General features: G+C 42.0%; 3 protein-coding genes across 8 annotated transcripts; 2 read left to right on the top strand and 1 right to left on the bottom strand.

Annotated features, from left to right (window-relative positions):
- The first annotated feature begins 4,191 nt into the window (after window positions 1-4,191).
- BBS7 (Bardet-Biedl syndrome 7) lies at window positions 4,192-69,978 on the top strand. 4 transcript variants are annotated; one of them, XR_010751501.1, is made up of 21 exons: window positions 4,192-4,372; window positions 6,211-6,276; window positions 7,924-7,986; window positions 10,544-10,719; window positions 14,650-14,836; window positions 16,925-16,997; window positions 17,965-18,081; window positions 19,624-19,754; window positions 25,584-25,668; window positions 27,180-27,282; window positions 28,115-28,307; window positions 29,714-29,788; window positions 33,490-33,555; window positions 58,302-58,441; window positions 60,664-60,828; window positions 64,299-64,408; window positions 64,534-64,637; window positions 64,747-64,870; window positions 67,951-68,096; window positions 68,334-68,500; window positions 69,791-69,978. XR_010751501.1 is itself a non-coding variant. In XM_066384570.1 (20 exons), exons 1-19 carry the CDS (start codon window positions 4,337-4,339, stop codon window positions 68,082-68,084), a joined length of 2,148 nt encoding a protein of 715 aa, XP_066240667.1. In that variant the 5' UTR covers window positions 4,192-4,336; the 3' UTR covers window positions 68,085-68,096; window positions 69,791-69,978. The 4 variants fall into 4 exon arrangements, 3 of the variants coding, with proteins under 3 accessions (XP_066240667.1, XP_066240655.1, XP_066240675.1); XM_066384570.1 differs by lacking the exon at window positions 68,334-68,500; XM_066384558.1 differs by lacking the exon at window positions 69,791-69,978 and having other exon boundaries at window positions 68,334-68,501.
- A 395-nt stretch (window positions 69,979-70,373) lies between these two features.
- Window positions 70,374-77,318, top strand: CCNA2 (cyclin A2). The gene is made up of 8 exons (XM_066384627.1): window positions 70,374-70,797; window positions 71,563-71,806; window positions 74,037-74,149; window positions 74,345-74,568; window positions 75,200-75,407; window positions 75,793-75,906; window positions 76,267-76,400; window positions 76,705-77,318. Exons 1-8 carry the CDS (start codon window positions 70,594-70,596, stop codon window positions 76,751-76,753), a joined length of 1,290 nt encoding a protein of 429 aa, XP_066240724.1. The 5' UTR covers window positions 70,374-70,593; the 3' UTR covers window positions 76,754-77,318.
- On the bottom strand, window positions 71,563-89,776 carry EXOSC9 (exosome component 9). 3 transcript variants are annotated; one of them, XM_066384614.1, is made up of 13 exons: window positions 89,616-89,776; window positions 89,173-89,267; window positions 88,340-88,459; window positions 88,121-88,223; window positions 87,089-87,226; window positions 84,724-84,806; window positions 83,365-83,497; window positions 82,194-82,282; window positions 81,455-81,601; window positions 80,741-80,919; window positions 78,213-78,291; window positions 75,314-75,382; window positions 71,563-71,615 (listed from the first exon to the last, which is right to left on the bottom strand). In XM_066384614.1, exons 1-12 carry the CDS (start codon window positions 89,679-89,681, stop codon window positions 75,349-75,351), a joined length of 1,266 nt encoding a protein of 421 aa, XP_066240711.1. In that variant the 5' UTR covers window positions 89,682-89,776; the 3' UTR covers window positions 71,563-71,615; window positions 75,314-75,348. The 3 variants fall into 3 exon arrangements, with proteins under 3 accessions (XP_066240711.1, XP_066240701.1, XP_066240690.1); XM_066384604.1 differs by lacking the exon at window positions 71,563-71,615 and having other exon boundaries at window positions 75,306-75,382; XM_066384593.1 differs by lacking the exons at window positions 71,563-71,615; window positions 75,314-75,382 and adding an exon at window positions 77,441-77,583.
- Between the last annotated feature and the right edge of the window lie 16,191 nt (window positions 89,777-105,967).

Below are 105,967 nucleotides of genomic sequence, written 5' to 3'. Positions count from 1 at the left end.
ACCAGGGGGCAATGCTCTGCCCATCTGGGGTGGTGCACCATTGCTACCAGAGCCATTCTAGCGCCTGGGGCAAAGGCCAAGGAGCCATCCCCAGCGCCCGGGCCATCTTTTGCTCCAATGGAGCCTCGGCTGCCGGAGGGGAAGAGAGAGACAGAGAGGAAGGAGAGGGGGAGGGGTGGAGAAGCAGATGGGCACTTCTCCTATGTGCCCTGACCGGGAATCGAACCCGGGACTCCTGCATGCCAGGCCGACGCTCTACCACTGAGCCAACCAGCCAGGGCATCTGTCACTTTTCTAATCAAAGCACTTCAGTTACACTCTCAACACAAAACAGTTGTGATGTACCTGCATTTGACTTATGTCACTGGTAGAATCTACAAAGCCTCATGAATTTAATAGGAAAGGGATACCAGCCAGTAAGTTCCCTCATCTTTTCAAAGACCATAAAACACTCAAAATATGTATATATTTTAAATCCAGGAAGTTTAAATGTCTCATTGAGTTATTCTTAACATCCTGATTCTCTTCCATCTATTCCTGTCAAGTCTGGGAGGAATACGAATTGGGATCACACTTCGAAGATAGTTTTTATAGGTTCTAAATACCAATTAAAAACTTGATACTTTATTTTTATTTATTTATTTATTTATTATGTTTTTCTGAAGTTGGAAAACGGGGAGGCAGTCAGACAGTCTCCCACATGCGCCCAACCGGGATCCACTCGGCATGCCCACCAGGGGGTGATGCTCGGCCCATCTGGGGCGTTGCTCTGTTGCAACCAGGGCCATTCTAGTGCCTGAGGCAGAGGCCATGGAGCCATCCCGGGCCAACTTTGCTCCAATGGAGCCTTGGCTGCAGGAGGGGAAGAGAGAGACAGAGAGGAAGGAGAGGGGGAGGTGTGGAGAAGCAAATGGGCGCTTCTCTTGTGTGCCCTGGCCGGGAATCGAACCCGGGACTCCTGCACGCCAGGCCGATGCTCTACCACTGAGCCAACCAGCCAGGACCAATAAAAACTTGATACTTTAAAAAGTCATTACTCACATAGCAAGGCTTTCTAGATATGAAGACAAAAATGAACATTAAATGGAACTACATAAAGCTCTTTAAAGATTTCTTGGCCCTGGCTGGTTAGCTCAGCCAGTTAGAATGTCATCACAAAACACCGAGGTTGTGGGTTCAGTCCCCAGTCAGGGCACATATAGGAAGCAACCAAAGAATGTACAACTAAGTGGAACAACAAATGAATGTTTCTCTCTCTTCCTCTCTCTCTCCCTCTCTCTGTCTCTCTAAAATCAATCAATTAAAAAATATTTCTTAATTTCTAATTCTTAGGACTTAATTAAATTAAAAGAACTTTATACATTTTTGCTATCCTTGTAGACTATTTCATTAACTTTTGTGCTATTCTAATAGTACTTGTCTAAAACATTTTTCAAACTTGATGTATTTTATGTTATGCCTCAGAACTGAATAAAAACTGAATTTTTTCATTGTTATATGTTACTCTATTAAAACAGTAAACATATAATGGGCTATACTCTCTCAGTCTTACCATATTGTCTAGATTCCAATATGGACATTTTTGAATGGAATATTTAGTAATATTTCTAATTTGGGTTAGAGAAATGTTGAATGAAAATGTGTCAGACTTGTCTGACCTGTGGTGGCGCAGTGGATAAAGCGTCAACCTGGAAACGCTGAGGTTGCTGGTTCAAAACCCTGGGCTTGCCTGGTCAAGGCACATATGGGAGTTGATGCTTCCTGCTCCTCCCCCCTTCTCTCTCTCTCTCTCTCTCTCTCCTCTCTATAATGAATAAAAAAAAAAAAAAAAGAAAACGTGTCAAACTGAATAAAGATGTAACTCACAGCATTCTTTTAAAGTCCATGACTCCCACAATTGTAAATCTCTCCATGCCGATCAGTCAAGTTTGTTTCTGTTATGAGCTAAATTGTGCCCTTTCCTGCATTAATATGTTTAATTCTTAACCCCCAGGATCTCAGAATGTGACTGTATTTGGACACGGGGCTTGAAAGAGATAATTGAATTTAAATGAAGTCATTAGAGTGGGGCTTAATCTAATATGACAGGTGTCCTTATCAGAAAAGATTAGGACACAGACTTAGGGAGACCTTGTGAGGACACAGATTGAAGATGGCCAAGGAGAGATGCCTCAGGAGATTGGTTTGGTTCCCTGGTGACACTTTGATCCTGCACTCCCAGCTAGTGAGATCCTGTAAGAAAATAAATTCCTGATGTTTAAGCCACCCAGCTTGTGGTACTTTGTTATGGTGGCTCTATCTCTCTAATATACCCTCCAACCTTCTAAATTCTATAAAATCCTAAACAATTCTGTTTAATCTTATCTCCTCTATGGCTATTTTTCAACTTATTTCTAAAATGTATCTGTATTTTTCTTGAGTATAAATTAATATTTCCCCCAAATAGCTACACAGCTATCCCATCTCCAGGAATTATTTTTTATTTTAATACAATTATTTTAGTGTCACAAAAAGAATTGTTTGGAATAGCTTGGAAACAAGGCAAAACCTTAACTCCTTCTGTTGGAGATGATCTATCTTCCTAAGAAGCATCTCTTCTCAGGGGTTTAATTCTTGATTCACAATCATTTGTGAACTCTTCTCTAATAGGCCCTGTAAAGCAGGAAAGGGATAGTATATTACTCAGATACAGTGTTTCCCTAGGCAGAGCATACCGTACCATGTACACTAAGGACTGATGGACTTGAGTCAAGGAATGTCAGCGATAGGTCAGATCCTGGGTCACCATAGGTCAGCAGTAGTCTGAGGGTCCCCGAGGCCTTTTCAGGGGGTCTGTGATTTTGAACCTATGTATTTTCATAACACCAAAATGTTGTATTTTTCACTGTGTTGACATGCACTGATGGTACAAAAGCCATGGAGGTTAATACTGTTGATACTTAAGCATGAATCAAAGCAGTGACTTCAAACTGTGTTAGTAACCTCTGTATTCTTCATGACCATCTTGGCAGGAAACAGAGTTTTGTATAAAAAATGTTCATTATGAAGCAGTAAAAATTGTTAGTTTTAAGTCTTCACTCCTGAGTATCTTTTTAAATTTTCTGGGAGATGATATGGGAAGTATGCATAAAGTATTTCTACTAAATACCAAAGTACATCAGTTGTCTCAAAGAAAAGCGCTGGTGTGATTATTATTTGGGTTGCTACCTGGACTAATTGCTTTTTTTTTTCATAGAACAATTAGTTTTTTGAAAGCACAACTGACAAATATGATTATTCAGACTGAGATAGTTGGCATGCACTTTCTTGTGAATTGAGGAAGGGAACCTATCATTTCAAGGAAAACAATTGACATTTGTTGCAAAATTTGAGGCTTTATGCACAAATTATAGTTTTGGAAAATTTGTATCCAGCCATTGATGTTGACAGTTTTCCAATACTTAAAATCTTTTCTGCTGAAATCTGTGGTGATATTAACAAATGGGATTTTTGAATGTTGTGTGATGAAGCCACATTCCACATTGCAACAGACTTCAAAAACTACCACTTGTTGAGTTTGGACCAAATGTTCTTCATATACTTAAAAAAACAACAACCCATACATCTACCAATAGTTCTACTGAAGAAGTAGGTCTTGGAATCTACTGGTGGACAGTAAATAGATTTGCAAACAACTGTAATCTTTTTACGTTTTGCATTTTGGAAAATATTATTTTGCATTAAAATATTTATATTTATATAATTCTTCACTCCTAATTTGTAATATGGTAAATATCAATGTAAACAAAAAGTCTGTGAGTTACTCAAAAGTTTGTAAGAATATTTCAAAGGGATCCTAAGACCAAAAGTTTGAGAACTGCAGATACAAGATAACGCCTATAACAGTGGAATTTAATTCGTTGCATTGATGTTTCAAAATACAAATTTGGAGCCTTTCCAATGTCAGATAAGTGGGTCCGAATCTACCTGTCTTCACAGCAATCCTTCATCTTCAAAAACACTTGTAGTACGACTCTGGGAGGTGTTGGGGGTGGAGCCAAAACCGCTTCTCCGGTCTCCCTGGAAACCACTCCCCCTGCGCTCAGTTCCTCCTCTCCTGATTGGTGCAGGTCGGGAGGGGGAGGGGCTTCCCTTTCGGGCCCACTCGCGTGAACGTATTGACGTCGTGCCCGACGCCGCTGCCCAGACGCCGCGCGGTTACATCCCTGCGGAGGCCGCTGGCGGTGGGGCTGCTCGTCGGAGGGTCGCAAACTGTTTCCCCTCTGATGCCCGGGATCTAGCGGCGTCTGTACGTCTTGTCTCGGCCCGACCTGCGCCGCGTGTCCGTGCGGACGTCATGGATCTGCATTTGAACCGAGCGGATTATTTACAGGTAAGCCCGAGGGGGCTGGTCGGCTCGGCTCCCCGAGAGGATGCAGTCGGCCCCTCCATCGACGTCGGTCGCTGGGATGGCGGCCAGCGGCCACCTGCGGGACGGGGAGCCGCCCTTCATGCGAGGCGTGTCCGCGGGTCGTCCCTGGCGGCCCGCGGGGACGTGGCAGGACTCACTCCGGCGCCCCGGGTTCCGACGCGACCCCGCGGCCCCGCCCCCTCCGCAGAGTGCCCCTCGTTTCTCACTGTCGGCCGGACCCCACCCGTCGGACCGCCAACAACGCAGCGACACCCGCCCATGGAGTGAGCCCCCCTGAAAATTCTCAAAGTAGGTCCTGTGGTCCAGGCGGCCCCAGCAGCGGGGGCGGAGGGGTTGCTATGGAAACGGTCTCCGCCTCCAGAGCCCATGGTCCTTCCGTCCCGCCCCCGCCCTCCGTTCCACGCGTCTGCTCCATGAACCGTCGGGCGATCGGGCTCGGCTAACGCGACACGTTGGCCCAGCCAGCTGCCCGGGGACTTCTGCTGGGCACTCCCCACCTTCCTCCTCCTCCGCCGCCGGCGCCCGCCGCGTCTGCCAGATGCCTCTGCCATTGGCCCGGTTTCCCCCATCTGCATCTCCTCCTCCCCGTGGCCGGGCTGGTTCAAACCGCCTCCGAAGTGGGCTCCTGGCCTCGAGCGGTCCCTCCCTCCAGGCCGTTTTTTCACCTCCCTTGCTAGATTGATGTTTCAAAATACAAATCTGAATACATTCTTTTAAACTCCCTGTACCACTCTCCCTGGCCTACAGAATAACAGTATAGATCTGCAGTTTAAATAAATTCTTTACTGGGCCTGTGGCTTTCTCCAGATTGTCTCCACTCCTCCTCCTCTGGCTGGCTAGTGACAGTCCTGTCCCCATCCCCCCACCCCCACCCTGGCGACAAGCTGTGATGTTTGCACCTTCACCTTCTGTACGTTTGGTAAAATCATCTTCCCCATCCGTTTTATTGGATGTCACGGCCATCAGACTGTTTGGTATTTTAGTCCCTGGCCGGTTGGCTCAGTGGTAGAGCATCGGCCTGGCGTGCAGGAGTCCCGGCCAGGGCACATAGGAGAAGCGCCCATCTGCTTCTCCACCCCTCCCCCTCTCCTTCCTCTCTGTCTCTCTCTTCCCCTCCCACAGCCAAGGCTCCATTGGAGCAAAGGTGGCCCTGACGCTGGGGATGGCTCTGTGGCCTCTGCCTCAGGCGCTAGAATGGCTCTGGTTGCAACAGAGCAACGCCCCAGATGGGCCGAGCATCGCCCCCTGGTGGGCATGCCGGGTGGATCCCGGTTGGGCGCATGTGGGAGTCTGACTGCCTCCCTGTTTCCAACTTAAGAAAAATCCAAAAAAGAAAAAAAAAAAAAAAAAAAAAAAAAGAATGTTTGGTATTTTAGCAAAAAGCATCTCCATTGCATTTTTAATGACTCGACTTGTTTCCAAAGATTTTTAAGTCACTTTACAGTTTTTTAACAACTGTAGGAACTCATAAAAGAAAGCTTCTAGAACTGTTTGTGTTGTGCATGTGTGAAATATCTTGTCAGGAATATCACTTTTTTTTTTTTTTTTGGCTTGACAACATAAATTTTTGACATGCATAAGTTTTACTCTTTTGGGTGGTTTCCTGTCTCCTGACTTTTGTGGCATATTTCATTAGATAATAAGTTCATCACTGATACGAATAATGACTGCATATCACTAAATGTTGCAGTTAAAAATAAAACTCACGGTGCTCCGAATCTGCTAGTCCTGCTCCTCTCTGCAGCAGTGACTCATTAAGGCTGTGAGCACATTTTCCAGGTGCTGGTGTGTCTCCTTAGGTGGGCGTGACCTCTCAGAAGACCATGAAGCTGCTTCCTGCGGGAAAACCTGGAGCTGCACAGAAGGTACGGTAAAGACTGGTTTCCCCACACCTCCTGAGCTCCAACACAGGACACCTGCCTGCTCCTTCTCTATTGCTAAGTTACTCTTTTTAAAATGGAAATGAATTTCTTTAATCTGAACAGAGATTGGAACACCATGGGACATTTTTTAACAGTAATTTTCTTGGACATTATAATTATTATGTACAGTTACTAAGTAGTATAAGCAAACTTATTAAAACCATATGCTTTTTTTCTGGATGTAATTTTACTCTGTGTGTACTGGATTGTGTATAGGAGAAGAGAAATGTAAAACATAATTGAATATAGAGCAAACTTTGTTTTGAAACTTTATCATATTTAAAGAATAATTAGGCCCTGGCCAGTTGGCTCAGCGGTAGAGCATCAGGTGGGCTCACCGTGTGGATGTCCCAGTTCCATTTCCAGTCAGGGCACACAGGAGAAGTGATCAACTGCTTCTCCACCTTTCCCCCTCTCCCTTCTTTCTCTCTGTCTCTTCTCCTCCCATAGCCATGGCTCCAGTGATTGGAGCAAATGGCCCCAAGCACTGGAGATGGCTCCATGGCCTCACCTCAGGTGCTAAAATAGCTCAGTTGCCAAGCACTGGAGCAACCTCTGCAGATAGGCAGAGCGTCACCCTATAGGGGCTTGCTGGTGGATTCCAGCCATGGCACATATGGGAGTCTGTCTCTCTGCCTCCCTGCTTCTCACTTAAGAAAAAAAAAAAGAGTAATTAAGTATTTTGATGTTGAACTTTATATTTAGTAGACTAGTAGGATAGTTTAATAGCTGCAAAGTTAATACACTATCCTGATATACTAGCACTCATCAAGATAAATCAATAGCTTTCTGATGTTTGTTTATTGTATTCAGTCTACTAGATCAGCACACTTCAAATTTTTAGGTCTCAAGACCCTTCTACATTTTTTAATTGTTTAGTATCCCAGAGAATTTTTGTTATGTAGTTATATCTGTTAATACTGACTGTATTAAAATTCAAACTAAGAAATGTTTAAAATATTTATTACTGCTTAAAAAAATAAACAAGTTTATATAAATAACCTTATTTTTTTTTTTAAATAACTATTTTCAAAAACCAAGAATTTAGTAAGAATAGTGACATTGTATTACATTTTGCAATTTTTTTAGTCTGGCATAAACAAAGGTCCCTGGATTTTCATGTCTTTTCATGTCAGTCTGCTGTGACGTGTTGCTTTGGTTGAAATATGTGAAGAAAATCTACTTTACACAGATACATCATTAAAAATAGGGAAGCTTTTCCAAATAATTATGGCCCTTCATATTTGTGGTTACACCTACATTTGTCAGGTAGTAGCTTCTTAAACATTAGGTGCTCAAATCTCAAACCATATTGATTAACTTCATACTTTGATACAGTAAATCCATTGGTTTGTCTTATGCTTTGGCTCTTTTGCTCATGCATGAATTTATAGCATCCTGTGATGATCATTTGAGATTATTGGTTCATTTGAGTTAGATAGCTCTTCCAAATGTTGACACATTTTATTATAGAATATCAACCATATCACATTTAAAATCATAATTCATATATTGAGAGTATTATTTTCTCCATAGTTAGTTGATAGGCTAGAATAATGATAGTTTTAGATTCTTTTCGATCTATTACAGGTGGTTATTGGCGATCATGATGGGGTAGTTCTGTGCTTTGGCATGAAGAAAGGAGAAGTCGTGGTATGTATAGTTTTATTTTTGGGGGGGAAAGGAATTTCTAAAAGAGAAACACGTTATTTATTTAATAATATTAGGTTAAAAATTTTCTAAAATACGATGAAGACTAAGTTGGGTTGGAAACAGTTATATGAAGCACAAGGTTACAGACAGCACAAGAGTCATTTGCCAGCTCTTTGTAAAACACCTTTGGCAGCCTAGGGTGATTTAGTTTTCCATGCTGTATAACAAATTAACTCAAATGTAGGGGCTTGAAACAACACCCGTTTATCTCACAGTTTCTGTGGGACAGGAGTCCAGACTCAGATTTTTACTGCATGTAAACAGCTGCAGCGTAGATGTCAGTCAGACTATTCTTTTCCAGAGTTCTGAGTCCTGTTCCAAGCTCCTAGGGTTGTCAGCAGAATTGAGTTCCTTGCTGTTGAAGAATTGAGGTCCCCACTTGGTTGCTGTCTATAAGCCTGGGCCTGCTTTCAGCATCTTTTTTATTTTTTTTAAGGGGGAGAAACAGAAAGAGACAGGGGACAGACAGGAAGGGAGGGAGATGAGAAGTGTCAGTTCTTTGTTGCAGCACCTTAGTTGTTCACTGATTGCTTTCTCATATGTGCCTTTACTGGAGGGCTCCAGCTGTTCCAGTGACCCCTTACTCAAGCCAGCAACATTGAGCTCAAGCCAGCGACCTTGGGCTTTAAGCCAGTGACCTTTGGGCTCAAGCCAGTGACCATGGGTTCATGTCTATGATCCCATGCTCACGCCAGCGACCCTGAGCTCAAGCTGGTGACCTCAGGGTTTTCAAACCTGGGTCCTTTGTGTCCCAGGCTAATGCTCTATCGACTAGGCCACCACCTGGTCAGCCTGCTCGCAGCATCTTGAGGCTCCCAAAATTCCCTGCTGTGTGGTCCTCGTATAACATGGTGACCTGCGGCTCCAGACCAGCAGGACAGTCTGTCAGGTCTGCTTTGGTAGAGTTTCACATAACAGAATGTACGATGGAAGTGACTGTCCCCATCACCTTTGCCACTTCATGTCACCGGATCAAGGAAGTGATTATTATGTCAGATTCACAGCTCATAATTTATAAGTGATGGGTTTGAGATGGAGACACTTATGTTGAACTTTATATGGAATTTACAAAAAGATAAAGAGGGAGAAAACTATCAGAAGCACGATGTTTCCATTATTCATTTATCCTCTCAGATATTTTAAAGTCACCAGTGGAAGAGGAGAATCTGATGCCAATAAAATGGAAAATAAGCAGGAAGAAATTAATGATACAAATATTTCCTATTAAATAGAGAAATAGGAAGCTAAGGTTTTTAGTAAATTATATAATTCTTTATTTGCAGTACTTAAATTTATAAAAAATTGTAAAGAGACTAGGAGAAATCAGTTCTAAAGAGATCAAAGTGTAAGAACATGTGCATTGGGCCCTGTCCAGTTGGCTCAGTGTATGGAGCATTGGCCCTCTGTGCAGACATCCCAGGTTTGATCCCTGGTCAGTGCACACATTAGAAGCAACCAACTGCTTCTCTTCCTTCCCTCTCCCCCTTCTCTCTTTCTTCCCCTCTCAGCCAGTGGCTCAGTTGGTTCAAGTGTTGGCCCTGGGCACTGAGGATAGTGTGGTTGGTCCGAGCCCAACCATCAGCCTCAGGCACTGAGGATAGCTCGGTTGATTTGAGCATTGGTCCCAAACAGAGGTTGCTGGGTGGATCTCGGTGGGGATGAACGTGGGAATCTATCTCTTTATCTCCCCTCATCTCACTTAAAAACAAAAACAAAACAAAGAACATATGCATTGGAACCAGCTGGGGAATCCATTACAATGCACCTTCTTGTTCTCTAGGTCTCAGAGTGCATTTTTTTTTTTTTTTTTTTTTTTTTTTCTGAAGCTGGAAACAGGGAGAGACAGTCAGACAGACTCCCGCATGCGCCCGACCGGGATCCACCCGGCACGCCCACCAGGGGCGATGCTCTGCCCACCAGGGGGCGATGCTCTGCCCATCCTGGGTGTCGCCATGTTGCGACCAGAGCCACTCTAGCGCCTGGGGCAGAGGCCAAGGAGCCATCCCCAGCGCCCGGGCCATCTTTGCTCCAATGGAACCTTGGCTGTGGGAGGGGAAGAGAGAGACAGAGAGGAAAGCGCGGCGGAGGGGTGGAGAAGCAAATGGGCGCTTCTCCTGTGTGCCCTGGCCGGGAATCGAACCCGGGTCCTCCGCACGCTAGGCCGACGCTCTACCGCTGAGCCAACCGGCCAGGGCTCAGAGTGCATTTTTAATAAAGTTAGTGGTAAAATGCGGCTGCGTAGGAACCCTGCTTTGACTTGTAAGAGCTCAGATTTTAGTGATGTCACTGAAATTTGATTGGGAATAGGTATTCCAAAGTCTGAAGATACTTAGCAGAAAACGCAGAAAACCCACAGGAGTAAATATATTTGTCTCAAAATATTTCCATATCGTAGAACTAGTATTTTTGTAAGTTTCAAATTCCAGCACTTTTACAGTAAAGAAAAATGCTTATAGTGAATTTGTCTACTTAATTTTTTCCCCAATGATTTTTGCAGACAGTGTTCAAGACTTTACCAGGGCAGAAGATTGCAAGACTGGAACTAGGAGGGGTTCTTAACATGCCCCAGGAGAAAATTTTTATTGCTGCAGGATCTGAGATTCGAGGTTTCACAAAAAGAGGAAAACAGTTTTTCTTTTTTGAAACAAATCTCACTGAAAGCATTAAAGCTATGTATGTTCCCTCTCTTTTTTATATTTCTATATATGTGTAGAATATTTTGCATAGGTGACAGACATCTGATTAAGTATCTTAACAGATTTATTAGGAAACAAAATTGCCTAAAGCTATTTTATTAGCGCAGGATTAACTTTGACCTAGTAAAAGTCAATTGATTGTGGAAATGTTTTCTTGTTAAGACTTTTATAGTATTTATACATACAGTATTCATACATACATACATATATAAAAACATATACATATATATTTATATATATATATATTAGCAAGAAAGAGGGAGAGATGGAGGGACAGAAAGGGACAGACAGACAGGAAGGGAGAGAGATGAGAAGCATCAATTCTTTGTTGCAGTACATTAGTTGTTCATTGATTGCTTTCTCTTATGTGCCTTGACCGGGGGTGGGGAGGGCTACAGCAGAGCGATTGATCCCTTGCTCAAGCCAGCAACCATAGGATTGTGTCTATGATCCTGCACTTAACCTGGCGACACTGTGCTCAACCTGGTGAGCCTGCGCTCAAGCCAGTGACCTTGCGGTTTTGAACTTGGATCCTCAGCATCCCAGGCCGATGCTCTGTCCACTGCACCGCCACCAGGTCAGGCTGTTTATACATATATTTTTGACTGGTTAGTTCAGTCATGATTTATGATCAAGGTATAAGAAAAAGTGAAAGAATCTGCAGGTATTTAAGTTTCTTATCTTTGCTGTCTCTGATAGTTCTGGTTTCAGTGTAGCATCATTTTCTTAGAAGGCTAGTTGTCGAAGTTGATGACTGCCAATAGAGTATAATTTTAGGTGAGTCAGGTAAGACTCTTAAGTGAAAAACAGCTTCTTTAATGGCTTCCTAAAATGGGAAGTTTTACAATTAAAATTTTAATTTTTGAATCATGTGCTGAAAAGGTCTTTAAAGTTTATTTCATCTGCTCTTCTTCAAACTTGCTGCTTAGGAAAATCCTTGGGAAGCTTAAGTCAGTAGATTCCTTGTCCTATGTCATACCTGCAGAAAAAGAACTATTAGGAATGGGTTAAAAGAGAAAAATTCTTTATTTGAATCTGATGTGGTCAAGTTGTATAAGCAGCCACACCATGGTTTGAAAAACTGCTGATTCAGCACAGAGTTGTGTGTGCACAGCTCTTCTGTTTAATGCACAGTATGTGTCCTGATGACTGGGCAATAAAACTTTAGCTTGGTGAGATTAGATAAGAATTAAACAATGGCAAGTGGCAGTACTTTCAGTGGTTTAGCAAAAATATAATATTGATACTTTGAAATGCTTTTGTAGATAGACATGGCCAGTGAGAATTGTGAAATGCTGAAATCAAAGTAATAAAGTATTGCCTGATCAGGCGGTGCCACAGTGGATAGAGCGTTGGACTGGGATGCGGAGGACCCAGGTTCGAGACCCCGAGGTCGCCAGCTTGAGCACAGGCTCATCTGGTTTGAGCAAGGCTCACCAGCTTGGACCCAAGGTCATTGGCTTGAGCAAGGGGTTACTCGGTCTGCTATAGCCCCACGGTCAATGCACATATGAGAAAGTCACAACGAAAAACTGATGATTGATGCCTCTCATCTCTCTCCGTTCCTGTCTGTCTGTCCCTATCTATCCCTCTCTCAGACTCTATAAAAAATAAATAAATAAATAAAATCTTTAAAAATAAAGTAATAAAGTATTAACATGTCTCCACATTTAGAAAGGTATGTGAGCAGAGTTGGTGAGATAAGGAGTCTAATTTTTAATTTTATTTTTTAATTACAGTTTCTATTTAATATTATTTTGTATTAGTTTCAGATATATAGCATTACTGATTAGACAATCATGTACTTTTCAAAGTGTTCCTCCAGTGTATCCAGTACCCACCTGGCACTGTACGTCATTATTACAACGTCATTGACTCTATTCCTTATGCTGTATTTCACATCCCCATGACTGTTTTGTAACTTGGAGTCTAGTTTTTAAAATGTTTGTACTGGAGTGGCAGAAGTGGGATGAAAAGGTTGTTTACTTAGTTCTTGAAAAATTATTTGAATCTCCACATTTTTATAAGGTTGCATAAGAAAACAAGATTATAACCCTGGCTGGTTGCCTCAGTGATAGAGCGTCAGCACAGCATGTGGATGTTCCGGGTTCAATTCCCAGTCAGGGCACACAGGAAAGTGACCATCTGCTTCTCTACACTACCTCCGCCCCTTCCCCCCTTTCTCTCCCTCTCCCACAGCTATGGCTTGGTTGGTTTGAGCACATCAGACCTGGGTGCTGAAGATGGCTCAATAGAGCCTCTGCCTCAGGTGCTAAAAATAGCTCAGTTGCTAGCATGGCCCCAGATGAGCAGAGCATTGGCCCCAGATGGGGTTTGTTGGGTGGATCCCATCATAGCTTATGTGGGAGTCTGTCTATCTCTCCTCCTCTCACTTGGAAAAGAAGAAATATTCAATATGAAAATTGACCACTTATAACATGGGTTCACACATCCTTCCAGATTAAAGTTTCCATCTAGCTCACTTTTGTCAACACGATTGGTTGCCAAGTAGCACTTTGGACACTGTAATGCAAATATAATGCAGATGGATTTCAAGATGAAATTCCAAATCTTTTTTTTTTTTTTTTTTTTTTTACAGAGGCAGAGAGAGAGTCAGAGTGAGGATAGACAGGGACAGAGAGATGAGAAGCATCAATCATTAGTTTTTCGTTGTGCATTGTGACATCTTAGTTGTTCATTGATTGCTTTCTCATATATGCCTTGACCAGGGACCTTCAGCAGACCGAGTAACCCCTTCCTTAAGCCAGAGACCTTGGGTTCAAGCTGGTGAGCTTTTTGCTCAAACCAGATGAGCCCACGCTCAAGCTGGTGACCTCGGGGTCTCGAACCTGGGTCCTCAGCATCCCAGTCCAACGCTCTATCCACTGCGCCACCGCTTGGTCAGGCGAAATTCCAAATCTTGAAAAAGGAAATGTAATTTCATTTGATTTGTAGAAATGATATTAAGAGAATTGAAAAAATATGCAGAGCCACAAAGTGAGGCACCTAAACAATAATAAGGGAGAAAACCAGTGAGGATCACTATAGGATAAGGAATAATCTTAAATTAATCTCAAAAAAATTTTAGAGGTGGAGACAAAAAAAGTGAAACCTTCACATAAGACCACAGTAACCTCTTTCTAATCACATGGGAATAGCAGTTACAAGTGAAAGATACCCACTGGTATATCATTTTAGTCAAAAAATTTCAGCTCCTTCATTGAAAACATGATTCAGTTTTCAGATTGAGAACATAGTTGTGATTATTGCCTAAATGTTACTAAATATCATTTGAAATGAACTTTTTTTATTTCTCTTTTCAAGATAAAATTTTAATGAAGGTATTTCTTCCACTTTCTCATTTAAAGTAGATTGACTTCAATCAAATAGCCCTTTACAGGTGATACAGTGTTGTAGGAAGAAAGCTGACTTTAGAGTTAAAAACTACCTGGTGCAATTCACTCCACTGTCTACTAGGTGTGTGCCATTAGACAAGCTACTTAGCATCTTATTATTCACCTGTAAAAAGGGAAAAGAATGATTCCTAATTCTGAGAATTGAGCTAATACATGTAAATCACTTAGGACAGTGCTTTGCACATAGTATGCATTCAGAAACATACTTTCTGACACATTATTTGTCTTTGATATAGACAGTTTTCATTATCTTATTTTTGTTTTCAGTTTTTATTACCTCAATTTTTGAGAAGCCTTAAGATCCTCATTTTCAGCTTACAAAATCAGAGTTATACCAAGAAGCTAGAAATTAAGAGGAGGAAGATGAAAAACAAAGAAAAAAACTGTTCATTAAGTCTGTGATAAAATGATATTAAAATTGTATAAATAAACTTTTCATCTCTGAAAACAATTTTAGTGTGGATGTTTTAAAGTACTTTTAATGTTCTCAGGCACATATCTGGCTCAGACCTCTTTCTCAGTGCAAGTTATATCTATAACCATTATTGTGACTGCAAAGACCAACATTATTACCTTTCTGGGGACAAAATCAATGATGTCATCTGCCTTCCAGTGGAGAGAGTATCTCGTATTACACCAATATTGGCCTGCCAGGACAGACTTCTCAGAGTTTTACAGGTGCTATTTGCATTTTTACAATTTTCCACAATTTAGGTAAATGAATATTGATGAACAGTGCCCACTTGAGATAAGTACTTTAGTGATACTACCACTTTAAATGCCCTTACTTAAAATTGTATCTGGAAATTTTTAAAAATATTTTAATTGATAAACCAATTTTTTTTGTGTGTGTGTGTGGCAGATGGTTCAGACTTTTGCCAAGTTTTTAGAGAGGCGTATGTGTAAAAAAGGATAATTTTCCCCATGTGCGTGAATTTTGAGCTAATATAATTAGAATGGGGTGACTTAACTGCAAAGAACCCTTCCCGGCTTTTCTTTTCCATTTATTCATTCATTCATTTAAATTTATTTTTGCTTTCCATCACCCTCCCTTCTCACCATAAATCAAGTGAAAGGAGAAAATTGGTTTGGTGGGAGGTTCTTGGGGTAGTTGAGATCAGGGCTGTATCATGTGAGTTTATCCACTGGTGACCGTGTTGTGTGTGGAACAGTAAGCAATACTGCTTAGATGAGTGAATGAGAGCGGGAAAGACTAAAAGCCACAACTGACTGAAACGACTGCTTATGGCCATTGTTATTAGTAGTAATAGTTATAACTGTCTTCTTAAAGGACCTTTCAATAAAACACACACAGTAGGACCCATAAAATAAAGTTTAAGTGCAAGTAACATGTACCAGGTGGACTAACTGGTTCTGAAACTTAGGCTGATCCCAGTGCGTTGAACAAAGTCTGTCTGTTCTGTCCCACCACCACTGTCTAACTTCGGAACTTCACAGCCCATGGCTGTTTCTTAGCATCAGCCTTTTTATGAAAGGAAAAATCCGGTGGTCCTATGAGGGTTTCCCCCCGCCCCTAGGGTGAATTAAAGTAATGTTTAAGGTTCATCCTAGAAGTAAAAATGATTAATTTTTTCCCCCTTGCCTGTGCTCCTAAATATGAGCTGTTTGAATAAGGTTTTTAACAGGAACTGCCTAACCTTCGATGAGAAATTGATGTGGCTGAATTCTAGGATTCTACGTTGTTTAAAAGAAGGGGTCCCTGTGCTTACTGTATGTACGTGTTGACATCAGTATGGATTTTTGGAGGGCAGAAGGTTGCAGTCTAGTTTGCCCTGCTCACACCTCCCTGCCCCCCCTTGGCCTTGCTGGGCCATCTGCTGCCCCAGAGGGAGCCTTTCTCCCATCCAAGTACTAACCAGGCCCGACCCCGCTTAGCTTCCGAGATCAGACGAGATCGGGCGCGTTCAGGGTGGTATGGCCGTAGACTGGAGGGAGCCTTTCTGAAATAGTCTTGTGTGATTCTGCTGTGTTTATATAGTTATATGGAGGTATCTGTACATTTTTAAATAGTATTTTAAAGTATAAAGCATATGGCTCTTTCATGTTCTATATTTAAATTTGTTACTAAAATTTTGCAATTTTTTTTGGATTAATTTATCATAGATGTTCTTCCCATGTGAGTGTGAGTACTTCTGCTTCATTCCTTATGGTTTAAAAAATGCAATACATTAAATAAAAGCATTACAAGTGGCAAAAATTTTAAAAAAAGAAGAAAAGGAAAAACGGACCTAACTTGATTCGTTATCTAAATAGCGGTCATCCTGCCTCTCACTGGAGTGGGTTTTGGAAATACCCAAAGGCAAGGCCAAAACTTGTCTTAGGGAGTAACTTTGGGTCCATTTAAATGTCTGAATGTGCTCTGTGTTAAAGCCCTTGAGTTAGAGGACAGAAACAACACATGTTCCTGGGAAGTTTTGTTCATAAAATTGACCAGTGTCAAGTTTTCAGGCAAATAAGAGTATTTAAAATGAAAAGCAAAAACAAACAAACAAACAAAAAAATGAAAAGCATTGAAAGTGGAGAATATTTTAAATACTTATCTTCTTGATCTTTATATTTTATGTATATATTATTTTAGATTGACTTAACACATATAAAATTGCTAACATGCCAAGTTAATATTCATGACCTAATTTTTTGTGCAGTTTTATTCTGTAGTTCTTAATATGAGTATTGGTGTAATTTCTGTCTATATTCTTTTAAATCTGTGTTCTGTTTCAGTTTTAAACTATTGTTCTCCTTCAGGGATCAGATACGATGTATGAAATTGAAGTTCCTGGCCCCCCTACCGTCTTAGCGCTACACAATGGAAATGGCGGTAATCAGCATTTTGTTTTTCACAATCAAATAAGGGAGTGTGTTATGTGAAGTCAAGATATTTCAGGTTCGCCCTGGCCGGGTAGCTCAGCTGGTTAGATCATCGTCCCAATATGCCAGGCTGTGGGTTCAATCCCTGGTTGGGGCACATACAAGAATCAACCAATGGATGTATCAATGGTTGGAACAACAAATTGATCTTTCTCTCTCTCTCCACTCCTTTCTCTCTGTCTTTCTCTAAAAATCAATTAAAAAATCTTTTAAAAGTTATTTCAGGTTCTTTTTTGTGTGTGTGACAGAGAGAGACAGATAGGGACAGACAGGCACAAAGGGAGAGAGGAGAAGCATCAATTCTTCATTGCGACTCCTTAGTTGTTCATTGACTGCTTTCCCATATGTGCCTTGACCAGGGGCTACAGCAGACCGCGTGACCCCTTGCTCAAGCCAGTGACCTCGTGCTTCAAGCCAGTGACCTTGGGTTCAAGCTGGCAAGCCTTGCTCAAACCAGATGAGCCTGTGCTCAAGCTGGCAACCTCGGGGTTTTGAACCTGGGTCCTTCACGTCCCAGTCTGATGCGCTATCCACTGCACCACCACCTGGTCAGGCAAAAAAAGTTATTTCAGGTTCTTAATCATTAGATTATAGATTCAGTGAAAATGGGGAATTGTAGAAGGAACATCAACTGGAATTGAGACAGCTGTTTGGCAACATTCTAGTCATATACAGTAAGGAATTACTGAACTTTAATTTTCAGTTTTCTCATCTTAAAATTAGAATGATAAGGAAGAGTCTTACGTTTAAAGGTTTTAAAATTATGTGAATATATACCCATCCTCCCAAATTAAGTTTTCCCTTTTGTGTATTATTTTTAAATTAGACTTTTACATGAAAGTCAATATATATGAAAATATTTTAATGTTAAAGAGATGATTTATGGGATAAATATATGTTGACCTTAATTATAATAGGTGACTCTGGAGAAGACCTTGTGTTTGGAACATCAGATGGAAAACTTGGGCTTGTTCAGATCACTACATCCAAGCCGATACACAAGTGGGAAATTCGAAATGAGAAAAAGAGGGGAGGTATGTTTTTGATGCTGTTCAGATTCTGAAATTTTGGTAACTGTTAAGTAAAATATTCTAGACTGTATAGTTCATTCTGTTTTATTTATTCATGGTATATAGCAGACTTAGGATTCACAGAGGCAGCCCAGTTATATTTACCATCTGTTTATTTATTAGGCCTATCATATTTTTGGCATAATTTTTATAATTATTTATAAATCTAATAGTAATTTTGGCTCAATTATGGGTCATTGTCCATCTATAATATCATTCTATGCTCAAATCCACTTTTCCTTGTTCGGTGTAGGGAATTAATTAGAATTTGGGAGTACTTGGTTTGTAGCGAAGAAGTGCATTGACTCAGGGAATGAACCTCTTTTCTGAGGAATATATACTTTTCTAAGGGTAATTTATATCTGACTTGGTGGGTAGTGAGATGGCTATTTATTAGGACAGCATGTTCATTCATATATTTATTCCTTCAACAAATACTTATTTGGTAGGTGAGACAGAGTAAATAAAGGAATAAATAAGATAGCTTCAGCTAGTTGCTTGAAGAAGCTGTAACAGGGCAATGTGGTAGAGTGATTATGGATAAAATGAGGACTTCTTTTAGACTGGGTGGTCATGGGAGGTGTTTTATTAGAGGTGAAATTTGAGCTCAGATCTGATTGATGAGAAAAAGAGTTAGTATTGCAAAGATTTGGGGGAAGAGAATATTCCAGGAACAGGAAAAAAATAAGGCAAATGACTTACAAGGTAAACAATTGATTTGAAAAGCAGTGGGAAGACCGGTGTGACTAAGTGCATTAGCGTGGCCCACGAGGCAATAAAGGGGGGGGTGTAGGGCAAGTCACAGAGGTCCTTGTGTGCCTTGGGAGGGTCTGAGTTTTCATCTAAGTGCAGGGAAGTCACTGGACAGTGGTATGTGGGGGTATGACATGATCTGATTTATCAGAACAAGCAGAAGGTACTCCATGGAAGTGTGGAGGTCAGTTAGGAAATGATGATGTAGTTCTAATTCATCCTGATCTGGACTTGAGATTCCAATAGCCTGGACCACGCTAATGGTGGTTGCAGATGGAAAGTTGGAGGTAGAGTTAGGAGAGTTTGCTAATGGCTTTGATGTGGAATTGAACGAAAGAGAGGAAGATGCAGACTAGATTTTTGGTCTGAGCCACTGGGTGGTACCATACCACAATGAGAGACTAGAGAGGGAGCATTATTAGTGGGGTGACAGAGAGGGGCATAGAGAGGTTTGTGGGGCCTGGAAAGTCCAAAGTGCGAATGAGAAGGTGCTGAATCCGGACTTTGATACGTGAGTCTGGAGCCGTGCGGACAGGCCAGAGCCAGAGATGGGAGCCTGGGGGCCGTTGCTATGTAGGTGACATTTGAAGCCTTGGAAATGGATGACAAGGGATGGAAAAGAAAGGAACACCTGATTATGCTTAAAGTTTTTTGTTGTTTTTGTTTTCCATTTTGATTTTTTTTATTCTTACTTGGTATATACCTGACTATAATAGTATTGTTAATAACTTATCACTTATCAATTTTTTAAAGGTATTTTGTGTGCCGACAGCTTTGACATTATGGGTGATGGGGTTAAAGATTTACTTGTTGGGAGAGATGATGGAATGGTGGAAGTATATTGTTTTGATAATGCAAATGAACCTGTTCTATGCTTCAATCAAGTAAGTTCATTTTTTAAAAGATTATATGCTTATTACTAATCAAATAATTATAGAGCAGACTGATGGTTTAGGTTTTATTAATGAAATACATCAAAATCTTGTGTTTGGCTTAAAATATTGCTGCTTTGATGCTATCAAAATCTTTTTTAGACTATTCTTATGTTTGAATATACTAGACTGTTACCTTTAAGCTGAATAATATAAATTACTTTTTCATTTGGTTTCTAAATATTGTCTATCTGAGTATTAAATATTTTGTCTAAGTTTTTATAATGCAAAATAGATCACAGGAGAAATATGGTGGGTAATATAAATGAGACTGTTGTTGTAAAAAAAGCTTGAAAAAAGCAGCCATTTTCAACCTTTTTCACCTCATGGCACACCTTAATAAATTCTGCAGCACACCAAAAAATATACTTTTTGCCTATCTAACAGAAAAAAGTAGGTGTAATTTAGATTCATTCACTCTAGACAGCTATTGCTGTGTTTCCTGTTGTCATTATTTTATTTGTCAATCTAAGGACAGAGGTCAGGTCAGTGTGTCTGACTAAATAGTCAGGTGCTGCATGTTTTAAAACTCCTTGTGGCTCACCTGCTGTGTCTGACGTGGCATACTGGTTGAAAATCCTCGTTTTGAAGTAATAAGGTTTCAGGAATAAGCTTCATGTTATTAGAACAGTGTAAAAAATATTCTTAAGGAGAGAGGGAAGCATAGCAATTTCATCTCTTTGCCCAAGGGCCCACTATATAAGAAGGGTAGTTTTTAGGTCCCACATTTTAAATGTAATTAAGCTTGTTTATCCCAAGGTACAAAGTCACATGGAGAATGGTTCTGGTATGAACTGAATTTCTCATCTTTCCGGAGTGGTGTTCTCCAGTCCTGGGTGTCCCCGTCCTGCCCTGCCCCATACCTCAGTACGAACTTTCCTTTTTCTGTCTAATTTCTCTAACAGAGCTACCTCCCAGTCTCAACTGTGACTGCAGACAGCAAATTCAGATGTTTTGATGTATAGATAAAATATACAGATAACAGGATAAAAATATTATACCAGTGGTTTTCAACCCTCTTACACTTGGGGACTGGTGAAAGTAGGAGAATTATTTTGGAGACTGCTAAGGCAGAGGTCACCCTGAGCACAAGCGAATTCTGCTAAGCTTATTAGGTCTATAATCTTCATACAGCAGCAGGGTGGTTAACTTTCGCCAGCTGGCATGAAATTTCTGGGGGATCAGCCTGCAAACGGGCGATTGAAAAACACTATATTATACAACTAATTTTCTAGCTTTATTTCGTATTTGTCCATCTTTGGCGTAAAAAATCCTCTTGCTAATGATACAAAAAATAGTTTGGGCTTAAAAATATAAAATAATTCTTTGTGTGTGCACTGTTTTTTCTCATCAACCCCTGAGAAACTTTGCTAAGTTTCTGACTTCTGCTCCAAACCGCAGTGAAGACAGCAGCTCCCTCCCCTCCTGGGCATGGCACTGAGAAATCCTCTCTCCACCCTGTTCTCTTGTTTCTGCATTGACAGATGTGCTGCCCTGGGCTTATGTCTAAGCTGCAAATAAGCTGTCTCATCTGGGAGTCATGACGTCGTTCTCTTTATTGTTTTCCTAACCAAGAGAAGTCCTCTCAGCTGACACAGTTTGAACTGGTGACTGGTTAATCAAAAAAGTTAAGAGGCAAATTACAAAAAGAATATATATATATATATATATATATATATATATATATATATACACACACACACACACACACACACACATATATACATATATATAATATTTATATGATATTTTTATTTAAATTTATTTATATTCATTTGCCAATATTTTGAGGAATGAGCAAGGTCTTTCTTGTGAGTTTGTTCCCTGATTGGCATTCCATGTTATTTACATAAACCCTCACTATACTTTATTGTTTAGAATCTTCTGTTTAACCCTTATTTGTTTTTTTAAATTGAATTTATTGGACTGACACTGATAAATGAAATTATATAGGTGTCAGGGGTACAATTCTTAATACATAATTTGATTTCTTAAAAATATAAGTTGAATTAGCTAAGTCTACAACTCTTAAGACTTTTTTAAACTTTTTTGAGTACATTACATTAATTAAAGTACTTCTAAATGACTCAAAGGATAACAGTTACAATTAATTGTCACTCAGTAAACCACTCAGGAAGTGAGAAGGTGTGTGGCAGTTGCCTGGGTAAAACATCCTCCTACAAGTCAGATGGTGTCCAGTGTTTTGCTTTCACTAAATTGAAGGAGGACCTATCAAGTTGTAGATGATATGTCATTAAAAAACATCTTTGGTGATAGAACAGTTGGTGATTTTAAGTATGTAACTTGGAAGATGTTTAAACAATCGAGTGAACTTTTTTTTTTTTTTTGTATTTTTCTGAAGTTGTAAATGGGGAGGCAGACAGACTCCCGCATGCGCCTGACCGGGATCCACCCGGCATGCCCACCAGGGGGCGATGCTCTGCCCATCTGGGGCATTGTTCTGTTGCAACTAGAGCCATTCTAGCGCCTGAGGCAGAGGCCACAGAGCCATCCTCAGCGCCTGGGCCAACTTTGCTCCAATGGAGCCTTGGCTGTGGAGGGGAAGAGAGAGACAGAAAGGAAGGAGAAGGGGAGGGGTGGACAAGCAGATGGGCACTTCTCCTGTGTGCCCTGGCCGGGAATTGAACCTGGGACTCCTGCACGCCAGGCCGACGCTTTACCACTGAGCCAACTGGCCAGGGCGAATGAACTTTTAATAACAACATTTCTTTTATTCTCATCAACAGCTTTATGTGACAGGTTAATTGGTGCTTATGTCTATGAAAATGAAAAACAGGAGTAGTGCGGATATTGAACCCAGTCTTAGTCTAGCAATATATAAATAAATTTCATGGTGATACATGAGTTTTTTAGAAGAAAAAAAACATTTCATTCATCTCATAAGATAAATTTCCTATATAATTTTGCTTTTGTATCAATTATTATTTACTAAATCTTATATATTTGTTTCAATCAATTATGTAATGCTAATTATAATGATAGAAATTTCTAATGCTTAGAGCTTTATGAGCACAGAAGATAAAAACATTTCAATTTATGTTTCTTGGTCGCAAGAAGTATAAAAGAATTTCAAGCATACGAGTATGTTTCATTAAGATAAATGTATGTGGGGCAATGGAATGAAAATAAGAGTTCAAAGAGAGAAAGGACTGATGTAAAATTTCCAGTTGTTTCAGAAGGATTTGTTTCTCCATTTTTTAAGTCAGTGATTGAGTAAATAAATTCGTCCTGGTATTTAGATTATTGGGTTTGATTAAAAGATGTGACAGTTTAAAAAAAAAAGTGACAGTTTTATTTTAAAATGATAAGCTTTAAAATGTACAGAAATTACTTTTTTTGTAAATATTTAAAGTTTTGATGAAAACTCTAAAAGGCAGCGTAAAGATGTACACGAGTCCTGGTTAGGTGGCCCAGTAGATAGAGCATGATCCCTGCAGGCCAAGGTTGCTGGTTTGATCCCCCATCAAGGCACATAGGAGAAGCAACCTATGAGCACACAACTCCATGGAACAATTAAGTGGAACAACAAGTTGATGCCCCCCCTTTTTCTCTCTTCTTCGCTCTCTCTCCCTTTCCCTCTCCATCAAATCAATGGAAAAAAAATTTTTTTAATGTGCAAGAAGGGGGCGGTACGTAGTTATATTCAGAATTACTTTAGTGGGAACATGAACAGAAAGTTTTGAAGATCTGCTTGTTTAAAATGCACCTGTGAACCAAACTTTAGGCAAACTTATAATCTAACCTTTGTGACTTGACTGTCAGGTAATAAATCTGAGAAAGGGTTAAGAGCCTGCTTTGCAGCATAGTTCAGAGGTTTACCTCTTACAGAGCAGGTGAAGAGAACTAGCATTTTTTTAAATTCAAAATTAGGTTTGTTTATTATGGATTTTATTTCTTTATCTTTTTATTGAATTTATTGGGTTGACAGTGGTTAACAAAATTATCCAGGCTTCAGGTGCACAATTCCAGAACACACCATCTGTACACTATTGTGTGTTTACCACCCCAAGTCAAGGCTTCTTCCATCACCATTTATCTCTCATACGTCCTTCATCTCCTCCTCCTACCTTCCCCCAGCCCAGCCACCACAAGCGTTTGTAATGTTAGTGTTCACTTCTTTTACCTTCTCCTTTAAAACAGTGGTCCTCAGTCTTCCTCATAAGAATTACATAGCAGATTTTTTCAAACTATTGGTCAAAACCCATTAGTGGGTTGCCAGCACACTTTTTTAAATGAATTAAAATGATTAAAATAGATAAGTTTTATCTGTTGTTCTGTATGTTTGTGTGTGAATGTATACCAGATTTCAATATAAAATATAGTGCTTGCTTTTCAAATAGCTTAAAAATTATGACCTATAGCCTGACCTGTGGCGGCGCAGTGAATAAAGCATCGACCTTAAACGCTGAGGTCGCTGATTCAAAAAAAACCCCTGGGCTTGCATGGTCAAGGCACATGTGGGAGTTGATGTTTCCTGCTCCTCCCCTTTTTCTGTCTCTCCCCCCTCCCTAAAAATGAATTTAAAAAATTAAAAAAAAAATTATTACCTACACTGCTGATTAAAAATACATATTATTAGTTGACTCATTTAGTGATTATTATCAGAAAGTTTGGGAAAATATTGCTTAAAAGAGATATCAACCCTGAAGTTCTGCAAAACTTGCTTTCTCTCTAGTAGCAAATTCCCCAAAGGTCCCAGGTAGGTTCCATCATCATCTTTATTCAACTAAAAAACTATTTGGAGAAAACACATGACACATGGTCTGTAAAATAGACTAAATATTTTTAGAGTTTTGCTTATGTAATTTTTTTAAAACTTATTTTTTATGATAATAAATGGTTTTGTAGCTGAGTGGTACACACAAATAGGTGAGTCATTTTCAATCTTCTTTCCCCAAATTTCAAAGCACTGGAGTTTTCTGACACTCGTGTAGGGTTTTTGCCTCTCCAGTATCAGTGTCTGGCCTTGGCCAGATGGCTCATTTGGTTAGACCAGGGGTCCCCAAACTACAGCCCACGGACTGCATGCAGCCCCCTGAGGCCATTTATCCGCCCCCGCCGCACTTCCAGAAGGAGCACCTTTTTCATTGGTGGTCAGTGAGAAGAGCACAGGATGCATCCGCAAAATGTGGTGTCGCTCAAGTACAGTACTACTTCTGGTGATGCGGGATGCACGCGTCAAGGCTCCAGAAGCACATCATATCACTTGTTATGGCTAGCAGTGACAGATATGGAACTGGACATTGACCATCTCATTAGCCAAAAGCAGGCCCATAGTTCCCATTGAAATACTGGTCAGTTTGTTGATTTAAATTTACTTGTTCTTTATTTTAAATACTGTATTTGTTCTCGTTTTGTTTTTTTACTTTAAAATAAGACATGTGCAGTGTGCATAGGGATTTGTTCATAGTTTTTTTATAGTCTGGCCCTCCAATGGTCTGAGGGTCAGTGAACTGGCCCCCTGTGTAAAAAGTTTGGGGACCCCTGGGTTAGAGCATCATCCAGAGGCACAGAGATTGCTGCTGGATCCCTGCGCGCACAGGGGCAGAGCTATGTTCTGTCTCTCTTTCCCTTCCTCTCTTGCTAAAATCAAGAAATTAAAATTTTTTTAAAGATTCAATCTCAGTGTCTACATATATAAGTATTCAGTAAACATATGTTGAGTGTCTGGAGACAGGAATATAAGTTTTATGGCATATTTTATCATATCTGTGAGATTTTTAGTTATTAATGAAGTGTGTGATCTTAAATTTATTTTAGGTGCTGTCTGAAAGTGTCACATCTATCCAGGGTGGTCGTGTAGGGAAAGATGACTATGATGAAATTGTAGTATCCACATATTCAGGTAAGGTAAATGGTAATAGTGGGTAGAAGAAAGACTCCATAATAAAAATATAAATTTAATAAATTGCTTTTGACAACTATTTTTTTAATAAGATGTTATTAATGTCACTTTTTAAATTTTTATTATTTCCTTTTTTATTGAATTTATTGGGTCGATGTTGGTTAATAAAATTATATAAGTTCCAGGTGTACAATTCTATAATACATCATCTGTATATTATACTGTGTGTTTACCACTGCAGGAAGTAAGTCATTCTTATCTACAGCATTAAAAGCTTTATTGTTTAAAAGTAAGGATGTATTGATTTATAAATCAGTTAATATTTAATAATGCTTTTTAAGAATGCTTGGCATATTACTAGTATCTTTAAGAGGTAAATGATATTTTTTACCTTAAAAAGAAATTTAGTTTAGCCTGACCAGGCGGTGGCGCAGTGGATAGAGCATCCGGCTGGGATGCGGAAGACCCAGGTTTGAGACTCCGAGGTCGCCAGCTTGAGCGTAGGCTCATCTGGTTTGAGCAAAAAGCTCACCAGCTTGAGCCCAACGTCGCTGGCTCAAGCAAGGGGTTACTTGGTCTGCTGAAGGCCCGCGGTCAAGGCACATTAAAAAAAAAAAAGAAAGGTGTAAAAAGAAATTTAGTTTGTTTTATTACTTAATATGCATTAATATAAGAAATACACATTTTTTATAAACACTTGCTTTTGAGTAGGTCATTTTTGCATTCTCACAATAGTTATACAAGAGTTTAACTTAAAAATAATTTTTGGAAAAAATTCTTATTCATTGGCTATTTTTGCATTTATTAGAATGTGTTGACTTATTTCATGTTTGAAAACTAAAACTGTAAATTAAGTGAAAGATTTCTTTAATCATAGTATAATAGTATTTTAGGCAAAGCAAAAATAGTATCACAAAAGACTTAAGTGTGTAGTTTCTTTGTTGTTTGAATTTTTTTTTTTTTCTGAAGCTGGAAACGGGGAGAGACAGTCAGACAGACTCCTGTATGCACCTGACCGGGATCCACCCGGCACGCCCACCAGGGGGCGATGCTCTGCCCACCAGGGGGCGATGCTCTGCCTCTCCAGGCCATTGCTCTGTTGCGACCAGAGCCACTCTAGCACCTGGGGCAGAGGCCAAGGAGCCATCCCCAGTGCCCGGGCCATCTTTGCTCCAATGGAGCCTCGCTGTGGGAGGGGAAGAGAGAGACAGAGAGGAAGGAGAGGGGGAGGGGTGGAGAAGCAGATGGGCGCTTCTCCTGTGTGCCCTGGCCGGGAATCGAACCCGGGACTTCCGCACGCCAGGCCGACGCTCTACCACTGAGCCAACCGGCCAGGGCCTGTTGTTTGAATATTTTCCATCTACATTTTGTTTGGTTTTTGTTTGTTCTGGGTTTTGAAGAGGAATGAGCCCTCGCAGTAGGTGAAGGTGGTGGTGGACAGAAAGGCACATAGCGTGGGTTTTTCTTAACCCCCGCAGTGCTTACAGTGCCAATTGCCATTTCCTCTGCAGGCTGGGTCACGGGTCTGACGACGGAACCAGGTCCCAGGGAGGCTGGGGCTGGCGGGGAGCTGAGGCTCAGTCAGGAGATGCAGAACAGAATTTACTCCCTACGGTAACTCGGTTTCTGCTTGCCCTTTTGTTTTTCACTTCATGAAGTTGGTGGTTACTTTTTATTACTTGTATGCATAGTATATTATGTTGGAAGGAATTACAGTTAATTCATTTATCGCTTTTTTAAATGAAAGTTTATCAGATTGAGAAAATTAGCAGTAAGCACTGATCATAGTATTTTGGAGATAGAAATATACTTTTTGTGTAGTTTATTATATATTGACTTTTCTTAGGTTGAGAACATTTTTGATTTTGGTTACAGGTATTCGTAGTTTCTGTTTCTTACAGGCATTAGAAAGCTTGTAAGAACAGGCACAGATGATCCTGTTCCTCATTAGCCCTGATGTTCACTTCTCCGCAGGCCTTTCTGAATGTCTGACATCGGCTTACACATTTTCTTAGTGGAAACGAGTAATGTTGACTCAGACATGGAGATGACCTTTGTGGCCTGTTCAATTTGACAGTTTTTTGAAGAGGACTCAAATGAAATTGCTTCACACATTGAAGAAGTAGGAGTTGCTGAAACTTTCAATGACTGCTCCCTACTTGTGGGAGTGAGGGCCAATATCTTTTTGGTGATAGCTGAGGGTGACAGAAGTGTTCTGCTTCACTGCTGCCACACACAAGTCCTGCACATGCCAGTTCAGCAGAGCCACCAGGACAGCCAGCCCTGATGTTCAGTCAGGGACAACCCTGTAGCACAGTGTTCTAGTTTCAGCTCGACCACTACCAGTCCATTTTGAGAAAGTAAATGTCTCGAATTTTCATAAACATTGTAAGGACCTGAAATGTTCATACTTACGTGTGACACAGTTGTATGCATTTTCCTCTAGGAGTGAGCTGGAGCACCTGCAGTACAAGGTCACACAGGAGAGAGAGAAATATCAACAGTCTTCTCAGTCAAGCAAAGCAAAGTCAGCGGTCCCTTCTTTTAGTATAAATGACAAGTTTACATTAAATAAGGATGATGCCAGCTACAGCCTTGTCTTAGAGGTGCAGACAGCAATAGATAATGTCTTAATACAGGTAAGCTACATGTCTAATTTCCTTGTGTTTTGATTGGGTCTGCTTTGCACACCAGTCACAGGCACTAATTGTTATTGAACACTTTCAGTTTGAGACAGTCATTTTAAATATTTGTCTTTGAAATGTTAGCCTTTAGTTATATAGTAATTTTAAAGGTTTATCTAAGTCTTCCATTAGCTTGTTTGCTCATAGATTATCTAAATGATAGCTTTAATTTTATTTAGCCTATACACATTAAACAGAAGACTGGTGGACTTAAGTTTTACGATGAGTCAGAAAGGACGTTAAGGATTTTGTGCTCTGGTTAACCTTTAGGAGAGTCTTAACAAAGGTATGGCGTACAAACTCCAGTATTTAATGCCCCTGTTACGACCTTTTTAAAGCTTCAAATACTAGAATACAGCCTGCAGTACAGCCTGCTCATCCACCACCAGCTCTTAGGTGGGTCACGAGGCAAAGCAGATAATCCCAAACATGAAATTTAGGGTTAACCATGCACAGCTTCCTTCTTCAATATATTTAATTATTTCTTTCTTTAAGTTGCAAAATATTCGGGGAATGGAAAAGGATGATCATAGATGATTTGGAAAAAATCAGAAAATGAGAAAAGCGTAAGGGGAGAAAGAGACAAGGTTTAAAAAGGTGTGGGCGGCAGAGATCAGATTATTCATCAAAATTTAAAGGTAGAACCCTCTGGTAACTAGCGCTAGCTCAGGGGGGCCGCTGCAGGGGACAACTCTGGGCCCCGTTTACATAGAACATGGACAGCACCACCCCGAGAGGCGGCCCGAAAAGCTGGAGGGTAAAGTACAGACCGGCAGTCACAGAATAGCCACGGGTGTCAAGTACTGCACAGGGACGTAGTCTGTAAAGTCGTGATAACTGGATGGCCAGGCGGGGACTGAAAATATCAGGGGAACACTTTGTAAAGCATCCGCTGTGCTGGACATTGGATACTAATATAAAATAATACTGAGTGTAAACTGTAATTGAAAAATAAAACTAAAAAAAAAAAAAAAAAGGAAAGAAACTGCCTCTCCTGAGGAGACCAAAAATTATTTCCTTTTTGTGTTACAGTGGAAGTTATTGATAAGAATGAACCAGTACAGTCAGAGTGGCCATATGATTATATGCAATCTATGTTAATATTTTTAGCATCGATAAAAATAAATAGGAAGATCACACTTTTTAGGGATAGTGAGAGGTGGTATTCTATGAACTCTGATATTTCAGATGAGAAAAAGTCATGGTATTTATTCTCTACTTTCCAGAAGTACATATTATCAAATATAAAGTAAAATCATTTATACTATCAAATTTAAACATGAACATGATGAAGACCCTTAGAGAAAATAATTTATGAAAAAATTTCCATCTGAATCTTTCTGTTTTCATGTTGACTATAGAGTGATGTTCCAATAGATTTACTTGATGTGGATAAAAATTCTGCTGTTGTCAGCTTTAGCAGCTGTGATTCTGAGGTGAGTAAAGCATAAGGAATTCCTCAGACACTTGCATTTCTCTCTTGTTATTTTGAATAAAACCTGTAATCACCACCTGGGTTCCATGTTTCTTTGTCAGTTTCTCCCTTCCTAACCTTTTCCTCCCTATCTGTTCTGCTCTTTCTCTGTCCTCTGATAAGGCAGAAACTGGGTGTTCCCTCCATTCCTTTCTTTCTCTGATCTGTTAAATCCAATTAGTGCACTGACCTGTGGTGGCACAGTGGATAAAGTGTCAACCTGGAAACGCTGAGGTTGCTGGTTCAAAACCCTGGGCTTGCCTGGTCAAGGCACATATGGGAGTTGATGCTTTCTGCTCCTCCCCCCTTCTCTCTCTCTCTCTCTCTCTCCCCCCCCCCTATAATGAATAAATAGAATAAATAAAAAATCTTTATATAAATAAATAAATCCAATTAGTGCATTGTTTCTGCCAGTCCTGCCCCAGGGCTGTCCTGCCTCTGCTCTGCTTCCTGGTGGCTTTCCAGGCCCATTCCACTGTACCCCTCTCTCTGTGGGCAGATGGCCCCTCACTTTCAGCTGGGTTGTACCCTGCCCCCAGAAAGGTCTCCCTGACATGCAGATGTCTGCTGCCTGTTGCATGTGAGTCTAGAGTCCTCATTGGGGCATCAGACCTTCCCACGATTCAGCTCTTATTTTTTTTTTTTTTTTTTTTTGCATTTTTCTGAAGCTGGAAACAGGGAGAGACAGTCAGACAGACTCCCGCATGCGCCCGACCGGGATCCACCCGGCACGCCCACCAGGGGCGAAGCTCTGCCCACCAGGGGGCGATGCTCTGCCCATCCTGGGCGTCGCCATGTTGCGACCAGAGCCACTCTAGCGCCTGAGGCAGAGGCCACAGAGCCATCCCCAGCGCCCTGGCCATCTTTTGCTCCAATGGAGCCTTGGCTGCGGGAGGGGAAGAGAGAGACAGAGAGGAAGGCGCGGCGGAGGGGTGGAGAAGCAAATGGGCGCTTCTCCTGTGTGCCCTGGCCGGGAATCGAACCCGGGTCCTCCGCACGCTAGGCCGACGCTCTACCGCTGAGCCAACCGGCCAGGGCCGATTCAGCTCTTGATTGTGTCTCCCACTCACCTGTTGCCTTCCTTCCCTGCACATATTTCTGCCAAGCTGAAGTGCTTCAGATTTCTTGAAAACACTAGATAGTTTCTCACATTCCTACATTTGAGCCTGATCTGCTCCTTCTGCCAGCCCTTCCTCTCTTTTTCTGGATTTGTTGGCTCTTGCCGAAGGTGCATTCAGCAGTTACTTACTGAGCACTTCCTGTGTGCCGAGCACCAGGGCTGAGACATGTCAGGGCTTGTGGATGTACACACTGTGTCATTCTTTCCCTCGCGCTCGCAGAGCAGCACTCTGGGCTGGCTGTGTCTCCCAAGGGCGCAGGGTACGGCCCAGCAGGCCAGCGCAGAAGGGGGCTAGACTGACAGGCAGCTGTCCGCATAAAGAAGAAAGGAGAAAAAGAATAGATAAAGAACCAAGTTGAAAGCTCTATTAAGGAAGAAGTTTCAGTATAATTTCATAGTAAAGCTTTTTATTTCTTGAAAAAAGATTTCCTAACAGTTGTATTGTGTTATACCATATATGGTTTGTCCCTGTTTGTGAATTAAAACATTAGGGCCCTCATTTTTATCATTTAAAATATCAAGTTAATCTAAATATAAAGTCTTTCATTCCTAAATTACTATAAAAGATTCACCTTATTTACATCACTGCTGGATTTTTTGGACTTAGTATTTTGTACTAATTTAAAACCTGTTTTTTGAGCCTGACCAGGCGGTGGCGCAGTGGATAGAGCGTTGGACTGGGATGCGAAAGGACCCAGGTTCAAGACCCCGAGGTTGCCAGCTTGAGCGTGGGCTCATCTGGTTTGAGCAAAAAGCTCACCAGCTTGGACCCAAGGTCACTGGCTCGAGCAGGGGGGTTACTCGGTCTGCTGAAGGCCCGTGGTCATGGCACATACGAGAAAGCAATCAATGAACAACTATGGTGTTGCAACGAAAAACTGATGATTGATGCTTCTCATCTCTCTCCATTCCTGTCTGTCTGTCCCTGTCTATCCCTCTATCTGACTCTCTCTCTGTCCCTATAAAAAAAAAAAAATTAAAACCTGTTTTTTGAAATGACAACTTTATAAAAACCTTACTGTGCAGATTTCAGGTATTTACAAAAGTAGAATATGTGATTATCTTCATGTACTCATCACTAACTTCACCAGATGGCAAGTCTCCTCTTCACCCAAACCCTCCCCCATTCCAGACTAATCTCGGACATTTTATCTCTTCTATGTCATTTTATCCATAAATACTCAACTACATAACATTAAAAAATTTTTTTTGCCCATTGATTTGAGAGAGAAAGAGAGATGAGAAGCCAAGGAAGAGAGAGAGAGAGAAAAGCATCAATTTGTTATTCCAGTCAGTTCCTCTTAGTTGTGCACTCACTGGTTGCCTCTCATATGTGCCCTGACCAGGGATCCACTGAGCCACCCAGCCAGGGCCCATAACATTTGTTTTTAATTAAACAAAATATATTTATTTTTAAGTTGATTGAACCTCTGTGTTTACTGAGTTTTAATGATTTGAAATGTAAATGTTCAAATTTTCTTTTTGATATTAGTATCCTTTTTACTTCTTAGGTCATTAAAAATAGGGAAATAGTACAGTACATAAAATTTACATATTAAATATTTAATGCTGATTTCTATTTGCAGTTCATGAACTCAGCTATGTTTTTCTATTTTAGTAGTTTAATATTAAATTTTAAGAAGTTACAACTTAATTCAGCAAATGTGTTGAGTTCCCACAGTGAACCATATACTGGGCTGCCTGGTGGGAATAGAGATGAGGTATTTCTCAGTCCTCTCTCAGTGTTTGTGAAAGTCAAAGACAATTTCAGACCCTGGCTGGGTGGCTCAGTGGTGGAACATTGGCCTGGCATGTGGATGTCCTAGGTTTGATTCCTGGTCAGGGCACATAGGAGAAGTTCCCATATGCTTCTCCAGCGCTAACCCCTCGCTTCTCTCTCTCTCTCTCTTCCCTTCCTCGATTGGAGTGAGTTGGCCATGGGTGCTAAGGATGACTCCATGGCCTCTACCTTAGGCTCTAAGAATAGCTTGGTTGTTGAGCAACAGAGCAATGCCCCAGATGGGGAGAGCATTGCCCCGTAGTGGGCTTGCCAGGTGGATCCCAGTCAGGACATACATGGGAGTCTGTCTCTCTACCTCCCCTCCTCTCATTGGATAAAAAAAAGAAGAAGAAAAAAAAGTCAAAGACACTTCATAACAAACATTGATGTCCTTGTCTTTCAAATATAAATATTAGGAATTTGTATCATCTGTTAAATTTTTAGAGGAATAATTAATATTTTAAAACGTTGTAGAGACTCAAGATGGAAAGAGCATATGCTTTAGAATCTTAAAGGTATGTGATTTGAATTCCAATTTCATTATTGGCTTTTGGGAAATTTAGCCAAACTCATGCCGCAGTTTCGTCATCTGTTAAAACTTACTTAGTAACGCTACATTGGGCTGCTTGTAGGAATAAGCAAAAGCATTTACCACATTGCCACCCAAATGATAGGTGCTCAGTGAATGGTAACCGTATTGATGCTGTTTCTATTGTTTAAAACGTGGACTCATCCTTTTTCCTTAACTCTGAATTCTTTCCAGTCCAATGACAACTTTCTGCTCGCCACTTATCGGTGCCAGGCAAATACCACAAGGCTGGAACTCAAGGTAAAAATGTTTGAAATCACCTTGACTTGAAAGTCTGAACTTTATGTTTTATAGTGGTATATCTTACTACATATCATTTTTTTTTTGCATTAAATTTCTTCCTGAAATGAGTCATTTGGGAGTAGTACTTTTGAACGATCTCTTAGCATATTTTGTTGTTGTTGTTTTTTTAAAGAAATAGAGAGTCAGGGAGAGCGATAGAGACAGACAGAAACGAAGAGAGATGAGAAGCATCAATCATCAGTTTTTCATTGCGACACCTTAGTTGTTCATTGATTGCTTTCTCATATGTGCCTTGACCGTGGGGCTACAGCAGACCGAGTAACCCCTTGCTCGAGTCAGTGACCTTGGATCCAAGCTGGTGAGCTTTGCTCAAACCAGATGAGCCCACGCTCAAGCTGGCAACCTCGGGGTCTCGAACCTGGGTCTTCCACATCCCAGTCCGATGCTCTATCCAGTGTGCCACCACCTGGTCAGGCATGATCTCTTAGGGCAGGGGTCGGGAACCTTTTTGGCTGAGAGAGCCATGAATGCCACATATTTTAAAATGTAATTCTGTGAGAGCCATACAATGACCCGTGTACGTTACACATTATCCAATAAAAATTTGGTGTTGCCCCAGTGGACAGCTGTGATTGGCTCCAGCCACCCGCAACCATGAACTTGAGGGGTAGGAAATGAATGGATTGTAATACATGAGAATATTTTATATTTTTAACGTCATTATTTTTTTTTATTAAAGATTTGTCTGTGAGCTAGATGCAGCCATCAAAAGAGCCACATCTGGCCCGCAAGGCATAGGTTCCCGACTCCTGTCTTAGGCTTTTCATTCAGCCCGGACCACTGTCTCTGCTGTTATCACTTAACCGAGCACCTAAAATTACCAGTCCTTCATTATTTTTTTTAAATTTTTTTCTAATTTCCTATTAGGGGAGGTTTCAAACATGTGAAAGTAACGACTCCAGCTTTAGCTGTGGTCAGCTCGCGGCAGTCTCATTTACATACTCTCCATTCCCAATTATTTTGAAGAAGATACAAGATATTTTATAATTTTATTTGTAAATATTTTGGTGTATGTGTCTAAGAGATAACTTTTTATGACTATAACCACAAGACTGTTACCATACCTGAGAAAAATTAATAATTCCTAAATGTCATCAAGTTTTTACTGTGCGGATTTCACTGATTGTTTGTATAGTTCGTTTGAGCCAGTCATTGGTCCAAATAAGGTCATATGGTAATTTTTTTTCTTTATTGACTCATCTACTGTAGAATTGTCTCAAAAAAATTTTTTTTGGTTTGTAATCGCTTTTTATTTATTTATTTATTTGAATTAATATTTTTGACTTACTGTGTTGACATGGTTTCAAGTGTCCCTCCTGTTGGAATCCATGGGAGTCCGAAAGACCAGAGTAACAGGCTTTATTGAAAGAAAGAAAGGAACCCTGCCGGGCACTTCTCCTGGGGGAGAAGAGCCCCAGTTACAGACTAGGGGCGAGTTATATAGTGTTTGGGAGAGCCTGAGGGGATACTGAGGCAAAAGTCCTGGTATGTTCGGAATGCTCCTCCTTGGGGGGCTTCGAGCATGTGGGTGTTGAATCAAAAGTCCTGGTATGTCCGGAGCCCCTCCTTGGGGCGGCTTGTCAGCTTTTGGAATTCCTCTGTCTCAGGGGCGATAGTCCAGTAAGGGTGAGGTCTGACAGATAAGCGGAACATCAAGAGGGCAGTTTGGAATTCACGTATCTATCAGTTCTCAACTCTGTGGTTACATATAAAAGAAAGGCAGTTATTAATTTTATAATATATGGTGAGGGGTGATGAGGAGAAAGAGGAGAAAAAATTGGAAAATTATTGCTTCTTCTGGAGAGAACTCAAGAAGGGAATCTTGCCAAGCCAAGTCCCCATCCAATTAAGGAGGTCATCAATTTCCATGCTGTGAGGTCTGAACCAGGCGATGTCTCCGAAAACCTGAGTGAGGAAGTAAAAAAATTTTGCGAGGTAATAATTGTTAGTTGCTTGCTGCGAGTGCCGAGTGGACAGAGTGACATGGTGATGCATGGTCTCCTGGATGAGCCTCATAAGACGTGGTGGTCTGGTTCCTCTCAAATGAGAGGACATGTGGAGATTTTAAGATATAGGAAACCTGTTGGTGTAAGTTTTTTTTATAAGGATTGAATATGTGTGGTAAAGAGGAAGAGGGTTTGGAGAATATTCAGGAGGGAACTTCTCCGGCTGAGGGGCGGCTTCTTCCTGCTGTCATCCCTACCTATTTGATATTTCCCTCGTGAAGTTCTCCTTGGGGTACTGGGGAATAGGAGTGTAGGAGCATTTGATTATAGGTAATCCTGGAGACTTCTCTTATCCCGGCCTGTAGGAATTTAATAAAGAAAGAGGCAAGTATTTGGAGATGAGCAATGCAGAGATAAGGAGGGTTGTATAAGGGGTGTGTGTGTGAAAGTTCTTCCATGGTAAAGTTAGAGATATTTTTTCCTGGCAGACCTGGAGAGAGCAGTTAGCTTGAGTTAAAAGAAATGTTTCATGTCCGTTTGTAGGCTTGCCGGGGTCCAGCCCCAGGGGGGATTCAGGGGTTTCATAGGAGGAGACAGTGTTGGCGAAATTGAGTGAGAGAGTTGAATTTTTTTGTTTGTTTTTTTATTTTTTGGTTAGTATTTATTGTTAGGCATTTTTTTTTCAAATGTTAGTATAGCTTTTTTTTATATATATATATTGAGTTATAATTACATGGTGTTAATTATTGTTTTTGTTTTATTATGTTTATATGTTTTTAGATAACAGTTAATTTATATTTATAAATTACAAACCAGGTAGCAAATTATTTAAAATATAAAATAACTTGAATAGTGATAATAACATTGGTAAAAGTTTTTAAAGTATTAGTATTAATAGTTAACTAACTTTATTGCTGTTGTGAGTTAAGGGGCAGAGAGAGATTAGTAGACGAAATTATTAAGGACTAATAATGGATTACCGCTTGCTTAGGTAAATGGTTTTGAGTTAATGTAGTGTTTTACTTTTTTTTATAAGATTTTAAAAGGCTTGTTTATAAAGAAATTGATATAATATTAAGAATAGCTTTTATTCAAAGATATATAGAGTGTATTTGCAAGATAGTTTAGTAGCAATATAATTTTAGAAGACATTATTTTTATGGATTTTTTTATATATTTTTTATTATTAAAGAATTTTGGAAAGTATATAAATTTTATGAGAATATTTTATTGAGAAAGTTTAGCAATTGTCTTTAGTCAAAAGACAATTCTCTTAGTAAAACTTTTTTTTTTTGCCGATTGAGCTCTTATTCTAGGCCACACAATGGGCCATTTTACTATATTTTATTTAAGATACTATTGTTTAGTTAAATATTATTTATTATATTTAAACACTAGTTAAGTTTTAACTTTATTTTTTTTAGAGTGTATTATTATTTGCAGATTAAATAAGCAAGAAGAAAGGAATGTTTCTTTACTTTATTATATGAAAAGGCTAGGGAGGAAAAATGTTGAATTAAGTGAAGGCCGAAAGGTGCTTTGTGCATAGCCATTGTCTTCTATTTATTCATAAGTCACAATCTATTTTTTCTAACATGATTAAGAAGAAATTTTTTTACAAACTTAATTCTTTACGAGGGATATTATAGCCAGCCTTTTATGTTTATGAGCCCAGTTTAAGGGGCTTACAGGCTTTTCTGTGGAATTTACATTCTTTGTCTTATTTTCAAAGAAATTACTACGAATTTACAGGGAAAGCACGGTATTATTATTCCTGTGCCATAAATAATAGCACACACCCAGAAGAGGGGGGATATAAGGCCAGATTAATTCAAAAAGTCAAAGAGGGAAGTATTGTTTTGTCTCTCCTTTGGGTGACTTCGTCAACCCGCAGCCATTGGTCTTCTCTGCTGTGACTTTGTCAATTAGCAGTTTTTGATTTTCTTCTGCTGTGACCTTGTCAGCCAGCAGTGTGGGTCTTCTTTTGCTGTGACCTTGACAGCCAGCAGTTGTTGATTGGCTCCCGACATCTCCCCCTTTTTTATTATTTAAATAAAGTCTATGTATTTTCATTGCTGTTTTTTTGAGATTGTTGTTTAAGAGTCGGAATATGACTGGAAGGACAAGAAGAGTGATAATTATTATAGCTATTATTATGTCTATATTAGTAGTTAAAGAGGTCAGGTCATGCATAGAAAACATACTTTTAATGTTTTCAATAAATTGATTAGCTATTTCTGAGGCAGAGACTAGAGAGCTTGAATGTTTTAAGTTTTGTATTTGCTGATGTAATTTTTTCAAATTTAAACTAATATTATTATTATTTTATATATTTAACAAATGATTTAGTATATTATTTTATGCTATGATAGACTGATTGTATTTTAAAGGAGTCATACATATTTATTTGAATTTTGCATGGCATTTAAGAGTTATTTTAGTCTTTATAGCTAATAGCTTATTATTTATGTGAATAAAAGCCTTTTTTTAAAGCATTCACTTTTATTTCTAACTTTTTATTTAGTGTCTTTTGTATTGCTAATGCAAAAGATATATTATGAGATAAATTATTTATATGATTTGCAGTGTGAATTGATTGAGCTAAAGCAGTGGTGGAAGTAGCTACAGATTCTATAATAGCAATAAGCAGTAATTTTCAAAATTACTTTTCTCAATGGCGAGCAAGTGCTTTAGAAGCAGCCTGTAGTGTATGCAATTTTGGGTCATTATATTAAGGTTGAGACAGACTAACAGGTAATATTACATAAGGTGGCTGTTGCAAAATAAATATGACTTGAGCTTTGGTGTTATAAGATAGACAGTTTGTTAAAACACAGTGAGAGCAGGAAATGCTAAACATAGAATTATAAGTATTAATGGAAAGATTACTGTTTTTTGTAGTAATTAAGAGTATATAAGGAGCCTGTATACAAGCTTGAATAAAAATATTTTGAATAGGATAAGGGTGAGGTCTAATTAAATATGTTGGTGCAGCAGCTGCAATTAGCTGCCAAAGTTTTGTTTGATATTTGGTGGTTGATTTATATTGATAAGTTAGCTGTGTAGGTATTCATTTAGTAGACTGCCAATGTGTGATGATTTTATTTAAAGGATTATATTTATTTGACTAATTGTAAATGTCTTTTACTTTTTGTATTAATTTTTTATAATTATATTCAAAATAAGGACTAGATTAATTTTGTATAGTAAAATTAACAGCATATGTAGTATAATTTATATAATTGTAATATGCACATTCTTGCCATGGGGGAAAATCAAATTTATTTTTCACAGACTATTAGTAAGGCTTTTGAGTTGCCTTTTTTGGAGGATAAAGTTTACATGGGTGAAATTTTTTAGGAGGCAATGTAATAGGATTATACTCATGGGTGTCAGGGCCTCCAGGCATTAAAATTGTGAGAGACCATAGTTTTTTGTAATGTGTTTAGGTTTATTACTTTTAGGAGAGTTAGTCAAAATGGTCTTAAATGTAGTAGGAAAACATTCAGAAATTTTGCGAGTATATAGGTATTTTATTTGTTTTTTTTTATGAAATGAGAAATTTGAATTAGTTTTATGTATAATAAAAGAATTACATGATTTTTTCAAAAACTTAGTATGATTATTAAACATAGGTATATTATTTTCTTTTCAAGTAACAGGCTTAACTAATGGTGGATTTGGAATATAAGCTTAATAAGACTTGTTTTGTTTAATAGCCTTAATATTAAGTATTTGAATTGAAAGTATAGCTAGCATAGTAATAAACATATTAGTAGGATTATAATGTATGTTTTGTTGATGACAAATTAAATTAGCTTTCTTAGACAATGCCTTTAACTGGTTTTAGGTTGGTGGTTTGACAGTTTGAGTAGAGCGAGTCATTCGTTGACCATGATAGGGAGGTTGTCTAGCTTTTTGTAGTGACAATTGCGGCATTATTTGAGTAACAGGATTATATAGAGTTTCTTGATGGCCTTTGCTGGAAAGTTATTGGTGATGCGGGTGGCATAGGAGTCTTCTTCTGGCTGGGAGGGGGCAGCAGTGGCAGCGGAGGCCTTTGGTGAGACATGGCGAATTAGCCGGTTTGGGATTCAGAGAGGCGAGTCAGCGTCTTGTGGAAATATATAAGCATATTTTCTTTTTTGAGTTAGAATTATATTTGGATTTTTTTATTGACCTGTCAATAAATTCTTTCACTTTGTCATTAGTTTAGGCTTATTTAGATTCAGATTCCAGTGTCTCAGCATGCGAGTGTGGCCTTGATAGTTTGAATTAAGATTGTTAATAACAAAGCATGATTTAAAAGCTGATGTGGGGAATTATATTTTAACTCACCCTTTTGTAGTTTTTGAATTTGCATTTTCAGGGTTTGATGAGTCCTTTTTATTATATTTTGTTTTTGTGGATTGTAAGGGATGTCAGTAATATGTGAAATATTAAAGGTGTTACAAAATTTTTTAAAGGCAGCTGATGTATATGCTGGAGCATTATTAGTTTTAATAGTCTTTGGCATTTCTAGAATAGCAAAGCAGTGAAAAAGATGTTGTATTTCATTCTTAAAGGCCTCTCCAGTTTGTGCAGTATAAGCAACGACATTTGAAAAGGTATTAATATAAACATGTATATAGCAAAGTTTGCCAAAAGATGGAATATGACAAACATTCATTTGCCAAAGGTCATTGGGTCGGAGTTTTCGTGGGTTAATTCCAAAACTACGATTAGAAAAGTGAGTAGGGCACATGTTACAGCTACGCACGATAGCTTGAGCAGCTTTATGAGATCATTGAAACTGTTACCGAAGTGTAGATGCATTTTGGTGATGTAAAGCATGTGAAAGTTTAGCTTCTTCTACTGCTGTAAACACTGCTTTCTGCTGTGTAAGAAAATTAGCAAGACGATTTTCTTTGTGTAGTGGTCCTGGAATAGAAGTGTGAGAGCGAATGTGGCCAATAAAGAAAGAGAGAGTTTTGGAATGAATTTGCTTTTGTAGGCTGTTTAAAAGTGAAAAAATAGTGGTTAGATGATGTGGTAAAGAAGCAGTTTCAATGTGAGGAAATATTTTAATTATATACTGTGAATCAGTGAATAAATTAAAGGGAATATGTTTTAATTTTTGAAATGCTGTTATAATAGTACTAATTTGTTTTTTGCGCTGATTTTTCCTGAGTTTCAGTGATAATATGCTTATTTTTTATAATTGTTACAGCTTTATTATTAGATGAGTCATTAGTAAAAATCAGTGCAGCTGGTGGTGGCAGCGGATTTTTTTAGAAGTCTTAGTGGGAAAAATTACTGATTGTCTTTTTAGAAATTGCAGCAGTGGGTGAGCAGGAAGATGAAATAAAACCTGTCCTGTAAAATTACTAAAAGCAATTTGCTATTCTGAATTTAGTTGTAATAATGCTTGAAATTGATTTTTATTATAAGGAACAATGACTTCCGTCATTTCTTTACCAAACAATTCTTTGCTGCGGTTTTTTTCTTTAATTATAAGAGTAGTCACCAAATTAGTATAGGGCATAATAACTTTTTTGTGAGAGACAGGTAAGTGAAGCCACTCAAGAGGGCCATTTTGTCACAAATATTTGGTAGGAGTGTGTTTAGTGGCTAAAATTACAAGTTGCCATGGTTTTTTTATAATAATTCTGACTAAATGTTGATTATTAATTATTTTTTCTATTTTTCTAAGAGCTTTTGCCGCTTTTTTTGTGAGCTTTTGAGGAGAAGTTGGATTAGCATTTTTTCTTAAAATATCAAACAATGGCTTAAGCTTTGCTGTAGTTAATTTTAAATAGGGTCTAATTTAATTAATGTTTTTTAATAATTTTTTATAGTCATTTAGAGTTTTTAAATGATTTTTTTTTAATTGTAACTTTTGAGGACTGACAATGTCTGTAGACAGAATACGCCCCAAGTAATTAAAAGGTGGCTGTATTTGAATTTTTTTAGGGGCAATTTTTAATTTAAAATTTTGTAAAGACTGAGTTGTTTTTTGTAAAATATTATGCAATTTTTTCCAATTAGGCAGAGCAAGCAAAATGTCATTCATATAGTGAATTAAATAAAGATTAGGATATTTTAATCTTATTGGATTTAAAGCTTGATTCACAAATTTTTGACAAAGCGTGGGACTGTTTTTTATTTTCTGAGGCAATACCTTTCACTGATATTTCTTATAAGGTTGTTTAAAATTTTCTGATGGCAAACTAAATGCAAACCTTTGACAATTCTATGTAGCTAATGGTATAGTAAAAAAGCAGTCTTGTAAATTTATAACAATTACACTGTAGCCATGAGGCACCGCAACTGGTGAGGGGAGTCCAGGTTGTAATGACTCCATATTTTTTATAGTGGCATTTATAGTCCTAAGGTTTTGTAGCAATCTTCATTTTCCTGATTTTTTTTTTTAATAACAAAAATAGGAGTATTTCATGAACTGTTAGAAACTTCTATATGTTTTTTCTGTAATTGCTGCATAACTAATTCTTTGGCTGCCTTAATTTTTTCTGAATTCAGGGGCCACTGTTTTACTCATACTGGGTTGTTAGATTTTCAGTTAATAGGATTGGCAGCAAATAGCTTAGTGGCCCCAACTATAAATTTGTATATTCTATACCATGTTTTTCTTGATTTTCTAATGTCTGAATTGAATATACTTGGCCCTGCTGTTTCTTTTCTAGCTCTTGATTAGGATTAAAATTCATTTGTAACATTTGTGCAGTTACTTTTGAATTCGGGCTGTATATGAAAATATTCATTTGTTCTAAAATGTCTCTCCTCCAGAGAGATAATGGTATACTTGAAATTACATAGGGGTAGAAAGTTTCTTGGTTATTGTCTTCATTCTGCCAGGTTAATATTTGAGAACTTTTAGTAACATTTGAAGCCTGGCCAAGTCTAACTAATGAGGTTGGAGTTGACTGAGTCGGCCATGCTCGAGGCCAATTTTTGCCAGCAATGCAGGAGACGTCTGTTCCAGTATCTAAAAGCCCCTCAATTTCTTTTTCAGAAATTTTTAATTTCTTTAGTGGCCGAACTTTTTTAATTTCTTGTATTCAAAACACAAAATTACTGGAGCCAAAGACACCTTCTCCCCGTTTTTGTTCAGATATAGGCTTTCCGATGGGACAGTAAGGCAATAGTAAAAGCTGAGCAATTCTTTGACTAGGATAAATTTTAAGCGTTTTTATTGGGGGAGCAATTATTACTTTTATTTCCTTTTCATAGTCCGAATTAATTATTTCTGGCATTATGTATATTTCTTTTAAAGATGTTGAATTTCTGCCAATTAATAATTCAACCATTCCTTTAGGAAGGGGACCTTTAACTCCTGTTGGTAATGCAACCGCAGGACTGTCAGGGGTTAATATTGCTGAGGCGGTGGAACAGAGGTCCAGTCCTGCGCTGCCTGGGGTTGCCCTGGTGAGGTCTGAGACGGACCGGACCGGAGTTGACAAATGGATTCAGGCTGGCCCCAATTGTTATTGGGGCCTGAGGCTGGCCCCCTTGCCAGTTTTTCTGATTACTATTTGGATTGTTTGCTAGATTTTGATTTTGTGGGGGCTGCCATTTTATTCCTAACTTTGGTCCTAATGGCTGTCTGTTTTTGTGAAATTTAGAATGGCACAGCTTTGCCCAATGATATTCTTTTTGACAGCGTGGACACAAAGTCTTAGGCAATGGGACATTATTATTAGCATTATTAATTATGGGAGCTGTCCCTTGCACTCCTGGGCCTGCTTGCCCACTCTTGTTAGGGCATTGTTGGCTAAAGTGGCCCGTTTGGTTACAAGTAAAGCAAGTAAGACTTCCCTTAGAGGAAGCTTCATTAACAGAAGGCATTTTTTCTTGATACATAGTTTTAATAAATTGAGGATACGTTTCTTCTTTTAAAGCTGCAGCAATAGTTACTTCCTGAATAAAAGCAGGATTTACATTCTGACAGGCTTTGATGAAATTTTCTATCGTTTCTTCTCTCCTCACTGACCGCAACATGACCTGGCAAGTGGAATTATCATTTTTATAAGCCAACTGTTTAATTATAATATCTTCTGCCGTCTTATTTGAAATAACTCTTCTTACTGCTTGAATTAACCGAGCAACAAACTCTTTATAAGGTTCATCACCTTTCTGTTTTACTCCTACCACAGTAACATTTTCACCAGACGAAGCCGGCAACTTTCTCCAAGCTGATATAGCACAACCATTCACTTGTATCAAAGCCGGTTTAGAAAGTTTTAACTGTTTACTAACATTAGCAAATTCTCCTTTTTCCGTAATCATTTCTCTAATTACAGGATTATGAGTCCTTCGATTCCTAACTGCCTGTTGTTTAGCTTGCTCCTCATATTCAGCTTTCCAAAGGAGATAATTTTCTCCAGATAAACAAGCTTTAGCCATTTGTTTCCAATTATAAGGAGTCATCCAATTATGAGAAACTGTTTCTATTAAAGACATAGTATAAGGAGAGGTGGGTCCATATTGACTGCAAGCCGTTTTCAACTCTTTCAATAATTTATAAGAAAGCGGCTTCCATGTAGGATTCTCCTCATTATCAAATTCACCAGCCACAGCCACAGGAAAACATAATGCCAAATCAGTTTTCCCTTGGTTGCAAGAAGCTTGAATTGCTTTCTGCAATTCTGTTAATTTTGATGATTTTTCCTTTTCATTAACGTTTGGTGATTGTACTGGAAGAGGCAAAGACATTCTAATAATTTTATTTTTATTCTTTTTGTCAGTCTTGGAGGGATATAATATGGGCAAGACTGTTTTTGACTTTCAATTCTCATTATTTCTATTTTTAGCTGCCTCATTTTCTAATTTAGCCTCATTTGTTGGAGATAAATGATTTTTATTGTCATTCTGATGTTTACTTAATTTTAAAGAGGCCATAGCATGATTTGTATTATCTTGAGACTGCCTTTTACTTCTAATTAACGGAGTCTCTTCTTTTGGAGGAGCAGTTGCCTTAGGGAATTTATGCATCTCATGTTTTGGATTTAAGGCATTTTTAATCAAGCTCCGTAAAGCAAACGTATTAACTGGGACCCTTTCTGGTCCGTGTAGCTCATAATAAAGTTTTAAATTTTCTCCAACTTTAATCCATTTCTCGAAACTAAGCGTTCCCTCATCTGGAAACCATGGAGAACATTTTTGTACGAAATTCATAAAACGAGCTACTTGTTGAGAGGAAACATTAACTCCTTTTTGGGAAAGTGTATATTTAATGACTTTTATAAAGAGTCTTCTTTCTTTAGACTCAGTATGGCCCATGACTTCTCAAAATCTTAAGTTCTAAAATTCTCCACCTATCCTCACCCTGTCTTTCTTACAGGGGGGTCTGCAGCACCCTGAGTGGAGTCCTAGCCGTCCCGAGATGAGGGGGGATTACCTGTGGGTCCCTGTTCGGGCGCCAAATGCCGGGGTCCAGCCCGAGGGGGGATTCAGGGGTCCCACAGGAGGAGACGGCGTTGGCGAAATCGAGTGAGAGAGCCGAATTCTTTTGTTTTTCTTTATTCTCTGGTTAGCATTTACTGTCAGGCATTTTTTCTACAAATGTTAGTATAGCTTTCTTTTTATACACACATTGAGTTACAATTACATGGTGTTAATTATTGCTTCTGTTTTACTATGTTTACATGTTTTCAGATAACAGTTAATTTATATCTATAAATCACAAACCAGGTAGCAAATTATTCAAAATACAAAATAACTTGAATAGCGATAACAACATTGGTAAAAGCTTTTAAAGTATTAGTACTAATAGTTAACTAACTTTACTGCTGTTGTGAGTTAAGGGGCAGAGAGAGATTAGTAGACGAAATTATTAAGGACTAACAATGGACCACCGCTTGCTCAGGTAAATGGCTTTGAGTTTATGCAGTGTCCTACTTTTTCTCACAAGATTCTAAAAGGCTTGCCTATAAAGAAATTGACATAACATTAAGAGTAGCTTTTACCCAAAGATATACAGAGTGCATTTGCAAGATAGTCTAGTAGCAACATAATTTTAGAAGACATTAACTGTTATTATTTTTATGGATTTCCCTACATATTTCTCATTATTAAAGAATTTTGGAAAGTATATAAATTTTATGAGAACAAATTTTATGAGAACATCTCATTGAGAAAGCCTAGCAATTGCCTTTAGTCAAAAGACAATTCTCTTAGTAAAACATTTTTTTCTTGCCGACTGCGCTCTCATTCTAGGTCACACAATGGGCCATTCTACTATATTTTATTTAAGATACTATTGTCTAGTCAAATATTACTTATTTATTATATTTAAACACTAGTTAAGTTCTAACTCTATTCTTCTCAGAGTGTACTACTATTTGCAGATTAAATAAGCAAGAAGAAAGGAATGTTTCTCTACTCTATCACATGAAAAGGCTAGGGAGGAAAAATGTTGAATTAAGTGAAGGCCGAAAGGTGCTCTGTGCACAGCCACTGCCTCCTACCCATTCACAAGTCACAATCTATTTTTTCTAACATGATTAAGAAGAAATTCTTCTACAAACTTAACCCTTTACGAGGGATATCATAGCCAGCCTCTTATGTTTATGAGCCCAGTTTAAGGGGCTTACAGGCTTTTCTGTGGAACTCACACCCTCTGTCTCATTTTCAAAGAAATCACTACGAATTTACAGGGACAGCACGGTACTATTATTCCTGTGCCATAAATAATAGCACACACCCAGAAAAGGGGGGATATAAGGCCAGATTAATTCAAAAAGTAAAAGAGGGAAGTATCGTTGTGTCTCTCCTTTGGGTGACTTCGTCAACCCGCAGCCATTGGTCTTCTCTGCTGTGACTTTGTCAATTAGCAGTTTTTGATTTTCTTCTGCTGTGACCTTGTCAGCCAGCAGTTGTGGGTCTTCTTTTGCTGTGACCTTGTCAGCCAGCAGTTGTTGATTGGCTCCCGACATAGGCTCCAAGATGACCCAGTGATCTTGTCCCCTTACTATGTGAAGGGAAAAAGACTGAGAAGCGTTAAGAGGTGTTGCTATTTATTCTCCTAGTTCTTCAGGAATATGGGAGAGCTTTAGGGTTAGGGGACCTGTAGAGGTTGAAAGATAGAATTTAGGAGGTTTGCTGATACAGGGTTTCAGATTTTTCTGTTTCATGAGGGCAGGTTTCAGGGTTGATGTGTAGGGTTAGGTAGATTTTTCCCGTTGTCTGATTGGCGAAGGTCTGCATGCAGTTCTGTAAGAAACTAGTAAACAAATGTAAGAGGCAGGGTTTAAAAGTTAGAAAAGTAAATAGGAGAGTGAGTGGACTAATGAAAGGCAATAGTAAGATGCCCAGTTTGTGTGAAACCACTGATTCCATGTTTATGAATTCGCTGGGCTTCAGAGAGAGAGAGAGAGAGAGAGTAAATAGGAATAAGACAGGGCAGTGTGGCTAGTCCCCTTGTCCCTAGATCTACTTTTGTAGAGATTTCTAAAGCAATAAGAAGAGAAATTACCTGTATAGCTTGTTTGGTCCTTACATTGATGGATAGTGTATTAGGAACTGGAAGAGGCTCATGGGGTGGGATTAGGTTGATATTTAGGGTGAGATAGATTAGGGTACAGGTTTTTGTATAATTAGTATGGAGACGCAGATAGGTGTTGGTCCCACACGAGTAGAAAGTTCCTGATTTGGTGAGGCAGGCTGAGAGGTGAATAGAGAATAGAAGGACAAGGGGTCAGTTTTGTTTCTCTGTTTCTGAGCTCCAGATGGTCAGGGTGGAGGAAAGAGTCATCCTAATAAGTGGGGAGGGTAGAGGATTGTTAGCTAGGGTGACTGATTAAACATTCTTTGAAAACCAGTTTTCTGACTGTACAAATTCTTTTTTCTCGGTACAAATCTCCTACAACCTGCACAAACCTTCTACAACTTACATAAACCTTCAACTTTCATGCACTTTCTTATCCAGAAATAACTGGCCTTCATAACAACTTGCTTTTCCTTTTTCTTTCAAAAGTATTTCCATACCTTATACCTTCTATTATCAAAACCATACAATTCCTTTCTAGTCAGAACTCTTGATTTAAAAAAATTTTTAACCTCTAGTGACAATCAAGTTGACTTTCTTTTTATCCTAGTTTCCCTTTTCCCAAAGCCTGACTAAAAGAGTCCTTAGTTTTTTCATATATTTGCCATACGTAGACCAACCAGCTCCAGGTTTGTGATTGAAATAAGGCATTCCGTTTTTTTATTTTAGCAGCAGTGGGAGTTGTCAGGATCATGGTGTGTGGACCTGTCCATGTGAAAGTCAGTCCTTGGGTGATGTAATGCTGGAAGTGCCTCTTGGACAGTCTTTGAACAGTTTGCTGAGTGACCTATAAAACCTGCAAGTACTTAGGGAAAGGGTGTTACATTTCCACACTTTGCAGTTAGAGTTTAAGTCCTAGTGACCACTGCTTCTAGCTGGAATTAGCAGCAGGTCCCAGCCTATAATAGGCATGGGGCATTGAGATAAGAGGAACAAAGGAGATACTAAACATTAAATAAAGCAATAAAATCAGACTGTCAATACCCACAGTAGAGATCTTTGAGGGATAAATAAAACTTAAATATTCAAGCAAGGCATAGTAGATGGCCCTTGTGTTTACAAGAAATGAGATCATTTTATCTGCTACTTGGAAGAAATACCTTAGGCTTTTGAACGATGTCCTTGGGCCTTCAGTGGCAATTCCCAGCACGCTGGGCAAGGTCAGGTCACAGGTAGCTGGAGCAGGGCTAGAAGAGACTGAACCCTCCCTCCATGGAGAAAGGGGGCAGCTTACCTTCTCGTGTCCCTCTTTCCACAGCACAGGTGTGTCATTGGTGGAGCCGGGAAGCCTGGCAGGCTTCAGTTCAATGACCTTTCTTTCCACTCTGGAGCAGGGCCTTGATAGAATGCTATGAAACCCCTTAGGGCGCTGGAGCCAAAAGTTGGTATTTCCTGACTTCTTTTGGGCCTTATTTGCCTTTTCTGTTACTTCCTTGGTCATTATAGATATTAAAAGCCATGCTCAGAAGATCTCACTGAGGGGTTTGACTAAGAGAGCAAAATTGGGAATTCAGTGTTTAAAGAAGCCTAATTAGACTGAGGAAAGAAAAGATTTGATCTGTTGTGGTAGGTGGTTGGAGACTTCAGGTGGTGGGGGTTAAAGTAATGCCTAGACTAGGGACTGAGAATAAAGTTGAGCCTTAGCAGAGAAGACAGGATAACACTTCATAGCGAGGAAGTTAAGAAGGGTGGTCGTGAGTCTCCTTGAGGCAGGCAGGCAGGGAGGGGCTGCAGAGGAGTAGGTTATCTACATATTGTAAGAGAGTACTAGTTTTGAGATTGCGTGCTGCTAAATCCTGAGGTAGTGCCTGCCGAAACAGGTGTGGGCTGTTTCTGATCCCCTGGGGTAAGACAATCCAGGTAAACTGCTGGGCTGCATTAATGTCCGGGTAAAGGCAAACAGAAAGTAAGAGTCAGGTTGTAGAGGAATGGTAAAGAAGGCATTCTTGAGGTCTAGGACCATGAAGTGAGTGGTGTTTGAGGGAATGTGTGACAGTAATTTGTAGAGATTAGGGACTACTGGATGGAGAGAAATTACTGCCTCATTGATTAGGTATAAGGCTTGTATGAGGTGATAAGCTCCTGAAGGTTTTCAAACAGGAAAGATGGGGGTATTGCAGAGAGAGTCCGTGGGGATGAGTAAACCTGGTTTATGAGGTGGGTAATTACTGGTTTAAGGCCTTAGAAATAGACACAGTTACACATTAAACAAAGACTTCACATATTATGAATAAAGAAATTTAAATGAGCACGCTTTACTTGTTTCAATTCACTAGAAATATTTTCTGACAAACAATGAGACAAGACAGATTACTTATTCACATAGCTTAATATACAGTTCTGTTTTTTAAGTTTTTAGATATGGCAGGGAGTTGCCAGCAAAGAGGGGAGGAAGAGAGAAAGCAGACGGATGGACAGTGTGAGCAGCTGGATGGAAAGAAGGAAAGTCAGAATCTGCAGGAGGAGAGAAGTAGGTTAAAGTATTGGTGTGGCGCCACATGGTCAGAGGAGTCAAAAGGATTTAGAGCTGAGAGGAGAGGGCAAGGAGGAAAGAGGCACAGTCACAGTTTGTAAGGAAGGAGGAGGGGTCGGAGAGGAGACAGAACTGCAGTTTGTAAGGAGGGAAGAGAGGTCAGAGATGAGACAGGCACAGCTTCTAAGGAGGGGGGAGAGGACGAAGAATACAGTTGAGAAGGGAGAGGCCCCTGGCAAGCAGGGGAGGAGAAAGAGAGACTGGTGAAATGAGAAAACAGGATTTAGTGAAGAGAAGAGGCTTTCTGGAGGGAAGAGACTCCAGCAAAAAGATTTGCTGAGAGACTAGAGAGGGGTCCTGAGAGAGGGGTGCCCCGGGGGTCAGGCAGGAGAAGGAGAGGGTTTGGGAGTCCACGGAGAAGAAAAGATTAGGAGCAGAGGTTTTAGGTGAGGTTTCTTTGGCCAAAAACGGCCTGCGTGTAGAACGGAAAGTACAGAAATTAAGGACAGGAGAGAAAGGAGAAGAAAGCCTGCACGTAAGGAATTTCTGATGCCCTCCCCGTCCAGTGGCAGAAATTGTCAAGATGTCTTAGGATATTGTAATTGAATGTCCCATTTTCAGGCCAGTGGGAGTCATTGTCTAGTCTGTACTGAGGCCATGTCGTGTTACAGAAGAAGATTAATTTTTTTGGTTTGAGGTCTGAGAGACCGAATTTGGCGAGGATTTTTATGAGACATCCTAGAGAGGTCTGGTCGGAAGGCTTAGACTGTGAAGAGCCCATAGTGGAGACAGGTGAGCAAGAGGGGGCGTCCCCGCCTTTTGTCACTGTCCCAAGAGGAGAGAATCTCTGTGTGGGAGTCGTCCCTGATAGAGGTCGTCACCACCTGTCAGGGAGTTCCGAAGACGAGAAGTCCGAGAGAGTGGAGAGGTTTGGCTAGGCGCCTAGTCTTCCGTGCAGTCCACTGAGACTGAAAGTCAAACCCCTCAAAACGTGAGGCGTGTCAGAGAAAACCGTCCGACCAGAAAGGGGTGTTTTTAGAGAGAAATTTAGAGGCCAACCAGGGAAGGGGAAGGGAGAAACTCCTTACCTTCTGGTCCAGCAGGGGTTCAGGACAGGGTTAGACTGCCGGCCAATCAACCCACAATTACACGTCCAAACAGAATCAGGGAGTAAGCCCGGGACGAGCTGCCGCAGCCCATTGCTTCCCTGGTTGTAAGTTTGGACGGCAAAGAGGGATCGTCCAGGCAGTTAGTACCCTGTCCTGGGTTTCAGCACCAAATGTTGGAATCCATGGGAGTCCGAAAGACCAGAGTAACAGGCTTTATTGAAAGAAAGAAAGGAACCCTGCCGGGCACTTCTCCTGGGGGAGAAGAGCCCCAATTACAGACTAGGGACGAGTTATATAGTGTTTGGGAGAGCCTGAGGGGATACTGAGGCAAAAGTCCTGGTATGTTCGGAATGCTCCTCCTTGGGGGGCTTCAAGCATGTGGGTGTTGAATCAAAAGTCCTGGTATGTCCGGAGCCCCTCCTTGGGGCGGCTTGTCAGCTTTTGGAATTCCTCTGTCTCAGGGGCAATTGTCCAGTAAGGGTGAGGTCTGACAGATAAGCGGAACATCAAGAGGGCAGTTTGGAATACACTATCTATCACCTCCCAGTCTCCATAACACCCTCCTTTAACCTTTGGCTACTGAAGTATCTGAGTATTTGCTTTATATTTTTATATGACCTGGATTTTCTGATTGCATTCCAGTGATAGCATTTATTGCTGTCTATTCTAGAGTAAACCTTTTAAAGTTTTTTTTAGCAATTTAGTAACTGTAGAGCCAGGAGCTACGGCCAAGGCAACTATCACAGCAGCCTTCTGGCCTATGCAGGTTCGCATTGGATTCGGACAGTCGGTAAAGACTGGTGGGCATAGTCTTTAATCCTAGCTTGCACCCGGCGGGCAAGTAAAAACACACACTGGGCTCCAAAACCCACTCACATTCAGTGCTCACAAAGCCACTGACCTATCCGAGTTTCCTAGAATCAAACGTTTCTAGCTCACCAGCCTTATTCTCCTCAGTTCCCCATCTCCTTCCTTATCCCAGATACAAACTCTACACAAACTGGCATCTCACTCAGCACTCCGCCATCTTGGCTGCTGCTTCTGGCCTACTCCACGTGGCCTTTCTCTGCTCTCTGCTCTGCTCTCTCCTCTAATGATAATCTCAGGAACCAAGAGCCAAGTCCCGTTCTGCCCCCATTTTATAGTGTAGCTTCACAACCTTTAATCCAATATACAAAATAGGGAAGTCTCTAATACAAAGTCACTTCTCTGAGGCATGATTGGATTGTACCGCCCCACATCAAAAAGGGTGGGAAAGGCTTAATCCCAAAACCAAGCCCCAGGCTACAATAATCCTGCCTGCCCCCAGCACACATTAATATCACCTGGGCGACAGCCTCCTTGTGTCATCCCTAACAAAGTGAGCATAATACATTTTATCTGCCCAACAATCCACCCCTATGCTCACTTTACTACCCACAATTTACATCACCAGCATTCCTGTGCAAGGAAATTAGAACATTACACAGATTACAACAGCAAAAATCATACAGTTTCAACAATTACAAAGGTACATTTCACCAGTCTCTCAGCATTTAGCGCAAAATGTCCTCGGCCTTCTTTCTAGCCACTGGAAAAGCTTCCGGGGTAGGGGAGTGCTTCCAGCAAAGCCACCCCTTATCCCCATCAGGGCATTTCACATTGTCCAAAATCCATAATCCGTAAGTCCATCCAACAAAGGAGCCAATGCCCACTCCGGTCGTAGTCCAGGAAATCAGTCCACGCACATGGGGCGTCAGCCACCCCCCTCATTCCTGCCGTCCTGGCAGGTCTTACACTGTCCCAAAGAGGAGCACATGGCATTGGCAGTCAGCATTTCCATCTCTGCTCTGGCAAGCTTGTCCAGCCCTATGTCCCAAAATCGCAGACCTACCAGGGCCATAGTAGGTGCTCCTTCCAGCTGCGCTTTCACCTTCTGGAGACTGCGGATTTCAACTCCAGCTCGATTCTCCTTATCCTCCAAAGAGGAACTGAACACACCAGCTCCCACTGCTGGGCTCGAGTCCCAGGCTGCTGTCGCCTTCTGCTCCACAGACCTTGCAGCTCCAGCCCTGGCCTCAGCCTCAGCCCTGGCCTCCTGCCACTGCTGGCTCTCCACAACATCCAGGGCAATCTGCAACTCACGAACCTGTGAATCCTCCTTCAGCAGCTGCTCCATTTCCAGGCGAATCTCGCAAACCTGGTCGGCCTCCTCCTCCAGCATTTCCTCTAGCTCCAGGGTCAGCATCGGTTTCTCCTGCATTTGCTCCAGCTCCTTCCACTGCTCGGTTTGCAGGTCCCGGGCAGCCTTTTCCACAGAGCTCTCAGTTTCCTCACGCATGGCTATAAAAGTCAGCCAGCCTATGGTCCCCAAAAGGACAGCCATGGGGAACCCTAACACTAGCCAGTCCTCTACTCCACCACTCAAAGGCTCCTTGCCGATCTGTATCGAATCCTGCCGACTACGCCAAATGTAGAGCCAGGAGCTACGGTCAGGGCAACTATCACAGCAGCCTTCTGGCCTATGCAGGTTCGCATTGGATTCGGACAGTCGGTAAAGAAACAGCGGAGCCAAAAACTGGTGGGCCATAGTCTTTAATCCTAGCTTGCACCCGGCGGGCAAGTAAAAACACACACTGGGCTCCAAAACCCACTCACATTCAGTGCTCACAAAGCCACTGACCTATCCGAGTTTCCTAGAATCAAACGTTTCTAGCTCACCAGCCTTATTCTCCTCAGTTCCCCATCTCCTTCCTTATCCCAGATACAAACTCTACACAAACTGGCATCTCACTCAGCACTCCGCCATCTTGGCTGCTGCTTCTGGCCTACTCCACGTGACCTTTCTCTGCTCTCTGCTCTGCTCTCTCCTCTAATAATCTCAGGAACCAAGAGTCAAGTCCCGTTCTGCCCCCATTTTATAGTGTAGCTTCACAACCTTTAATCCAATATACAAAATAGGGATGTCTCTAATACAAAGTCACTTCTCTGAGGCATGATTGGATTGTACCGCCCCACATCAAAAAGGGTGGGAAAGGCTTAATCCCAAAACCAAGCCCCAGGCTACAATAATCCTGCCTGCCCCCAGCACACATTAATATCACCTGGGCGACAGCCTCCTTGTGTCATCCCTAACAAAGTGAGCATAATACATTTTATCTGCCCAACAGTAACATAATTGTATAATATCGATTTTAGCACACAAATCTATTTTAGTTACTTAATTTGTAATATGAGATTTAAATTAAAAAAATTTTGGATACATTAATGTAAAGCCAGTAGCCAAGGCCAGGGCCACCATCACAGCAGCCTGGCCCATGCAGGTTCGCATTGGATTCGGACAGTCGGTAAAGAAACAATGGAGCCAAAAACTGGTGGACTATAGTCTTTAATCCTAGCTTGCACCCGGCGGGCAAGCAAAAAATACACACTGGGCTCCAAAACCCATTCACATTCAGTGCTCACAAAGCTACTGACTTATCCGAGTTTCCTAAATCAAAGGTTTCTAGCTCACCAGACTTATTCACCTCTGTTCACCATCTCCTTCCTTCTCCCTGCACAAACTCTGCACTAACTGGCTTCTCACTCAACACTCGCCATCTTGGCTGCCTCTCCTGGCCTCCTCCATGTGGCCTTTCTCTGCTCTCTGCTCTGCTCTCTCCTCTAATGATAATAATCCCAGGAACCGAGAGAGCAAGCTCCCGTTCTGCCCCATTTTATAGTGTAGCAATCCAAACCTTTAATCCAATATACAAAATAGGGAAGTCTCTAATACAAAGTCACTTCTCAGAGACATGATGGGATTGTACTGCCCCACATCAAAAAGGGTGGGAAAGGCTTAATCCCCAAACCAAGCCCCAGGCTACAACGATCCTGCTTGCCCACAGCCTGCCCCCAACACACATTAATATCACCTGGGCGATGGCCTCCACGTGGGCAGTGCCATCTTTAACAAAGTGAGCATAATATATTTTATCTGCCCAACAATTAATGATCTAAAAATTAAGGAAGACTGTAACTTTTCCTGGTATTCCTGATCTTCTGATAATCAGCAACACCAGGATGTTTTTTTCCAAAAGAAGTGGTTCTGCAGTTTTTCACATCTGGTTGAGGAAGTTCCAATTATATATAATGGTTTGTCTAGATAAGTTTAGTCCACATAAGTCCCCTTTCATGTATTTTGAAGAAGAATGGAAAACTAGGATAAATTCATTATTAAAGTAATATATTTAAGCATATTTTATGTCATCTAATTAAAAAATATTAAAAGAAAATGCTCTACTTCATAAGGGAAATTCAGGTGAACAAGAAGCAGTTTCTGCTTCTCTGACAGTTGGCAGAAATGTGCAGAGCCGTGTGACCAAGTGACAGGGGTGAGGGAAAGGACACCCTCTCTCCTAGCTCAAGGAATTGACAAGGTGTAGTCCAGGCATGGCCAACAGTTTTTGCCTCTGAGCCAGATTAGAAAAAAAAACTTTTTTCATGGGCCAGATGAAACTTTAAAATTAAAAAATGTTAAATACAAAAATGATTCGTTTAAGTAAACAGAATTTTATTATGTAATTTGTTTATAAATAAATGTAAGTGAGTGAAAAAATATTTTAATGTACAATATTTTAATAAAAATATAATTATATACCGTATAAATATCCAAACTATCGCAATCAATCAAAAACAATATTTAATTAATAGAATGAGCTTGAAGGGGTTATATCACAAATAAAACAATTATTTTGTTTTACAAACAGCCTGGACACGTTTTCAGTTATCAGCTGCAGCTATTGTCTATGCTACAATGCCACTTGATTCAGCACACTTGGCCACAGAAATAATGAATTGTTTGACCTTGGGTGCGCACTGGCAAACTCTGCCTAAAAGAATGTGGGTTTCACATCACTGCTAAACGTCAAACAGTTCATATCGAGTACAGACGAGTACAAAAGTTGTAAATCTTTATAATGGAATTTCTTTAAAAAATAAAGGGGTATTGCGAATCCATTTGACCAATTATTGGAAGTTAATCCTAGATTAGTTACACGTGGAATTCTTTTCTGTGTATCACTATCTTCTTAAATATCTAGATTTCCAGTAATCAAAGACGCTTCCGCTTCTGAGTAGCTGAGATTTTAAAGTAGCGGAGAATATTAAAAATTTAATCACAGGCCGCATAAACTTATTACGCGGGCCGTATGTTGGTCATGCCTGGTGTAGTCGCTGTGGAAACAGAGGCAGCAGTGCCACGTGGAGGAATCTCTTGCACAGCAAAGAGATCACTGTGTTATATATGCTACTGAATATATATGTGTGGCTGCAGAATTGTATGTAGAGGCAGAAACGTGGGCCCAGAATGAACGCTCAGTAATTGAGTAAAGGAGTGAATAGCTCTATATTTATCCCAAGGCATGTTCCACAGCTGTGATAAAGAATGGGTCAGCGTATCCTGTTAGCCTGGAGCAGACTCTGTGGAAAGCTCCCAGTGCACACAGAATCCCTGTGTATGCACGGCCTTATTTCTAACGACAGAAAATCGTGTGATTGGGCGAGTTGTATCGGGGACGGAGGCCTCAGTGTGATGGGAGTAGAGGTGGACATAATAGGATGGGCAGCAATAAGGGGAAAATGCAGTTGTTGGAAGTAGAAACAAAGATGTTTATGATATAAATGGAATTTGTGTCAAGTTATGTCTGTTTTTGAACATCTGCATAGAGATGAATGAAAGGATGACTACTAAAATAGCAATGATCATCTCAGGGTGTAGAGTTTTAGATGACTTGTATGTTTATTCTAATTTTTCCTTTTGTTTAGATTTTTAAATAGTGAATATGAATTAAATTACCAGAGAAAGCATTATGACCTTTTATTTTATTTTTATTTTTTTTTCAACTTAATTCCCTGGTTACTCCAGTGAGGCCCTTGTTCCTGGGAAAATTTAGTGGCATATTATCATCTTAAGTGGGAGCTACATCAAGTATGCTCCTAAATTTTTTTTTTTTTTTTAGATTTTACTTATTCATTTTAGAGAGAGAGGGAAGGAGGGAGGAGCAGGCAGCATCAATTCCCATATGTGCCTTGACCCTGCAAGCCCAGGGTTTCAAACCAGTGACCTTAGCGTTCCAGGTCAATGCTCTATCCACTGTACCACCACATGACCTTTTATTGTGGAAATAAATTATTTGCATCTTCTCCTTTAAGATTATATGTAAGTTTAGCCTTTGGAAAGAAACACTCAAATATAGCTTTATCACATCTATTTTTTTTTTTCTCTCAGTGTTTTTATTCTTTTTTGCTTTTGTTTTTTTCCTTTTATCTTTCCTGTCTTCCCATTCAAGACAATATATGTAGTGTAACATTTATAAAAACGTCCTGCTTTAAACTTGTATTTATGTTTGCCAATCAGGTAAAACATTGATTTTTTCCCCCCTCACATGCCAGGAAAAGTGTAAGTTAAAGTATCAGATAACAGAAGCTACCTTTGTAATGCAGGAGGGACTGCAGCCCTCTTGGGCTGTATTTCAGCAGAGAGGGACCAAGAGGGGCTGGATGGGAGGCTCAGTGGCTTCCCAGCTCCTCTGAGATTAGTCTTCACAGTCTGATGAAGTTCTTTTCTGTTCACTGGTTTGGAATTCTCAGGATAGCCAGCAGGCCATATTCGAAATAGCTCAGAAGAATTTCTGAGTTGGAATATGTCATAATAGGTTATGAGTCTGTCTCTCTATTTTCATAGAAAGTTAAGAATTAAGTTCTTTGAAACACTTTTTTCTGTCAATAGCTTTTTGTAACAACAGCTCTATGCTATAGCACCCCCATTTCTGAGGAAATGAAATATCCCATGTAAGTTTCAGTTATTTGGAAAACTCACTTATCGCTTCAACAAAAATGTCTCAATTCTAACCATTTTTTATGTGAATCTTATAAAATATATTATGCACTTATGTTTTTTTTTTTTTAAAGAAGGTGTTTTTTTTTAAGAGGTTATTTATTTATTTATTTATTTTTACAGAGACAGTCAGAGAGAGGGATAGACAGGGACAGAGAGATGAGAAGCATCAATCATTAGTTTTTCATTGCCCGTTGCAACACCTTAGTTGTTCATTGATTGCTTTCTCATATGTGCCTTGACCGCGGGCCTTCAGCAGACCGAGTAACCCCTTGCTTGAGCCAGCAACCTTGGGCTCAAGCTGGTGAACCTTTGCTCAAACCAGATGAGCCCGTGCTCAAGCTAGCAACCTCAGGGTCTTGAACCTGGGTCTTCCACATCCCAGTCTGACGCTCTATCCACTGCGCCACCGCCTGGTCAGGCTGCACTTATGTTTTTAAATGCACGAGGGTAGTATGTAAGGACGTATGTCTTTTGGAATGGTGGAGCATTGCTAAGTTTAGACAAACTGCTTGAAACATGGTGCGGAGAACTTTCATAGCTGGATCAGTATGCTTTTGGCTGCCAAAATCTTTCAAAATCTTCCTTTACTCTTGTGCTAAACGGTAGTTGTTTAATAGAAGGTCATTATTCTCTTTAAAATATTACAGAAGAGGTTAAGGCCTAAGTACTTCATTACTTGTGTTGAATGTTTTAAGATAATCTTACCTTGCTAGATTATTCTTACTTTCTTTCCTTTTTTGTGTGGAATCAGATTCGCTCGATCGAAGGCCAGCATGGCACACTTCAAGCATACGTGACTCCAAGAATTCAGCCCAAAACCTGTCAGGTCCGCCAATACCTTATCAAACCCCTTTCACTCCATCAGAGAACTCACTGTATTGATCATGACAGGTAGGACAAAGGGGAAAGCGGTTTACTTAGAGGGGATTACATGATAACCTTGCCTTTAACTTTTATAGTGTAAATTCTGGTAGATATTTATATATTTTAATTTAAATGCTATTGATTAATATTTAAAATGGATATTAGGTTGTCTTTCAGAGGCTTATCTGAGCTGGACTTTCCTGTCTTTACAAAAGACTACAATTGGAGATCAGTAAAGTAGCCATTCCCTCTCAAACACTTATCAGGAACAAACTATGTAGCATTTGCATTTTCTGTGAACAGGATATTGGTGGATTAACCTCAAACATTGTATTTGCTTTCTGTTTCATTCACCTCAGGAAATATTCTAAAGCAATGGGTTGTGATAGTCCCTGTATTTCTGATTCCATTCTTTTTTTTTTTTTTTTTTTTTTTTGTATTTTTCCGAAGTTGGAAACGGAGAGGCAGTCAGACAAACTCCCGCATGTGCCCGATCGGGATACACCGGCATGCCCACCAGGGGGCGATGCTCTGCCCATCTGGGGCGTCGCTCTGTTGCAACCAGAGCCATTCTAGCGCCTGAGGCAGAGGCCATGGAGCCATCCTCAGCGCCTGGGCCAGCTTTGTTCCAATTGAGCCTTGGCTGCGGGAGGGAAAGAGAGAGACAGAGAGGAAGGAGAGGGGGAGGGATGGAGAAGCAGATGGGCGTTTCTCCTGTGTGCCCTGGCCGGGAATTGAACCTGGGACTCCTGCACGCCAGGCCGATGCTCTACCACTGAGCCAACCGGCCAGGGCCTGACTTCTATTCTTATTTAAGCATCCTCTTGTTTGTAGTTTTTTGCTTTCTTTCCTGAAGATGAAAGATCATGGCTTAAGTGAAGGAGGGGAAGAAATGAATTAGTGAGTCCGTCCTTGTGCCATGCCTTGTGCTAGCGGCTCAGGTGGCATTTAAGTCTTAGAGCAAGACAGGCGAGAAGGTCCCCATGTAACAAATGAAAGGATGTTTGGAAAAGAAGTAACATGGTGGCATAAGAAACAGCTATAATTTGAGACCAAAGCCCATTTTTTTTTTTTCTATTGCAGTTTGTAATTTTAAAGATAGGTAATTTAAATATGATGGAGAAATATTCCAGAGATTTTGTTTGAAAATGTGAAAGAGGATTGATTTGTTTTGGGGTATCTTCCTGCTTCAGAGTCAGAGTTGTTAATGGTGGTCGCATGGTGTGCTGGAAAGAACGGCAAATGAACTAACTCAGAGGCTGAGATTATAATCTCCTACCTGTTCCTCTGTGACTTTCGGGAAATAATCTCTCTGGGCTCTTGTTTTCTCATCTGCAAATCAGAGGGTTGGGCTGGATGCTCTCAAAACTCTCTTCTGCTTTTAGGTTCTTTAATGCTGTGTCTTAAATTCCTTCTGAACCTTTAATTCCACAAACTTGACATTCTCTTAACACTTATAATTATTCACTTGATTTATTTAAAATCTCTCTGATATATTTTATTCCCTTGTCTGTGTAATTTTTCACGGTGGGAGGTGTTCCCTCCACCCAGAGACAGGCACAGCTGTAAGGAACGGAGCAGGCTGCAGACCCAAGAAGCCAGTGCTGTTCCTTCACACCATGCTGATATTCCCTAAGGAGATTCTTGTGTACCTCTGTTTTGGTAGTTTGTGTAGTAGAAATACTAGATGAACTTTTAAAAATGAAATCTACCTGAATGAGCTGAATTTTATTTATAAAGCATGTAATAATGGAAACAAGCTACTTATGTCACTTAACTGAGTATTACAAGTAGGTAGGGGTATAGATAAGCACTCATTTTCTTTTTTCCTCATGAAATCAAAATGTTCATTTATCTGATGGGTAAGATTAATTGAGAATAATTAAATGGATACCTTTATATTTGTTTAGCTGCTATTGAAAAGTTCTGTGGAACACGTTGTTACATGTAGCACCCCCCATATTCCCATACACACACCTGCACCTCTCTCTGAATTACAGACCCATGAACACGCTGACACGTGTTATACATGTAGTACCCCCCTGTATTCCCACATAAACACCTGCACCTCTCTATGAATTACAGATCCATGAACACGCTGACACGTGTTGTACATGTAGCACTCCCCTGTATTCCCACACACACACCTGCACCTATGAATTACAGACCCATGAACACGCTGACATGTGTTGTACATGTAGTACCCCCCCGTATTCCCACACACACACCTGCACCTCTCTGAATTACAGACCCATGAACACGCTGACTCTAACAGGCCAGTTCAGTTTTGCTGAAGTTCACTCCTGGGTGGTGTTCTGCCTTCCTGAAGTTCCTGAAAAGCCTCCAGTAGGGGAGTGTGTGACATTTTACTTCCAGAACACCTTCCTGGATACACAGCTGGAGAGCACCTACAGGTAAATATAACATTACTGTTCACAAGTATTTTGATCTAAATGGAGCTTCTAAATTTTCTTGTTTTAAAGCAGAAAAAATTTGTAAGCATGAGTTGAAGCCTGTACTGTTCAAGAGAATCTATTGAAAAACAAGTAGAATTACGAGTTTTTAAATAATGATTGAATCAAGATGAGTATGGAAGATCAGTACATTCCTTATTTCCAACAATAACCAGTTAGAAAATAAATTGTCTAAAAATACCATTTCATAGTAACAATAATGTTGGTCAAATACGTTTGTAAATAATGATATATATGTTTGCTCGCTTATAGTTTGCATTGGATGTGGGGGGACAGGCTGTAAGCAGGCAGGATTCTTATAGCCTAAGGCTTAGTTTTAAGACTAAGCCTTCCCATCCCTTTTTTTTTTTTTTTGTATTTTTCTGAAGCTGGAAACAGGGAGAGACAGTCAGACAGACTCCCGCATGTGCCTGACCGGGCTCTGCCCACCAGGGGGCGATGCTCTGCCCCTTCGGGGGGTCGCTCTGTTGCAACCGGAGCCACTCTAGTGCCTGGGGCAGAGGCCATGGAGCCATCCCCAGCGCCCGGGCCATCTTTGCTCCAGTGGAGCCTCGGCTGCGGGAGGGGAAGAGAGAGACAGAGAGGAAGGAGAGGGGGAGGGGTGGAGAAGCAGATGGGCGCTTCTCCTGTGTGCCCTGGCCGGGAATCGAACCCGGGACTCCTGCACGCTAGGCCGACGCTCTACCGCTGAGCCAACCGGCCAGGGACTTTTTTTTTTTTTTTTTTTTTTTTTTTTACAGAGACAGAGAGTCAGAGAGAGGGATAGATAGGGACAGACAGACAGGAACTGAGAGATGAGAAGCATCAATCATCAGTTTTTCATTGCAACACCTTAGTTGTTCATTGATTGCTTTCTCATATGTGCCTTGACCGTGGGGCTACAGCAGACTGAATAATCCCTTGCTCAAGCCAGGGACCTTGGGTCCAAGCTGGCGAGCTTTTTGCTCAAACCAGATGAGCCTGCGCTCAAGCTGGCAACCTCAGGGTCTCGAACCTGGGTCTTCCACATCCCAGTCTGATGCTCTATCCACTGCGCCACCGCCTGATCAGGCTGAACTTCAACTTTTAGTCGTCATAAATTTCATACAGTTCCTCATCACTGTCAAAACTACCATCCGTTAACTTGTCCTCATCTGTGTATGATGATGAATCACTGTCTTAAACAATGAGTGCAAAAACAAGCACAAAAAGGCAGGAACTGCAAGTAAAAAAACTACAACCACTGTATAAGATGCCCCCAGTATTTACACCCCAAATTTGTTGGGAAAATGTGCGTCTTATACATGGGGAAATACAGTACTTACTCTTCAGGACCCAACTCACTAGCTGCATCTGTTAAGCCTCTCTTGATTCTCTTTTTTATTCCCATAGCATTTTATTCTCACCTGTCTTAGGTAGGTATTGTTATTGATTTGAAGTGGACAATAATGTTTCCTATGTAAGCTTGTATCTCTAAATTAGACTGTTACTTATTTTTTAAATGTTTTTTTAATTTTAGATTTTATTTATTCATTTTTAGAGAGAAAGGAGAGAGAGAGAGAGAGAGAAAGAGAGAGAGAGAAGGAGGGAGGAGCAGGAAGCATCCACTCCCATATGTGCCTTGACCAGGCAAACCCAGGGCTTTGAACCGGTGACCTCAGTATTCCAGGTCGACGCTTTATCCACTGTGCTGCCGCAGGTCAGGCTAGACTGTTATTTAGTTATCTAGATTAAGTACATGTGTATGGAGGAAGTACAGAAGCATGTGCTTTGGAGGCAGACCCAAGGTGTGAGTCTTGGCTCTGTGCCTCTCCAGCTGTGTGACCTCAGCTAGGTCACTTCACTCTTTGAGCTTTAGTTTTCTCTTCTGAGGAATGAAAACAATAGCACTTCCTCATTGTGATGATTAGAGAAGTCATGTAAGTCATTCCACTGATGTTGGGTACTATGTGTTTAAATTAAGTACCAGCAGTTAAAATGAAAGACTAGTGGGAAATCTCATGATTTCCAAAACACAGTTGGGATCAAAACAGTAAGTATGTATTACTCATCTTTCTAGAAGAAAGATCTCAATATTTGCTTATACCTAGTCTATATAAACTATTGGTGTATATGAAAACTAAATAAAAAGGCAGCATTAAATACATGTAAAACAGTATATGTTAATTAATTGGTCTCTTTTGGTTATCATCAAAATGAACCAAACACAAACAGACTTAACCAAGTAGAAGGAATTTATCAGCTCCTCTGCCTCAAGACAGCTGGACCAGCAGCTTCACTGAGGTCGTCAGACCTGCTCTTTTCCCATTGCTCAGCTCTGCTGGGTCTCAGCTTTTCCATGTAGTGCCATGGTGGCCACCGTAGTTCCATACAGCTTGCTGTGCCGTCGGCGGCTGTAGCCGCCTTTCCCACTAGTTGTGGTAGAAACAAAAGTCCCAGGATTGAGTGTCATTGCCGAGCTGTGGACCACTGCGGTCAGGAGTCTGGGAGGCCCTGTTTAGCTAAGCTTCCCACTGCAGTCCCAGAAATGGGGTTGAGGCCAGTGCCAGTGAAAGTTTGTGGATGGAGAAGGGAGAGCGAGCGGTGCCAGAGAAAGGTCCTGTGACCATAACATGGCAGTGGGTGCCAGGCATGAAGAACAGATGGCACTTGTATGTTTGTTCTCGGTTCTAAGAATGAAACACATAGTCATGCTGTTTGTGATTTATGTGAGTACATTAAAAGAAAAAACATATATGTAAGTAAGCAACTCTGTATTTTATATTCATAAGGAGTTAGCTATTAGAAATTTTATTAGTGAGAATAAGTTGTTTTAAATGAAGGACATATAAATTGGTATATTTTAAGAGGCATATACCTAGCATCTTGTTAAGTTTTACAAGTATGTTCAGAACTTGAATTAATATAACAGTATAAGGTTACACATTTAAGTATGCTTTATATCAATAATGAGATATGTATATAAAGAAATCTAAAATCGCCTGACCAGGCGGTGGCGCAGTGGATAGAGCATCGGACTGGGATGCCGAAGACCCAGGTTCGAGACCCCGAGGTTGCCAGCTTGAGCACGGGCTCATCTGGTTTGAGCAAAAAGCTCACCAGCTTGGACCCAAGGTCTCTGGCTGGCTAGAGCAAGGGGTTACTTGGTCTGCTGAAGGCCCGTGGTCAAGGCATATATGAGAAAGCAATCAATGAACAACTAAGGTGTCACAATGTGCAATTAAAAACTAATGATTGATGCTTCTCATTTCTCCGTTTCTGTCTGTCCCTGTCTATCCCTCTCTCTGTCTCTGTAAAAAAAAAAAATAATAAAATAAAATAAAAATCAAATCAAATCAAATCAAATCAAATCTAAACACTAGTTACAAAATAGGTATTTACTGAATGTATTTCCATCTAAAGCTGTTCTTTTTTAAAAATATATTTTGTAGAAAAGGAGAAGGAGTCTTTAAATCTGACAACATTTCTACTATATCCATCCTAAAGGATGTGCTCTCTAAAGAAGCTACAAAAAAGAAAATTAACCTAAACATATCATACGGTAAAAAAAAAAAAAAAGAATCTTTTTTCTGGGCTTGTTTTTGGGGGGTGGGGTTGCTATTGTTAGAGTAGTAATGTTTCTGATCAAAATGACTTTCTAATTGTGCCTTGCTCGACTTCTTCCAGAAATAAATGAGGTATCAGTCAGACACACTTTAGAGCTTATCCACCCAAAGCTGGAGTACCAGTTGCTTTTGACTAAGAAAGTTCAGTTAATTGATGCTCTAAAAGTAAGTGTATGTCTCATGGACTCATGATCATTATTTTATTGTGATGGGTTTCTAAAATTCTGGATTTAAATTTGAACATTAAGTTGCTTCTGTTTTTAATTTAAAATAGGAATTGCAAGTTCATGAAGGAAATACAGACTTTCTGATACCAGAATATCGCTGTATTCTACAAGAGGCAGATCACCTACAGGAAGAATACAAAAAGCAACCTGCACATCTTGAAAGACTCTATGGTCAGTGGTCTATTCTAGAATACCTTGCTGTGTTTCTTTTCTAGCTGTTTGTGAAGGATTTTTTGAGAGAAGTTGGGCAGAAGAGACAGGCAAAGATTACAGTAGTCATGAATCTGTGACAGCCAATTTGTTACTTACAATATTTATTTTATCAAGTCCATTTAATATTTAATATTTTTACTTGATAAGTTACAAGTAAAATTAAGAAGTAATATAAGTTTCATGCCGTGGATTTAGATATATAAAGACACCTGCTGTGAAATGAATATAACCTGTGAAGCATTAAGATTTAGGCTATATTTCACACCAGTAATTTTCAGGTCTTGTTGCTATTGTGAAATACAGTGGGTTCTTGTCTATCACAGGGGTCAGGTTCCAGAACCCCCACCCCGTGATAGATGAAAACCGCGAGGTAGCAACCTTATATTTGTTTTATTATTTATATATATTTTAAGGCTTTATAACCCCCCCACACACACTCATATAAACCTTCCCCACACTTACTTTGATTTTTTACTGCAAAAATAATTAAAATAATAAATATATGAAAATACCTATAAATCACAAAATCCCACGATATAGTGAAAAATCTGTGATACAAAATTAGATATATACAATTTAAAAATCCATGATACGGTAAGACTGCGTAAAGTGAACTGTGATACAGCGAGGGATGACTGTATCAATGTGCATCATTTAATATTTTTTAACAAAATTTAATAGGAGATATAAATGTGCTGTGTCAACCAAAACTCATTTTGCTTTGCTGGTAGAAGTTGGGTGTTCAACAAACTGTACTGAGAGCGAGAGCAAGAGGGAAAGAACAGCTTAAGAAAAGCTTGTTTTGCAGTCTTTACATGAGACCTCTTGTGCATAGCACACCTCTTTATTTATAGCATCTTCATAATCAGGTGGGATGTTTAATCCCTATAACAGATCTACAAGACAGATGATATTATCTCCTGTTTTCCCATTTTTTTAAAATTAATTTTAATGGGGTGACATTGATAAATCAGGGTACATATGTTCAGAGAAAACATCTGTAGGTTATTTTGACATTTGATTATGCTGCATTCCCATCACCCAACGTCCAATTGTCTTCTGTCACCTTCTAACTGGTTTTCTTTGTGCCCCTCCCATCCCCCAACCCCTTCCCTCTCCTTCCGCCCACCCTGTAACCCCCACACTCTTGTCCATGTCTCTGCTATTTTCCCATTTTTAATGAGCTCTCAGACTAAGTATTTGTTGTCACGTTGCTGGGCAGTGGCACAGCCTGCAGAGCCACCTCCCCTGAATGCGTACTTTTTGTGCTATATCGGGTCTTCTGTGGAGTTCATCTGCACAGATCCTTCAGCCTATGTCACAAATTTCTTGACTTATACCCAGAAACTTGCTCACAGACTGTAATAATGTCTAATGTCTCAGTATTTACTGTATGGCAAGCACATGATCTTTTATCCTATAGCAACCTAGAAAATGTGCAGTGCAGAACCACCATCTCTCATCACCAGTTCCAAAATCCAGAATGCTTTGAAAAACAAAGCATTTTTCATAAATAATTTTGCATCAAGTCTGACTTGATCCAAATTACTTTAATGATAGAAGTTCACTTAAACTGACAGGAGGTTACTTGAAGTCTTTTTATTCCACTTAGTGTGATTGTTTATCCATAGGTTTTGTTGCAGAAATATTGCTATGTTTTGTCATCAAATGCTGCCACACTCCCCTGGGGTATTATGCCACATATCCTATATTCCCTAAACACCTCTTGCATCTACAGTTTTGGATAAAGGATTGACAGCTGGGCTTATTCCCATTGTACATATGAGAGAACTTAAAGGTGAAATAATCTGCTCAGATCTTTTTTTCTTTTTTTTTTTTTTGTATTTTTCTGAAGTTAGAAACAGGGAGGCAGTCAGACAGACTCCCGCATGCACCCAACTGGGATCCACCCGGCATGCCCACCAGGGGGCGATGCTCTGCCCATCCAGGGCGATGCTCTGCCCATCCAGGGCGTTGCTCTGTTGCAACCAGGGCCATTGTAGCGCTTGAGGCAGAGGCCATGGAGCCATCCTGGGCCAACTTTGCTCCAATGGAGCCTTGGCTGCAGGAGGGGAAGAGAGAGACAGAGAGGAAGGAGAGGGGGAGGGGTGGAGAAGCAGATGGATGGGATTGCCCTGGCCGGGAATTGAACCCGGGACTCCTGCACGCCAGGCTGATGCTCTACCACTGAGCCAACCAGCCAGGGCCTACTCAGATCTTTGAACCTAGAAATATTTGCCTTCAGGTCAAACCCCAAGAATGGTCAACATATAGATGGAATGTTTTAACCTAAATAAACCTTTTAAGAACAGAATCTCTACACTGTGTCAAAATGGTCAGCTTGTTGTGAAAAACAAATCACTTGTGATGTTACATATACCAAGAGCAGTTCAAGACTGGTCAGCAGTTGACTGAATTAATAGCTTATAACCAATTGTTAAGAAAGTTATTAGCCCTCCCTGGCCGGTTTGCTCAATGGGAGAGTGTCGCCAGGCATGTGGATGTCCCAGGTTCAATTCCCAGTCAGGGCACACAGGAGAAGCTGTGCTTCTCCACCCTCTTCCCCTCCTCCTCCCCCTTGTTGCTCTGTCTCCCTCTTCTTCTCCCACAGCCAAGGCTCCATTGGTTTGAGCGCATCGGCCTGGGCTCTGAGGATGGCTCCATGGAACCTCCGCCTCATTCGCTAAAAATACCTTCGTTGCGAGCATAGCTCCATGCAGAGCATCGGCCCCAGATGAGGTTGCCAGGTGGATCTCAGTTGGGGCGCATGCAGGAGTCTGTCTCTCTCACTTAGAAAAAAAGAAAAAAAAAAAAAACAAGAAAAGAAAGTTATTAGCCAAAAGATTTATATTTTGAAACTTGCCTTAAAATACCACCAAAATAAATATTTTTTAAGCATCAGTCCTTTTAGCTTTGTGTATAAATAGTGGAATTACAGGTGCTTAGAAAAAGATTATCAAGCAATCACTTACTTTCATTAAATACTGTGTCATTAATTAGAACTAATCAATGACAGGAAATTAACATTTTCTTTATAGGCATGATCACCGATCTTTTTATAGATAAGTTCAAATTCAAAGGCACCAATGTAAAAACCAAAGTACCTCTTTTACTGGAGATTCTGGACAGTTATGACCAAAACGCACTAATTGCTTTCTTTGATGCTGCATGAAATATAAACAAGGTAAAGTTCCAGAGAAGTTGTCTGTCTAGATGAAAATGTTAAAATTATAAGCTAACTGTACATACTTTTATCTCAAATACTTTTAAATATTATCTAAAAATATTTGATATCTAACTTTTTTTGGTAATGCTATTTCTTTTGATGAGTGCAACATTTAAAAAATACATAGCATTTTTATTTTTTATTTTTTAAAAGACTATTAAAAAGAAGACTTTATTTATTCAATTCTTTTTTCAGAGAGGTTGAAAAGAGAGAGGGAGGGAGAGAGAGAGAGAGAGAGAGAGAGAAGGGGGAGGAGCAAGAAGCATCAACTCCCATATGTGCCTTGACTGGGCCAGTCCAGTGTCTCAAACCATCGACCTCAGTGTTCCAGGTCGACGCTTTAACCCACTGCGCCACCACAGGTCAGGCATACATAGCATTTTTATTTTTATAATATGAATGGAATGATTATAAGGGATTTTAATGAGTTTTTTGCAAGTGGATGTTTTAACTTTTATGTTGAGAAACAATACTTGGAAAATAAAAATATAGAGTGTGGGGCAAAAGTATGTTTATAGTTCGTATGGAAAAGAATACAATAATTAATAAACACTAACATAAGAATGAACTATTTTGCACACTCACAACTGTAAACTTACTGTTGCCCCACCCTGGATTTAACAAGCTACACACATTGTATGTATAAACTGCTTCACATTTTCAAAATGTATTTACATTTGTTAACTAATTTTTACAACAGATATTATTTTTTTTCAAATCATATAAGAAAACTGATTTTAATTGCAGTTAAGTGATGAAGAAAGAGGACATGCTATTATTTTGCAAAGCTGGGACTAGAACCCACATTCTGGTGACTGGTTTGTGTCCAGGTTATTTATGTATGTTGTCAGCGAGTGGACATAACCTACCAAGTATTTTTTTCTTGGAGTTGATATTGATTTGCAACTGATTTCACTCTTGCTTGATAATGACCATTGTGACCCGGTTCAGTGTGTGGAACGCTTGAGTTGGCCCAGTGGTATAAACTGTGGGCAGGGAAGTGAGCAGAGCTAGCACAGATTGAGGGCGTGGGGTGACCTTACGGTGATGTTCTATAACCAGTAGAGCTACATGAGTGTCCATGTGAATAATGCAGAAACAGTGGGGGCTTCTTAGATTTTCCTGCACTGGTGTCCACTTGTTTCCTTTATATCATGTGTGAAGGGAAGTGAGGCTATGGTAATTTTGTTTATTAATCTTAATTCATATTTATTCATGTTTAGGGGCAATTTGTATTTAAAGGTTGCTTTAAAATGGTGTGAAAATTATGATGGAAAATAAGCTATTCGTGTTTTTAAGAAGGGCACACTCATGAATTCGTTATAAAATAATGATGCTTATTAATTACATACCATTATATTTGTTACTTATGCGCTAGCCTTGTATATTAAACGTGAAAATTTGTTAAAAGCACAGATTGCTAAAATTTTTATTTTAATAAGATCCTAGATTTTCCTTTATTTAAGCAACGTTCATTTCTAAATGGCACACGTATCTAGGTCACTGGAATTTCATTGAGTGCTCTTTGCTGGCTGCTCCAGCTTGTGGGAAAATGGGTAAAAATTAATGACTAGTTGAATTTCTTGTAGTGCTTAACTATTATATCAACAGTAGTTCAAGGAGGTACCTAGAATTAATTACATCTTCATTAGGAAAAATAACAAGCCTGAGTGAAGAAACAGGCGATAGATGACCTTGTGGTCTGCCACCCGAGAACCTGTTACAAGGTGAGCAGTGTTAACCGACCTAGGCACGTAATTTAACCCTGACGACAGCGTATGACAGGTAGATGTTAAGGGACAGATAAGAAAACAGGCATCAGAGACACTGAATAATTTGGCCGAGAGTAGCGGGCCGGTGGGTGGCCAGGCCCGTCTTCAGACTTTGGGAAACAAGTCCGGCTAGCTCCTGGAAGTCCCGGAGCCGAAGGTCGCGTGGGCCCATTACTCATGGCGGAGCCCCAACCGGTTGGTGGTGGAGCTGCAGCCTCCGCCCCGGCCAGGGGGCCGCCCAGCGGCTCCATTTAAAGTCCGCGGCCCGCCTCCCGCCTCCCGCCGGGCGCAGGCGTTTCCCTCCCGCCGCCGTCTACGGCCCCGCCCCGCTCCTTCTTGTTTGCTGCCGCACCGCCTTCACTCGCCTGCGACGAGTCGCGCGAGTGACGTCACGCGCCCTGGGCCTCTTCATTGGTCCATTTCAATAGTCGCGGGATACTTGAACTGCATGAACAGCCGCCGCTCCGGCGCGCTGCTCGCTTGGTCCCGGGTTGTCCTTGCGCTCCACGGCCGACGGTGCCCGCGCCTTTGCAGCCTCCTCGGTTCCCGGCGATCCCGGCGGGCGGGCGGGCTGGCACGTGCTGCGGCGGGGGGCTACGGCTGGCGCGGTCTCCGGCGCGGCCGGACCGAGTGCACGCTGCTTGGCGCCGGGGGCTGATCCCGCCGTGTCCTCGGGAGCAGTGATGTTGGGCAACGCTGCGGCCCGCGAGGCGGACTCGGCCCTGCGAGCATTGCAGCAGACGGCGCCCGAAGAGGACCAGGAGAACGTCAACCCCGAGAAGACGTCGCCTGCCCAGCAGCCGCGGACACGGGCCGGGCTGGGGGCGCTGAAGGCCGGGAACCAGCGGGGTTCAGCGCCGCCGCCGCCAAGGCCCAAGACGCGACGGGTAAAGAGATAAGCGGTAGTTTTGCATGGGTTTAGCAGGCAAAGCAGAGGGGCGGGATGGCACCCCTTGCGCCTTTTTAGAGAGGTCTGGGTGTGGAGCCCCTGATCCCTGGTTTTCTGGCTTGGTGAGATGCCACTGGAGTAGTTTGGGTCTCCCATGAGCCTCCCGGCCAGCACTGTACGTTTGCCGCCTGTCTGCTCTCTCTTGGGGTCTTTTTCTTTACATAATGTGATCAAACCAAGCCTGCAACATGACTGGTCTCTGCCTGCCTCCGCGCCGTTTTGTGTTTTTAAACCCCAGGTCCCGCTCTGGGCCTCCTACTGTCTCTCCATCGAGGGAATTTAAGAGATTACCTCTACTTTAGGAAACGATATAAAAGAAAATATTTGCTTTTGGTAAATTCCGCCATTTTACCGGATTTGCTCTGTTGCTTCACCCCAGGGTAAAAGTGGTTAACCAACATATTTATGCCACCTCTTTCCTGAAGTGGTCATCTTTCTGCCACTCCATCCCTCTCGTGGTCTTGACTAGTTTTTCATAATTCCACTCTGTATGACTCAGACTCTCCCCTTTGTATAAATGCCTCTGACAAATTGGGTCATCCCTTCTTTTTCTCGACTACTCAAACTTCCTTCCCTGGATTTCATCCCTTTATAAAGTTTATTTTCCTGATAGAGTAGTTGGGAGGAAGAGCAGAGACTGAAACCCATAAGGGAAGAAAACAAAATTCCATTTAATAAGCTCAAAGGCAGTTGGTCTTTTTAGGTTGCAGCCCTCAAGGATCTTCCTGTAAATAGTGAGCGTGCCATTGTTCCTCCCTGGAAAGCAAACAGTAAACAGCCTGCATTTACCATTCATGTGGATGAAGCAGAAGAAGAGACTCAAAAGAGGCCAGGTGAATCTAAAAAACCAGAAGGTGAAGATGACCTGGCATTTAATTCAGCTATTATTTTACCTGAACCAAGAAAACCACTGGTACCTCTTGATTATCCAATGGATGGTAGTTTTGGTAAGTACTAATGAACATCTTTATCAAATTAATGTAATCATAACTATTAAATAGATGGATTAATGATATTTTGCATTTTAAGACATTGTCTTACCTGTTCCTTACTACAGAAGGAGTTAGGTTTAATTTCACATGTTTAGAAAGGGTGTCTTAGCTCTGCCCCCAGTTAATACATGTATGACCCAGTGGTCTACAAAAGGACCACAACCCAAATTGGGTGCTCCAGCCAGTACACTGCCAGTCTTTTATCAGTTGAACTAGATCTCAGACACGGATTTTAATCTGACCCTGGAAGTATCCCCACCGTTTTGATAATAGATTTCAATTATATTCATTCCTCAAACTCACTTGGTGCACACTGCTTTCTAGAGTCCTCTGAGGCTGCAGCTTTGTATGTTGTATTATCTAACATCTCTTCCGGGTTTTCCATTTTGTTTTCTGTGAAACCAGTCTGAGCAATCCTCTGTACCAGAGAGGAACACTGTTTTCCTGTGAGTCAAGAGTTAAACCTTGGGCATTTGTACTTAACCGCACATCAATGGAGTAGCTGAACGAGGTAGCTGTGCCCGCAGTGCGTGCTGCTTGCTTCAGTGTGGGGGGCTGTTGAGTCACAAGGCAGCTCACTAAATCCAATTATCGTTTTCCTTTTAGTTCTATTGGTGACAGGTGGGTCCAGGAGGAGCAGGAAAGTTTATATATACTGCTCACAAAAATTAGGGGATATTGCAAAATGAATATGAAGCGGTTAAAAAAAGAAGCATTTGATTTTTTATTTTTCTGAAGTGAGAAGTGAGGAGGCAGACTCCCGCATGTGCCCAACCGGGATCCACCCGGCATGCCCACCAGGGGGCGATGCTCTGTTGCATCCTGAGCCATTCTGGCACGAGGCAGAGGCCATGGAGCCGTCCTCAGTGCCTGGGCCAACTTTGCTCCAATGGAGCCTTGGCTGTGGCAGGGGAAGAGAGAGAAAGGAAGGAGAGGGGGAAGGGTGGAGAAGCAGATGGATGCTTCTCCTGTGTGCCCTGGCTGGGATTTGAACCCAGGACTTCCACACACGGGGCTGACGCTCTACCACTGAACCAGCCAGCCAGGACTGAAGCATTTGATTTTTTATTAAACAAGAATATCAGAAAAGCAAATGACAAGTCAAAGAAAGTTGTTTGATTATACAGATGAGATGTAAAACCAGTTTTTATTTCATTGGTGAAAATGCACTATAAAAACGGCAGAAAGTGGCCCTTGCTGATTGGCTCAGTGGGGATGGCTCTGTGGCCTCTGCCTCAGGCACTAGAATGGCTCTGGTTGCAACAGAGCAACGCCCCAAATGGGCAGAGCATTGCCCCCTGGTGGGCATGCCAGGTGGATCCCAGTTCAGCGCATGCGGGAGTCTGACTGCCTCCCCGTCTCCAACTTCAGAAAAATACAAAACAAACGGCAGAAAGTATCTGCACATTCCCTGATCCCCTAATTTTTGTGAGCAATATATTTTTGTGTATAATTTGCAACAAATTTTTACCTCAAAATGAGCCTTAAAGTGAAAATAATGATGTTCTTTGCTTCAAAAGATAATTTAAAATTACAAAAGATGAATTACTTGTTGCATGTAGTGTTAGCCCCACTTCTAGTTATTGCCTAGATTGTGCTTTAAATACCTCAGACTTGGGGGTCTGCAAACTCATCAGGCAAATCTTATATATTATCTCAGAACATGGATTTTTACCCTATCCTAATAGAACCACTGTGCCAATTTCTCTCATGGAAGATGAATGATGTTCTAACAGTATTTTTCAACTGCTGGTCCGCAGACTGATCCATCAGAAATTTTGTGCCGGTCTACGAAAAAGTTAACCACCCTGATGCTGTATGAAGATTATAGACCCAGTGATCTTAGTCAGATTCGCTTATGCTCAGGGTGATTTCTGCCTTACAGGTCTCTGAAGTCATTTTTCTATTTTCACCAGTCCCCAAGTGTAGAAAGGTTGAAAACCACTGCATACCTGATCCTCATACTTACTTTTCCATTATTGTCCTCTCTGTATTTTTACTTGTTCGTTAAATTCATTCTAAGTTAAGTGGACAGAGGGTACTGAAATCAGAGTGAAATGTACTGTATCCTTTGTCATGTGTGAGATCAATGCTTTGGCAGTGTGGGACTTGCAAGGGCTGTCACTTCTGGCTATGAAGTAGAAAATTGGGCAGTGACCTTAACTGTTCGTTTGTATTCTCCCAGAGTCACCACACACTATGGACATGTCCATTGTATTGGAAGATGAAAAGCCACTGAGTGTTAATGAAGTCCCAGACTACCATGAGGACATTCACACGTACCTCAGGGAAATGGAGGTAAAGCTCAGAATCCACCTTCTGTACTTGTATTGATTCAGTGCGGTGAAATGGAAATGGAGAGGATGTTAAGCTTTTTAACTGCCAGTGTGTTACTCTAATGTTACACTTGGGTTTCTGGTGTGTAGCAGCTGTGTTAAGATAGAATCATCTAACTGTGGTGTTTAACACTGTGCTAAGTGACTTTCTCCACAGATTAAATGTAAGCCTAAAATGGGTTACATGAAGAAACAGCCAGACATCACCAACAGTATGAGGGCTATCCTCGTGGACTGGTTAGTTGAAGTAGGAGAAGAATATAAACTGCAGAATGAGACCCTGCACTTGGCTGTGAACTACATCGATAGGTTCCTTTCCTCCATGTCTGTGTTGAGAGGAAAACTTCAGCTGGTGGGCACTGCTGCTATGCTGCTAGCCTCGTAAGTCAGCTTGCTTGGTTGGGTCAAAACTGATCAGAATCTGTGTAGAAAAGATACATGATTTTTAAGTGTGATGTACTGTTCCACAAGGCAGGGAGTTGGTGACTACTTCAGTGGTGACAGGTGTGGGGGTGAAATGCTTTTAACTTACGACATACTTTTTTCCAGATCTGGATCCCAGGGTACCTTGTTGAATAAACATACAGACTGGCCACATTTTAAAACACTAGGACTACTAAGTTTAAAACTGGTTCTCTGCATTAAAAGCACTTTCCAGCATATGAACAAAATCTTACCTTTATGAAAACTAAATTTTAAAGCAGTAACTAAGGAGAGTTCCTAAGTTTTCAGTTACTTGGTGAACTCTAGCACTGTTTCTGTCTTGAGATATGTCAGGCCTCTCATTTATTCTTTGGCTGCACTGGGAGAAATATTTAAAAGTCCCTATTGATCCAGGTCTTCTAATTAGCATCCACCCAGTCTCTACTAGAAAGGTCGGTCATCACTGGAAACAGGCGACTGGAGAGTGTGGGTTTTGGATTCATTCTGTGTTTTCTGCTAGAGGGATTTCAGAGTTGGGATAATACGCTTCTCTTTTAGGACTGATAACTTGAAACTTTTCTCATTGTAGAAAGTTTGAAGAAATTTACCCCCCAGAAGTAGCAGAGTTTGTGTACATTACAGATGACACCTATACCAAGAAGCAAGTTCTCAGAATGGAGCACCTTGTTCTGAAAGTCCTTACTTTTGACTTGGCTGCACCCACAGTCAATCAGTTTCTCACCCAGTACTTCTTGCACCAGCAGCCTGCAAACTGCAAAGTGGAAAGTTTAGCAATGGTAAGTTCATTTGTTGAAGCAAGATTCTTAGGTCACAGGGGCAAGCTGTGGTTTCATTATACAGTCGGGATTTAATATTTCAGGGACAGGTTCATAATGCAGTATGGAAGAAAGCATAAGGTTGGCAAACTATAATCGAAATGAAAGTCTTGGGAAATGGTAGCCAGGAGCATTGTTTTAAAAGTTATTAAGAGGAAAAATAGGGGAAGAGAATGGAACAAAGCACTGTGATAGTGGATACCTCTGTAAGATGAGGCTGAGATTTCTTTTTCCCCCGAATGGTTGCTGTACAGTTAGAGTTAAAGCCAGGAAAAGAGGTCAGGAGGCAAAGATTGGAGGTTTGAATTCTGGGGCTCTTGTGATCAGACATTGCTCTTCATTGCAGTTTTTGGGAGAGTTAAGTTTGATAGATGCGGACCCGTACCTCAAGTATTTGCCGTCGGTTATTGCCGGAGCAGCCTTTCATCTGGCACTCTACACTGTCACGGGACAGAGCTGGGTACGTATGACGTCCTCACATATCACCCCTGTGATGTCAGTGCTTGTATTAGATTAGTGAATAAACTGTCCTCTACAGCTGGTGGTTGCTAGCTGTCCTGACCGTGGAAAAGTGTGCAACACTGTTTAAGCATCTTTCTGTTGGGTAGAAAGCTTAGTAATTGGATTTGAAAGGTGTGATTCAAGAATTCTGGCCATCCACCCTGCCGCAGGGAGAACAGTAAAAGCGATCCCAGTCAGCAAAAACAAGACGAGTGCTGGCTTGAGAAAACGGGGAGATGTTAGTCTGAGTTCTGAGACTCAGCAGCTCCAGCTCAGTGCCGATCAGAGCTTCAGGGTCTGCTCTTGTCCCCCTCCGCAGCCCGAATCCTTGGTCAAGAAGACTGGGTACACCCTGGAGAGTCTGAAGCCCTGTCTCCTGGACCTGCACCAGACCTACCTCAGGGCACCACAGCACACACAGCAGTCCATCCGAGAGAAGTACAAAAACCCCAAGTAAGACCATGTGATCTACTGCAGGAAGCTGGCTACCGCCGGCAGGCGGGCGGTTGCCAGGGCCTTGATTTGAACTTGGTTCAAGGACGGGCAGACTGGATACGGCCTCCTTAGAAGCTGTTCCCAGGAGGGCACTTACTCCTGTCCTGTACTGAGGGCAGAAGTTTGGGGCAGGCACCTGTCTCTTTGCCCAGACGATGGTTTTATATAACAATTTACTCAATTGGATAAAAATCGGATTTTTTAATTCCTAGTATATTCCTTCAGTGAATGTTTACTAAAATGGATTTCTTCCTGCTTACAGGTATCATGGTGTTTCTCTGCTTATCCCACCGGAGACACTACACGTGTGACAGTGAAACACTGCCTGTTTTCTGAGACTTACTCTCTCAGAGTGTATGCTGTACAGTTTTTATCTTAGGTTTTAATTTTACAATCATTTCTGAGTACAAAAGTTATGGTCAGGTACAAATTATGGTATCTATTGCTTTTTAAATGGTTTTAATTTGTGTATCTTTTGTACATGTAACTATCTTAGATACGTGGCTAATTTTAAGTGGTTTTGTTAAAGTATTAATGATACCAGCCGTCAGGATAATAAGTATTAATAAATTGATTTGGAAAACTTGGTTTGTAAGTCAAATTTAATTTGAGGTAAAAATTTGACTTCAGGATTTCACTCGGAAAAATTAATTTCTTATAGGGACAGGGAAGACGTCTAAAATTTTAAAGATTGTAACTGTATTTTATGGTTTCAGGAAAGCATTTTCCTAAGCCCCTGGACCACTTGCTGACTTGCACAATGTCAGCGTGTCTGGAATGAATCTGCTTGTCCCTCAGTTGTGACAAGTCTGAGACTCAGTCCTTTGTCCACTGAGAAAACACTGCTCCATCCTCGTCGACTTTCACTTTACTGAAGTGACAATTATTTAAAACCCGTTAAGTTCTCCAGAAAGTTTATTAACAGCATAATGTAAGAATACATAGATAAAGAAATTACTAGATTTTATAATGGATTTGTGAATAAAAAATTCTTCTGGTTGCTAGCACTTAAATAAATATCCATTTAATAGTTACATACACAAATACAACTATATGGCTTTAATTAGCAGTTTTCTTTTTTCTCTTTTTCACTGGCTTTTTACTTGGGGCTTTTTCTTGTTTTGTACTGACAGTCTGTGTTCTGTGAATAAAGTAAATGAACAGTTTACTGTCAGAGTGCTAGTACTAGAAGCTGGTTCCATGGATGACTCACCCCATTGTTCCTGTTTGATCTGGATCACAGAATTTGGAGAACTATGATAGTAAAAGACAGTGGCTTTGAAAGTCATCCAAACAAGGCCCTGGCCAGCTGGCTCAATGGTACTTCAGCCCAGCTTGTGTAAGTCCTGGGTTTGATTCCCAGTCAGGGCTCACAGAAGCAACCATGTGCTTCTAGACCCTTCCCCCTCCCCTTTCTTTCTCCATCTCCTGCAGCCATGGCTTGAATGATTTGAGCAAGTTGGCCCAGGGTGCTGAAGATGGCTCCATGGCCTCACCTCAGGCACTAAAATAGCTTGGATGCCAAGCAATGGAGCAGCAGTACCAAACAGGCAGAGCATCGCCCAGTAGGGAGCTTCCCAGGTAGATCCTGGTTGGGGCGCATGCAAGAGACTGGCCTGCCTCCCTTAAAAAAAAAATAAAGACATCCAGTTTTATAGAATTAGGTTCTACTGTTCATAATCCTCAGGTAAAAGAAACCAAACAGATTTCTAGTAAGTGATGTCTTTGTTTACGGTAGGGTAAGATGAGAAATAAACCAGAAATTGTTACCTTATTTTCTTCGGATTCTTGTCTGGCTCTAAAATGATCATTTCTTCTTCTTCACTGTCTGACAGCACTATAGGGGTATCTTTAAGAAAATGTTCAGAAGCAGTAAGTACAGGCATACCTCACTCCACTTGGCTTTACCTAGAAGACTCGCTTTTTACAAATTGAAGGTTTGTGGCAACCTTGAGTTGAGCCAGTCTATCTGCACCATTTTCCAACAGGCTCAGATGATGGTTAGCATTTTTTAACAAGGTGTTTTTAAATATATGTACATTTGTTTTATTTATTGAGAAGCAAAATCTATGACTTGTGTTGTGAGGGTCTGGAAGCAAGCCTGCAGTCTGAGGTCAGCCTGTGATTTCGGGGACATTTTCCAGTTGGTTTCTGTGTCAGCAACTTTAAAACTGTCCACACAAAGCAAGCCCAGCTACCCTGGGTGCAGGCTGACAGAGGAGAGCTACTTATAACTCCTGGAACTTTGAAACAACAGGTCCTTTCGTCCCCCAAATAGTTTTTAATTACATAACCATTTGGTACAACTGTAAAAATATATAATACAACTGTAAAAATATATAAATTCCCCCCTTAATTCACTTTACAGTCAATATACCAATCAAACTACTTGTGCTACTCTATAAAGTACCATGGCTTCTCTTAGAATTTGCAAATTTTAAAGATCTAAGTTTTTAATTTCTCCATTATAAACAACACTGCAAAGAAAATACCTAGAAGCACAACTGTTGGGTCAAAAGGCATATATATTCTAAGATACTGACAAATCCCTCCAGAAGTATTGTTCCAGTTTATACTGCAAAGAACCCACTTTCCTCTACAACCCTGCCAATGCTGGTGTGTTAATATTACCCAGCACAATCTTATTTTTTGCTTTGAATTTTATTACTACCAAGGTTGGCATATGTAATTGGCCATTTAGAGAATGACTTTGTACCTGTTGCTCATTCTCTCCTGAGTCTTTTGCGTATCAGTTACAGAAAAACGGTTCACACGTATATAAAGGAGCCTATGCAAGGATGCTAAGTAAAAAATGCTATCAACACCAGTAAGGGAATGACAAAACCAACTAGTGACATATTCAACACTAGAGTTCGATACAGCATTTAAAGACTGGCTGATGAGTGTGTCATTACATGGAAAGCCTAAACTCCTGTAAATATATATACAGTAAAGAAACACATGGACCAAGAGCTGGACAGGTGATGCCAAACAAGTGACTGACGATCCCAGTCAAACAGGACTGTTACCCACAAAAACCCCAGCACTTGGGACTGTCTCCGGACAGGAATGTCCTTCCTCAAAGGAGGGGCCGCCCAGTGTCAGACTGGCGGGGCACCCTTTAGTTCTCCCGCTGTATGCCCACACCCTACTCGGGTGACTTCTGCTTTGACCACATTGTTGTAGGCCTAGCAAGAATTTGGTCTTAAAAAAAAATCCACAGGTAAAAACAATTCTCTAGTTCTTTGGCTTTCAGAATGCAAGGAACACCTGGGACTACTGGTATTCCAGATAATTCTAGAATTTTGTACTAGTACTGTTCTCATGTGGAAGTCACATGTGGCTATTTCATTTTATATCAACCAGAATTAAAATTCAGACTTTCTCAGACACACGAGCATATCTCCAGTGCTCAGCAGCGACACGTGGCTAGTGGTGCTCTGGCGTCAGAGCAGACGCAGGACACGCCTGGCGCTCTGGTGTCAGAGCAGACGCAGGACACACCTGGTGCTGCTGATGTGCTATTGCGATGGCACTGTTCCAACATGTGGCACACTACAGGCTTTATTTCACTGTAGAAACCACAAAGAAAAGCAGGCCTAAGATCTTTATGAAACCTTGAAACTGGTCCAGACAGATATAAGGAAAATGAGAACAAAACTTTAAATTAAAAATGCAACTGCCCTGGTCAGTTGGCTCAGTGGTAGAGCATTGGCCTGGCGTGTAGGAGTCCCAGGTTCGATTCCCGGCCAGGGCACACAGAAGAAGCGCCCATCTGCTTCTCCACCCCTCCCTTCTTCTCTCTCTCTTCCCCTTCCACAGCCAAGGCTCCATTGGAGCAAAGTTGGCCCGGGTGCTGAGGATGGCTCTGTGGCCTCTGCCCAAGGCGCTGGAGTGGCTCTGGTCACAGCAGAGCGACACCCCGGATGGGCAGAGCATCGCCCCCTGGTGGGTGTGCCGGGTGGATCCCGGTCGGGCACATGCGGGAGTCTGACTGCCTCCCTGTTTCCAGCTTCAGAAGAAAAAAACAAAACTATATTGATATACCAAAGAGCTACCACTCCAAAGACAAGCATCCTCTCAGGAAAGAATGGAGCTTCCCGTGCAGTTAGCTACCAGGTTGGCAGAAACTGAAATTCCACGAGCCCCTCTACAAACAGGAACTACTAACATAAAATTAAGGTCCCTACCTTGCGGATACTGCAGTCTGTAAGTAGGGACAGGTGACATACACAACTTCCTATCTGACTTGTGTCTCACATAATACCAGACTAGTAACAGGAATCAAGTGCACCTACCCTGGCTTCCGGAATTGGAGGCCTCTGGTGCAGTGTCCACTTCCGCACCATCGAGAAGGACGGCTTCATCGCTGCCCGTGTCCTCCTCTTCCTGCTCGGACTCCTCAGGGTCACCCCAGGAGTTTTCCACTCCTCCGATCTGGGCAGTTCCAGGGCTCCATAGCAAAGGTTTAGAAACACTGAACAGTTAAGGAAATGGAGTAACAGAAACACTGCTATTTGATGCAGTGCTGAAAAAACGAGAATGCAAGTTTTAAGCTAGAAGTGGGCCTATTTACTAAGAGCTATCCCATGGCGGGCTGAACAACGAAGAAGAGTACACGTGGATCTCAGGTAAGAGTTTATGGAAATAATGGTGAGAAACAGACCAGCTTTGAACACTTCAGCTGTATAGTAATGAATCTGGTAGAGAAAAAAATGTGTGGAGTAGTGTAGAGGGCCTGACCATGCCAGAGATCAGAGATTAAAGAACAGTTTTCCAGAGGCAAATGAAATGCTATACGTTAGTTCTTAAAATAGAGAATTTTCTGGGTCTTGTAGGAGAGCTGACAAGGTGGGTGTCAGACCATGGATGCACTGACTTGTCACTACCTTGTGCTGTGAATGTTTCCTCTGACAAAGTGCAGTAACCCAGGAGACAGGTGCACGCCCTGCACAGCCCTGCACCCCAGTGGCATGCCTCCTCGTATACTACCTCCCCCCAAGTGAAGATACACTTCTGGAGGCGGCTCGGTTTCAGCGATGATTTCCTCCGCTTTCTCCTCCACGTCAGAGGTGTCAACAGGGGCCTCCTCCATTTTAAATGTTGTGATCCTTTGATTTGCTATCGACTCTGCAAAGCCAAACTTTCCACCTTCTTTCCTGTGTGGGTGGGGTTTTTTTTGGGGGGTGGGTGGGTGATAGAAGACAGAAAAAGGAAACAAATGAACTATTTTATCCTTTTGATGAGAAATACTAGAATAGTTATTTGACTAACTTAACCTCACAGACTTTTGCCTATCAGGAGAAACAACACAACACTCCTCCGTAGAGAACAGCTTGTTGGCCCATGAGCTGGGCACGTGCTCTGGGCTGAAAGCACGTTACCCTCTGACCCTCACACCAGCTGTCCCAGGAGGCACCACAGGGTGCTGGGCTACACAGCCTGCTCAGTGTCACAAGGTGAGAACGTGGGAATCGACCCAGTTTGTGTTCTTTCCGTTCATGTGAGTTACTAGATTCTTTTCCTAAGAAAATGTTAAATAAGGAAAATATGTGGCTTTTCGATACGGACTGTTTTGATTGGACTATGCTACAACAAACAATCCAATCAACTTTCAAATACAGTATATTCAACTGAGATGAACAGAAAAGATCCACATAAGATCCACATGTGTGGTTACCCTCGTATAAGAAGGATCTTTAACAGAGAAGTCTATAAAAAGACTATTTAGTTTGACAGTACTAAACTCACCTAACTTTCCGGTCATTCTCCAAAGCCTTCTGAATGAGCTCTGTGATTTCCGCAGCTTTCACACCAGCTATTTTACTACATCTCAAAACCTATTTATAAAAGTGAGTTGTTATTTAAAGACAACAAACCAAATATTTTCTCTAACAAGACCAAGAACATGAGGTTAGTTTTTCTAACTTTATCATTTAAGCTTGACTGTTTTTGATTGATTTGAGAGAGAGAGAAAGGGAAGGAAGGTGGAGAGGGAGAGAGAGAGAGGACATCCATCTGCATGTGCCCTTACTGGGGATTGAACCCATACTTTTGCATATGGAGATGATGCTCTAACCAACTTGAGCTCTCCAGCCAGGGCAACCCTGACTTCTTTTCAAATGTGAAAACACAAGCCTAAAATGTCCCTGTGACACTGACAGACAGCACTGAGGCCCCAGACGTATATCACATGTCCAGGGCGTCCTAACTTCCTTCTGTGGGAGGGCCTCCGCCCCGGGGCCACACATGGCTGCACAGCGTTCCTGGAAGCTTTCGGAAAGCACAGACCTTGGGCTGCCGGTACCTCCTGGAAGTGTCGCTCAGAAACGGGGATCGGGGATCGGGAGTGGTCGTGATGCTGGTGACGGTGATAAGAACAACTTACTGCACACTTAACACATGCTATACAGTACAACGCATCTATTTATCATATTCTAACAACAGGTACCCACAGTAACGTTACTCCCTATTTTACAGATGAAGAAACTGAGGCATGCAGATACGAAACCATCAGCAAGAGGTCAGGCAGCGTATTGCAGGCAGAGCTGGAGTCCCGAGGAAGGCAGCTTGTGTGCCCGAGCCTACGCTGGGGCCCTGAGGTCCCTTTTCTACAAGCCCCGTGTGAATCTGAGAGGGGACTGGATCTGAGAACTGCTACTGTACCCAAATTCTAGAAAGAAAGCTATTTTTGGCACTTTATTTAAATACAAGTATGCATCTCTGTCCTCACTGGAAAGTAGAGTGTCCTCTGCCTACAAAGGTTAGGCCCCTGAGTGGCTGGGAGGAAAGAAGACACCTTGTAGCTACTGGTCCAGAGAGCATCCCCCCAGCTTCTAACCCATCCCAGAAGCCATCACGCAGACACCCTGCTGGGTGTCATCAGGCACAGCCTGTCCTCCCCGACAGGAAGAGCACAGACCTGCTCTTTCAGCAGCATGATGCCGCCGCTGGACTGGATGGTGCAGATCTCCCGGTGCTTGTTCACAGCGATCACCAGCAAGCCGTCCATGACGCGCTCTTCTCGCTCACTAGGGTCCACCAACAAAAATGTTCTAAAATGAATGTGAAATGGACCTGAACAGATCTGAGGCCGAATCCTTGACAATTTTAAGATAATGGATATTTCTGAATGATGGCATTAATAATAAAGTCAACGCAATGAAGGTCTAAGTTTGTGGATCTGAGTCATTTTAATGGGAAAAGATACAAGAGAATTTTTGTTTTTATGGACACAAAATAATGCTAAGTGGATACTGCTATTACATAAAATCACATTAAGTTTATCATGGTTTTATTTAAATAATATGTAATAAAAATCTAATGTTATCACTTCAATTAAATAACTTGTGGCTCATTAATAAAAACTTAGAGAACATCAATTTGATTAAAGTCTCCCTAGTGGATCAAATTCTTCTAGGTTCTGCTAATGGGTCATTTAAAATATCCTGTATTTATTCACTGATGGTGGCCCCTAGTCACAGGCAGTTACTGAGCCCTTGAAATGTGGCTAGTCCAAGCTTAGATGTGCTATGAGTGTACAATACAGGATTCAAAGATTTAGTAGAATTAAAAGACAGTGTTGCATGAATAATTTTTAAGATATTGGTGACATATTAGAATATCTTAGATATATTAAGTAAAATAAATTATATAAAATTTAAATTTTCCTGATCCTTTTTATTGTTAAAATATCTTCCTTATATCTCCCTTTGTTTTTTACAGAGATGGAAGGCCCAGGCTTTCACATGAGGGCGCACTGCGTGGCCCCAGGATGCCCAGTGAGGGGAGTGTGTGCACACTGCTGGGGCAGAGGGAGCCCAGGGCTGCCCATGCGCGGACCATTCTCCCTCCCGAGACCTGATCCCAGAACTACGCAGTCCAGACAACATTCTCCAGAGTCCCGCTTCCATTGATCCATCGTGATTCTCACCCCTTTCCCCAACAAGAGCGCGGCGTGCAGTTCTCATAACACCCGCACACCTCTAGGGAAGACAAGGCACTACCGTGTGGCAGTCAACTCATAAATTTATGATACACCATGAGAAGAAAAAGGCGGAATCTCTTCATTATAGAAGAGTTTGTCACTTCTATCAAGAAAGCTCTCTGCCCCTAAAGCCTTTGCATAGGAAGGGCTAAAATGATAAATGCATGGTTCTTTTCTAAGCTATCACGTGCTTAACTATTACAGGAGGGCTCGCTCACCTGTCCAGGAGTGAGAATGCCCCTCTCAGCTGCGTTCCCACATTCCCACAGCCTGTGATGGGGACGAGACACCTACCCTTGCTGGAAGAAGGCAAAGCTGACGCACACGGGCACGTGGTGGACGCTCAACGGGACGGGGTCCCGCTCCTCCGGAGTGTACTGTTAGAAAAGGAAAGTCATCAACACACAAAACAGTCCTCTTGCACATCAAATAGTAAGATAAAAAATGAAACCCCGTGAGTCCTCAGTGAGCACCTAAATAACTTCTTTTAGAATTTACCTTACCCATCCGACTTGGCTCCACGTTGTTTCCCAACACGTGATGCATCTATCAGAAAGCTATACTGAGATACTTTATGTACCCGAAGGTCCAGTCATTGTAAGAATGTGATTCACTTTTCAGCATGCTTTTAATACGTTCGTAGTGATGTAACTATCTCCACAACCCAGTTTATCGTCATCTCTATGGCTCCTCCCCCACTTCTGAGCCTGTCTGCAGTCAACTCTCGCTCTCAGCCCCAAGCAACAGACCTACTTCCTGTCTCTACGTAATCTGCCTTCCCTGGGCACTGCCTAGAAGCGGAAGCAAACAATGGTTAGTCCTCTGCATCTGCCTTCTTTCAGCTCGCCATGTTTCACCCACCCCATGGGACACATCTCTGGTTTGGTCCTTCTACTGCTGAGTGGTACTCCATGGTATGGACAGACCACATCTTGTTTTTGCATTCACCAGCTCATAAACATCTGGATGCTGCCAGTTCTGGGCTATTACACATGTGCTATGAACATTCATATCAGTCTCAGAGTGAACACACACTTTGCTTTCCTTCTTCTTGAGCAGACTCCTAGGCATGGGATTTCGGGACTGCATACGTTTACACTTAGCTTTTCAAGAAACTGCCCAACTTTTCAACGCGGCTGTTCCATTTTACATTGCCACCAGCAATAACTTTAACTGGAACTGTATATTTCTTTGTCTATGAATCCCTCTCTACTCATTTTTACTTCCTTGTTCCATCTCCCTTCTCTAACAGAACATGCCTCTGTTGCTAGAAGAAAAAACAGCCTGACCAGGTGGTGGCGCAGTGGATAGAGCGTCGGACTGGGATGTGGAAGGACCCAGGTTCGAGACCCCGAGGTCGCCAGCTTGAGCGCGGGCTCACCTGGCTTGAGCAAAGAGCTCACCAGCTTAGACACAAGGTCGCTGGCTCCAGCAGGGGGTTACTCGGTCTGCTGAAGGCCCGCGGTCAAGGCACATGAGAAAGCAATCAATGAACAACTAAGAAGTCGCAACGCGCAACGAGAAATTGATGATTGACGCTTCTCATCTCTCTCCGTTCCTGTCTGTCTGTCCCTGTCTATCTCTGCCTCTGTAAAAAAGAAAAAACAAAACTCTTGTCCTCACCCCTAAGCCTTCATGAGCCTGCTCTGGTCTCAGGCCTGCAAGCAGCACAATGAATGAGTGCTTAGAGGGTGGGGCCTCTACTGTTTCCCTTTATAACTCCAGGACGCACACTACCACCACAGTGCACTTCCGTGACTCCAGCATGTAGTAAGTTAAAACGGACGTACCCGATATACAAGAGAAACACAACAAGCTGCACAGGCCAATGTTTTTCAAAATGTGGTCCTTGTACCTGCAGCATCAGTTCACCTGGGAGCTCTATTAGGGGCACAGTATCACAGACCCTACCCCCACCCTCCTGAGTGCGGAGCCTGGCAATATGTTTCACAAACCCTGCAGGAATTTTGATGGACTTTGCCAGAGTAACCACAAGCAACTCATGGTCCTGAGAATCATGTATCTGTTACACATGTGGCCCCTAAACTTAAGATAAACCCCTTTATCTAATGCTCAATCCAAAGACGTCATCTAGTTCCATTCAAGAAAGCCAGGTGAGGGTATACTTTTACTGACAGATACTTTTATTTTTTTTATTTTTACAGTGACAGAGAGTTAGAGAGAGGAATAGATAGGAACAGACAGAGAGGAATGAAGAGAGATGAGAAGCATCAATCATCAGTTTTTTGTTGCAACACATTAGTCGTTATTGCTTTCTCATATGTGCCTTGACCGTGGGGCTGCAGCAGACCGAGTAACCCCTTGCTCAAACCAGCGGCCTTGGGTCCAAGCTGGTGAGCTTTGCTCAAACCAGATGAGCCCGTGCTCAAGTTGGCGACCTCAGGGTCTCAAACCTGGGTCCTCTGCATCCCAGTCTGACGCTCTATCCACTGCGCCACCGCCCAGTCAGGCCAGATACTTTAATACAAGGGATTTAAGAGATTTCAAATAGAATTTTGACCATATGTAGCTTCTGCCATATAAATAGGTTTAGAACATACATAGTTTCCATCTACAAGACTTCACCAGTAACAAGCTGCCTGCACATCAAGGCTATCCATTCACTCGTGGGAGCATGGCTGATGTCGTGGGCACTTACCAGTGTTACTTCCTCTCCTTGGACAGACACATCAGGCCTTCGGAAGTGACACAAGGCGACAATTGCAGCAATGCTGGCAGCATCGATAATATTTCCATCGTGATTTAATAAATGTAAGTCCACACGTATCTGCCAAACCTGAATGTGAATTTAAAATAACAACAAAAAAAATCCTAGCTGATCACAAACAGTGGCTATGTAAAAGGAAATATAACACTGTGGCAATTTTTCTCTTGCTGTTAAAACATGGTAACTTTTTCTCTTGTTATCAATATAAGTATAATCAGAAAAATGTTAAACCAGACCAATATCTGAAATACCAATAGTTCACCCTTTTATGAGTCATCTGACAACAGGAAGGTATATGCTCTAAATATACAGAACCATTCCATATTCAATACTATTTCCCTGACTCCAAACCTAATTATGTTTTCATTGTTCTCCTAACTTAAAAATCTCAAACTCTTAGGTTTCACTTGACAATATTTATGACATAAGCACTGCAAATAGGAAATGTCCTATTCAAGTATGGAATGTGGAAAGGCTAAGTGACTTTTCTAGCGTCAAAAATACCCTAATTAAGAATCAAGTTCTAATGCCATCATGCAGAACAATTTGTTCAGAAGAAGATTCCCTATGTCTGCCTACGATTACTCACTGTATACATAGGTCAATAAACCTATCCAAATGAAGGATTCAGTCTGTCTGTCAGTTCTGCCTCCTTAAGGAAGACAGTACCTGCTTCTATCCACTCACTTAACACAAGAAAACAAATAAAAATGTATGAAAGACTACAAGCTCTTTGAATAAGACAGTTTCACACAAATTCAAGTTGCTATTTTCACAATGCTTTTTTGTCCATTCAGAAACATGACACAAAATTCTATGGGTGGCACTCAGGAACACGTGAAGTGAAGTGAACCAGTATAAAAATGAATTAACCTGAAGCTCTGAGAATTAATGTACAGATATCATGGTTCATGAATCAATAATATTCATCCTAAGATTAAGAATTCTGGGCACATTCCCCACCTTTTCACCAGCAACAACACACAGAGATTCAGTGTCTATACACTTCGAATTTCTTAGACATCTTTCCAAAAGACGATTCAACTTCACCAAGAGATCTGACTGTCTATGAAGATAAGAGTGGGTTAATGTCATGAAATGTACCACCAGACATTAACACAATACCTTGCTGCTGTTATATTTTCCTCTGGTTACAGTAGTTTAAGAAGAAGATTTAAATACCTGCCAGGTTCAAAAGCTGGGGCAGCCATCTGAGAGAGCTCAAGGTTAAAAAAAAGAATACCTTCTGTTGCCCTATTGAGTTTTGGCGAAACAAGTTCACAGGAAACCTGTCCAAGAACTCTGCAAAGATAAAGTACAAATCTGCTGACTAAATACATTTCCTTTCCAATTAAAATCAAACAAAACTAAAACAAATACTAATTAAGTTTTAATCTTACTGAGTAATAAAACACTCAGCATGATTTATCATTAGAGTTTGATATTACATATAAAGTACAGCAATAGAATATATACAGGAATAAAATACATATTGGCATACCCAGAGAAATGACAGGAAAAAAACCCCATCTCTTATTTATCATACTGATCATTCTACAGCTCCTTAAAAAAAAGGCCTTTGCTTCTTCTCTTTTCTAAAACAAGTATTCGTTGATAGAAGACAGCATTAAAACTTGAGACTTCTTAAAGCGTTTTCCTATGGCACACTTCACCAAAATTCACAACTTCCAAATGAATATTAAAAACCTACTTCCCATGTTCACTCCTCAGGAAAAAGAAGCAAGTAGGACCTACTTCCTGACAAGTTGTGCGAGAAATAGATTCGAGAACGATGGGATACCCATGTGACAGAAAATATATTTATGATTAAAAATGTCAAGTGTGACTATAAATAAAATATTTGCATTAAAGAAACCATACTCGTTTTTGGAAGCTAAAAAAAAAAATACTGTCCAGACTTTCTAGCTGCTCTGAAAACTGAGTTAACTGGGTTCTTTTGAACGCCCCCCCCACCCCCGCAACTGAGGTTCCATCAAATTTGCATCCTTTGTTACCTTGTTTTCCCAAGTTCCACAATACAGCATCCATAATCTGTTCCAAACGAGATCTTGATGTTCCTATAATCATAGGTTTGTCTGCCATCCAGCCGCTGTAAAGCACAACATTCATTTCGTTTATTCCTTGAATAATATTTGGTGAGCAACTGCTCTGAGCAGGCCTTGCACTAAGCACCTGGAGGCAAGTGGGATCCTAATCACTTCCGCACCCCACCCCGACACACACACACACACACACACACACACGCAAGTGGGATCCTAATCACCTCCGCAACCGCCGCCTCCCCCCCCCCCCACACACACACACACGAAAGTGGAATCCAGGAGCCCTCAACCCTTGAAAACAACTGACTGCAGTCAAATGCAACTCGGAGGGCCGGGAGCGGCCCACTTGTCCCGCAGGAGTCCCCGGGCCCCCCGAGTTCCCCGCGGCCGTTCACCTTCTTCTCCTCGATGGCGCGGAGGAGGAAGCGGCGCTCGCAGTTGGACAGCGGAGTCTCCTTCATGCTGTCGAGTCACGGGACACCGGGGCTCAGAGACGCCCTGCAGAGGACGAAGCAGCAGCCTGCCCACTAGCTTCCCGGTCGCTGGCGGCGCAGGCGCTGACGTCATCAAGGCTCGGCGTCCGGACGGGCGGAAGCGAGGATACGCGGCGCCACTGCGCAGGCTCGGAGCGAGAAAGCTGGCGGCGGCGGTAGGCGCGCTTCTCCATAAAAGTACCCATTTCTATTGCCTTGCAGTGTCGGCGCGGAGAGGACCCCGGAGAGAAGCCTCAGTGGTAGAAATGAGCTTCAGAGCAGCGCTCTCCTCCCAGCACCCTTTCCTCAGTTCTAGCGAGCGCGGCAGGTGGGACAGGCGCTTCCGCCGCCGGACAGGGCGGGACAGGGGCTCCCGCCACCGGACTGGGGCTCCCGCCTCCGGACGGTCGCCGCCGCGGGACAGCCGCTCCCGCCGCCGAACTGGGGCCCCCACCTCCCGACGGCCGCTCCCGTCGCCGGACAGAGCGGGACTGGGGTTCCCGCTGCCGGAGTCGTAACTGCCCTGGGCTGGAACGGACGTGCCGTGAGGTCCTCCGGTCTCCAGTCGCGTTACACCGACAGGCCCTTTCTCGGGCATCGACGAGCCTTGCTGTGTCGGGGCGGCCGGCCCATGGCTTTGGAGAGACCGCGTCCGGCAGTATCTTGGTGGGAGCAGGGACTCCGACCACGTGGCTCCAGGATGTGACTGCCGTTGGCTCCCTGCGGCCAGGTCAGGCCCCGTGCTTCAGTGTACTCCGCCTGCAAAACCGGCTGTGCTTATTATGGGGGTCAAAACGAGTCCGATGCTTAGAGCAACGCCTGGCGTGGCAGAAGCCCCAGGACTGCACTGTTTGCCTAGTACTGTTATTTCCATTTGCTTCCCAAGGGCTCCAGTCCGTTTCTTGGGTCTCTTCTCACATGTTTTTTTTTTTTTTTTTCTTTCCTTGTCCTACTGCGGGTAGGGTAGCCTCATGTGGCGCCCTTTGCAATGCATGTGCTCAACACGTTTCCTGCGTTCGTTGTGGGGGCTTCCTGTGTCCTGAGAAGGATTCCAGTGCTGGACAAGATCCTGTTCCTCAAAGAGCTGAGGTTCTCTTTGGAGGAGATGAGCAGTAGAAACCAACACGTGAAGCAACTTCACCTGCTAAGTGCCATCTGAGGATGGGAATGCTCCCCCCCCCCCAAGTGAGAAGCGGAGAGGCAGGCAGACTCCTGTATGTGTTCGATAGGGATCCACCTGGCATGCCCACCAGTGGGCGATGCTCTGCCCATCTGGGGCGTTGCTCTGTTGCAACTGGAGCCATTCTAGCGCCTGAGGCGGAGGCTAGAGAGCCATCCTCAGCGCCCGGGCCAACTTTGCTCCAATTGAGCCTTGGCTGCGGGAGAGGAAGAGAGAGAAAAAGAGGAAGGAGAGAGGGAAGGGTGGAGAAGCAGATGGGTGCTTCTCCAGTGGGACCTGACTGGGAATGGAAACCGGGACTTCTACATGCCCACAGACGTTGTACTGCTGAGCCAACCCGCTAGGGCTGATGCTGTTTTAATAGGGGTATTTGCAGGAAGAGCCCACTCTGTAGAGGTGACCTTGGAGTTAAGTAAATCCTTGGGTGGCGGGGGGACCCAGCCATGACAGGATGGAGGAAAGGGAAAGTGCTTCAAGTAGAAGAAGCCACCTGAGCCGGGCACACCTGGCATGGTCTGGAGACAGGAGGAAAGCACAGAACTTATGTCCGTGTGCTCTGTGGTTGGTTTCCTAAAGAAACAAGCGAATTACAGGATCCAGGGCACTGAAGTTCATGAACAACATATGTTCATGTTTAGAGTACAGTTTTGCAACAGAGCTCCTGGCCACGTTCATTTGGACCAGGGTTTTTTTTTTTAGTGGTGTTTAGTAGCCTTCCCTTCAGAAAGGAAATAGGCCTTGACTGAAACATTCTACTCTTTCCTGGGAGGCAGCTTGGTTGTGGAGGAAGAGTGGACTTTGGCTTCAGGTGAGTGGTGGATGAGTTAAAGAATCCTGAGCCTCAGCTTCTGTATCTTGAGGTTGGAAATAATAATTACTTTGTGTTCAGTGGTCAGAAGGAAAGCACCCAACAATGTTCTGGACACAATAGCTATTAAAATGTTAGTTTCTTTCCTCTTTTGGCTTGACAAGGCTTCTCGTGAAACTGCCCAAGTTCATCGTGTCAGCTTGCTGTCCTGAGACTGCCACTTGATTATCGTGTCCTGGCTTTCTATTTTTTTATTAAGTGAGAGGAAGGCTGATAGACGCCTGCATGCACCCTGACTGGGATCCACCCGGCAACCCCGTCTAGGGCTGATGCTCGATCAACTGAGCTATATTTTAGCACCAGAGGCTGATGTGCTGAGATCGACCAAATTATCCTCAGTGCCCAGGGCCAAGGATCGAAACAATCAAGCCACTGGCTGTGGGAGGGAGAGAGAGAGAGAAGGGGGAGAGGGAGGGAAAGAGAAGCAGATGGTCACTTCTCTTGTGTGCCCTGACCAGGAATAGAACCTGTGACATCCATATGCTGGGCTGGTGCTCAATCCACTGAGCCATTGGGCAGGGACTCCTACTTCTGTAGAATTTCCTCCGTTCTTTCTTTCTTGAACTATTATGTTGTAGTTTTAACACTGCAGCATTTGCCTCTTGTGGGGATGGGGAGCCCATTCCCACTCACGTCTACATACCATCCTAAAATCAGTATGGATTGCTATGCTGTAGTAGAAGTGTACTGAGTCAGAGTTCTTTTGGGCACACTTAACAAAAGACCAATTCAAACGTATTGGTTCACCAGCTTGGAAGTCCAAGAACTGGTGCAAATGGTTATCTACACAAGGGCTTCACTTGTCTCTTATTTCTCAGTTCTGCTGGCCTCTGTCTGACCTCATCTTTAAACAGGTTCCCTCCATGTGGTGGCAAGATGGCCCCTGAACTTCCAGGCTGGCGTGGTCCTTAGGGTGTGTAATCCTAGAGAAGGAAAGACCTATCCTCTTCCAGAGTTCACGTCAGGACTGATGGCAGAACTCTGTTGGGCTCTGCTGGGTGAATAGTCAAGGAGAAGATGGGATGCGGGCCACGATTAGCAAGGCCTGGTCATACCCATGTCTGCTATTAACTGTAACGTGGGGGTCACGGGGGGTCAGAAGAGGGCGTATCTGCAAGAACTAGGGGGCGCCGGTCAAAGACAAGGCAGCAGATAACGAGCAAAGAGAAGATGTGTGCTCAAATATTCTGTGGAAACCAGGCTGCACTAGGCCGATCACCTGGGTTAATATGCTAATTCAGACTTCCTTTTCCAGAGCAGACTGTACAACATGACCTGAACCTCTTCTCAAACTTCAAAAATGCCCCCCCCCCCCCAGAGCATGAAACAAAGGTCCCTTGAGTGTTTCAAAAGTTTCTTACTAAAAAGAAAGTGAGGCCCTGGCCAGTTGGCTCAGCGGTAGAGCGTTGGCCTGGTGTGCGGGGGACCCGGGTTCGATTCCCGGCCAGGGCACATAGAAGAAGCGCCCATTTGCTTCTCCACCCCCACCCCCTGCTTCCTCTCTGTCTCTCTCTTCCCCTCCCGCAGCTGAGGCTCCATTGGAGCAAAGATGGCCCGGGCGCTGGGGATGGCTCCTTGGCCTCTGCCCCAGGCGCTAGAGTGGCTCTGGTCGCGGCAGAGCTACGCCCCGGAGGGGCAGAGCATCGCCCCCTGGTGGGCGTGCCGGGTGGATCCCGGTCGGGCGCATGCGGGAGTCTGTCTGACTGTCTCTCCCTGTTTCCAGCTTCAGAAAAATACAAAGAAAAAGAAAAAGAAAGTGAAGTAAGTACATTTGAATTGCCTTGAACCATTAAGTTTGTGGTCACCTGTTACAGCCGCCATAGGAGGCAGGTTACCGTAAAACTCAGGATGCTAAATTGCAATTGAAATTCAGATAAACAACAAATATATATATTTTTTATTTTAAGTATGTCCAGTTTGTTCCTAATATTGCACAAACATGTTCATAATAAAAATATTTCTGGTTTGACCATTCCAATATTCTTGCCACATCTGAGACTGGTTCTGATGTTTGCTCTTGTGTTTTCGAACCGTATCTTTTGTCTTTTCGTACGCCTCAATGTTTTCGTGAAGTCCAGACCTCATGTGCAGGGCATAAGGAACTGGGTTACGGGGTCCTTAGTGATGTGTTGGTTAGGCGTGGGGGCGGGGAAGTGTTCTGTTGTCCTGTGGTTTGCTCTGTCCTTTAGTGAGCCTGGGCCCCTGGGTTGTGACCCCCACCCACCCTCGTTACGTTGAGACAGAAAGTCTGAGGGTGCGGGGTAGAGGTGGGTGTAGATGAGTTGGGTCTTCCTCTCCCCATGTCAGTTAGGTTCTGGGAAAACCGTCTGTTAGGCTCTGTGCAGTCAATTCTCTGAAGGGCAGGTCTCATTAAGAACAGGGTGTTCTGACCAGATTTCACAATGAATGCTTCCCCCCTCTTCCCTTCTGCCAGATGGAGGAGGAGATTTTGTTGCACCCAGCCTTCACTGTGGGACCAGGACAGGGCTTCTGGAGGTGAGGCTCACCACAGTGTGGGAGCCGCCTGTGCTGCCCCCACATGGACTGGACTCTGGGACTCGGCTGCCCTGAGCTTCCTGGCTCCCCTGAGTGTCCAGGGGCCAGTCCACGCAGCATTGCTTTCCAGCCCCAGACTGGTACTTGGGGTACTCTCTGCAGTTGGCCTCTGCTCTGGTGGGGGGGTGGCTTTCCACACCCACCTGTCTGCCTTCTCTCCAAATCTGGGGACAGCGGTCTGCCCTGTGGCCTCACTTCTATGACAGGTCTAAGAAAAGTTGTTGATTTTCAGTTGGTGCATTTTGGTCGTGCTGTGTGGACGGGAGTGACCATTTCAAAGCTGACTTCGTGCTGGACGAGGAACTGGAAGTCGCATGAAGTAAAAACCTAAGACAAATTCTTTCATTTAATAGACACACCTGGAACCCCGAGTATCAGGCCCTCACATAGGCATTTATAACTATTCATCCTAATAATCACCTTATAAGGTAGACAAAATTAATACTTTACAGATGGGAAAACCCAAGACACAGAGTGACTGAGCCATCTGCCCAGGGTCGTAAAGCTGGTGCATCACAAGAGCAGGATTCGCACCTTGGGCATCGGTGTCAGAGGGCTGTATTCAGGGCACAGGTGGAAAGGGGAATATAGTCAATAACATCACGATAACTTTGCACCCTGACAGGTGATTATGGGAATTAGTGGGGCGATCCCATTGTAAGATATAAAAGTGTCAGATCACTATATCGTACACCTGAAAGTAATATAACTATATTGTATTCCAGCTATGCTTAAATTTAAAAAAATGTTTTTAAAGAGATTGCATTGATATAACCACCACACTGCTGCCTCTCAGAAATGGGATTCACTTCTATGCTGAGTGGGTGATCTCGGCCTCCACACGGATCCAGTTCACTTCCTTTGTGAGGATCTTCACGTCCTCTCTGAATTCTTTACGATTCACATCTTTATAGAGGAGAAAGCTGCTGTTTAATAGATGATCCAAAGTCCATTTCTTATGCCTAAACTTGACACGCAGTTAGAGGTACAGTTGTGAAATGGGCTCATTCATGCGGAGAGCCACCGGGACATCCGCCTGTAATCCCAAAGCTTGCACACAGGTGAGAGCGAGATCAGCAGTGAGCTCGTACTAAGAGCATGGGAAGTTGTACGTGCAAAAGCGGTGTTGGTTATTGACTGAGAGACTTACAGAATCTGTCGTGTTCATCCGTAGGCCACCCCCCTTCAGCCCAGGACCCGGGGATGTTGCACCAAGATCATCGGTCAAGCTCGTGATTTGAGAGGAATGGTTTCTACTTTGTTTCTTGTTTTCCTCTTCCTAACGTTTCCTAGGAAGGCAGATTCCAAATGATGCTGACTCCAGGGAGGTAACAGCAGACAGCCAAAGCCAGCTGGTCTTGCCCTGGCCGGTTGGCTCAGCAGTAGAGCGTCGGCCTGGCGTGCGGGGGACCCGGGTTTGATTCCCGACCAGGGCACATAGGAGAAGCGCCCATTTGCTTCTCCACCACCCCCCCTCTTTCCTCTCTGTCTCTCTCTTCCCCTCCCGCAGCCGAGGCTCCATTGGAGCAAAGATGGCCCGGGCGCTGGGGATGGCTCCTTGGCCTCTGCCCCAGGCACTAGAGTGGCTCTGGTCGCGGCAGAGCGACGCCACGGAGGGGCAGAGCATCGCCCCCTGGTGGGCAGAGCGTCGCCCCTGGTGGGCGTGGGCATGCTGGGTGGATCCCGGTCGGGCGCATGCGGGAGTCTGTCTGACTGTCTCTCCCCGTTTCCAGCTTCAGAAAAATACAAAAAAAAAAAAAAAAGAAACAAAGCCAGCTGGTCTCATGTGGGCACATCTCTCTCACAAGCCATGCAGTCATATTTTGAGAAGGTACTTCAGTGGTAGGCAACCTCTCAGATGCTCCCTCCCCCATGGTTTCCACCTCCTTATACACAGGGCCTGTGTAACCCTCTCCCTCTGAATGACCTGCTTATCACTGACGGACGCCTCAACGTTGAGAGGATGACACCTCTGGGATTAGATTACAAGAGCAGGTAAGTTCCATCTTACTAGAAGATTCCCTCGCTGGCTGGCTTTCCTGAAGCAAGTTTCGATATTGGGGGGAGCCCACGTGGGAAGGAACTGAGGGTGACCTCCAGCCAGCAGCCATGCAGAGAGTGAGACCCACGAGCCACAGCCCCAGTGGAAACGAGTGCAGCCAACCATCACATAGGTGACTTTGGAAACAGAACCCTCCAAGTTGGGCTTTTGGGTGAGACCCAACCTTAGCGGGCATCTTGAACTGCAGCCTGACAGGAGGCCGTCAAGGCAAAACCTTTCTGAGATGTGCCCGGACTCCTGGCTCAAAGAAACATGACAAAAGTATGTTGTTGAAGTTGCAGGAGCAGTGGGAAGCTAAAGCCCTTTTGAGCACCCACTCGACCATTTCTGGGCGCCTATTTCACGAGCCAATGCCCGTCTTGTTGACAGGGCAAAGGTAATCTCCACTTAACATTTTTTGCAACCTCTGAGTTCATCAGAATGCTGCTGCTAGAACATTTTGGGAAGGCATAGCCCATGAAATGTCAGGTATGTGTCGCTGAGGTGTGTTCTCTTGAGTGCCCAGGATGCTTCTTATAATCTCTTAGAGGCGGCCTGGAGGGGAAACAGTGTGCGTGCAGGAGGAATTTTGCTGTAGCGAAGTCCTTTCGGACTAGAACCGTGATTTCTACCTCTGCTAATCCAAAACGTTGGGGGAAATGACTCCTAATGCAGGAATGGAAAGGCCTTTCCAGCTTTTATTTAAAAAAAAAACAAAAACAAAAAAGAAAACAAGGAATAAAAAGAACAAGCCCAAAAGTGTAGTTGGTTGAAAGTCATTGACAAACAAAATTTCATTCCACCGTGGACATTTTTTTCTTATATGATCTGACAGTGTTATCTAAAAAGGAAGAATGCATGTTGGCATCTCAGTTATGAGTACTTCTCTGTAAAGAGAAAGGTCAGGATGGCTTACATGCAGGGCTGACAGGAAGACTGAAATCAAGTATGTCTGATGGTGGCATTTTAAAAAAATGTTTTTGATCTTATGGATAACAGCTGTATTGTGCGCCAAGTAAAAACCTGTATGACACCAGTTGTTTCTGTAAATATTTTCTGTGAGCCCACTACGTGTCAGGCTCTAGTCTAAGCGCCGGAACACCGCAGTAAACAAAACGGACAGGGTCCTCGTAGCCTGTGTTGTAGAGACAGACCAGACCGGTGTGGACAGAGCAGCAACCTACAGAGAAGCAAACCAATGATGTCCGGCAGTGGTCCTGCTACAAAGAACAGTCAAGCCGGGTGGGCTGAGAGGACGTGTTGATAACCTACTTTATAGGATGCTGGTTTAGCTGGGAAAATTTGTCCTGAGCCCACGCTGACTCCTGGTGGTCATCCCTTCCATTTCTAATGCTCTCAGACCCTCTGTTCTGAGAATCTGTTTTAGACTTTAACTTTCAGTCCATGCGGAGCTCATCATTGACATCCTTATTGTTGGGCAGATAAAGTATATTATGCTCACTTTGTTAAATATGATGCTGCCCATGAGGGGGCTGTTGCCCAGGTGATATTAATGTGTGTTGGGGGCAGGCAGGATCATTGTAGCCTGGGGCTTGGTTTTGGGATTAAGCCTTTCCCACCCTTTTTGATGTGGGATGGTACAATCCCATCATGCCTCAGAGAAGTGACTTTGTATTAGAGACTTCCCTATTTTGTATATTGGATTAGAGGTTGTGAAGCTACAATATAAAGTGGGGGCAGAACAGGAGTTGGCTCTCTTGGTTCCTGGGATGATCAGCATGAGAGAGCAGAGCAGAGGAGAGGAAGCAGAGCAGAGAGCAGAAAGAGGCCATGTGGCCAGGAGAAGCAGCCAAGATGGCAGAGTATTGAGTGAGAGGCCAGTTTGTGCAGTTTGACGCTGGACAAGGAAGGAGATGGGGAACTGAGGAGAATAAGGCTGGTGAGCTAGAAACCTTTCATTCTAGGAAACTCGGATAAGTCAGTGGCTTTGTGAGCACTGAATGTGAGTGGGTTTTGGAGCCCAGTGTGTGTTTTCACTTGCCCGCCGGGTGCAAGCTAGAATTAAAGACTATGGCCCACCAGTTTGTGGCTCCGTTGTTTCTTTACTGACTGTCCGAATCCAATGCGAACCTGCATAGGCCAGGCTGCTGTGATGTTAGCCCTGGCCGTGGCTGCTGGCTTTACATTTGGCGTAGTCTGTGGCAGGATTCGATACAGATCGGCAAGGAACTTTTGAGTGGTGGAGTAGAGGACTGGCTAGTGTTAGGGTTTCCCATGGCTGTCCTTTTGGGGATTGTAGGCTGGCTGACTTTTACAGCCATGTGTGAGGAAAATGAGAGCTTTGTGGAAGAGGCTGCCTGGGACCTGCAAACCGAGCAGCGGAAGGAGCTGGAGAAAACGCAGGAGAAACCGATGCTGACCCTGGAGCTGGAGGAAATGCTGGAGGGGGAGGCCAACCAGGTGTTCGAGATTCGCCTGGAAATGGAGCAAACGCTGGAGGAGGATTCAGAGGTTCGTGAGTTGCAGCTTGCCCTGGATGTTGTGGAGAGCCAGCAGCGGCAGGAGGCCGGGGCTGAGGCTGAGGCTGAGGCTGAGGCTGAGGCCGGGTCCGGAGTTGCAACGTCTGTGGAGCAAAAGGTGGCGGCAGCCGGGGCTTGAGCCTGGCAGCGGGAGCTGGTGTTTTCAGTTCCTCTTTGGAGGATGAGAATTGGGCTAGAGTTGTGATTTGCAGTCTCCAGAAGATGGAAGCCCAGCTGGAAGGAGCACCTACTGCGGCCCTGGTAGGTCTGCGATTTTGGGACATAGGGCTGGATGCCATGTGCCCCTCTTTGGGACAGTGTAAGACCTGCCAGGATGGCAGGAATGAGGGGGGTGGCTGACGCCCCATGTGCTTGGATTGATTTCCTGGACTACAACCGGATTGGGCATTGGCTCCTTTGTTGGATGGACTTACGGATTATGGATTTTGGACAATGTGAAATACCCTGATGGGGGTGGGGGGTGGCTTTGCTGGAAGCACTACCCTGCCCCGGGAAGCTTTTCCCGTGGCTAGAAAGAAGGCGGAGGACATTTTGCGCTTTGGGCTAAGTGCTCAGACTGGTGAAGTGTACCTTTGTAATTGTTGAAACTGTATGATTTCTGCTGTTGTAATTTGTGTAATGTGCCTAATTTCCTTGTACCGGGATGCCGGTGGTGTAGATTGTGGGTAGTAAAGTAAGCATAGGGGTGGATTGTTGGGCAGATAAAGTATATTATGCTCACTTTGTTAAATATGATGCTGCCCATGAGGGGGCTGTTGCCCAGGTGATATTAATGTATGTTGGGGGCAGTCAGGATCGTTGTAGCCTGGGGCTTGGTTTTGGGATTAAGCCTTTCCCACCCTTTTTGATGTGGGATGGTATAATCCCATCATGCCTCAGAGAAGTGACTTTGTATTAGAGACTTCCCTATTTTGTATATCGGATTAGAGGTTGTGAAACTACAATATAAAGTGGGGGCAGAACAGGAGTTGGCTCTCTTGGTTCCTGGGATGATCAGCATGAGAGAGCAGAGCAGAGGAGAGGAAGCAGAGCAGAGAGCAGAAAGAGGCCATGTGGCCAGGAGAAGCAGCCAAGATGGCAGAGTATTGAGTGAGAGGCCAGTTTGTGCAGTTTGACGCTGGACAAGGAAGGAGATGGGGAACTGAGAAGAATAAGGCTGGTGAGCTAGAAACCTTTCATTCTAGGAAACTCGGATAAGTCAGTGGCTTTGTGAGCACTGAATGTGAGTGGGTTTTGGAGCCCAGTGTGTGTTTTTACTTGCCCGCCAGGTGCAAGCTAGAATTAAAGACTATGGCCCACCAGTTTGTGGCTCCGTTGTTTCTTTACCGACTGTCCGAATCCAATGCGAACCTGCATAGGCCAGGCTGCTGTGATGTTAGCCCTGGCCGTGGCTGCTGACTTTACACTTATATTTTTAAGAACTTGGGAAACTTGTTCCCTTCAGTGTGAAAATCAGGTTTTACATTACTGGTATGCTTCATTGGTCGAGGGAGGCCATTAGAAATGAGATGCATAGTTTCCATTCTTTATTAAAGTAAGGGGATGATGACTACATAGTACCCAGGAAGCATTTCAATCACACAACTAGCAACTCACTCTTATTTCAGACCCATAACTGGATCTAATCATGGGGCCGATCCAGGACAGAATAAGATTACTCATCTGATAAAGGAAAGTTAGGTGGGATGTGAGTCATCTAATCTGACATTCTTCTGCTGTCTAAATAAATTCCATTTCTTTTAACTAAACCATATGTTATTTTGTGTGTTTTTTTTATTTTATTCATTTTTAGAGAGGAGAGAGAGACAGAGAGGGAGAGAGAGGAGAGAGAGACAGAGAGAGAGAAGGGGGGAGGAGCTGGAAGCATCAACTCCCATATGTGCCTTGACCAGGGAAGCCCAGGGTTTCGAACCAGCGACCTCAGCATTTCCAGGTCGATGCTTTATCCACTGTGCCACCACAGGTCAGGCTAAACCATATGTTTTAAAGGAGTAAAACGTGTAAAAAATTTTATACATTGAAACTCTTAAACCGATTAGATCTCTTATACATTTGCATTTCTGGGTTATATTTGGACTTTGAAATAGGTCACTCATTTTCTTTGAAGTCAACATTTCCAACTGCAATTCTCCTTGATAAATAATGTCTGATCACTTAATTAGAGTAAAGAAATTGAGCTATACATTCTTTCCTTTTCTCTGTCTGGATGGTATTCTCTAAAGCCAAAACTAGCAGTGAAAGTTCTGAAATAGTAAAAATGCATGATCCATGATTTCTCTTCTTAAAATTCACAGTTTGATTGAGGTGCTAAGAAATGAGAAAATTTACATTTAAAACAGTCATTTTGAGTTACAGTGGGAAGTTTCAGAACCACAGGTGGAACCAGGTTGCCACTGACGCAGGTTTGGCCTTGGTCACAGAACTTGGGTCAGCGGCACCCAGCCCTGTTCTCTCTCCTGTGTCACGTTGGTGTGGAGGGGTTATGGGGAGTGTGTGTGTGTGTGGGGGGGTCACAGTGCAGTGGCAAAGGTCGGGTATAAGGGAGGAAAACAGCTGCCTTGGTGGGCCCTAGAGGAACCCTGACCCATTATTTGAGGACTCTACAGTCTGTGTGGACATGAGTGTGAGCATGTCAGCCTCTCTGCGTGCGTTTGGAATTTAGATGGACTGTGGACTGACCATACCTCCTTGCTGTTCAAACCAGTGATTATTGAGTCTCTCACTGGATTTTAAAAAAATATATCATTTGATCTTGAGATACTTTCCCCGTGAGTTGTATGACCTTCTTGAAATACTTTTTTTCTTCTTCTCTTGACTTTGGTGACTTCTCATTCCCCTGATTTCTCTACCTGTTGGGCTATCCCTTTTCAGTCCCTGTGGGTATCATTTCCTCAGTTCATCTCTTAAATGTCAGAGTTCCATGGGATTCTGTCCCAGAAAATGTCTCTCTTTTTATACTCCCCCTAGTTTGTCACATTCATGGTTTTTTTTCCCCACATTTCTAATATATTTAATTTCACAATGCTTGTGGGTATACAATATTTTTTGTTGTTCTATTATTGTCTGTACAGATATAGAGATTGTCTCGTTTGCTGAGTCTAGAACACGCAACATATAATTGTCCATGTGAGAAGCAATCTGTGTGTAGATCTAAAGCGCACAATTCTAAAGATTGGCCCTGAGCTTTGTTGATGGTGATTGCAAACACCAATCGAATGGGGAATTGCAATCTCTTAAGTTGTAATGACATATCCGTTGGAATCATAGAAATGTGAGAAATGAGGACATCTTCACCTTTGAAAGGTCCTGTCAAGATTGTTGCTTCTACAACGTTGCTCATTAATTTTTTACAGCGCACAGACCCAAACACTTCATATTTTACCATAAAATCCATCAGCATTTCACCTTCTGTCTGAAAACACATGCTGTGATGTCATGCCCATCTACTGGCAATTGTCCAGGAAATAAGGGCCGTTGTATATTGTCCCAAACTGGATTGCATATGAATGTAAGAATAGGTCTGGACACCCGTAGTGACAAACATATGCAATTGCATCTTGAGCATACTAAGGCATATGACGTGGGCTGCCTCTATATGAAGGTGGCAAAATCGTTAGACTTCCAACATTAGTTGTATTACCATCATTTGCAACTGCATCTCGCAAATGAATGTATTCTTCAGAGTGAAGCTTGGTCTGATTCAAATGGATGAATATCAAATGTTCTGTTTCGATTTTTGCATATACATCTACAATGTATTGGTAAAACAATTGATGACATTTCAAAATGTGATTGTCTTCATTCTCTCGAATCATTAATCAGTATGAATAATAGTTCATTGTGCTGCATTTTATATTTGTTTCTTTGCCAGTGACTGGATTTATCATCTTAACGTTGAAGTGATATCCATCAGCACCATTCCAAAAAATGATTGGATATTGCAGGGCATCGTTGCATCAATGAGTTTCTGCAACTTTTGTCAATTGATTATTTCTCCGATGAAGAACAATATCTCTAGGTTGGAATTGATCTCTGACTATAACAATTGCCACTTCATCTATAGTTGGAGCATTGAATCTTCGCACATGTTCTCCAGCAGCTGTATTGTCAGCATGAATAACAATCTTGTGTGTATCAGATGGCATCATGTCAATTGCTGTTTTGAACAAACGCACTAAATATTTTTGTGTGTGTGAAGAAGCTCTTGCAGTTGGGAAACGATGGACCTTTTTATGCTGCTAGAAATTCTGCAGCATGCATTCAATTCATCATTGCCATCACTGATGAAATACATTTGTAGGAATTTATGTTGACCATCTGGGAATGGAAGCAGGGAGCCGGCTTTATATTTATAATAAATTTGTCCTTTCACTTTGAAAGTTAGCATGAATTGAGCTGTTATACTTTCTGCACTGAATGATGTCATTTCAAAGCATGAGTTCTATTTCCTGATGTTAGATAGGAAATGCTTTGATTCGGTGGTATATCCAGCAAGCAAAGTTTTTAATGGCTCTGGCGGTCCTCCAAGTTGAGGCAGTTTAATTTTTTTTGGTGATGCAACACATTTCTTTCTCCATTAAATTTCAGAGCCTTGCAATAAGGACATACTTTAGTCAGGGTGCCAATGAGAACGTGCCGGCTCAAACTATAATTATCAGCTGGGTTGTACTGGAATGCAAGACGATTATAATCGCGTGAATGCTGAGCATGGAGTCGTGTTTGACGCTAATCTGCTGTTTCTTGTTGATGTCTTTCAGCCACTCTCAGCCCATTGCGTTCATTCTGTTGGAAACGAAGCAGATCTGAAGCTACAGAACGCAATCGCTGTGCTCGCAACTGTGCATCCTCAAGTCTGGCTGCATGTAAATGGATAGTAAATCAAAAACATTGAAATGGAATTGTAAAATATTTAGTATAGCATGTGTTGCTTTTACATCCAACAGATGGTGCTGTTTTTCAAAAAACATGTTTTTACCTGTCACAGGTGTCACATCTATATCTATATAATATTAGGTATATAAAAAAGAACAGGGACCTGAAGATGGCAGCGGAGTAGGCAGACACACAGATACCGAGCTCTCACCACCAAACTGGAATACAAATCAATTTAGGAAAAATCAGCATGAAAAACCAACTCTGGGCTACAAGAACAGCTCTCAAAAACCAAGGAGCAAAGAAGAAGCCACAACAAACCTGGTAGGGAGCACCTGAATTTCCCCTGCTTACAGGAATGGGGGGAGGGGTGAGGCTGAGAGCCCAGAGGGGATCTCACCTCAGGGAAAAGAGCAGAAAATACTGCTCACAACCACTTGCCTGGCAACCAGAGAGCGAGGTGTGTTAAAAAGTCCAGCTTATCTCCCAAGTGGAAAGGAAAGAGAGAGGGACAGACTGTGAGGGGCTAAGGAATGCAAGAGACGATCTAAAAAAAGTTGATACATCCGTGCTTAGAGGTGGCCATAGCTGGGGGAGGGACTGATCCTTCCCCACAAAACAGTACTGAATTGCTTCCAGATCAGGGATCTCCAGACATCTCTCCAGCTCCAATCAGCGCAACAAGACACAGCTGAAAACAAGAAGTGGGGAGGAGGGGCAGTAACTCAGGTCTCCATGTACATCTGAGATACACCTCCCCCTACTGAAGCTGAGAAAACACCCTGCCCCCAGAGAGATTAGTTGGTGGAAGAGGCCTTCAGAGTCTCAGGTTACACCCACCGCATTCCTGTATACAGTTTAAAGGAAGCCCCCTGCTGAGATCAGTAAACAAGACTGTCACCTGTTAAGAAAACAAACAAATCAAAACTTCAAAGCTGCCAAATCCGAAAGTGGATTACAAATAATAGCTGATACCAACCCAAGAAGACCTAGAAATAACACAACTGAAAACTGGAGGCAGACAACACCAAGCCTAGACTCAACCAACTCTACAAACAAAGCAGAGACAATGAGAAGACAAAAAAGTGCAATCCAAATGAAACCTTCAGGAGATGAACTGAGTTATATGGAAATAATCAAACTTCCAGATGCGGAGTTCAAAATAATGATTGTAAGGATGCTTAGGGATCTTAGAACAACAATGGATGGTAATTAAGAACACCTAAATAAAGAAATAGCTAGTATAGAAAAGAATCAATCAGAGATGACAAATACAATATCAGAAATAAAGACCACAATGGAAGGAATTAAAAACAGCATAGATAGAGCTGAGGATCAAATCAGCGAGTTGGAGGACAACTGGAAAGAAGGCATGAAAGCAGAGAAGAAAAAAGAAAAGAGACTCAAAAAGTCTGAGGAAACTCTTAGAGAGCTCTGTGACAACATGAAGAGAAATAACATCCGCATCATAGGGGTTCCTGAAGAAGAAGAAAAAGAACAAGGGATAGAGACTTTGTTCAATCATATCATAGCTGAAAATTTCCCTAAATTAATGCAGGAGAAACTCTAACAAGTTCAAGAAGGACAGAGGACTCCATTAAAGAGAAACCCAAAGAAACCTACACCAGGACACATCATAATTAAAATACCAAAGCTAAGTGATAAAGAGAAAATATTAAAAGCTGCAAGAGAAAAAAAAGCTATCACCTACAAAGGAGTCCCTATAAGGATGACATCTGACTTCTCAACAGAAACACTTGAGGCTAGAAGGGAATGGCAAGAAATATTCAAAGTAATGCAGAACAAGAACCTACAACCAAGACTACTTTATCCAGCAAGCTATCATTTAAAATCGAAGGAGAAATAAAAAGCTTCCCAGACAAAAAACAACTCAAGGAATTCATTACAACCAAACCAATGCTGCAGGAAATGTTAAGGGGCCTGTTGTAAACAGATCAAAGTGGGAAAAAATATAGCAAAAAAGCAATACAGCTTTAAAGAATAAAATGGCAATAAACAACTACATATCAATAATAACCTTAAATGTAAATGGATTAAATGACCCAATCAAAAGACATAGGGTAGCTGCATGGATAAGAAAACAGGACCCGTACATATGCTGTCTACAAGAGATACACTTTAGAACAAAAGATACACATGGATTGAAGGTAAAAGGCTGGAAAAAAAACATTTCATGCAAATGGAAATGAAAAAAAAGCTGGAGTAGCAATACTTATATCAGAAAAACTGGACTTT

The sequence above is a fragment of the Saccopteryx leptura genome, chromosome 1 (assembly GCF_036850995.1).
Source record: "Saccopteryx leptura isolate mSacLep1 chromosome 1, mSacLep1_pri_phased_curated, whole genome shotgun sequence".
In the NCBI taxonomy this organism is placed as follows: Eukaryota; Metazoa; Chordata; class Mammalia; order Chiroptera; family Emballonuridae; genus Saccopteryx; species Saccopteryx leptura.
This window is presented reverse-complemented; position numbering and strand designations above follow the sequence as displayed.

Excerpts from the sequence above, each read along its gene's own strand:
- BBS7 (XM_066384570.1), top strand. The coding sequence starts at position 4,337 with ATGGATCTGCATTTGAACCGAGCGGATTATTTACAG. Across the intron at positions 4,373-6,210 it reads ACCGAGCGGATTATTTACAG|GTGGGCGTGACCTCTCAGAA; the intron begins GTAAGCCCGAGG and ends GTGTCTCCTTAG. Across the intron at positions 19,755-25,583 it reads CTGTTCTATGCTTCAATCAA|GTGCTGTCTGAAAGTGTCAC; the intron begins GTAAGTTCATTT and ends AATTTATTTTAG.
- CCNA2 (XM_066384627.1), top strand. The coding sequence starts at position 70,594 with ATGTTGGGCAACGCTGCGGCCCGCGAGGCGGACTCGGCCCTGCGAGCA. Across the intron at positions 74,150-74,344 it reads CGTACCTCAGGGAAATGGAG|ATTAAATGTAAGCCTAAAAT; the intron begins GTAAAGCTCAGA and ends CTTTCTCCACAG. Across the intron at positions 76,401-76,704 it reads GAGAAGTACAAAAACCCCAA|GTATCATGGTGTTTCTCTGC; the intron begins GTAAGACCATGT and ends TCCTGCTTACAG.
- EXOSC9 (XM_066384593.1), bottom strand. The coding sequence starts at position 89,681 with ATGAAGGAGACTCCGCTGTCCAACTGCGAGCGCCGCTTCCTCCTCCGC. Across the intron at positions 88,460-89,172 it reads GTGGAACTTGGGAAAACAAG|AGTTCTTGGACAGGTTTCCT; the intron begins GTAACAAAGGAT and ends TTATCTTTGCAG. Across the intron at positions 81,602-82,193 it reads GAGAATGACCGGAAAGTTAG|GAAAGAAGGTGGAAAGTTTG; the intron begins GTGAGTTTAGTA and ends CCACCCACACAG.